At 41.0% G+C, this 121,896-nt stretch overlaps 1 protein-coding gene across 3 annotated transcripts; it reads left to right on the forward strand.

The window, feature by feature from the left end:
- Window positions 1–53,039: 53,039 nt before the first annotated feature.
- On the forward strand, window positions 53,040–97,234 carry LOC127628410 (solute carrier organic anion transporter family member 4A1-like). 3 transcript variants are annotated; one of them, XM_052105135.1, is made up of 12 exons: window positions 53,040–53,293; window positions 57,743–58,362; window positions 59,203–59,575; window positions 61,881–61,971; window positions 78,394–78,515; window positions 78,621–78,732; window positions 79,208–79,362; window positions 80,588–80,846; window positions 91,855–92,017; window positions 94,414–94,589; window positions 94,972–95,185; window positions 95,379–97,234. In XM_052105135.1, exons 2-12 carry the CDS (start codon window positions 57,955–57,957, stop codon window positions 95,535–95,537), a joined length of 2,232 nt encoding a protein of 743 aa, XP_051961095.1. In that variant the 5' UTR covers window positions 53,040–53,293; window positions 57,743–57,954; the 3' UTR covers window positions 95,538–97,234. The 3 variants fall into 3 exon arrangements, with proteins under 3 accessions (XP_051961095.1, XP_051961094.1, XP_051961096.1); XM_052105134.1 differs by lacking the exon at window positions 53,040–53,293 and adding an exon at window positions 55,378–55,424; XM_052105136.1 differs by lacking the exon at window positions 53,040–53,293 and adding an exon at window positions 55,395–55,428.
- Window positions 97,235–121,896: the final 24,662 nt, after the last annotated feature.

Below are 121,896 nucleotides of genomic sequence, written 5' to 3' on the forward strand. Positions count from 1 at the left end.
ACTGAGAAAAACGAGCATCTGAAGGTCTGAGTTGGACCCAAAACATATCCAAGAATTTGTTAGTAGAGGTAGACACTGCTTTTTGGAATAAATAATTTCTCTGCCAAGTAATACATTTCATTAATATAGTATATATGTAAGCTGTGTGTGGTTGCCAAGCAACATAGCAATTTGCCCCATTAATATTGAACGTGCGATCGCAGGTGTGACTTTACGGTCATTTTACAATGGCTTCAATCATGGCTCATCCAATAAGAATTTTGTGTCAGTTTTATAACAGAGTTTGAATCAAGTATGATATAAAAAATATATATTTTTAATGCAGCCTATAGTTGGGATAAATTATTGGATTGCATTTATGCCTTTAAAAAGTCTGTGTAAACATGCCTATTACAAGAATTGTATTTCATATTTTTGTTAATTTTGTTATATCTGCTCTGTCAAAATCTTAAAGTTATCTTGTCATTTTATATTAGGATGCTGAAGGCAGTATATGCACATAAAAATAGCATTTCTTATTTCCTAACACTTCTTCCTCAAAAGTACTAATAAAAGCATTACAGAGCCAGAATTGTAAAGAGGAAATGGAATAGAAATCGTACAATTTCTTACGATTCCCATACTTAGTCATTTGTTAATATTTGTTTTCCTCCCTAAGGTTCACTTATAATGTCAGTAAAGCTTTTAACACTAAAAGCAGTCATAATTAAAAGAAAAAATAATAATTCTGTGCTGCCGTTAAGACTTCTTACATGTAAAATGAGATTGAAGTTCACCTGAAGTTTGAGTTCTGAAAGTATGTTACAGTATTACAATATATATTTGATTCCTCATGTAATGACCCCTTCAAGCAAATAGCAAAAAAAGCAAATTCCGTTCAGAGAAGCTTTGTAAGTGAAGTGTTTTGTTTTTTGTAACAGTGGTTTGTTTTGCAACAACATAATCTTGTTTATTTAGTCCTGCTAGAGGTTTCTGAATTCCCTGTACATAGTAAATTTCCTGAAGGTGTAGAAGTGGGTTGCATGGTCAAGCGTGCTCAACTGCAGAAAAAGTAACTACATTACGATGGTTGTGCACTTATAAAATATCTGAATCAGCACAGCTCTCTTTCTCCTACTCTGGAGGAAAGGATTGGACCCTAAGGGAAAGGGAAGCGGAGAGCGTGAACTTGTGAAGGAGTAACAGTAACCAAGTGCTAAATTCTGCTGCTCCAATCCCATAATATTGGCTCTCCTTTGCCTCCATCCTCCTTCACACATCAGCTGCTCACTGACAATGAGGCACACACACACACACACACACACACACACACACTTAAGAACTGTGTGCTTAACAACCATAGCTGTTATAGAAAGTATGTTTAGAGGAAATAGACAGCCATACTGAATGAAAGGAGGGACAGAAAAAGTGCACTGACATGTCAGTTGTTTTTGAGAGGTGCTGGATCACAGTGGCTTGCATGTTAACATGAGAAATTGGTATTTAAACAATTCAAAACAACATGTGCCAATGCAAACAAGCTTCTTTCGTAGCACTAATATCACTGAAAATTTACTTAAATTTCAGGTTGTTTCTTGTCCAATCCCATCATATGCCTTTGGAAACTTAGAATCTGAAGCACAAGTTACATGGACTACTTTTATAAAATTGTGGGTCCTTTTAAAGCTTTAAAGTGAGGGATTATACACTTCCATTGTAGTGAAAACATGGATAGAGATCTCCATTAAGCATCCCTCTGTGTGTTCCGCATGAGGAAGAACTTCATACGGGTTTGGAACAACATGAAAGTGAGTAAATTAAAACAGGATTTTACATTTTTGTATGAATTATTTCTTGAACATAAAAACAGTTTGGGAATGTCACAACCCGGCCCAGAACTCAGGTCACTGGTGTAAGAGCTAGACAGTAATACCACTGAGCCACCAGAAAGCAGGGGTAGGATCCATTCGAAACACAGGATACGAGGTCTCAGGTAAGATAGTTTAATAAACAAAAGATGATTACAAAAAACTTCAACAAAGAATCACCTAAAAATGGAGATATGACAAAAACACAAAAAAAACTCCACGAGGGGAGAAAAGTAGGCAGAAGCAAGATAACTGCTTGAAATAACTTAAACAACAACCCTAACTTTTTACAGGGTCTCAAAAAATCCTAAGAACTCAAGTAGCCAGGCAGACATCTCATACAAAGACCAAGTAACCAGGGAGAACAAAGACAGAGCTTAAATACACAGGGGGAAACAAGGTGCAGGTGGAGATGATTACATGAACAAGAGGCCACAGGTAAGTGGAATGACACTAAGGAAACAGCAGTCCCAAATGCTGACAGGACCCCCTCCCCTAGGGACGACTCCTGACGTTCCTTCCAGAACACCCCGGTCTCCGGGCATGAAATTCCCGAATCAAGCTGCGGTCCAGGATGTCCCTGGTCGGAACCCAGGAGCGTTCCTCTGGCCCGTAACCCTCCCAGTCCACCAGATACTGCAAGGAGTTCTGGACCCTTCGTGAGTCCAATATCCGGTGGACCGTGAAGGCTAGCTGGCCGTCAATGATCCTGGGGGGTGGAGGAGGTCTGCGTGGGGGGGGAAAGGAGAAGACAAAACAGGTTTTAACAAAGACACATGAAAGGTAGGGTTAATTCTAAGGGAACGAGGAAGGTACAAACGGTAATACACAGGGTTTACTTTCCTGGCAATACGGAAAGGGCCGATGAACTTCTGGGCAAGTTTCTTAGAATCAACTCGAAGAGGTAAGTTCTTGGTAGCCAGCCAGACCCGTTGGCCGGCCCGGAAGCTAGGAGCCCTTTGTCGATGACGGTTAGCCTGATGCTGGTAACTCCTGGAGGTCTGGAAAAGCACACGTCTAGCCTTCTTCCAGGTCGACTGGCAGCGTCGGATGAAGTGTTGAGCAGATGGGACACCGACCTGTGCCTCATCCTCAGGAAACAGTGGAGGGAGATAGCCAAACTGACACTCGAAGGGGGACAGTCCCGTGGCAGATGATCGCAGGGTGTTGTGAGCATATTCTGCCCACACGATGAAGGTGGACCATGAGGTGGGGTTGTTGGCCACCATGCAGCGCAGGGTGGTCTCAAGGTCCTGGTTGACCCATTCTGTCTGGCCATTAGACTCAGGATGGAACCCAGATGACAAGCAGGCAGACGACCCGACCAATTTACAAAAGGCCTCCCAGAATCGAGATGAAAACTGGGGACCTCGAGCGGAGACAACATCCTGAGGAATTCCAAAGATTCTAAAGACGTGATTCATCAGGAGCGCAGCAGTCTCCTTGGCTGAAGGCAGTTTGGGTAAGGGGATGAATCGGGTGGCCTTCGAGAAACGGTCCACAATAACCAGAATGACAGAGTTGCCCTGGGATGGAGGAAGGCCTGTGATGAAATCCAGAGATATGTGCGACCACGGTCTAGGGGAACAGGCAAAGGGTGCAAGAGTCCTAAAGGCCACTGGCGCCTCGACTTCCCTTGGCAGCACACTGGACAGGCCTCCACAAAGCTCCTTACGTCCTCCTTGATGGAAGGCCACCAGAACCGCCACTGGAGGAAGTCCAGGGTACGTGCAATACCAGGGTGGCAGGTCAGGGGAGAGTTATGACCCCACTGTAGAACCCAGGCTCGGACGGATCGAGGAACGTAAAGGCGACTTGGGGGACCACCTCCTGGGTTAGGTTCTTGGGCTTGGGCCTCACGTATCTCCCTTTCCAGTTCCCAGCACAGCGGCGCGACGATCCTAGCCTTAGGGACGACAAGTTCTAGAGGCCTCTCATGTGACTCAGGAGAATAAGCTCGGGACAAGGCATCTGGCTTGACGTTCTTGGTGCCGGGCCTGAAAGACAGAAGGAACTGAAAATGATTAAAAAATAAAGACCATCGAGCTTGGCGAGGATTGAGTCGCTTGGCCTGCTGCAGGTACTCAAGGTTTTTGTGGTCTGTGAGAACCTGAAAAGGGTGTTGAGCCCCCTCAAGCCAGTGGCGCCACTCCTCCAAGGTGAGCTTCACTGCAAGAAGCTCCCGATCCCCGACGTGGTAATTGCGTTCCACTTCTGACAGGCAACGGGACATGAAGGCGCAAGGGTGCATCCTACCATCCTCCCCTCTCTGAGAAAGGATGGCTCCAACTCCGCGTCCGATGCATCCACCTCTACCACAAAAGGTCTTTCAGGATCGGGAACTGAGAGTATAGGTGCCGATGTGAAGCGACGCTTGAGGTCACGGAAGGCTCCCTCTGCCCCTGTGGACCAGCAGATCTTGGTGACACCTCCCTTAGTCAGTGCAGTTAAGGGTGCAGCCACTGAGCTGAAGTTCTTGATAAACCTCCTATAGAAGTTAGCAAAGCCGATGAAGCGCTGAACCTCCTTGACTGTCGTAGGGGTAGGCCATTTCAGGACTGCCTCGACCTTCTTGGGATCCATCTCATCATGACCTGGGGTGATGATAAAACCGAGAAACTGAGCATGGGTGACGTGGAACTCACATTTCTCAGGTTTCACATAGAGATGGTTATTCAGGAGGCGTTGGAGAACAGCACTGACATGCCCTTCATGCTCCTCGAGAGATCTCGAAAAGACTAAAATGTCGTCTAAGTAGACAAAAACAAACTTGTTTAGCATGTCCCGGAGTACGTCATTTATTAGGGCCTGGAAGACCGCTGGAGCATTGGTGAGCCCGAACGGCACCACCAGGTACTCATAGTGACCCGTGGGAGTGTTGAAGGCCGTCTTCCATTCATCCCCTTGCTGAATCCGCACAAGATGGTAGGCGTTACGTAGATCCAGTTTGGAGAAAATGGAAGACCCTTGAAGCAGCTCAAAGGCAGAGGCCATCAGAGGAAAGGGATAGCGATTACAAACCGTGATTTTATTAAGTGCCCGGTAATCGATACACAGCCTGAGTCCTCCATCCTTCTTTCCCACAAAGAAGAAGCCCGCTCCTGCTGGGGAAGTGGAAGCACGGATGATGCCAGCTGCTAGGGACTCCTTGATGTATGTGTCCATAGCGATGCGCTCAGGAGGAGACAGGGAAAAGATCCGGCCTCTAGTGGGACAGGTGCCAGGGAGAAGGTCGATGGTGCAATCATAGGAGCGGTGTGGTGGTAAGGAAGTGGCTCTGGACTTACTAAAAACAGCCTGTAAGCAGTGGTAGACACTAGGGACTCGAGACAGTGAGACGAAGAGGGTAAGTGATCTCCGTAATGCAGCCTGGCTCCAAGGGTCTGCCATCAAGGGCAGTAACGGTTTGGGGTCGAGGAAGTAATTGGGTAGGTACTCCAAGCCTCCTGACCAGAGACCGGTCCAGGAAGTTGCCAGCAGCCCCGGAGTCGATCATGGCTCGGACCTGATGTTGATGGCCTTCCCAAGAAAGGGTAACAGGAACGGAAAGCACTGCATTGGGAGGAGGAGCACTAATCTTCCCCATCACAGCCCTCCTGTAACTGGGCGGGGACGATCATTTCCCGGAAGCTCGGGACAGAGGAGACGGAAATGCCCAGATGCACCGCAGTATAGGCAGCGCTTCTCCCTCATGCGGCGCTCCCTCTCGGCAGGTGAGAGTCTGGAACGCCCAAACTGCATGTCCTCCGGGGGCTCGAGTTTCTCAGAATTGGGTGAGAAGTGTGCAGGATAGGGTTGTCTGTTTCCAGACAATCGGGACGGAGACGTCTCGTGACGGGTTGACTCTCTCTCTCTTAGCCGATTGTCCAGACGGATAGCCATGGTGATCAAGGACTCGAGATTGGTCACGGGTTCGCGAGTAACTAGCTCGTCCAGAATAAGTCCGGACAATCCTCCCTGGAAGCAGGCCATTAGAGCTTCATTGTTCCATCCACTACCGGAAGCAATGGTCCGGAACTCTATAGCGAAGTCTGCCATGCTCCGTGATCCCTGCTTAACTCTTTCCCCGCCAAACACGGAATTTTCCGGGTTTTATGAAAAAACGTTTCCCCGCCAAACACGGAATTTTCCGGGTATCCGTGTTTTACGTGGTATACGGTAAGGAAGACCCGCACACATGTTTTGAAAGAGTACGCAACTCTTTGATCAAAGAAACAGACTGCGATCGTCTCAAACGTGAAGTGGAACACCATACTAATACTAAAGCACTTGTTTGATAAAAATGCCTTTTTCTCAGCTTTTTGTCCGAAATGTTGTTTTTGACAAAACCTACCTCTGTTCAAGTGGCAATAAAAAAAGAACAAATGAAGATAAAATAAAATAGTTTTTTTTGCCTAAAAGCAGAGGCTCAGATCTTTATTTTGATATATAGCATCTTCGTATATTCATGGAAGAAAATATTCTGCGGGCCATTAAAATTTAGCAAAAATCGTCAAAAACCCTGGCGGTGGCTGGCAACTTTTTTTAAAAACGCTGGCGGGGAAAGAGTTAAGGGTGACTAGTTGCCTTGAAGACTCCAGGCCACTCACTGGATGGTCGAACACCCGCTTCAACTCCTCCACAAAGAGAGCATATGTGCCACAACAGACATCCTGAGATTCCCACACCACAGAGGCCCAGGAGAGTGCCTTATCTGCCAGGAGAGTGATGATGTAGGCAATCTTAGAGCGGTCAGTAGGGAAGCTTGAAGGCTGGAGATCGAACGTCAGGGAACACTGAGTCAGGAATCCTCCACATGAAGAGGCATTCCCTGAAAAGGGCCTTAGGGGGTGGAAGCCGAGGCTCAGCGACTACTTGGGATCTGCCAATGGGAGGCGGAGTTGCTGGAGGAGGTGAACTCTCTGGGATCCGGTGAAAAAGCTGACCAATGGATTTCATCACATCAGCGAGAAGGTCAGAGTGTCTGGCCATCAGCTCCTCCTGATGGGTGAGAACCGCTTCATGGCGTTGGTATGCTACCTCATGCTGAGCCATCATGGCCACCAGGTCCTTATAGGTGAGTGTTTCTGGATCCATGAGTGACTTGGTCTTTCTGTCACAACCCAGCCCAGAACTCGGGTCTCTGGTGTAAGAGCTAGACAGTAATACCACTGAGCCACCAGAAAGCAGGGGTAGGATCCAATCGAAACGCAGGATACGAGGTCTCAGGTAAGATAGTTTAATAAACAAAAGATGATCACAAAAAACTTCAACAAAGAATCTCCTAAAAATGGAGATATGACAAAAACACAAAAAAAACTCCACGAGGGGAGAAAAGTAGGCAGAAGCAAGATAACTGCTTGAAATAACTTAAACAACAACCCTAACTTTTTACAGGGTCTCAAAAAAATCCTAAGAACTCAAGTAGCCAGGCAGACATCTCATACAAAGACCAAGTAACCAGGGAGAACAAAGACAGAGCTTAAATACACAGGGTGAAACGAGGTGCAAGGTGGAGATGATTACATGAACAAGAGGCCACAGGTAAGTGGAATGACATCTAGTGGCAGAACTAAGGAAACAGCAGTCCCAAATGCTGACAGGGAAGGTTTATAGACACAGTTATCCTTATCATGTTTTCAGACATGGAAGGACAGGCACATTCCACAAAACATACAAAGGGATACACCCACTGTTCCCACTGTTTCCCCAGTTTGAGACTTAAAAAAAAATCTAATTAAAGTATACTGTACACTGTAAAACTTTTCCCTGCAAAATTACAGTATTATACTGGCAACAGAGTTGCGAGCTAAATACTGTATTTTGTCTTTAGAGCAGACATGCTGTAATATGTTTTACAGTATTTTTTCCCTTACTGTAAAATACATTACAGCATCCGTGCCATAAATGTACAGCATGACTGCTGTAATATATTTTACAATAAGTAATATAATACTGTAAAACATATTACAGCAGTCATGGTACCAATACTGTGTTTCAGTCTCCAACACAGGCATCTGGTGCTTAATTGCATCTAGAAGACCCTCCATTCCAAAACTGCATTAAGGAAAGCACACTGAATGATGCAGGGAAACAACTGAAAGGCCTGAAACTTTGTTGTGATTTTTTTTCCTGATGCCTTTAGTATGTATCTTTAGGTTCGGTGTTAAAAATGCTATTGTGAATGGTTAGCAAACCAGGACTTAATGTATTTTATTTTTTGGTCCAGACCAAGAGGACCGAACTACAAGTGTGTGAACATACCCTCAATCTCACATTCACACAGGCTACAGACAATTTGGCACCTGTGTCTACAGTAGGGTAAAACACTGCTGTATGACATTACAGTATGCTAAAGTATTTTTTACAGGAGGCTTCCAAATACAGTATATTACAGTATTTCTTATACTTTTACCTACAATACAGTGCATTATACGGTATCCATGCTGTAAAACAGACATATGGTACTTTACTGTACACTACACAGTATTTTACTGTTGAAATTACAGAAAAGTCTTAAAGTGTACATTAGCCAAGTTAGCAATACTGCCAAATTTAAGCTTGCTAGTGGCATATGCAAAATAATGCTGAAAATAACATGAATATTAATTGTCTGTATAAACTTTATGTATACTTCTATGTGTAGATAGACTCGCAGTATAAGGGGATTCTAAAATAATGGAAAGTCCTCTACACTTTGGTTATACTACAGTCTGCATTAATGACCCAGTCCTTAGCGTGAGCTGTCAATCAGTGTTCATTTATTGTCCTCTCTCACATTACGTAATTAGTCACAGCCTGCTGTGGTTTAAAACACACTCAATTATGCTAAACTGGAATATAGTGTGACAGTCATATAAACAACCTTTATGGTAATCTTTGGAGACAAAAGAGTCTTGACTGTCAAACAATTGTGTACAAAGCTGTGTGCCAGGGCATCTGTGCCGAGGGGGGCCTCGGTCAGAGAGTACCAAAGTGGGCAATGGGAGGATTCCGGGAAAGCGAACAGGTCTACCTGTGCTTGGCCGAATCGACTCCAGATCAGCTGAACCACCTGGGGGTGGAAACACACACAACCAGGAAACACACACAAACGGAAAGACATCTTCAAAAAGACGCTTCACCGTTTGCGCCACTCTTTTAGAGAAATATACTCTTTTATTGGTGTTTTTTTATATATGTATATGGGAATATATATATTTATAATATATCGTTTATATATATATATATATATATATATATATATATATATATATATATATATATATATATATATATATATATAAACTAAGTTATTCACTCCGTGAGCTCTTTTTCAGCTGCTGAAGCTCCCAGGGGTGTAACATAGTATGCGAGGGGGAGGACCGCTGGAAAGTGCCGTAAAACCAACAGCTTGTAGAGATGAATGAAACAGCAGAGGAATTCAGCTCTGTGACTGCTCTCTCGGCTCCGAAGAAGATATCTGATGTGTGTTTGCAATGTCACTCATTTTATACCCGTATGTCCGGGGGAGTGGCATGCAAATTCCACACGCCAATTTCCATTGGCCTTTTCTCAAGATCAGAGATGTCTGGGCTCCGCAGGAGCAACCCCTAGTGTCAACTCCTAGTGTCAACTCATTGACACTACGTCGAGTGAGTGACAGACGGGGAACTCATGACGGTTGGCTCTAGCTGCTTGCTGTCATTCAGAAAGCTGATGCTGCCCGTTTCTCCTCCCGCTTGTTCCTCTCCGGCTCCCAATGGACAGTATGAGTAAGACTGAATGAGAGCACATGGAGATTTTAGGAGGGTATGTTGTATGCTTAAGCTTTGCAAGCCTCCTTTTTCTCCATATTAAGTGGTCTTTCATTAGTGAAACATATATGCCCTGAAGGGAAATGGGACAGTTCTCTGCAGTAATACAGGATAGTTAGCCCTGTTTGTATTGTTGTTGACTCCATGCCAGAAGATGAATGTGTCTGAAATCAAAGAAAGATTAGGTGTCTTCTAAGCAGCCCTCTTGATTTCACAAGCCGGGAACAAGTTTGTGAACGACACAGGCCATTTCAGTGTCATGCCACTAAACTGCCATGTCACACATTAAGATTTTTGGCATCTTCATGTCACCTATGCCAGTGATTTCCTGGGTGCCGCTACGACTGAATAGGGGTGCAGCAGAATCTCTCCTCTGGTTAATATTTTAATAACCACCAATGATAAAATTAGTGGTAGTACATAGTACTGGCTCAATTCGGTTCCCATGAGATAACAGCGGGCTGTTTTTCAAATGCTCACATATATGTCTGTGTAGCAGTACATTCTACCTCTGACGCAAGCTGTAAGTAAGAGAGGGAAGTGCGTTTCAATTACATTCTCATTTGGCACATATAAAAGTGGCCATAGTGACATTATACGTGTCAGTGAGGGAGTCACCGTATTTCCGACATGGTGTGTGAATGCCTGAGAGGTAGGAGCTGTTAGCAGTGACTGTATGGTGGTCTGTTTGTTTGTGTCATACAGAGCTACATGGGTTCATTTTGTTAAAGGGTAGACTGAGGAGCTTTGCGGAATACTTTCTTCAACCGCTGTCTCCATGGAAATATAGGAGTGGTGGTGGCGTAGTGGCTAAAGCACAGGGCTGTTAATCAGAAGGACGCTGGTTTGAACGCCATGGCCACCACCATTGTGCCCTTGAGCAAGGCACTTAACTCCAGGTTGTTCCGGGGGGATTGTCCCTTGTAACAAGGTTTCCCAAAGGATGACATGGGCAACACCTTCTTGCTCACGGTAAGACTGTTTAATGAACACACTTTAAATTGTACAGCAGACTTTCTAATATGGCTGGTCCGGGTGTAGGCACTCTCTCCTGAGGCTCTGTGGCTGCTGCTATTTATGCTGCTCTTCTCATGCTTACTGCAAATAGACACAGGTGTTAGACATAATTAAGCTCATGTGTAAGCGCCCTTACCGCTTTTCTCTCCCAGATGGGTGCTTGACCACGCCCCCGCTGCCACATCCCTGTAATAATTGCACTGTAAGTCGCTTTGGATAAAAGCGTCTGCCAAATGCATAAATGTAAATGAAATATGTTTATTACACCACTGAGTTCCTGTCCTGTGTGAGTCTCCAGTAACAGATATATTGTTGTTTTGATTATGGGCTCATAAACGTTGATGGTTAGCAGCCTGGTGAATTAAATGTATTTCTTGTGTGCTGTATTTCACATTTAAGGTGCGGGCCAACGTGCATGGGACGTTACAGTGGGCTTTGCTTTTCATCCAAACGGCTGTTTGGATGCCTGTTCTGCATGTCTACTTTGCTTTATATCATTGGTGGGGTATCAGATCGTGTTACTGTGACTGTTATCCTGTTCAAGGGATCTGAGGGATACAAGATTGTACGAGTTCGCTACTGCATTGGACCGGCAGATCAGTACTATTAACTCGCCTGTGGCAGCTCATGTGTCGTCATACGGGGCTTGTTTGTTCTCTTTAACTGTTTATATTCATTCCACCATATATCGGGTAGTTAAAGCCCCTCGGACTGGTGGCTCTGTGTATACAGTGGCCCCGGTAAGAGTCAGGTTCAGCATGTCCACCATTCAGCATTGAAGCCTCAAGCTCACAGGGCGGCAGCATCGGTTGATCTCCCCGAGTATCTGGTTGAGTCGCCGGTGCCCTTTGAGACCGAGGTAGAACTGGAATATGGGGATCTGGCCTATGTGGTGTCTGAGGCCCCATCGATTGCTTGTGAATAGAGCACCATAAGTATGTCTCCGTTGGAAGCAGTGATCAACACTGCTTCTTTTGCGAAGGATCCTGGGGTAGTATCTACATTAAAGGCCAGCATAGGTCTATTACCTGTGTTAAGGCCCCCTTCCCTAGGACCATTAAATCCTTCTGTGGTGGTCCCATGATGGACAGGACGAGAAGGAGCAGGTCAACATCCCAATGTGCATCACTTACCGCGAGCTGAAGGAGCCGGAGATGTAAGAGCTCCGGACTATCCTGTGCGTGGGGTTAATGAGGCTGTGGAATTAGGGTCTTTTGGGGTAATACCCTTTAGAAATGTCATCATCGGGATGATGATGACAAACAAGGGGGTAGACTGTAGCAGTACTTTCTACCTCTGACGCAAGCCACAAGTAAGAGAGGGGAGTGTGTTTCAGTTAAGCTCTCATTTTGCGCATATAAAAGTTGGCGTTGTGACACTATATGCATCAGTGAGCGAGTCACCGTATTTCTGGCATGGCATGTGAATGCCTGAGAGGTAGGAGCTGTTAGCAGCTGTTTCCCCTCACACTTGCCGCAGCCCTTGGGAAGGGAGGCTGACAGAGAAGATGCTGCTTCTTGCTCCATGGACCATGGAGGGGAGCACGGGCAGCTGTCAGACTCTGACCACTTCCTGGACCATTCTTATGGACATTTCTGTGTCTGTCTCTTACTCACCCCAACACAACGTGATATAAATGTAAACATACCCGTTAATGTATTGCGAGAGTGTAAGAAAATGGGTAAAAATTCTGCGCTGTCTTGAAATGATATTTCTCTCAGAGAACTCGATAGGGAATAACACGAGTTAGTGATAGATTTGTTTCCCTTGTCGTAAGCCTCGTCCTATTGTTCAGCATCAGGATTCTCACTTGAACCATCAGATCCTGCCAGAAGGCAATGACAGCAGTGGAGAGCAGCATGCCTCTTACAGCAGGACGGGACCTGGGGTGGTGGTGGGTGAAAGCAACGCAGCGTAGCATCAATGAGAGACAGCTGTAGTACCTTATAAGGCATAGGCAAGATCATGATTGGATGAGATGCCAGAATCGAATGAATGGATGTTGTAATGCTACTACGAGTCCTTGATGAGAATTAATGCATAGGCTTCCATTACTACTACACAAAAATTGTATATCTCAAAATATTGTACATCATGTATTCGATGTGTGAATGCAGCCTAATAGACTTTAAATGTAATAAAACAACAAAATTGACAAGAAAAAGACCTTGAGTCCTTGATTGATAACGTAGTAGCTGGAAGCCAAAATAAGCTTCAGTGACAGATCTGCATTTAATCAGTATTGATTTATATCTAATAATCACACAGTTAAGATTATGTCAATCATTTATGAAGTTTTATTTTGCATTGGATTACTTTTCAAATTTTTTTTATATTATTGTTTTTTTTATGTTTAATTGCTGCTAATACCGAAAAACCTTTTTACTTAAGAAACACTTGAAGGCTACATTGTATTTCATTTTTTTTATATTAATATTAAAATGTATTTATGTTTAGAGTGTTTAAAGAGCATATATGTTTATTAATTTTATTTTAAAAAGTTGGGGTGCCTTGGGGGAAATGACACTATGAAGAGGTGCCATAGTTTAAAAAAGTTTAGGAACCACTGGTCTAAGCAACCCTCACGATTTCTCTCCTGTTACATGCCAGGAACAAGTTTATAACAGGACTCAGGTCTCTTTGATTTCTGTTTTAACTGATGTTGATGCCATGCTATAAGACTGCCATGTCGCAACATGAACTTAAGACATTTTTGTGTATGCAAGAGGCATACATGCTTGATAGACCTCATGGAGTGGTTTCATCCTAAAATTCCCTTATGCTTTCCCCATGGTTGTATGACGGGGACGAGAACTATTCAGTCTTTGCTGTTGACAGTGTGCCAGAAGTCTGCAATGCCCCAGCGGCGACTTACAGACCACGTAGCGACTGCACAATGCACAACCCCAATCCAGCTAAGCCAAATTGGTTGCGCTGAACAAATCCCTCCTCCCAGCAAGCAAGCAATGGATTTAATGGTCGGAACAGCCACCATCACCCCGCTGGGTTTGCTAAGGATGAGACCTCTCCAGTGCTGGCTCAATTTGAGACACACTCATGATGCTTAGCGTCATGGTCACTTTAGCATAGTGGCATGCCGCTGTATAGCCACACTAACTATATGAAGGAAAGCTGAGTTTTACTGGGGTGTTTTACAAGGTGTGATACTCAGGTCAGGTGGATGCATAGTTGTCACTACGGACCCCATCCAATGCAGGATGGGGAGCCCTATGTGAAAGATGTCCAGGGTTTGGCACCTAGGTGTTGCCCAGCCCGTGGCTCAACATATGTCTGCTAGAGAGCAGCCATGGGACAACGCCCAAGAAGCCGCAACACCCCTGGTAGAATGGGCTCGCAGGCCAGCAGGGGGCATGGTATGCCATAGTGATGGCATCGACGACCCAGTGGGAAATCCTCTGTTTGGAGACAGCGCATCCCTTCCGCTGTCAAATGAAGCAGAAAAAGAGCTGCTCGGAGCTCCTAAAGCTCTGCGTGCGATCAAAGTAGATGCGAAGAGCGCGCACCGGACACAGCAACACCAGGGCAGGGTCTGCCTCCTCCTGGGGCAGCGCTTGCAGGTTCACCACCTGATCCCTGACGTGAGAGTAAGCCGGACCGAACTCTTGGCACAGTTCGCAGACAGAGAACGCCTGCAGGTCCACTACCCTCTTGATGGAGGTGAGCGCCGTCAGGAGAGCAGTCTTCAGAGGGAGCGCCTTTAGCTCTGCTGACTCAAGGGGCTCGAAGGGAGCTCCCTGAAGGACCACGGAGAGGTCCCATGAGGGAACGAGGGTGGTTTAACTTCCTCTCAGGAACCTGATGATCAAATCATGCTTCCCTAAATACCTTCCACTGCATCGTGATGTTATGGCGGCCACATACACTTTCAAGGTGGAGGGGGACAGCCGTCCCTCCAACTTTTCCTGCAGAAAGGAAAGCACTGACCCAACTGCACATCTCTGGGGGTCCTCACCTTGGGAAGAACACCACTGAGCAAACAGACGCCACTTCAGGCGTTGATCGTGTCTACCACCATGGGTGGTAGGCCACCTAAGTCTTCCCCGTCCCGTCCAAGGTCCAGACATGGAGATTCCAGAGGTCTGGTCGTGGGTGCCAGATGGTGCCCTGTCCCTTAGAAAGAAGGTCCTTCCTCAGGGGAATTCACCAAGTGGGGGGCTGTCGTGAGGAGCATGAGGTCCAAGAACCAAATCCGGGAGGGCCAATAAGGGGCCACTAAGAGGACCTGCTCCCCATCCTCCCTGACTTTGCACAACGTCTGTGCAAGTAGGCTCACTGGAGGAAACGCATACTTGCGCAGTCCCAGGGGCAAGCTGTGTGCCAAGGCATCTGTGCCGAGGGGAGCCTCGGTCAGAGAGTACCATAGTGGGAAATGGGAGGATTCTGGGGAAGCGAACAGGTCTACCTGTGCTTGGCCGAATCGACTCCAGATCAGCTGGACCGCCTGAGGGTGGAGCCTCCACTCTACCCTGGGCGTAACCTGCCACGACAGCATGTCCGCTGTGCTGTTGAGGTGGCCCGGAATATGAGAGGCTCGCAGCGACTTGAGCCGGTGCTGACACCAAAGGAGGAGAGCGTAGGTCACCTTGGCGGTTGATATACACTACTTTCCGTCCGGAGCAACATGTGCTTTCCCCGGATCAATGGCAATAGCCTCCTCTGGGCAAGTAGTACCACCAGCAACTCGAGGCAGTTGATGTGCCAGAGCAGTCGCTGGCCGGTCCAAGGGCCGGTGACTGAGTGCCCGTTGCACACGGCACCCCAGCCCCGTTGGGAGGCATCTGTTGTAACCATGAAGTGCCTGGGGACCTGGCCTAGGGGAACTCCTGCCCGTTGGAACGTTAGGTCTGACCAGGGGCTAAAGATGCGGCAACAAGCCTGCGTGACAAGGACGTGGTGTGTGCCATTCGTCGACTCGGGTCTGTAGCCAGTGCTGAAGTGGTCTCATATGCATCAACCCAAGTGGTGTGACAGTCGCTGAGGATGCCATATGCCCCAGGAGCCTCTGAAAGGATTTCAGTGGTACCAACGTGTTCTGTCTGAACACATGCAGACTCAGGCTGAGGTGACTGAGCACCAGGTCCCTGTGAGCACACAACATGTCCCGCGAGTGAGCTAAGATTAGCCAGTCATTCAGATAGTTGAGGATGCGGATGCCCACTTCCCTTAGTGGTGCAAGGGCTGCCTCTGCGACTTTCGTGAAGGTGCGAGGCAGACTTTTTACTGATATGTCTGACCCTCGAAGGCAAACCGGAGAAAGGGTCTGTGTCGAGGAAGGATCGAGAAACGTAAGTACGCGTCCTTCAGGTCTACAGCCACAAACCAATTCAGATGCCGGACGCTTGCTAGAATGTGTTTCTGCGTGAGCATCTTGAATGGGAGTCTGTGAAGAGCTCGGTTCAGAACCTCGCAGGTCGAGGATTGGCCGCAACCCGCCACCTTTTTGGGTACGATGAAATAGGGGCTGTAAAACCCCTTCTTCACCTCGGCTGGAGGGACAGGCTCTCTCGTGTGCTTTCGTAGAAAGGAGGCAATCTCTGCACGCAAGGCAGCGGTGTTCTTGCCTCTCACTGCAGTGGAGCGGACGCTGTTGAACCTAAGCGAAGGCCTGGCGAAATTAATCGCGTAGCCGAATCGGACGGTCCTGATCAACCAACGCAATGGGTTGGGGAGTGCGAGCCACTCCCCCAAGCTCCGCACAAGAGGGACCAAGGAAACTACAGCGTCGGACGTACCAGCGGGCAGGGCCTCGCGACGGGGCGGAGCCCGAGGTGCTGAGTCTAGAGACATCAAAACACTTACCTGGCTCCTTGTGACCGCTCCCGGAACAGCCTGTGACAGTACACACATCACATCAGGGGCGGATTTTAGCCACAGCTGTGCGTGCAGGGGGTGGGAGGCCCGCTTCCGAGGTGCCATACCAGCCAGAGAGATAAAACGGTGCCCTGTAGTCATGATAACGACTGCCAGGGACACTGACTGTGAGGTCCAGGAAATGAGAAGACTGTTTTTTTTTTTTTGAATGTGGGTACCCTTGGGGCATGCGGTGAGGTAAGAAAAGGAAATAAAGAACCTCCACCCGGCCCTCCACCGGGGGAAGGAGTGGTGCTCTTACACGCTCCTGTGCAGTGGGTCTCCTACTGCCTGGACTGCCCATCTCGGGGAATGCTTTGAAGCCTTTCCTGGGGCTCTTGGCGACCGGCCATGAGATGGGTGGCGTCTGCTTTCTGTGGGTGGCTCGATGCCGGGGCCAGCCTACTGGGGTGGGCTGTGGCGGAGCCAGTGTTGCTGCCGCAGGGGGACGCCCTTGGCGACAAACAGATGGGGGTGTGAGACATTGCGTCGCGCCAGGGCAGGATGTGTTGAATGGTCCCCGTCTGTCTTTTGACCACAGAGGATTGCTGGGAGAAATCCTCTACGGTACCGCCAAATAGGCCAAACTAGTTCGACCAAGTTGGGCCAAAGGTGGTGCTCCTGGACCACTAAGGTGGACATCGCCTGCCCGGGAGGACCGCTGGAATGCGCCGTAGATCCAACAGTGTACAGAAATGAGTGGAGCCAGCAGAGGAATTCAGCTCTGTGAACTTGCTCGCTCGGCTCTGAAAATGATATCTCATCAACACAACATCGAGTGAGTGACAGATAGGGAATTACTTTTAAAGGATTAAAGGTCCCCCAGGGTTTCACTCTAAGGCTTGTTTGGTGATGTTTTGTAGGTGTTTGTAGATATTGTTCTTAATGTTGTAGTATCTGCAAACAAGCAGTCTGAGATAAGTATCATGTCAAAAATGAAGTTCAAGAAAGTAAAACAGACCGATTTAGTGCCCTCTTATATCCTAGCCTGAGGCTATAACAGGAATTTAAATGGACAGTTCATAATTTTTTCCAAGTTTTCTTGAGCAACTGCTAATTATAAAGACACGTATGGGCACCTCTTACTGATCATAGACCTACAAATGTATTCAAAACAAAACTGATGAAGACAGCTATATACAGTTTTTTCTCATATTGTTTGTTAACTTAAAGGAAATATGCACATACAGAAGCTTGCATTATTTCTTTCAAATTTCTCTAAGTAGTGGCTTTCAGAACCTGCTGATTTTATTAGTCAAGATTTGCAGTGCTCAGACATTCTTTAAATTACCAATTGAGCTTCTTGAAACCTGGGCAAGGATTCAAATCTGCAGTTTGTCACAGTGTATTTTAACTGTTACCTTTACACACTACATTTGCTGATCTAATGATAAATTACTCAAGTTTTTCAACTGACCAGCTATTTAAGGTGTTGTAAAGCAGGACTGAAAGACTGCTGACAATGGAGTGCACTTCCACTGTCAGAGAGCAGGCCTGAAATACTGCACGGTTGTTTTCATAGACAATATGACTGAACCTTTTCTTTGTGAAACAATTAATGCAATAAGACTGCTGACAATGGAGTGCACTTCCACTGTCAGAGAGCAGGCCTGAAATACTGCACGGTTGTTTTCATAGACAATATGACTGAACCTTTTCTTTGTGAAACAATTAATGCAATAAATTAACTTAATGGTCAAGTCAGGCTGTTTTACAACTTCCCCATGGCTTCATTGTCTTTTCCTTTCGCTCTTGTCAGTGGTTTGTGGTGGACTTCTAAAATGGGGAGGCAAAAGTCCTCTCTCTTGGTTTATTATTATTATTTTTATTATTTATGTCCACAATAAATTAATGTTGCATTTTGCTGCTTCATAAATTTATGTTCAAAACATGTTCGTTGTTAACATAAAACAATTTTTTTTAATTGAATGATTAAACCTGACTACATAAATTACATTTTTAAGGGTTAGTTGAAATAGATCCTTGAATTAATTATAGTAATCCCACTTTTAACAATGCAGGTGTCACGATCCCTTGTTGTCTGTCCAGTGTTTTCTGTTTAACCGCTAGATCCATTTGTGGTCGTTCGTTCTGTTATACTGAGCAGGAAGGCAGACAAGGTCAGACGAGGGGTTTGGATATAAGTGCAGTTAGGTTTTATTGTTTTAAAAATAACTGGACAAACACTGGAACAAATCAAACGTCCACAATGGGAAAATAAAACAAAAACACAAAAGACATAAAAGAAGAACACAGGCTGGGAAACATCCACGGGTGGCAAAGATAACAAGAACATCTACATACACATTCCATCTACAAACCTAAACGAACGACAAGGGATAGAGGAACAAACAGGGTTTAAATACACAGACACACTAATGACTAAACGACATACAGGTGAGAACAATGAAGTGCATGGGCAGTGATGAAGGCAGGGAACTATGGGAAATGTAGTGCATGACAATAGACAAGTGAAACACAGGGCGGACAACAATGAAAACGTGACATGGAACATGATCAGTGAAATGGAAAACATGGGACAAACAACAAGGGATCGTGACAGCAGGTTCCAGGATAGAGGGATCATTATTTTACTAGAAAACATTTTAATATTTCTATCATAATTAATTTTATTAAACTATTTATAAACATTCACATAAAGTTTATGAAACCACAAGCTCAAGGGAGGCAAAAGACACACTGACTCTAAAATGTTATCCTCTAGGGTTGCTGCTTGACAGAATTACTTCATAAAGATATTTGGTTTTGCTTTTGTTTTATTTTATTTTTGTACTGTTGATTATTTTCTAACCTGAATATATATATTTTTGAGAAGGAACTACCTCTCTTTCCTCTGTGGAAAGAATGCCTGTGGCTCTTGTCAACACACACACACACACACAACCACAAGATGTCTTGTATGTTAGTGGTTTTCCTGCCATGTGGCTGTGAGAGGACAGGGAAATGAGAAAAAGGATAAAAAAAAGGAGAAATCAATATGGAGCCAAATTGGAGAAATTCTTCCCATTTCTTTCACCATTTCCTATTCCACATACTGTCACCAATACAGCCACTTTAGACACATCCACATAAACATACACACCATTGCTGACAGGAGATACACACTCAAATCATGCTCTTTAACACTTCACAGTGATATGTTCTCTTTATCTTGTGATTTGTATTTAGGTTTGTCTGTCAGAAACCAGTTTAATATTGATGTACACGGTATGGATTAAAGTGCCACGTACCTCCATCATTATAATGTAGGAAACAGTATGTCTATTTATAATAGAATTAGCCACATTTGACAACCATTATAAGAAACATAAAGAGCAAATAATTAGATTAAAATCGTAATACATCGTCTTGTAGTATCTGCTTGCAATTTCTATAGTAAGGACTTAGCTTTAATAAGGGAATTATGATTCATTCACTTATTGGAGTGATATTATTCTCATGGCTTATTAAAAATAATATCACAAATATTGTAGGTATAGCTTTAGGGCTGGATCTTTGAAAAAAATCTAATGACAAGATTATTTATCAAAATATACTACAGTCAAATTATCTTTGAACACAAACAAGACTTTATTGCTGTTCGAAACATAAAAACGAATCTAACACAAACATAAAACAGGTTGGTTAGTGTAACAGGTGAATTAAATGATCTGTACAGAGGAAATTAACTTTATGGAGTACAAACAATGCCTTGGAAACCATTCAATACTTCTTTGAGTCTAATTCGATTTACAATCAAGTTACCCAAAGTATTTAAATAATACACCAGTACTTTCAGCAAAGTTTGGAGAGGTACTTGGGTGTCGTTGCATTTCCTTGTGTTGCTTTGGTTCTTTGGCTGTGTCATTAGAAAGTTCTGTTTGTTCCATCGATGTTTTGGAGCTCTGCTAATGATCATAGATTGTTCTTTGTCTGTTGCCTAGATGGATGATGGGGTGTGTGTCATAGCACTAAGAAGAAAAAGGCTTCTCGGCTATGGCTCAGGTGGTAGAGCAGGTCGGCTGCCAATTGCAGGGTTGGTGGTTCGATTCCCGGCCCACATGACTCCACATGCCAAAGTGTCCTTGGGCAAGACACTGAACCCCAAGTTGCTCCCAATGGCTGGCTAGCACCTTGCATGTGCCATTGGTGTATGAGTGTGAATGTGTGTGTGAATGTGTGATTGGGACACAATGTAAAGCGCTTTGGTAACCTCTAAGGTTAAAAAAAAAAGTACAATATAAGTGCAGACCGCAAAGCCAAAGCGGATCCATGCACAGGGATCCATGCACAGTACATAGACAAAACATGCAAAGACTGACACACAACCAGGGAAAACAAGGAACACTTGGAAATACAATCAGGGAAAACAAGGAACACCTGGGAAAACATGAAATAAAACTACAAAAGGATTACAAAACAAACAGGATAGTGGGAACTAAACAAGAAATTCAACATAAAAGTCTAGACAAAAGACAAATAATATATGACAAATAACACATCTGAATGCATCTTCTGAACATATTTAATTCAGTGCAGCATGCTTTCTCAGCCAGTTATACATTCAAATGTTTGAAAATATCCTTATTATTTTTATGAAACATTATTTTATATGCATTGAGAGATCGAGAATGAAGTATATTGAGGATAAGCATCTGATCACTGGCTGTACATTGAAAGTGAAAGGCACATTCAAGATGTCCTGAAATGCTATTCAATAATGAGAAGAAAGTTTTCAGAAAATCATTCTGAGTACTCTGAGAATTTCTGAGAGGCTTTTAAAAAAATATAAATTTAGTTTGAGAATGTTTGGTAATTATTGCTGAAAAACACACTTGAATAGAGCACAAACATATAACGTTGTCACAAACTCATTGCAGGAAATGCTTTCGGATGCAAGGATTCAATCTGACTTGTGTTTTGTGAGATACTGTTTTTAGAAGAGAAAGAAAGAGTAGCTAGGGCTATTTGGGACAGCAATTAACACAGTTTATGTGAGAGAGAAAATGAAAAGAACTAAAAAGGAAACAAACAAACGTAAAATGGATTATGTTGAATATGTGGCCAACAAAACAGCTACATAAGTGCTCTATCCCTCTCTTTCATTCTTTGGCTTTAATGTATCATTGTTTTTCCTCACACATTTTTAAAGGAATATACTGTATAAAGCAATAAAATAAAAATGTAAGCGCTACCTCAACAGCATGCCATAATCCATTCCTTGTCTCCTTGTGTGGATAATTTAATGCGAATGTCAACGGGTTGATATGGTCATAACATGAGTTGAAAGATTGGACATGCATAGACAATTAAAAGATTCTGCAACACTAGTCTCTTTCTAACACATGTTAAAGTATTTTTAACATGTCTTAATGAAGTAATTGTGGTGCTGAACATTTACCTCATAGACTTGAACTTTGTATAATCAAGTAGTGCTATCTAGTGGCATTTATTAGAACTACCATTTTAGTCAATCTATCACAATCCACCTGTCTGATTACTGCCTGTCATTTAACTTAACTAATGTGCTACACTCCAAGAGCTGATGGAAGGACACTCTGTAGCATGTGTGTACAGTGTTGCAGAACCCTGCCAACACTCTGCAACCCAAATATGATTGAACATTACACATTTTACTATACATATACTGTAGAAGATATATTCTAACATGCAAACATTAAATATAAAATATGTAAAAAAAAATATATATATCCTGGAGTAATAAGTTTTATTTGTTCCGTCGGCAGGCAGATAAATATGCGAGAACAGACTAGAATTATCTGCGCACATGCACAGACACATACATAAACACACATGCATGCTGCTCTTCTGATTTACACACAAATACAAAGACAGACCCAGAATTACTAGACAAAATACACACATGCTACAGAGTGTCCTTCCAGCAGATCTTGGAGTGTAGCACATTAGTTAAGTTAATTGATGGGCAGTAATCAGACAGGTGGATTGTGATAGATTGACCAAAATGGTAGTTCTAATAAATACCACTAGATGGCACTACTTGATTATACAAAGTTGAAATAACTTGCCTTTTGAGTTCCTTTTTAGTGAGTCAGATCTGTTCTGTTTGTAGTGTACACTGTAAAAGAAACAAATGATTATTAAAAGAGCATAAAACTGCTTTCCCCTCCGGTTGGCTCTTTGATGAGTACCACATATTTTTTGATGTCTAGGAAACAAATTGATGCTGATCTAGCAAATGGAGTCAGTGGCTGTCATGAAGAAATACGTTTGTGGTGTGAGTAAAAAATAAGGCTGAAAAATTGCTGCCTGCTATCTGAGTAAGTGTCAAAATGGCTACTTTTGGAACTGTGGCAGTGGAAATTTTGGAGCAGTTTTTGAGGCAAATGACATTGACAGTGCCGAGAAACAGAGGGCAATACTGCTGAGTGTGATTGGAACCAAGACTTATTGTTTGATATGGAATTTGCAGTCTTGATAAGCCAAAATCTATATTATATTCACAGCTTGTGGATTTGTAAAAAAAAATATTTAAATTAAAAAGCCGAGTGAGATCAGAGTTCAGCGCTTCAAATTGGACTCACACTCCCGGAAGCCCTCTGAGACTGTAACTGAATTTGTTGCGGAGTTATGAAAACTCACACAGGATTATAATTACGGAGTAACATTACAACAGATGCTGAGGGAAAGACTTCTGTGTGGGATTAATGATGAGCGGATCCAACGACGTTTGTTATCAGAGCATAACTTGACCTTCGATAATGCCTTGCAAATTGCACTCACCATGGAAGCAACTAATAAAAATGCACTTGATCTGCAGAATAAAACTGATGCAGCATCTTGCCACAAGTTGCGCTGCAAAGCCGACATCAGAATGGACAAGGACGAGAGCGTGCGGGTCAGAGCAGAGAAAAAGAACTGTTACTGATGCCAGGGGATGGATCACGCTGCACACGACTGTAAGTTTAAAGCGGAAAAGTGTCACACTTGTGGTAAAATTGGACATATAGCAAGGGCTGGTTGGAATAAAAGTAAAACGGCCGAAGAGGGAGAGAACGTAACAGTAAGTATGATAAGGGCTTTGGGCGATGCTATTGCTCCCACAAAGTGGAGGAAAGGAGAAGAGATTATTCAGATGATGTATTTGTACTCTGTTGCATTCAGGAATGCATAGAAAGTTGCACAGTCATACTCTGAGGAAAATACAGCCATATACAGTGGATTTGCAAATTGAAGGCCACAAAGTGATGCTTGAAATATGCAGATTCCTGGCGCAGTCTGACTGTTTTGAGTGAAAAGACATACAAAGAAATAGAAGAACAACGAGAAAGCCCAGCACTTAAATCGACTGCAATTAAATTGGAAACATATACTGGACAACCAATTAGTCCTCGGTGCTGTCAAGGTTGAAGTGGAATGCAAAACACAAAAGAAAAAGCTGCCTGTTGTGGTAGTGAGAGGAGATGGTCCAAATCTACTTGGAAGAGAATGTCTAGCAGAGCTGAAATTATCATGGGATCAGATTAAGCATGACCGACAAGTGCGTCAAGTACAAAGAGAAGAAGAATTGTTACAGAGAGTACTGACAAAAAACAGTGAAGACTTTAAAGAGAAATTAGGTACACTGAGAGGAGTGCAAGCTAAAATTCATGTTTCCTCTGATGCGGTACCAAGATCTTCCCCAGATCTGTGCCATGAGCTCTGTGCACAAAAGTAGATGAGGAAATAAACCATCTACAAAGAGAGAACATAATCAAGCCGGCAAAGTACTCTGACTGTGCTGCCCCAGTGGTTCCAATTCTGAAAGCTTATGGGTCCTTTAGGCTTTGTTGGAGTATAAATTGACGGTAAATATAGCCGCATCCTTAGAGCGAAACCTGATACTCGCCTTGAAGATCTGTTCACCAAGCTCTCTGGTGGGAAAAAGTTCTCCAAGTTAGACATGAGCCATGCTTACCAGCAGGTGGTTGTAGATGATGAGTCGCAGAAGTACCTTACTGAGAAAACACAACAAGTTATGTTAACTTTTGGGGTAGCAATGGCACCTGCCATATTTCAAAGAATTATGGAGGGGTTAATGCAGGGAATCCCCAGGGTAGTCCTGTATTTAGATGACATCATGATCACTGGTGCTGATACAGCAGAACATCTGGAGAAATTGAATACTGTACTGCTAAGACTTGCTGATGCAGAACTGATCATGAAGAGAGAGAAATGTGTGTTCTTGCAGGATTAGGTTGAGTATCTCAGACATAATGTGGATGCACCAGCTCCCACAAATATGTCAGAGTTCAAAGCCTACCTTGGATTATTGAACTACTATGGAAAATTATTGCCTCACCTGCCAACACTCCTTGCACCACTTCCCTTTTGGGGGCTGTCTTATCTCATAAAATGGAAGATGGTAGCGAACGACCCCTAGGGTTTGTGTCTCGCACTCTCACACCTGCAGAGAGAAAGTACGCTAAGCTGGATAAAGAAAGACTTGCTGTATTGTTTGGAGTGCAGAAGTTCCAAAAATACTTGTGTGGAAGGCCCTTTACTATCTGCACAGATCACAAACCTATGATTTCGCTCTTTATCGAGAAGAAACCATACCTCAGATGGGCTCGCAAAGAGTGAAATTCACCATAGTCTACAAACCTGGAGCAACCCATGCCAATGCAGATGCATTGAGTAGACAGCCCATTAAGGAGGATATGAAGGAAGTCAAGGAAGCCAAACAGTTTCTGATGTTGGATGTTGTGTTTGTACCCTGTAAAAGAAACAAGTGATTAGTAAAAGAGCATATAGACTACATTCCCCTCTACATTTGGTGAGTTACCACATGGATGCTTTTGCTGACAGTGCTGTCCTAAATGTCACTGTGTACTCACACACTCAGACTGATCAGCATTCTGTTAGAGCTCAATAACATTTCTATGACTTTAGTCTACAGAAATAAAAATGGTTATGGTTGTTTTCAGACCTGTATGAAAGTATTTAGGCCTAAACAATTTCAGTTAACCACCTCGTCAGAGGTTTCAGTTAATGTAAAACATAGTTCAGACTGTAAAAACTGATTGGATGAGCTGTTCAAAAAGTTTGGGTTTTGAGTTAATCTTTTGTAAAATCTTTGGTTAGGGGTTTAATGTAGGAAAAATCATAATAACATATGATACAAACCATTTAAATCATAATGGCTACCATATAAACAGTCAAAAGTTACATATTTTCTTTGTGTGTGTGTGTGTGTGTGTGTGTGTTTCATTTAATAAATTGAATTATTTATGGAGCATTGATAACTGTCTGTGTACAATTATAAATTAGGCATTTTAGAACTGCTTTTTGTCTGTATATTTGAAAGTGTTGAGTGTTTGCATGTGTAAGTGAAGATTTAAAGAGCCCAGTGTAATCTTTTGATTTGCTGGATTGACCCCACTTAATTCAATGGAACAGAACTGCTGTGACAGCACTGCTGAATGGATTTTCAATGAACTGCACCTGCACTAATAAGTTTAAGGATAACCTCCTTCGTTCAATGCAGTCAGAGTGAGGAAGACAGGGAGAGAAAGAGAGGAGGGTACAAATAAATTAGCTCACAAGACACTAACACACTTTACATAAACAGCAGTAACACATGCTCTAAAGTGAAGCAATCTAATTTATCCATGCAAAGTCCATGATACACACACATACACACACTGACTAATGTACACGTTTAGAGCAGAGTTGTTATTGTTTTTAATATAATAAAAAAAATATTTTTCAGCAAATTTGTATTACTTTTTGTTTTCATTATTTTCACTCTGACTATTAGTTTTGTTTTAGTTTTTCAGCTTTTTCTAATTTAGGTTTCAGTTTTCATTAACTAATATCACTGAAATCTATTGTTTCAGGGCCATCTAGTGTTGGCGCTATCTAGTGAACATTTTATGTGTAATGAAAGCGGGTTGTATAAGTTTACATTTTTATCATTATGGCAGTAAATTCAGACAGATCTCATAGTGAAATCGTAAACAGTAGGTTGACTTGTCTTTAGCTAAAATCCTCCTGTGCTTACCGAAATTCAAAAACATTTTAATTGAATCAATTACATGACATCCCAATTAATTGATCAAATTTATCGCACATCAATATTTGATGAGAAAGGCCCAGAAATAAAGAATGAAATATAAATAATGCATAATTAGTATATATAAAGTATACACCGATCAGCCACAACATTAAAACCACCTGCTTAATATTGTGTATGTCCCCCTCATGCCACCAAAAATGATATGACAAATTATAATTTCGTTATTTTACTAACCCAACTAATGACTCGTCGGCGCTTTATCAGTAGGTTGCGCGACACGTGAAGCATTTTTTTTTAGCTTTCACTTAAGAAGAGTTGTGCACTTTTTATTTTAATATATCTCTTTACATAAATACTATTTTCCACTTAAAAACTCTAATTTCGTTATTTTACTATCCCAACTGACTCATCCGCGTTTTCCAATAGATTGCACGTAAGGGGGAAAAATATTTCTTCCACTTAAGAAGAGTTGTGCACTTTTAAGCACTTTTTATTTTAATATATCTCTTTACATAGATATTTTTTTTCTACTGAAAAACTATAATTTCGTTATTTTACTAGCCCAACTAATTAGTAGCCTACTCATCCGGGCTTTTTAATATATTGCGCCTAAGAAAAAAAAGCCGTCTTTGGGCAGCCTTCTTGCGAAGAGAGCAGCCACAGCCACGCTCACTGATTGCTCATCAAAGGTCGAGGCAGAAATGACCATGTACCTGCAGGAAATGGTCATACTGTGAAATAAATGTAATTTAAGGGGGAAAAAAACAAGGTTGTCCATGTTTCTAAATTTTATTTGGGTGCATAGGATGGCCTGGATGGGTGTAGGATTTCCCGGCCTGAAATTATGTTCCAGTCCGACCCTGGTGACAACCAAACACAACATATTAAGTAGAAGATGAGCTCTGAATAATCACAAAATGACAATTAACTGCAAGTTACAACAAATACAATAACAGCAGTGTAAATAAAATCAGCAAAGATTAAAGCTATGAGCAGTACATAGTCATTTGCATAATTTATTCATACCGCAAAGCATTAGTGGGAGCTCAAGTGCGACTTACTGAATAATGCTCATGTCCAGGGCTGGACTGGTAATCTGGCATACCGGGCATTTTCCCGGTGGGCAGACAAACATTTGGCCTGATCATGTAATGGCCATCGGATGAACCGAGCAGGCAGGTGGTTCGGCTGCGAAATGTGTCGAATGGGCCGCGAATAGCAGCAATGTGCCGCTGTGTTATGCAGAGCGGACCACAAAACGGCACCGCGATATGCAGAAAAGTCCTTACGTGAGAAGGAACTTTTAGTCCTATAGTCTGCCCCTGAGAGGAGCCATCATATTTGAAAAGCTGGGGGGATAAGTGAAAAAAATTCAGTGCATACTTTTTTTTGAAAGTATGTGAATTCAGGCGCAGCCATAGTCTGTGTAACTATTATTAAGGTGTTCGGTTAGTGATGAGCAGAAGTATATTTGCAAGAGTGGCATCCCCTCAAACTTCACCTTGTTTAACACAATGACCTGGATTCATTTCTGCCTCTGTTTTGTAATGCTGAACAACCACTCTCTTTAACACAGATCAATTCCACAACAATGTTCCCCCTACATAATTTTACAGATGCACTTTAAAGATAGCTTTCTAAATATGCAATTTGTCGTTTTCTGACTCCCTGGAGGGAACAGTTTTAACAGCAAAGTACACATAAGTATTTAGCTGTGTCTCCGTGTGCAACTAATGCGTCTAGTAGCACAATCAGGCAATAGAGTGTGCCCTCTTGTGGTAACTTAAGCAATAAATTACAACAAGATCACATCGAATGTGATACAGTGACATGGCAGAGCATTGCAGACATTGCTGTCAAGCTGCAGCTGAAAGACTACAGTTGCTATTTAGCCAACATATTAGATATTGTTGGTGGTGGAGGAGAATGTGAAGGGGCAAAAACATAAGTGCAAACATATCGTAGGCTTTTGTATACAGACAACAACACAGAACATTCACATTTGATGTGGCCCTTATAGGTGTTGACTGACCCAGAGTGCTTGTTTTTAATCAATCCTTGAATGAATTACAGTACATGACATAAGTTGTCAATCTGGACCGTTACAATTGTAACTTATCAAAATCAAATACAAAAGTAGCAGTAAATAATGTATGATATATCATAGTACAATATATGCTCTGCAAGTCTCCCTATGTTAGATTATACAGCTCTCAACCGATTACTGTACAGTCACAATAGATTTTCAAGTGTTGGGAGTATTTTCTTCACATTCAATGTTTTCAGGGCTGATTCTAGAATTCTTCATCAAAAATAACTTAATTTTAGATACACATTCAACAACACTTGCTTCTGAGCCACTACTAAGATAACAAGACAGGCCTAGAATTTATTTGATCAACTTTCTTCTACTTTCGCTTTTTGGTGATTCGCATTCTTTGTGCATATCACCACCTACTAGTCGGGGCTGATCAAAGGTGGAAATTTATATTAAAAAAGGACTTCAAGCGTTAATATGTAATGTCTGTGACACTAGCGCCATCGAATGGAATTGCAAAAATAAACATTGTTTTTAATACAGCTTTCTGAATACGCCCCTTGCCTGCAGTTGTTCAAACAGACAGATTGTCCTGCCCCCAACTCACGCCATTGAATGCACAGGCGGAGAGCGCAGAGGTAGGAAGGTATGTAGTTAGACAGGCAGGTAGGCCATCCAATTATTGCATTCAGGCCGAATAAAATGATTGGACGGGCCTTTTACAGGCCTATGACTGCCACAGATAATGTTTTTTTTTTGTATTGCACTTGATTTATTGATAGCTGACATAAATGCTGGTATAAATTGCATACTCCAGCTTTAAATATTGATCTGTTTGTCACCCACACCTATTATTTTGCTTCTGAAGACATACATTTATTGACTGGAGTCTTATGATTAGTTTTATGGTGCCTCTACATGCTTTTTGGAGCTTCAAAGTTCTAGTCACCACTCACTTGCATTGTATGGACCTATAGAGCTGAGATATTCTTCTAAAAATCTTCATTGGTGTTCAGCTCAAGAAATAAAGTTATAAACATCTGGGATGGCCTAAGGGTGAGTAAATTATGACAACTTTTATTTTTTAATTAAGTTATTGGGAAGACACTTGGGCAAAATCATGCTTAAAATATCCCCACCTGACAGATGTCAGCTGTAATGGGTGTCTAAAGAAAATACAAAAACTTAAAATAACCAAAAACAGTGAGGAGGTCAACCTGCACATTTTAGCCAATTAGAAATTATTTCTGTGAATCATTTTCCATGTTTGGTGTTCTGACATGTCTATAGAGGACATTTTTTGTTGAAAGTTGTAAATATGTATTTTAAAAGTATTCTTGTATTCTAAATGTTACTTATTAATGTATTCGGAACACTTTACTGAATACATATAAGAGAGTATTCAGTGTTTAGTCCAGAATACTTAAAGTAATGCACCCATCCCTGGTGGTAAATAATAATTAGACAGAACTGACTGACATCAGAAATAAATAATATAATAACATAAAGAAAGACCTATAATATTATTTTGAACTGTAAACCAGCTGTAAAATTTAGTAGAAAAAAACATTTAAAAAAATTAATAATTACCACTTATAATCGGTGGTCGATTTGTAAAAACAATTCAAGGGGACAGTGGTATCAAACTGGTGGTGGGTGTCAGGTGGGTGGGAAGATGGGTCCTAATGTTTATGGGTCATTGACAAATAAGGTTGTCCGGAGTGTTAAAAATAAGAAATCTTTTAAAAATCATGTGTAACACTTGTGTCAAGTTTTTAGAAAAGTAATCTTTGTGTTCAATATGGTTTCATACATTTTTGAAAAAACTTTATAGCATTTTCTACCAAAAATATATATTTTTTAAATGTCATGTGGTTTAACCATCAAGTAAAAAAAGTATTATAATACGTTCCTTGAACTTTGAATACATGATAGTACAAAAACGTAATCATTTCAAAAACGTTTTGAACACATTTTTCAAGGTAAGGAATTAAAATTTTTGTAAAAATACTTTGAATTTTTGAGTTATACATATCAAGAAATTTTCTCAGGGTTACACCACATGACCTGAAAAAAATTTGTCTCTTCATAGAATTTCAAAATAATTCTTTTTTTTTACTACAGGCTCAGTCTTGAGGGTCTCAGAATGTCCATTCTGTTTTATGGTTTTCATGACCAACATGAAAAATGGCTAACTACATGCTGATTACAACACATGACTTTGATTTCTGCAGGAATTACAAGGATTGGACAGCAGAAGACTGGGGCATAGATATTTTCTCTGATGAAGCCCCCTTCCAACTGTTTGGGACATCTGGAAAATGGATAGTCCGGAGAAGAAAAGGTGAACACTACCATGAGTCCTGTGTCATGCCAACAGTGAAGAATCCTGAGACCATCTATGTTTGGGGTTGCTTTTCATCCAAGGGAGTGGGCTCTCTCACAATTCTGCCCAAAAACACTACCATGAATAAAGAATGGTATCAAAATGGCAATCAAACGATCCAGGAGCAATTTGGTTATGATCCGTGAATTTTCCAGCATGATGGAGCAACATGGCAAGGGGTATCACAAGGCAAGAGTGTTAATAAAGTGGCTCTGTGATCATTACAATGAAAATTTGGATCCATGGCCAGGCAACTCCCTGGATCTGCAAGGAATCATGCAGAAGTAAATCATAATTAAAATGATTTATTTCCCTCCTACAGACAACAGATACACTACGGCTCTACAGGGACTCCCTTTGTACCACAGGGAGCGTGATGCAATATCCAAGACTTGTCTAGTAGGTTTTCAACTTTAGTTCATCTCATATTTTCATTGATCACCATTCTTTTAAGAAATCTGTGGTTATATTTAATAAAGCTGCTGACATGGTTTTCATGTGGTTCGTTTTCATCGTGTTTACATCAGGCTAGCACATGATGTGCCGTGTTTTGTTTGCAAGAGTTTATTTGAGCATTGATTTTTCTATTTAAACTTATGCGCAACCATTTTTCTTTAAATGTATATAATTCTTAGGACACCGATTTAGAGGAGACTTACGCAAGAGGAGAGAAAAGTCACGCGGAGGATGACCTCTCACAGGCAACAAAAAGGTCTAAACTTCAGCATCGTCCTGGAGGAAACTGTGGTCATGGAGGACCTTTCTGCTTCCATGGTACTCTTTGGACTTCTCTATATGCTAAATATTGAGTTTCCAAAAGGACTAAAATGCACAGTTGAGGCAGTGTAGAACATCTTTGTGGGATTGGGAGAAAAGTGTACCAACAGAATTCAGTGCCTGAAGAATAAGATTTTTGCTTCTAGGGAGTTTAAGATGTATTTTCAGATGTTTTTAATGTATACCTTTGGCATAATAATGTTTTGTTTAGATGTCACTGTATATTGTGTACTGGTGCATTTTTAAGACTTATTCTTGAATTCTCTTAAAAATGAAATGCTTATTTCTTTACTTGATATCCATTGCTATACTGTTCAGTCATCCTAAATGTTTCATGTTTAGGTGTGTCAGTGTTTTGTAGATGGGTGCACTTCTATTTTATAGACCATCCTTAAAATGTTTTAAGTTTGTTCCTCCTACATGCTACTGTTTAGTCACACATTTCATATTCAGTGGTAGGGTTTTGTAAAACTGTTTTAACTGCAGTGTTTCATTTTAGTATTACAGTATTGAATCACTTTGGCTTAAATATTTGTGAATTAAAAAAATGGTATCACAGTATTTTTTTTTTATGATATGTGGTAGCACTACTATCATTATTGATGCCTCTTTTTGGCGGTTTAGCGCAATAATAAAAAAATTATAATTATTTGCATCCTGTGAGAAATATTTAAAAGCATAGTTTACCCAAAAAGGATAATTCATCATCATTTACTTTGTTCCGTCTCAAACTTATGACTTCTATTCTTCTCTAGAACACATAAGTATATAAATGTTTTATATAAATGACTCCATATGACTCCAGTAATTGTATCCATGTCTTCTGAAGCATTTCAATCAGATGTCACATTTTATAATGAATTAGGAGTAACATTTTGATCTGTTTCTCACTCAAAACTGATTGTATTGCTTCAGAAGACACAGATTAAGCCACATAAGCTGTATGTTTTGTGTGTGTGTTCCACAGTAGAAAGGAAGTCATAGTTTGAGACATAAGGGAGAAAAAAATCCTGAAAATCTTCTCTGAGGGAAAGCGCGTGTAAAATCGGAAGTCGTCATCCGAGAGACAAAGTCTATTTATTTGAATGCGGGAGACAGACAAAGCTCACACTTCAGCCTCCAGCTCTCTAATTCTCTCTGCTGCAGCATCCAAAAGACCTGGACACGGAGGTGTTGAGTAGTCATGGTCTGTGGGTGGGACGGGTCCGTAATAGACTACAGGCTGTTCATTACTGATCTCTGATTCACTGCAATGTTGGCGCTTTAACGTTACCTTATCTAGCACATCGGATCGTTTTGGGCGAACACTCCCCCAGTTGTTCCTGCACTTAACCCCACACAGATAGAACACTACAGACCAGTCTCTCTCATCCCATTCATGGCAAAAACACTTGAAAGGGCAGTTTTCAATCAGATCTCCGCCTATCTCTCACAGAACAAGCTGCTGGATGACAATCAGTCGGGCTTCAAAAGTGGACACTCCACTGAGACTGCCCTGCTGTCTGTCATCGAGTCGCTGAGACAGGCGAGAGCTGAATCGAGATCATCCGTTCTGATTTTGCTGGACCTTTCTGCTGCCTTTGACACAGTCAACCATCAGATCCTACTCTCCACCCTCTCTAAACTGGGTATCACTGGAACTGTGCTTGACTGGTTCAACTCTTATCTCTCAGAAAGGTCCTTTGAGGTAGCATGGAGAGGGGAAGTATCCAAGCCACACAAGTTACTTACTGGGGTACCTCAGGGATCAGTGCTTGGGCCACTTCTCTTCTCCATATACACAACATCACTGGGACCCATCATCCAGTCACATGGTTTCTCTTACCACTGCTACGCTGATGACACGCAACTCTACTTGTCTTTCCAGCCCAACGACACCACAGTGACCGTTCGAATCGCTGCCTGTCTGGCAGACATCTCGGCCTGGATGAAGGAACACCACCTTCAACTCAACCCTGCCAAGACCGAACTCCTTGTCTTTCCAGCCAACCCTGCTGTTGAACACAACATCACCGTGCAGCTGGGTCCAACTACAGTTTCGCCTTCCAAAACGGTCAGAAATCTAGGGGTAACCATTGATGATGAGCTAAATTTCACAGACCACATTTCAAAAACTGCAAGATCTTGTAGATTTACACTCTACAATATCAGGAAGATAAGACCCTTCCTCTCTGTACATGCCACACAACTGCTCGTTCAGTCCCTTGTCATAACTAGACTGGACTACTGTAACGCTCTCATTGCAGGCCTTCCTGCATGTGCTATTAGACCTCTCCAAATGATCCAGAATGCAGCAGCACGTCTGGTCTTTAATGAACCTAAGAGAGCACATGTTACACCACTCTTTGTCTCTCTCCACTGGCTGCCGGTTCATGCCCGTTTTAAATTCAAGGCCCTGATGCTGGCATATAAAACAGTCACTGGGTCTGCTCCAGCATACCTTAAAACATTTATGCAGAGCTACGTTCCCACCAGAAGCCTGCGGTCGGCTAAGGAACGTCGCCTTGTCGTACCAAAACAAAGAGGCACCAAAACACTTTCCCGGACTTTCAGTTTCATCATACCACGGTGGTGGAATGACCTTCCCAACTCAATCCGGGAAGCTAACTCACTCTCTATCTTCAAAAAACGGCTAAAAACACATCTTTTCCAAAAGCACTTAACCGGTCAATAAAAAAAATAAAAAAATAATAATATATATATATATATATATATATATATATATATATATATACATTTACATTTCTTGTTGCACTTAACTCTGTTTTGTATACTATTATGATGATAGTGAAACTTTGTAATATGGCACTTTTTGTACCACTGTCTCCCTAAGATGATTCGCTGATGTTCTTCCTCTTTTGTAAGTCGCTTTGGATAAAAGCGTCTGCCAAATGAATAAATGTAAATGTATGTAAATGTAATGTAAATGTTCCATTCGAACCTGGACGGTATAACTCCACGTTTCAAGCGTTTACGATCGGCTGTTGACGAGTAGTCAGACTCTGTGAAGTGTTTCCAGCACACGTACGTACTCCCTTTTAAAACTGCAAAACTTTTGCCTTCATCCCGCCGAATAGCATGAATCCACATTTTCTATGCTTTTTCATCGGTTGGAAAAGAATGGAAATTGAGATACGGCTGTTTAGTTGAACTATTAGAACATTTAGGAACGCAACAACAATTCCTCGCTGTGCTCGCCGCCATTGCTACAGACTAAACCGGAAGTCGCTTTACGCTACTATCCGCCATTGGAAGTGACGACACGAGCACTGTGATAAAGGCCTATACAACATGTATGCGTTGTGGCGCTCTCATGAACGCACACTGGAGATTCATATTTTGTAAATGTAGTAGATTATGTTCATAAATTGAGGTTAAACCAGTAGAGACACATGGATTACTTTAATCATGTCTTTACCACTTTTCTTGAAAATGTTAGTTGTGTAAGCTGTCAATGGAGGGACAGAAAGCTTTTAGATTTCATTAAAAAATATCTTAATTTGTGTTCTGGAGATGGAGATTTTGGAATGATACGGGAACGAGTATTGACAGAATTGTATTTGTGGGTGAACGGACCCTTAATAAATGGTTGCACAGTAAACATAAATAATAGTTTTGTACTAAAAACTCTGGCCACACTGGGCTGAAACTGTGCACTCTGCTTTTTCACCATGTCAAATAGTCTGTTATCTGATCTGTTTAAGTAGTGTTTTCTGTTTATATTGTCAGCAAAGGAAAAGGCAGAAATTTCAAAACATCTCTAATACTTAATGTTATAGATGCAAGAAATGTATTAATTAAGCACAAGTATAATTACAGTAAATTAATATGGGGAAGCAAAGGAAAACCCCAGCTTCTTTAAGAATAACTTTAAGAATAGTTCCCTGAAACAAATGAAACATTAAATAGCAACAACCTTGCTCCAGCCGAAGACCGCAAAAGGCATTCTGCAGGCACAGGTTCAAGCGTTAACGTCTCCATTTCCTTCATTTGTTGGACAAATCTATGGAATTTTGCCTGCTGCCTAAATGATCCCTCAAACAGGAATGGCATAGACTCCAGTTGCAACAGTCTCTCCATCCACATCATTGTCTATAATATAAAAGAGATTGTCGGTACACGATCCATTCCACCTGCACGATCCATTCTACGCATGCGCGTAATTACGGAGTAGAAAACGTCACGGTTTTCCTACACTATCGGTACCACGCATGCGATGAAACACTTGACGGCCAGGCGGCACAACTTGCAGCATATTTGTGTAAAGTTAGTTGTATTGTGTTCATAGACGTTGGAACGGGGGCGGCCGCCCCCTAAATTCACCCAAGTAGGCTACTAAAAAAACAATACATTTAACGTTAGAGTTTGTAAAATACAGACTGATGTCTATGTAAGAGGTAATAATAATCCTTTCCATTATAATTCGACACGTTTTATTCATATCAGATACACATTGTGTAAGTAACTTTAATGTTTACTCTATTCTTCTCCCAGTTCACCAGCCACTTACTTTTAAGTATTTCGGGAGTGGATGAATTCACGTGTTGTAAATCCAACAGATCCGATTCTCTGAACTGCGTCTGCGGCACAAACTAACATGGCGGCGCCCATCGCGCATACAGCTGAACTAACGCGATCGTTATAAAGGTGTTTAAACAACAATACACTTCCACTTGCATGTATTTGACAATCGGAATATCAGATATTTCATGCCATAGCTAACACATTTGTGAATATTCTGAATAAAAAAGGAAAAATGACATAAAAGCAGATCATCATTCATTCAGCGCTGTTGCTGCTGCGGTGTGTCACGTGACAAGCAATGATGCGTCACCATGGAAACCATAAAGTGACACATTCTAAATAACGGTCGCCTAGAAAAACTCAAGCTGGGGGGTCAGTTATATGTTGTATGCGCAGCCGCAGCGGAGACATAATTTAAGGACGCGAGTCCCGGAAGAATATGATTTTATCCTCTTAGTGAAGAAAGCAACATTCCGGTAATGACACAAAAACGGATTTCAAATTTCTTTTCAAAATCTCCCACAGCAAAGCGAATAAGAGAAGGGGGGGCAACATCACTGGATTTGACATCCGATTCATCGTTATGTGTAGTATCTCAACGCACGCATAAAGCTTGCCACAAAGAACCGGCCAAAGTAAGGATTATGCATTAAACATTTAAATTGTTTATTAATAAACTAGTGTTTTCTGTCAGTTTTCGGTTCATTTATGAGACGCGCTCCAGTTCACGCGCCGGCGCCTCCGTGTCCTAATTATATTGTCTACTATATTTGCTTCTTATTTATTAATCCAGTCAATTTGTTGATGAAAACATTGATTAAAATGAAGATACAATTTATACAAAACGAAATTCACTTAAAACAAAACAATAAGTGGTCAGAATTATGTCTGACCCATTCCAAATGTTTTCCGATATATGGTGACTGATGGAACAAAGAGCGCGCATTTCGACATTTGCAGTAAAAACTTGAAATATAAATTCTCAGAAAATGCATTTAATACCAATATATTGAAACGTCTGTTTATATACTCCATTAATAAAGGAGTCCAGACATTGGAAAAATATCAGTCCACATGCGTTTTATATTTAATATTTAGGTACTTTTAGGTAGCAAAATATTTTTTAGAAAATTCTACTAGACTACGTCACTCATAAATCATGAAATTTCACACATCCACCATCTCTTGAGTTTTATTAAAAATCTTTAACTTTTAGGTAGCAAAATATTTTTTAGTAATTCTGTCAATTACACTAAGGTTAGATTTCATTGAAGGTAAATTGGAGCGGCCACACTGAGCTGTGCGTAACGCCCACAGACGTGAAGTGAACGAGACAGAGGCTGACCGGTACTGTCTGAAATGGTTAACTCTGTGGCGATGCATGTGCAAAACAGATTTTACTAATCATAAAGTCAATCAGGATACATAACACAGCCTACTATAGGCCTACACTAAACCACCCCCACAATACTTAATAATGGGATTAAGCTCATAATCGCATCAACTATAGTCGTATTAAAACAGGTGGCGTACGCCGTTTTTAATCGCAGTATGCGGCCATGTAAACACTTTAATCGCACTAACTGAAGTGCGCGTGTTTGTCACGCACCTTAAGCGCGTATTCATTTTAAACTTGACATTAGGAAGTTTTCCCTGAACTCTGTCAACATGACTCACTGTCAGCAGTCTGCCTTCATCCAGAAACAGCTCAAATAACGTGACAGCAGTGTATGTTATGTGCCTGTTACAGGCACCGACATAATATTTCTCTTCATCACGGCACAGAATAACAAAATACATCCATAAGAACCCGTTTGTTATTTAACGTACGTAAATTAAAACAGTGGACAGTATATGAGTTCATCATTTTTGCTCTGCATTGGGCTATGTGAATAATCAGAAAATAAAAACTGCATGTAGGAGTGAAGAGGTTTGCTCCAGTCATATCAACATCTTACTGCGATTAACTCTGATCATTGGAAATAATCCCATTATTGGTGTACATGTGAATGTATTGTACAATGTATTGGCTGTGAATACTTTCCGGATGCACTGTAATGTATGTGCACAATTTTTTTAGCCTGTGTGCACTAAATGTATCCTGTCCCAAATGTTTTCTTATATACCTTAAAATAGTGGCTCAGTGGTTAGCGCTCTTGCCTCACAGCAAGAAGGTCCTGGGTTCAAGTCCTGGCTCAACTAGGGCTTTAGGGGCAGTGGTGGCTCAGTGGTTGAGGCTCAGGGTTACTGACCAGAAGGACGGGGGTTCAAGCCCCAACACCACCAAGATGCCACTGTTGGGCCCTTGAGCAAGGCCCTTAACCCTATCTGCTCCAGGGGTGCCGTATCATGGCTGACCCTGCACTCTGACCCCAGCTTAACTGGGATATGTGAAAACTAATAAATTTCACTGTATATGCAAAAAACTGTGAGTATAATCTGTGACCAAAATAAAGGATTAAAAAAAAAAAATGTAACACCACTTGACCCATGGTGAAATGCTGTTTTGTCTCACTATACACAGTGTACTGTATATGGTTGAAATGACAATAAACCCACTTGACTTGAAGTGTTTGTTACAATCTTCTATTTTTGAATATATCACGTGATGTAACATGTTGTATAAATCTATATAATGTATCAGTTTCAAGTTTTACATTTAATTCAGTAATTCACACACTTTTCCACAATATTCTAATTTTTTTAGACCTACCTGTATAGAATGCATAGGTGAAAATGGTTGTCTGGTTAGTTTGGCCATACCTTGACTATTTGGGGTCGAGAAATCCTATAAATAGGTGGTAGGGTGCCTGCCATCAGCTGTTCTGCCTCCTCTGTCCAGAAGGCAAAGCGCTGCCCGAAGTTCTGCCCATGCCTATTCAAAAGTATGGTACTTTTAATGTAGCATAATTGTAAAGCAGACCAATGTTTTATTGCTTGCAATGTGTCCTACCTTGCGATCGAGAATTTCTCCAGAATCTGGAGACACCACCACTTCCGAATAGATGGTATGTCAGTCTGTAATACACATGTAATATTGGAGTCTATATTGGCGCATGCGTGGAACAGTTCGTGCAGTGTCGTAAATCAAAATCAGCATCGCAAAACAGAATTATCATTTGCGCATGTGCATTTTCTACTGCGTCTACTACGCATGCGTAGAACGGATCGTGCAGGTGGAACGGATCGTGTACCGACAGAGATTATGGCCCTGTCCCAAATGGCGCACTTCATGCGGACTTTCGGTCTCGTGGACTTAAATTGCGCGTGCTCGCTGAGTCTACGAGTCCGTAGGCCGTCCCATTTAGCATTTTAACGCTCTGAAGTGTGCTCAGCAGCGCCCCCTTTGTACCCTTGAAGCGGTCTTCCGCGAAGCCCGCATAGATCCAGGCTTCACGCACTTCAAGTACCCAGGAGTCCTTGCGAAAGGCCAATCAGACAACTGGTGTGAAGAGTGCTTTCGCTCACGGACACAGACAATTGATAACATGGCTGAGAAGAAAATATTTAAGTGTAAGTATCATTATGGTTTTTATGACTGTGTACATTTTACCAGTTGTTACCTACAGTTTATACAAACATTATGGTCATCGACCAGTGGTTGATGTCTCAAACATAGTAATAGCGCGCTGAATAATAGGCTGATCGCATAACGATTCATTATATAGAACCGAATGGCAGGGCTTTACTGAGTCATATGTAAGTGAAGTATGGATATTTAAACCTGTAAATTAAAAACGACATAAAAAAACAAGGTACACATAAAAAATATAAAATACATATATATATATGTATATAAAGAAAAAGAAAATTAAACAGTAAATCAAATAATAATGACTTAATGCATTAACGACTTTTGACAAGTTATATGTTTATCTACAAAGTCAATAACATTTACTTGCTTACCCTTTCCTCCGTGCATAACGTCAGCATTTGTATGCATGAAAAATAATCTTGTCTTCTACGACGTCGGAGCGTATAAATGTGATTTCTCTGCATGGCAAGCCATCTCGCAAACACAATAGTAAAAACAACAACAATAGGCAGCATATTTCCCCGAACCGAACCTGCAGCTCCTGTCCAACAATAACCACGCTTCACGATCGAGTCTGTCCCAAAAATACTTCTCCATGCGCCCTTGTGGACTTGCGCGAGGGGCCCTATAAGTCTGCACTACATGACGTCACCGAAGTGTGGACTCTGAGGAAGTCCACAAGTCCGGAGTGTGCCATTTGGAACAGGGCCAATGAAATCTCATGCTGCGTTCACACCGGACGCGAATAGCGCGTCAAATTCGCGCCTACCGCGTCTAGTTATATGCTTGACCACTTTGAATCCATTCGCGCGTCAAGAGCGAAATTGACGCGCGTAAAAAACAAAAGTTTGAAGCGAAATTTACGCGCGTGACGCGCGTCAGAGGCGAAATCCGTTGACGGCCATCTTTTTACAAGATGGCTGATGTTGATCGAGCATTCGTGGAGAGAGTCACCGCTCTGTATTTGCTCTGGAGAGCAGAACAGCGGCGTATGGGTCGTCGTCGCCGTACTTGGGTCCACCAGACCCTCCGGAGGCGTTCCCAGTTCGGCGAATTTCATCATTTGCTCCAGGAGCTGCGCCTGGATGACGGCCGCTTTCAGCGGTACTTCCGCTTGTCCCGCGCCCAGTTTGATGACCTGTTGTCCCGCATCGGAGCGAGGATACAGGCGCTCTATCCCAGCTGCGGAGCGCCTGTCCATCTGTCTTCGGTTAGTAAATGTATATAAAATGTTAAATACAGTATATTAAATATATGTTAATTTACGCTATGCTAGCAATGTTTTTCAAACTGTGTGGTACGGATACCACTGTTGGTGCTCTTTCTAGTGATACTCAGTTAACTGCTGTAACGTTAACCAAAAAAATAAAATATTATTTTGGCAGACGTGATAATGTCTCTATCTGTAAGCAATATGTAGTGCTCTTTCTAGTGATAACGTTACTCGGTTAACTGCTATAACCTAAAAATGATACTGTCATGTCTCTATCTGTAAGCAATTGTAGTAACGTTACTCTTTCTTTTGATAATCAGTTGGTTATTGGCACACTAGTGATTTAAACCATATACACATATACCCTTTTGTTTTGAAGATTCAAAACTTTGTTAAATTGCTTGCAAAATTGCTAGCAAACAAACAAATATGGTGCATTAAAGTAAAACAGACTGGTTATTGTATATAGTTGAATATGTAACTACAAGTGTACTTATAAAAATATTTTCTAGGTTTCTTGCCACAGGGGACTCATTCAGGACCATAGCGTCCAGCTTCAGGGTTGGTGTCTCAACAGTGAGCCAGATCGTCCACCAGGTTGTGACTGCAATCTGGGACTGTCTTGTGGAGGAGTACATGGCTGTGCCCACCACTGATGACTGGCGTGTCTTCAATTACCGCCTCTCCAGAGCCAGGCGCGGGACATGCTGGAGAGGAGCCACTGCCAGGTCTGGGTCGGGTTGCGGCCAACAACTCCTCCAGAGAGGCACTCCGGGTGAGGGATGTCTTCATGGCACACTTCTCGGCGGAGGGAGCAGTACCATGGCAGCCGACGGAGTAGCGTTTGAAGTCCTCCTCATGACTTCCCCACAACGGCTCTTTTAAGAGCCACCCACAAACCTATAAAGAGCTAAACTATCTAAAAATAGTCCATTATTATTATATATATATATTTTTTTTTCCCAGGTTGTCAGCCCCAGTTCCAGGATGTCAGGTCCACAACATGCACATTTATTAAGTTGAGACTTTTTAAAAACGTCAGGTTTTCCATGGTAGTATATCAGGTTAAATTATTTATTTATTTTTGTTTTGATGATAAATGGAGCCAGCCTCAAAAAGTAATTAACCTGTCCTGTGTTTTTTTCCTTATTCAACACTGTCCAGACACTAATGTTGGTTGTCTTTACATTACAATAATAATGTTTCATATAATCTAGATTTAGATATGGAATAAATAGCAATCAATACAAAATCAAAATGTCTCATATATTGAAATCAAGTTATGTGATAAAAGATTTGCTTTGTTTGTGCATTAGAACCACACCAGGCATTTAGTCATATTACAAAATAATTTATTGAGGCCAAACATATGAAGTAATTTTAGGTATAACATTAAAAAACATATTTAGGCAAAACGTAAAAAAAATTATTTAGGCAAAACATATAAAATAACAATATGAACTGAAAAAAAATGAACAATATGTGCAAACTATTTACATTAAGAGACAGGAACAAAAAGGACCTCGCTTGGAAGGTGGAAGAGCCACAGGGAATGGCATAGGAGAAGAGGAAGGAGGGCAGCAGGCAGCTAGGCTCCTGATTGGTTAACGCGGCGCGAATTGACGCCAAAGTTCAGATTTTTCAACTCGGGCGGCAGACGCGAATTCGCGTCAAACGCGTGAATGCACAAAATGCACCATTCGCGCGTAACGCACCAGACGCTCAATACGCGCGAATGAGGCGTATTCGCGTCTACCGCGCCGCGCTCTACGCCTCATTCGCGCCGCAGGAATTTTTTACGCGCGTAACGCGTCTTTGCATTGACTTAACATTGAAATCACTCGCGCCTGACGCGCTATTCGCGTCCGGTGTGAACGTAGCATCAGGATTTGATCAGCAGCCAATAGTATTTGTAAACAGAAAGGATTGGACCCCGCCCCAACTCGCGCGTGTGTGTGACTCGCGGTTTTGTTATTTCAGCTCGCGAGTTGTTAATTTTTGGTGCACAATCATATTTTTTGTGCTCGAATTTGGTATTTGCAAGTTCTGCAGGTTTACATTTTACGTACGAACTGTGTCATTGTGCTCACACTGTTGTAATTCACTTGCGCGCTGTTTATGCGCTTGCGCTGTTTGTCCAACATTTAACGTCACATTTTTTGAGGCTGAAACACAGCACCACTGCCTGTAAGGTAAAGTACACACACAAAAATAGTAACCTGTGGGGAACACTTTACAGAGCTAACAAATACATTCTGAAATAAAATAAAGATTAAAATAAGAAAACATGAAACATACATGAACACAGAAGTAACAAACAGCTGAATTTAATAATTGCAGTAGCATAATTCTAAACAGAAGTCCAAATGGCAATCAGTGATTTAACAGGACAGCTTTGGCATCACTGTTATTTTTGTTAGTGGATAATGCGAATAAAAACCTAACTATAATTAAAAAAATAAGTATTTGCATTTATTTTGGATGATGAATTGGACTTTTAAAATCGAATAGTCATTTTTATATCAATTTGTATATTTTTTTTTTATATCAAGTGTTTTTAACAATGCAATAAATATTCGTAACGCTTTTTCTGTGCTGTCCATTTTACTTTAATTAGTAATCACTTGATTTTCCGTTTGATGGCCGTGTATAATCTAATTTCCCCAACTCCATTTTGAACTTCGTAGGGCTCTTCCCAATCGGTCAGTAACGTACTTTTCGCTTCAAGCAGGGGAACATAAAATTAGACAAAATCAACAGAACTTGCCATCATACGTGAACAAAGAAGAATATATAACATCATCCCGCATTTACCTGAAAACTGTGTCCTCCAAAAATGCTCGACGCTGGAAATCGTGTTCTGAAGTTCTGTCAGAAGAACAGATCAGGACCTCACCGAACGACTCACTCAAAATAAGCGGGAGATTTTCTTAAAGCGACAACAACCCCAACGTCTGCATAAGCAATAAATATGTTTTGAATGTTTTGTTGCCGTTTATCGTGGTCTTTATTTTAAATTTAATTCAAATATGTCTGTTTTTGATGCAACGGTCAAAAAATTATTAATTTGATAAAACGTTTTTAAAACTTTAATGAATACTAGCTACTTTACAACAAACATGAATAATTATGTCATGTTTAAAGGGTAACTAAACCCTAAACCAACTTTTTTTAGTTAATGATCTGTAAGCATGGGGCTTTATTAGTACTGGTCATTGATTCAAGTAATTTTTTTGACATTTGTGTATAAAGTGTTTTAATTCTACAATATATGGTGTAAAAACGTCTGAGTGCTGCCCTCTTCAGGTTGAACGGTGGCTACTGCAGTTGAATTTTCCTATTGGCTGTTGCGGTACTTCGTGACGTAAGCAGGTTCCAGCTCACCACGCCAGATTCATGTACATGTCGTCTTGCGACCGTGTGAGGAATAATAATAACATAAAGTCTGACAGCAGCTGTCAATTAATCCGTCACTACGAGTCTCAGGTGACCTCAGCCCCGCACTCGGTTCGTTCCCTCTATCCACGACGGGGTCTGCCCACTTTTCCAGCATTTTCAAATATTTCTAGTGAGTGGAGTCAGACTCTGAGCAGGTGTTTAGTTACCCTTTAATATGGTGTTTTGATGTTATCATGAGCTGACATACATTAATAAAAAAAAACAAAAAAACAGACAAGTTATTCTAGTTGGAGCTCATCTGTAAAAAAAAAAAAATAAAACAATTCCAAAAGGTACAAAAATTGACCTTTCACATCCAAACCTAAAAAGTTGTACCTTTATAAGTTGTTTTGGGAACATAATTGTACCCTAAGGACCTTGTGGACCTTTAAAAGTACAGTTATATATTTTGTACCTATAGGAACAAAATATAGGAAGTGTGTAGAAGGCAATAATTATGTTTATGAGAAGCTGTTGCATTAAATGGAAATGGTACCAGATGCTAAATAAATAATTATAAAATGTATAAATGTTTATAAAAGTTACTTGTTTCATGCCTCATGTTTAAACAATTTTTCTAGTCATGATTTGTGCAAACAAATACTAAAGTCATTTCAAGTGTTTTATATTTTTGGTGAACTTTTAAAAAGTATACTTTTAGAAAATTTCTTTATAAGTATGTAGTAACACTTGAGTCATTACTAGTTAGTTACCATGATCTTCACTTTAGAATACGGATCCAAATAATTAGTAATTCCCATAGAAGTATTAACACTTGAGTCATTACTAGCTAGTTACCATGATTATTACAGTAGTTACTAATCATAAGCTAATTATTGACAGCTTTCCCAAATCATAAGTCTGCTATGCTATTACATATTGATAATGTAAACAACCTTGTGTATTTGTTTACAGTAGCAGTTAAAATGTTAATGTAATCATCCAAGATAGCTATGAATGCAAAATGTACTTTAATGTGAGAATAATACTTAGGTGTATGCACCTCATTCAGCTGTTAAGTGAGTTCACTGTTTGTGCAGATAAGCTCCTAAAGTGACAGCAGAAAATAGCATTTACACAGCAATCATTTCAAACATACCCCTAGTTCCATCAGAGTCAATTATTTCATTGCCCTGACTATCTGTTAAAATAATTGACTCCTGCTGTCCAAGGGCCTCTTTCACCTTACTGGTGATTGTTGCTACACAAGCCTCAAACTCTGAGAAGCGGACTGTAACCATCTTGCTGGTCTCCAGCTTTCCATTCAGGACTTCAGCAATAGATTTATAGTTATACAAATATCTGTATAAAAAGTATTGAATATTTTATCCCAAAAACAAGTCTTGGGCTATATGAACAATAATATTCTGAGTGTTTTACAGTTGGTTTCATGTCTCTAGGTCAAATGGTCATTGAGTTTAAAGGAATAAGAATATTACAAACATTTACACTATATTCATTTGAAAACATATAGAATGTAAATTCCACAAACAGAGCCTTGTGTCATGAAAGGGATATTTTTAAGAACATTTTATATTTGTTGTGATTTTATAATATCAAATGGTTAAATGTTTTAATTAATTTATAGAGCTAATACATTTATATGAGAAAACAAAATATATATTTTTTTAATTCAGCTTTGTACTAGGCAAAGAAAACCCACTCAAGCATGTCCAAGTTGGTTTGGCTTGAAAATGTTATAGGCACGGAGAGTCTAATTAGTATTGTCGCGAGTGTCAAAAGAATGTCAAATATAAAACGAACTTAACCGCACTTCCAGTTATAGATCTAGATATGTCTTATTAATTTAGTAAGCGATATGCTGGTGCTAGCTAACCAACCAAAACTCTCAGTGACAGCCACACTAGGAGATACTAGGGAGAGTTAGCTCTTAACATAAGTTTTAAATGAAAAATACATACCTGAAAAATAACAGATATTTTCTCTGTGGTCTTGTCTTCTGGCTTTAGGGTAACCCTCTTACTTCCATTGAAAATCACAAAAATGTCCATATTTGTTGCTACAACGGATATTTGGCTGTTTCTTGTCCAACGGTCGAGTAAAGGGGATACTTGGCGGTCTTGTGCAACGATCATTGTCCCACAGGTAAAGGGGCAAGGGTCACATCCATGTCATGAAACTCGCGTCAAATGTAAATCTCAAAATTGGATTAGAGCTTGTTATCAGTTTTTTCCAATTCTCATTTAAGCACAAAATCGGAAATTGAAAAAACAGGTCGTTATCCATTATTTCATTTTGGTTTTGGAAACGAATATTGAGAAAACAAGTCGTTGTTTTATTTTTATTTTGAAAAACAAATGAACTAATGATACATTTAACTTCCTGGCTGATGTTTTGAGATGTTGCCTTCCTCATGATGCCATATATTTTGTAAAGTGCACCAGTCCCTCCTGCAGCAAAACACACCCAAAACATGATGCTGCAACCCTCATGCTTCAGGGTTGGGTTGGTGTTCCTCGGCTTGCAAGCCTCATCCTTTTTCCTCCAAACATAACTATGGTCACTATGGCCAGCCAGTTCCATTTTTGTTTCATCAGACCAGAGGACATTACTCCAAAAAGAAAGATCTTTGTCCCCATGTGCACTTGCAAACTGTAGTCTGGCTTTTTTATGGCGGTTTTGGAGCATTGGCTTCCTTATTGCTGAGCAGCATTTTAGGTAATGTTGACATAGGACTCGTTTTACTGTGGATATAGAAACTTGTCTACCCGTTTCATCAAGTATATTCACAAGGTCCTTTGCTGTTGTTCTGGGATTGATTTGCACTGTTCGTGCCAAACTACATTCATCTCTAGGAGACAGAATGTGTCTCCTTCCTGAGCGGTAGGATGGCTGCGTGGTCCCATGGTGTTTATACTTGATGAATGTGGAACCTTCAGGCCTTTGGAAATTTCTCCCAAGGATGAACCGGACTTATGGAGATTCACAATTTCTTTTCTGAGGTCTTAGCTGATTTCTTTAATTTTCCCATTATGTCAAGCAAAGAGGCACTGAATTTGAAAATACATCAACAGGTACACCTCAAATTTACTCGAATTAGCCAATTAGCCTATCAGAAGCTAATTGGCTAATTGCCTAAAGGCTTGACATATTTTCCTGAATTTTCCATGCTGCTTGAAGGCACAGTTAGCAACTTCTGACCCACTGGAATTGTGATGTTATCAATGAAAAGTTAAACAATCTGTCTGTAAACAAAAGCAATGCACAAAAAGTCATGCACAAAGTAGATGTCCTAAATTAATTAGCAAAAATATAGTTTGCTCATATGAAAACTGTGAGGTGGTTAAAAAATGTGTTTATTTGTATGTAAACTTCTGACTTCAACTGTAGTTCACACAAAAATGATGTCATTATTTACACACTTGTTCCAGACCTGTATGGATTTATTTCTTCCATGGAAGACAAAAGCTTTTTTCTCTTTCTTTTTATATATATACTCACCCTCATGCCATCCCAGATGTTTATGACTTACTTTGTTTTGCAGAACATAAATGAAAATATTAGAAAAATATCTCAGCTCTGTAGGTCCATACAATGCAAATGAGTGGTAACCAGACGTTTGAACCGATCAACAGATCAATATTTAAGTCCATTTTTATTACAGATTTCCACTTTCACTTTCAGATGTGAAATTTAAACTAAACAGACTTTTAGTAAACTACCCATGTTTATATTTTATTGCATTATTAGAGTTGCAACTCGCGGGACACACATTAGCATCGGTTAACATGAAAGTTGAGATTTATAGTAATAAAGGAATAAAATATTGAGCAGTTTCTCACCCACACAAATGATATCACTTCAGAGTAATATGGATTACTTTTATGATGTTTTTAACTGCTTTATGGAGCTTCAAAGTTCTGACACCCATTCACTTGCATTGCATCGCCTTACAGAACTGAAATACTCTTATAAATATTTGTTTGTGATCTGCAGATGAAAATCATACACATCTGGGGTGACATGAGGGTAAGTAAACAATGAAAGAATTTTAATTTTTGGGTGAGATATTTCTTTAAGCTTCAAAAATGGTTAAATGATTTTGAAATGTGTGAATAAAGTAATGTACCACACATGTTTTGAAGAATCTTAAGGCCTCTTCTATAGGTTGTTTGATTTAATTATAGACATACTGTCACGAACCCCGCTCCCTCGCTCCGCCCCCTCGAGCTTCCACGCTCGTTCCGCCCCCTCGAGCTCGCACGCTCGTTTTGCTCCCTCGAGCTCGCACGCTCGTTCGTTTTGCTCCCTCGAGCTTCCACGCTCGTTTTGCTCCTACGAGCTCTCATGCTCATTAGCAGGTCTCCCTCCTCGGGCTCACATGCCTGCTCCCAATCGCCAGAACATTATGTACACCTGCACTCGTCTCAATCTCCACATTAGTTTCACCTGTACTCGTCTCATCACCTTTCATTGTTTACACCTGCACTTTCCCCTATATATATCACTGCCCTTTCGTCTCACGCCTGTTGGTTATTGTATTTAGTTTCCCGTGTCTTTGCCCCCCGCTAGTCTCGTCTAGTTTTGAACTCCTCTTGTCCTCCTCTTAGCTTGCCAGCTCCCCTTGTTCCCCTGTCTTTTGCTCCCCACTAGTCCCGTCTAGTTACTCTGATCCTGTTTCCCAGCTTCGACCCCCCCACTCTCGTTGACCACTCTCTCCCGGATTTGCCCCTTTACTCCACTTTGATTCCCCGGCTTTTGACCCTACGCTTCCCTCGACAACTCTTCTCTGGATTTACCCTGTTTGTACTTTTGCCTGCACTGCTATTAATAAAAGCAGTTTCCTCCGACATTGTGACTGTCTCATCTTGTGTGTGTGTGTGCGGGTTACAAAATAACCAACCCTTACCGAAGACAGTCACAATGCCCCGCGCTGAGGATTTACGCAGCTCACTAGAGCGGATGTTTTCAGCGCACTCTGCGACAGGATCTACCGTTGGGAGTCATGATCGCGCGCTCACAGCCCAGGGACAGCAGGTACGTGCGATTTTTGATTTTTGTCACCCTGTTCTACCTGTGTCTGTCCCTGAGCCCGTTTATGCTCCCAACGCATTTCTGAGCGCCGTGAGCCTTCAACCCCCTGAGAGATTTGACGGCTCTTCGGGCGCTTACCAAGAGTTGGTTATGCAGGGCAACAGTTATAGAACGAATAGCCGTGCCCTTAACATTATGGACCCAGCGGCCCAACTCTTGGTTTTGCGTCAGGGGAGTCAACCCTTGGAGGCTTATGTTGTGGATTTTTGTGCCCTGGCTAACCAGGTGAATTTTGATGAGGTGGCTCTGAAAGACATTTTTCAATATGGACTGAATGAGCCGGCCTCATCATTCATGCCTGGTGGTCGCTACTCTCTCAACCTGGCTCAGTTTATTGACCTCACCCTACTGTACACTGGTTCCTCGTTTACTGTGGGGGAGGCAGAAACTGAACCAGCTTTCCACACCACGGCCCCAGTCTCGAAGCCTTCCACGGCCCCCGTCTCGAAGCCTACCACGGCCCCCGTCTCGAAGCCTACCACAGCCCCCGTCTCGAAGCCTTACACGGCCCTAGCCCCGAAGCCTGACACGGCCCTAGCCCCGAAGCCTTACACGGCCCTAGTCCCGAAGCCTGACACGGCCCCAGTCCCGAGGCCTGTCACGGCCCCAGTCCCGAAGCCTGTCACGGCCCCAGTCCCGAAGCCTGTCACGGCCCTAGTCCCGAAGCCTTACACGGCCCTAGTCCCGAAGCCTTACACGGCCCTAGTCCCGAAGCCTGACACGGCCCTAGTCCCGAAGCCTGACACGGCCCCAGTCCCGAAGCCTGTCACGGCCCCAGCGCCCATGCCCGCCACGGCCAACAAGCCAGCGCCAATGCCCGCCACGGCCAACGAGCCAGCGCCCATGCCCGCCACGGCCAACGAGCCAGCGCCCATGCCCGCCACGGTCAGCGAGCCAGCGCCCATGTCTGCCACGGTCAGCGAGCCAGAGCCTGTAGCCTCGACCGTCATGGCCACATCCCCTGTTGGCTGAAGACGTCAGAGAAGGAAGAGGGCCCCTTCTCCCCAGTCTCGTCTTGTACTCAAGACCACAGAGGTTCCCTCAGAGTCTTCCATGGCTCTGCCGGGCTCTGCTCCGCCCTCAGAGTCTTTCACGGCTCTGCCGGGCTCTGCTCCACCCTCAGAGTCTTCCACGGCTCTGCCGGGCTCTGCTCCGCCCTCAGAGTCTTCCACGACTCTGCCAGCCTCTGCTCGGCCCTCAGAGTCTTCCACGGCTCTGCCAGCCTCTGCTCGCCCCTCAGAGCCCTCGCGGCCTCCGCCTCACGAGCCTCCCAAGGCTCCTCCTCCCAAGCCTCCCAGGGCTCCTCCTCTCGAGCCTCTCAGGGCTTCTCCTCCCGAGTCTTTCAAGGCTCCTCCTCCCAGGCCTCCCAGAGCTCTACCTCCCAAGCCCCCCAGTGTTCTGCCTTTCAAGTCTCTCGAGCCTCCCAGAGCTCTACCCCTCGAGCCTCCCAGAGCTCCGCCTCTCAAGCCTCCCAGGGCTTCTCCTCTCGAGTCTTTCAGGGCTTCCCCTCCTTCCAAGCCTCTCAGGGCTTCTCCTCTCGAGTCTTTCAGGGCTCCACCCCTCAAGCCTCTCACGGCTTTGCCTCTCGAGCCTCTCAGGGCTCCTCCCCCTCTCAAGCCTCTCAGGGCTTCCCCTCTCGAGTCTTTCAGGGCTCCTCCCCTCGAGACTCTCAGGGCTCCGTCCCTCGAGTCTTTCATGGCTCCACCTCTCAAGCCTCTCACGGCTTCGCCTCTCGAGTCTCTCAGGGCTCCTCCTCCCCTCGAGCAGACATATGTAGAGCCGCGGGTTGGGCAGAACCTAACACCTTTGCGAGGTTCTGTAACCTCAGGGTTGAGCCAGTTTCATCCCGTGTGTTATCAGGAGACACAAACAGGTAAGTTCGGGTCAGCTGGCCGGGTGTATCGCTTGTGCATAGCGCCTTTCCCCTCCCTTGAGGCGAAGACGTGCGCTCTTTTCCCAGTTGCGTTCGCAGGAAGTGTGAACCATGGACGTTCTTCCTCCCTAGCCTATCAGCCGTCGAGTCTTCGGAGAGGCTCGCTGCTGGCCCGGTATGGGCGTCACTAGGTCCCCGTACTGAGGTAAGTGCTCCACATGTGCTAGTTGTCCCCTTCGGCAACCCCGTGTGATGTATATCCCGCAAAATGGTTTCCCTACCAGTAAACCGCGTCTTCCTCTGCCCTGGGTCACCATGTTTGTAGTAACTCCTCCCCCATTGGGTAGGGTCTACCACGACGCCGCTCTACACAATGTGCTTCCGCTCCTAACCGGTAACACCGTGTGTGTATTCCACCTAACCCCCCCCCCTCCCTCGGGGCCGGGTGTGGTCTCCGCGGTGTCCTCCTCTTTGGAGGGACAACCCCCAGCTTGGACCATGTATGTGGCCCCCAGCCGAACCATTTCTTTCCTTTTACATGGGAGAATAATAGAGGGAAGGCCCCGGATGGGCCAGCCAGTCCTTATACTTCTGAGCAGTTTGCCGTTCCCCTAGGTGCATGGGACCGCTTCATGCCTGCCAGTGTGTTGAGGGGCAGTTATGTAGTTATGCGACGGCTTGCTGCGCTGGCTACGAGGCACACTGAGGTTTGCCCATCTCGCACCGCCAGTCTACGGGAACCCCTAGTGTCAACTCATAGACACAACGTCTCGTTCCCTCCATCAGGGAACGGAGGTTATGTCAGTAACCGAGACATTTTCTGAATTCACATATATTGCATATATATATATATATATGCAAAGACATTTGATTACATTTAATAGTTTCAGTTTATGTATTATATAGTGTTTTTCTTCATATTGTGATGTATGTACATAATCAAAGGGACTTTGTAAGAGACAATATTCTGAGAATATCTTTATTGTTTGTTGCAGTTTCACACAAAAGACAAAAGGTAAAGGAAAATGGATTTCAGTAAAAAAGTTTGAATTCCAATCCTGTGTATGCCTTTTCCTGGGTCTCGTGTTTAGCTCGCTGCTAAAGCTTATATCGTAAACTGAGAGCAGAAGAGTCCTATCACAATCAAAGTAAAAATAAAAATATTCATGTTCAGAAGATGTGAATTTATTAGCATTTTGTACTTTGAATTGTTTACTGTAAATATTAACCAAAGAGCAATAAGAATGCAAGCAGTAATAGGATCAGAGGATAAAACTGGGCAAGGGTCTAAAACACTTATTTGCAGTGATAGCCAGACATTGAAACCATTCAAGTCTCTATTGTTCACCAAAGATTATTTTTTACCTAATTTATTAATAAGGGCATACAATCTGACAGTCTTTTCTGCTTTTCATTATTGTAATAGAGGAAGGCCACTCCACACCTTTAAGGTTGAAAAAGGAGATCATTGTTAGGCGCTATTCATGTCTCTTGAAAATCTATGCAGGTTTTATTACATCCACGTGTCAGGTAACTTCCTCATTCCACAATTACATATTGACTAGTACTACACACACTTACGAATAGCGTTATTCTATAAATGATTCTGTGTGTGAGGTTCAGTTTTTGGAGTGACTGGTTACTAGAAATATCAAATTTTCAGGAAAGAGCCTGGCTACTTCAGGAAACCAGTTTGCGATTATTTTCAACTACTGAAGTTTAGCAGTCATTGAGATTGGATTTGAATCAGACTGGAGTGTAGTCTCTAACTATCCAGCCAGTAAAGGTGCAGCATAACCGCAAAGCTGTGTCCATATAGGTTGACCTGCTTTGCCATAGTCTAGGAGTGGTGAACATCTTGCATTGAGCAAGTCACGGGTGGAAACGTATACATTCATTTTTCAGGTTTGTTCCTATAATATTCTTAATTTATTCTATAGGATACTAAGTTTTGTCCAGGATGATCATTTGTAAAGTTGACTTTTTGTAAAGAGTGACAAGGCTATTTTGTGATGTTTCATATCTGTTATTTTTTTAATTGTATTATTATTATTATTATTATTTTAACATTTCATAGGTCAGTTTGTCCGTTTGTGTAATTTTTTTAGCCACGTTTCATATATTGTTATCTAATGCAGTGGCATTTAATAATGGCATAAGTATCCAAATACTTTCAGGATCACTATATCATTTTGAAAAAAAAAATTGGATGCAATTATTGAGGCAATGTAATGGACTGTGGCTGGAAAAGGGACATTTCTCTCTTACATTTTGTAAGAAACATCCAAAATTAGTCATTCTGTATATGCACCTGCTTCTGAATTAGCCATTACACAAACTTTTAAAAATAGATGTTAGTGTGAAGCTTCCTTCCCTGAAATCCAAGTGAAAGTGGCGGTCTTGCTTTGTTTTGTTGTTTCTTTGGTCTGTAACTCAAACCTCACCCTAAGACAATCCAGCATGATTCAAAGAAAAGGGAAGGAACCTGCACTCCACAGTAAACACATGCTGTGTTTGTTCCCACCCTGAGACTCTATGCTGCTCCTGATCTTATCCATCCCTCCTTTTGATCACACTTTTAAAATTAGAAATGAAAGAGTATATAGAACACATCAACAAATAATGAAAGTCTTTTAATAATCTCATTGTGATGCGGCATGAACCACAGTGTTCTTCTGAAAACAGAATTGAGAATTGATTCATTTACACAGTTTGAACTGCACCACCAATACTTTTGATACTATAGTCACACCACGAATGTAACTTTTTCCACCATATGTGCATTATTCATAGATGCAACTGAGTCAGACATGAAAAGCTCCATATTTAAACCATATTTACAGTAAAACAGGGATTGCAATGCATGGACTCAGTTCCTCTGTTATGCAAAGCAACACTGTGTAGTACATAGTGAAATATTGCCTTTGTGTATGTATCTATGGATCATTCTACCATCAGTTGGAACGGTTCTATGCATTGCAATTAACATTAGCATTTCCATAAAAACACGGATCAGTATGGTATAATTACAAACCATTGCCTGCATGAATTTCTTAGTACAGTTGGCTAACCAACCTCAGTACAGAGAACAATGCTGGTGGAATCGCATTAGTGATGTTGCAAATCATGATTAGTTAAGCCTAATTGCTCAGTCGGTCCATTCTAATCCTGATTTTTCAACCCAATGGAAAAAGAAACCGTAATCTTGTCAATGAGCCTTGATCGGAATAGAATTGCACAATAAAACATAGTTACTGTTCACCCTGATGGTGGAAAAACAGGTATTGTGTTATTTGACACTACAGATTTTGTTGTAGACTCAAGTCGTTCGGTTGGTGTGAACTAAATTTGAATCTGCTTGAACAAATACACTGTGATCAGTTGAATGCCACTTTGGTGAATAAAAGTACCAATTTCTTTTCATAAGAGCAAAATCTGTACATTATTCTAAACATGTGTGACTGTGTGTGTCCAGGATTATCCCTACGTTGTGGGGACTAAATGTCCCCACAAGGATAGAAAACCTGTGATTTTTGACGTTGCTGGGACAATCAGTCAGACCCCATGAGGAAAACAGCTTAAAAATCATACTAAATAATGTTTTTTGAAAGTGTAAAAATGCAGAAATGTTTCTGTGAGGGTTAGGTTTAGGTGTAGGGTTAGGGTTTGGGGACATAATATAAAGTATGTATAGTATAAAAAACATTATGTCTATGGAGAGTCCTCATAAAACATGAAAACCCAACAAGTCTTGCTAATCTTAGCAGTATGAAGTATGGTGAGTTTAGATGAGACAGCAGTGATGCTTGAGTAGCTAATTATCAAATGTAAGGTAGATAAGGTGGTGGTCACTCAATGGAATTTGAGAGATGGAAGACAGGATTGGTCGGTGATGTGAAGGATTGAGAGGCTGAATAACGCCCCATTTTGGGGCTGTCTTGCTTGCTTTTTGTCTCTCTCCCTTTTCCTCTCTTACACAGTCAAACACTCAGAACCTCTTAGACCAATAAAGTGATGAGGGATGTTGAGGAATGAGGTAGGTAAAGAGAATGTTTTTTTCTTATTCTTTCAGTGTAATTATGAATTCTTGGCTGCAATGTGTGATGCATTTCTTTACACAGTGTAATGTAGGGCTGGGCGATATGCAAGAAATATTTTACTTGATATTTTTATTAATAAATATAGCAAAATTTGATTACATCGTCAACCCCCCTGCCCCCACTGCAGAGGTGTAATACTTTTGCTTTATTGATTTTGCTTTCAAAATTATATTCATTTATTGAAACACACACACACACACAAAAACTAAATCCAGAAACATTACAAACTAATACTTAAAACGAATCAAACGAAATAATTTGTATTTAACAACCTCTCATTTGCGTCACACAATCCGTCAACAAAAACGAGTTGGAAATTACTTATATAAATTAAGATCTAAAGAAAATGTTTAAATATAAGCATAATAATAATGATAATTTAAACATACTGTAAATTAATTTAGGATTATGATTTGTGAAATGACTGAAATAGTGAAGAGTGAGAACTCTTAACATGCGCATGTTCCTTGTGCTTCAAGCCTCTGAAGAAACAGTGAATCAGACACCAGCATTGACAGCTTTCTGTTGTCTTTTCTTAAAAATATAATGAAGTGTTTCTTTTAACGTATGCCTTTGTGTCTAACAGTATTTATTGTCGTGTCTCACTCGCACCTGAAATGGACAACACGCATTTGTCGTACCTGGTGCTAATTTTAAACCCTGAGCTACTATTTAATATTTATTCCCAACTTCCCAGCTCCATGGTTTTGTCATTTCCCAATATTGTTGAACATCATCTGTCAGTAAGCGTCGATATCGTCATCGGGACATTTGTCATATATTGCAGACATCCAATTACATAGTCCTATCGCCCAGTATTGTGGAAAGTTTATAGGGACATGCAAGGAATATTACTTTGTTAAATGTTAGTTAATTGTAATGTCAACTGGTAAAGCATGGTGCTAGCAAAGCCAAGGTCACAGATTTGATTGCTAGTGAACACACATGATGATAAAATGTACAGTAAAGCTTGAATGCAATGCAAGTCACATAAGCCACTTTAAAGTTTCTGCCAAATGTGTCAGTTTAATATTATCAAAGTATTTGCAGTTTGGAGCTATAGAGGAGATTAATGGATGTTTTCATAGTTTTGATTTTTGTTTGTTTTACAGATATATTTCAACTAAGAGAAATCTTTGTGCAAGCATTGGTTGTTAGTTGCTTTACGATGCATGATTGTGCATCTGTAAACTGGTAATTGTACATGTGCCAATAAAAATCTGAAAATGTGTTTATTGGCCAGGTATATTTGCACTTAAAAGGACTTTGTTCTGTCCCAAGGACTGTTGGTTAATATACAATTTTATTATACCTACTACAATAGAGCTTGCAATACTACAATGCAACACAATACACAATACTAAACAATACACAGGTATGTGTTTTTTAGGGCATTGCTAGCTAGTTGTTTACTGGCCCAATTCTGCATGAAATTTAGGTCCCTAGATGTGGTTTGGTTCTCTTCTTCAATGTTAATCGATATGATTTGTTTGTTCATTAGGCAAAAATGTAAGACTGACTGGCTAGAATTGTAAAAACACACCTCTCCTTAACAAACAGCATGATTTGAGCCAGAGACAGTTTAGCAGAGACAAACCACTGGTATTAAAATGAATGGGAGAAATTGGAATGCCCAACAGCTTATGGATGTAGAAAAGGAAGTCCTGCCTCACAGGTGTCTGTCAGTCAACTCAAGAACGTGCATGTGCATTAGCTGAACCAGCCTGGAAAATAGCATTTTTTTTTGTGTGATTTCAGTTAAGGAAGCACCATATATGATACCAGTGTTATACGATTTTACTGCTAATTTTAAAAACGTTCTTTGATCGTGATCTTGATTTTGGAGATTTGGAGATAAAAACTGTTTGTTTATGCCGCTTGTTTACTCAGATGTACAGGTAAATATCTAAACCTGCTGGGCATTCTGCCTGCCGCAGACCTCTGCCTGTGATTACATAGAAAACAGCTGCCCGGCCTGCCTGGGTGTGTTCTAAATATGGCCGCCAATTAAACTGACTTAACTAGAAAGGGACTTTGTATGAACACAAACAAGTGGGCTGAAGTTTAATAATTCAGACTGAAGTATACTGTAATAGGGTTAGTTTACCCAAAAATGAAAAATAATTTACTGACCCTCATGTTGTTCTAAACACATTCTTTCTTCTTTGCATTAGCAAGCACCGCTAATGGTTTACTGCTACAGATAAAAATATTGCCAAGCTTTAAAATTGTCCCTTTCTCTCTCTCTTTTCAGAATTACATTTTATGAGATTCATACAACTTTGTTATCATCATTATTAACTGCAAACAACAGAGAACCCCTTTGTATCATCCATAGACTGCCATCATATCACTGTGCACAGTTGTACATAGAAAAAAGAACCAGCTTTTCCTGTTGAAAACATATGTGATTATTTTCCACATCCTACATCCATAAAGTCTATAGCTGCACCTCCTATTCGGGCCATGTCCCATCTGATGAACAATGACAACTTATTTAGCTCCAAGCAAGAGCTTCTGGTCCTACAGGACAGTCCATTGGGACCCAGTCCAGACATTACCAGCCCGGTAGAGTCCCAGGTCTCTGGTTCAGCCAGCCTGTCTGGAGATGCCCACATTGTGTACCACAAGACAGACAAACTAGTGTCTGAGCCCATAGAGCCGCCCCTCAGGGTGAAGTTTGTACCCACGACCCCTGAGAATCTTTGTGGATGGGGAGTACTGACCCCACGGTTTATCCAGACCTTCAATACCCCTCACTGGGTTCTCTTCTTCCTCTGTGTGGCCTCCTTCCTCCAGGGCATGATCATCAATGGCTTCATCAACACTGTCATCACCTCCATCGAGAGACGTTTTGACCTGCGCAGCTACCAGGTAAGTTTATAAAAGTTAGTCAACATGAAATAAATTTGACCCTGTTACTTTCCTAAATCACTATTTCTGGGCTTATTGTGCATGGTCCATAGACACATACCATTTTTTTAAGAAAATGTTTTGCCTTTTTAATCCTTAATCAAAATGTTATACATCTTTCACTGATGACACCGATATATAAAAAAAAATTTTTTTTGTAGAATATCCCATTTCACTTGGATATACATTATTGAAGTGAAATGGATTTGGAGTGGCATTTCAAATTTTCTCAAAGTACCTTTTAGTTTAAAAGTAAAATGTTTTAACTAAAATTGCTTACAAACTATGTAATGTTAATGTTGACTTGGCCAGTCAAATTCTTCAAGATGTTCTGAGGATAATCACACTAAGTCTACTTAATGTGTTAAACTTACAGTAATTCCCCTGCAACCTCTATCTATAAAGGAATTTTAGGCTAATTCACAATTTGCATACTTCTACTAAGAATGAAAAGAACGTATTGCACTGTTGATTATAAAGTATGTACTTTCAAGAATGAAGTACCATTGCAAACCGATCCTCTTCCATAGTGCAAGCATTTGTGGGTAACATAAGTTAAAAAAGAATGCACAAATGTGTACTCCAAAAATCCACTTGAAATAGAATACCATTTGGGTTCCTTCGATATAATACTTGGAATGTACTATAATTTAGTGTCTATTACTGTAATCAAAATCTTACCTACTATGGTACAGATAGTATGCAAATTGGGTTCATATTTATTCTAAAGCTGGTATAACTGTAGCATAAATGTATTCTTTCTCTGCAGCATTAACACTGTATTATTTGTTGCCTCCTTAGGCGGGACTTATCGCAAGCTCCTACGACATTGCTGCTTGTGTTTGTTTGACATTTGTAAGCTACTTTGGTGGTACTGGCCATAAGCCTCGATGGCTGGGCTGGGGTGTGCTGATCATGGCACTGGGGTCACTGGTCTTTGCCCTGCCCCATTTCACAACACCATACTATCAACCGAGAGTACCGGAGCACATGGGACTGTGCTCGGTCAATAACACAGAAACGTGTGTCAGCGAGGAAGGAGGGCTCTCAGCTTATCGCTACGTCTTCATGCTGGGACAGTCTCTACATGGGGTAGGGGCAACCCCTTTGTACACACTCGGAGTCACCTATCTTGATGAAAATGTCAAGTCAAACCATGCACCTGTATATATAGGTGAGTGTGGCTGCACCATGAAATACATGAATAATTGGTGTTTGAGCTTGTCATCTATTAAAGGGATCTTCAACCTGTTGGTGGATGAAAGACAGACCCAGACCCTCTGTTACATGTTTTACAAAACTGAGTGTTAAATTTTAAGCCTGGCATATAATAGCATGCATGTAGTACCATATTAATACAGTATATTTACATACTTTTTGATGCTTACATTACAAAGCATGTAAAATAACCACATATGGTTTACGTAGTCATATAATATAGGTTTATTTTTTGTTATTTAATACATAATAATGTTAAAATATTTTGTGTATTTGCATTATATGTTCATGTATTTATTGAAAATTAGTTTGAGTTCAAACACATTTTTTGGTTTGAAATGTAGTGATTTAGTAAATGCACAAACTTTCTGTTAAACTAGAATCTTTACTGGGAACATACACAACATACAAAATAGAAAAGGATAGTTTAAACAACTGATCGACCGTTTTTTTTAATGGCTGTTGCTGATGCCGATATCTGGAGTGCAGGGCAGCCGATAGACCGATACAATGCTGATATATCGCCAATTTAATATAGTAAATAACATAAACATAAAAATGCTAAAAATGAATAAACTCTTATTTAGCACAATATGTTCACACAAAACTTTAACTTTGTGAAAATGAAATAAAAAATGAAAAATAATTATATTGTATTTGAAATGCTAGATAGCAGTTTCTTCTGATTTCTGTTTATCCATATCATTTTAGTCATTTATTTGCCCATGAAGAAATTGTTAATATATTAGGAAGAAGGAAATAACAATACAGTAGTCCAGCAAACATGCCCACATTAGAAATGACATTTTCTCCAAAAATACAGAATCAAACAAACTACATGCAGTGCATAGTGAATATGACATTTCAGCGCACATGAAGCACTTTTACTTTGAATATGCACTCACGTGCTCGTGCGGATCCAGTGCGAGCAGCAATCTCCTGACAGTTTAAATGGCTTTGGATTGTTATGGACTGACCGTCATGATTTGTGAATCAGAAGAACTTCTGATCCTGATACTGAAGTTTTGATTCTGGATGATAGAATACGCACTTCAGAGGAAGATATTACTGTATATGAGTGCTCGAAGGGAATAAAACGCTGGATTTTTGTGAATTACATCTGTTTAAACAAGATATGTGCATATTTGGAGATGGTATAAAATAGAAGTTTTATTGATATTTGCCCTTTATCATTAGAAAAGAAAGTTAAAAGTTACAGGGACTTTAGAGGATAGACTGTTAGAATATGTGCTTCAGAGGAAGATATATGAGCACTTCACAGGATGCTGGATCAGCTGAAGTTGTGTGAGGTTGGTTTATTACATCTGTTTAAATGAAACGTGCATATTATCAGACGCTGTGAGATATTAGTTTTATCCCAGACCAGATTTATCACAGACCAATCAGATACACATCAAAAGAGAATTCCACACACAATTAAACAACAGCTGTTCTTCAAATGGACAGCTGAATTTGTCCATTACTCATTTACTAATGTTTTTATGTCAAGCTGACATCTGTCCTAATCTATAGTATTTTTGCTTCATTTATTATTTGTTAAAGTTTAAAGTTATGGTGAATATAGAAAGGCTGACTGTTGCAGTATAAGTGTCTGTGGCTGTTGTTTTTACGCCTCAACAAGATGTAATCAGAGGCTATTTTAGCAAGACCTGTGAATAGGAGTGTGTGTCCTTTAAGAAAATTAACTACATGTCATCTCAAGGGGATGACTGTTGCATTTACATACCTTGCTGCTGTGTAAAAACAACTTGTGACATCATGTCAAACTGTTGACATAATTACAGTGTTTAATCGTGCTTGATTTTAACACAAGGTTTGTTGATTGTTTTGGCAATCCATGTTCTAAAATGCTTTCTTGTAATTTAGTTATATATTACATGGAAAACACTCAAGGATTGGTATTTGTCCTAACTGAACCCTGCAATTTTGTCCCATTCAAGTCAAGCTTCGACACACCTAGTATTTTTTTCTTTTGTCTTTATCAGTGTGCACCACTAGTTTCCACCTCAGACATCAATAAAACCTCCTTCAATTGTTTGTATTTCCACCATCCAGCTTTCAAAGGCCAGTGAAGACATTCACTTCCCTGCTTGCCCCCTTTACATTTCACCAATGGGACTTTTGACGAAAACATGAATCAGTGTGAAGTCAGACCAGCTGTTACATAACAAAATAGACCAATAGAGAGAGTTACAGACACCTACAGTGCACTTCAAATGTGCTATGTTCTCTTTTCCCAGGGATCTTCTACACGGCTGCAATTGTAGGACCTGCAGCCGGATACTTGTTGGGTGGATTCTTTCTGAACATTTACACAGAGATTGACCAAACGTAAGTGGCATGGACCGAGCACAGAGTGACAAGGAATCTCTGTCCTCAGAGTAAACATTCAGAAACTTTTATTATTATTATTCTTTCTCATTTCCCAGCATAATTTCAGTCAACTTTAACCCTAATTCTAAAAATGTTGGGACAGTAGGGAAAATGCTAATAAATTCTATTCACACTTTTTCTTTATTGTTTACTCACACGTTGTACCTTGTTTTTGAAAATATACACAGTTCAAATCAGATGATTGCAACATGCTCAAAAAAAAGTTGGGACAGTCCGAGAGTTTTCCACTGTATAACATTTCTTCTAATAACACTTATTAAGCATTTGGGCACTGAAGATACACGTTTGTTCAGTTTAGTAAGCAGAATTTTCCCCCAGTTCATCCATTATGTAATTTAGGTCTTCAGCTGTGCAATTGCGTGGAGCCTTCATTGCCATATTTTGTTCCTCTTAATGAGCCACACATTCTCTTTTGGAGACAGATCAGGACTGCAGGCAGACCAATCTAGCACTCACACTCTCTGCTTACACAGCCATACACTTGTAATCCAGGCAGTATGTGGTTTAGCATTGCCATACTGGAAAATGCAGGGACGTCTCTGGAAAAGACGTTATCTGGATGGCAGCATATGTTACTACAATTTTTTACATGTACTCGACAGACCACAAAACACAATTCTTCTGTTCTACTTTCCATCTCAGATGAGACTGAGCTGAGAGAAGTCAGCGGCACTTTTGGACAGTGCTGATGTATGGCTTCTGCTTTGCATAGTAAAGCCTTAACTTGCACCTGTGGATGCAGCGGCGAATTGTGTTGACTGACGGTTTACCGAAGTATTCACAAGTCCATGTCATGATATCCATTACAGAGGGATGATGGGTTTTAAAATGTCTGAGGCACTGTGTACACTGTGTACTCCAGCAGGACAAAGTCACCATACTGCTCGTATTACAAGTGCATGGCTGCTAGAATGGCCTGCCTGCAGTCCTGATCTTTCTACAATTGAGAATATGTGGTGAATTATGAAACGCAAAATACGGTAACAAAGGCCATGTACAACTGCACAGCTTAAGACCTGCATAATGGATGAATGAGGCAAAATCCTGCTTTCTAAATGTAAACTTGTGCCCAAATGCTTAATAAGTGTTATTAAAAGAAGTTATGAAGTTACTAGGGCTGCCCTCGACCATAGATTTTCCTAGTCAATTAGTAGGTATTAATTTAAGCCATTAGTCGACCAGTCGCACGTTTATGAAATTAATTTAATTAATAAATATATATATATTTTGGGGGGCATCAGAAAATGGTTTGAGTTCCAGAGCTGAGAAAGAATGTTATAAGTAACATTGTTAACACAGAGAATTAGTAAACCATAATAAACAAGGCTTTAAAATATAAATTTTACAAGCACACACACAAAGCGAGCCGCAGCGACACTGACAAAAGCGGAACTGATTCTGAATGTGTCAGAAAAACCAGCAAGGAAACTGTCTGAACTTTGTAAAAGTATAGTACTTTGTAAAAGGTGATCACTCAAAAATTTGTTTGGAGTGGAAATTCTATAGATTGCCCTTTGAAGGTCTCTGTATTTTTCTGTCTTTTCTGAGCACTAAAGCAATTATTGTTAATTTACACTTTACAAATTGAATCAGTTATTAATTTTATCTGACTCCAATTTTATATTAATCTGACTCCAATTTCATTTGAACCTCTAATTTAGATTTAAGCTTTCATTGATTTCTGAACATTCTTTTAGTGTAATCTTTTTACGTTATTAATTACTCTGAATCCTCTTCTATTCATTGTCCTTTCGATCAGTATAGCCAGTTCTGTTCTTAGTCAGCTGTTGTTGCGTTAACTAATATTGTCTGGTTTGGCTTGACTCATAACCAGACGATATTTCATTTAGCCACGTACATACAACTTGATAAGATGGGTGTTAAGCAGTGACTGAGAGTCTTTAAATAACTTTTCTCCTACCCGGCTCTCCTAGGTGGCTGTCCTACCTGGTTCTCCTGAGTGGTTTACTCTATTTAAAGCTCCAGTATTGATAATTATCCTGGACATACGTAAGTTTACAGTAACAAGAATAAATGATTTCAGAGTATTACAGAATAAATAAAAAAATAAAAATGTATTTTCCAGGTAGGATTTAAAACATAAGTTACAAAATCAATAAAAGCCAAATTCACATATGATCAGAATAAAAATACATTCCTAAAAATAAAAGACAAGTCAAAGAAACATACCTGGCAAGGCTACATGCAATGGCAAGCATGGGAGATCTGGCTTACAGATTTCCTATATTAAAACTACACACATCAATTGTGTGGGATAATCTGACTACAGACTCCTCGAGCTCTGGGCCAGCATTCCTTAAATATCCAGACAGAATAAACATTGTTTACCAAATAGTATTATCCTTTGAACAATGAGAATTTGGGGGTGAATGGGTTCTTGGCTTCCTGGGTTTCAACCTTATTAACATACAGACAAGGAGGGGGATAGACCTACAGAATTATACAGTATTTGGCAAAGAGCTTATAACTATGTTACCATTAGTTTTACCAAACTGGGAAAGAGACCATTTAACTAGTCGCACTGAGACCTTTTAAATTATACCAAATATGCCTAGTTACGTTATTTGTGTACATCAGCTATGATATTTTGTTATATGCAGATCTTAGGTGAATTTGAGGTGATTCTGAGCTGAAGGGGAACAATAGAGGAAGAGAGGGGAGAGAATGGTACAGATGTGTAAGGGCAACAATGAGGTGTGAATTTGCAATCTTTGCTCAGTGGGGTGTGGTGCCTCAGGAAGAGATGCTAATTGTGAGAAAGTTAATATGTTGATTTTCTCAAAGATCATACATTTGCTCTTTGCCTCCCTGGGGAGTTTTGTCCTTTGAATGCAACCACATTGGCACCCTGCCTTACAGTCTGAACATTTTGTTAATTTATAGAGAGAAATGCACATTAAGGTTGTGCTGACAGACGATGATCTCAGGAATCAATGATGGTCAGAGTGATCACCAGTAGCTGATGCCTTTGACCATGTCAAGACGATATTTGGCTCGTTTTCCCATAAATGTATACAATTATTATTATTATTATTATTATTATTATTAGTCTATTATTATTATCAAATTAATATTACAAATAATTTGCCTATCTGTCTATATATATATTATCACATCATTATTTTATTTGTTTTTTTGTTTCGTTTGGAGTGCAATTTGAAATTAGAAATGTATTTGATTAGTTTTTTGTTTTTTAAATAAATTCATTTAATTTTCATTGCAAAATCACTAAAGCAATAATTTTCACGGCTCCCTCATGGTGATAGTATTTTTCCTGTGGATCTTTTTTTTTTCTTCTTTCTTTTATCCGACCAACCAACCAATCAAAATTTGGTCGACCAAGACTCTTCTCATTATGTTTGGTCGACTATCAGGGGGCAGCTCTAGATGTTACACAGTAGTAAACCCTTGACTGTCCCTACTTTTTTGGAGCATGTTGCAATCATCTGATTTGAAATGTGTATTTAAAAAAACTAAAAACTATTAAATCTGATTTTTTTTTATTAAAACATCAAATAATGTGGTGTTGTAGGGCTTTCAATATAGCACAGGATACTGTCCCAAATGTTTAACAATTGGGATTGCATTAGTAAGGCATTTATAAGTTTATTTCACTTAAAATTTTTCATTAAATAGTCTAACTTTCAGGCTCTGTGGAACTATCCAAACATTCTAGCCTGACACAGAAACACTGGCTTTACCAATGTAGTGAGTTTGGCGCGGGACTGTTGGTACAATTAATGGAAGAGTTCTGATGGTAGTTTTCTGCAATCTGTTTAAAAACAATGATCATTTTTGCCATTCCGTTTGGTGACACTTATTGGTGACACAGAAATTACACACTTCAATTTTAAAATAAGTAAGCCTTCATTCACACATAAGCTGTGGGTTACTGTCAGGTCCAATAAAGTTTAGCAGTTCTCCATCATTCCATTCAGTTTCAATGTGCTGCACACCCTGTTTAAGACTGAAATGATAAAGATGTGGGTTCCTTCAAAAAGTAAATAGAAGTACAGAATTATACTTTTTTTCAGTTTATTTAACAGGACTAGAATAGGTAAGGGCAGTTTCTGCATTAACAGTAACAACAGACTTTTTAAGCTAAAGATGATCTCTTTCTCTCTCTCTCTAATTTCAATTTAAAGTACTTTATTTGCATGATTGTTTACATAAATATTGCCAAAGCATTAATACACAAAACGTCTCGGGTTACATGTGTAACCCTTGTTCCCTGAAAAAAGCGGAACGAGATGCTGCGCTGCTAAGCGCTATGGGGAACAATCCTAGTTGTGACCGAGCTGAAATAATGTGTGTAACACGTCAATGAACACTGACAGGAATTTATAGCCTCGGCTGATGTAATCATTAGATGCATCTGCGGCCAGGCTATAAATGGATACGTCACCAGGTGTCGTCAGATGCTTCTTTTTGAAGAGCAGTCCTGGGACGTCCCAGTGCGGCAAAGAAGCGCAGCATCTCGTTCCGCTTTTTTCAGGGAACAAGGGTTACACATGTAACCCGAGACGTTCCCTTTACAAAAAGCTTCACTATGATGCTGCGCTGCTAAGCGCTATGGGGAACGCAATACCCACGTCGCGGCACTGGGGGCTGTCCGGATCCCTACTGTTGTGCAGTGTACTCACAAAAACGCGAGAGGTCTCAGACATGAGCTTGAGATGTCGACTCAAGGGCATAAGAGCCCGGAGTAGCATAAACATCTAAACCATTAAATTTGATGAATGTGTGCGGAGAGCACCAGCCTGCCGCATCACAAACTTGTTTAAGCATGAGCGGAGATGTCGACTCAAGGGCAGAGGTGTGCAGAACATCCAAACTATAAAAGTCCAATGAATGTGTGCGGAGAGGACAACCTGCAGCATCAAAAACTTGTTTAGGCATGGGCTGAGATGTTGACTCAAGGACATAAGAGTCCGGAGTAGCAAAGCATCTAACCCATAAAGTTCGATGAATGTGTGCAAAGAGAACCCTATCACAACACAAACTTGTCATAAAAACTGATGAATGTGAGCGGAGAGGACAAGCCTGCCGCATCACAAACTTGTCCAGACATGAGCTTGAGATGTCGACTCAAGGGTATAAGAGCCCGGAGTGGCAGAACATCCAAACTATAAAAATCTAATGAATGTGTGCGGAGAGGACAACCTGCCGCATCACAAACTTGCTGCAGAGGGAGACCTCTAGCCAAGGTTTTAGAGGAGGAGAGCCCTCTGGTAGAGTGCGCTCTAAAACCTACTGGTGAAGCTTGACCACACGCCTCGTAGGCCCGGGCAATAATGAGGATGCCTCTTTGAGGGCACCCCGCCCACCAAGCCGTGGCAAACCGCAGTGGCCACATAGAACCTGGCAGTGGCGAGGCAAGTGCCCGCTGACAGTTCTTTCTACAGAAAATCCAGAACTAAAGCAAACTGGCATTTAGCTGGTTCTGTAATATGAACTTTAGTAGAAGGAAACACATGCAGGTGCATTTGTGCTATGTATACGTTACTACGATCAGGGGGGGACTGGGCGACTCGGGGAGAAGTAGAGGAGACATTGCGCTATCAACAGAGGCGAAGAGGTCCTCTTCTGCCCTGTAAAATCTACCCAGATCAGTTCCAAGTGGAGGGAGCCCTAGCACTTGAAATGGTCTCGATAACCTCAAGTGAAAAACCTGTGAACCTCATTTGGTACCCTTAGGGGCCAGACATGAAAGGTTTCACAATTCGGGCCAAGGATGAGAAGGTCCTCCCTGTTCGGAATCGCCCAAGGCGAGCCGTCGAGGGAAGAAATTAGCTCCGAGAACCAAGCCCTATTCGGCCAGCGTGGTGCTATCAGTAAGAGGCAAAAACCCTTTCTGGCGAACTCTGGGCAACTACTACCTTAGGGTGGAGTTCTTAACTCCCCCGTTAGTATTTTCTGTCTGGACAGTAAATCTGCTCCCACATACGGGCATCCAGGGATATAACTGACCTGAGTGACAGGAGCTTGCCCTGGGCCCTAAGGAGAATCCGACGCATCAGAAATACAGCTGACAAGAACATGGGTCTCCTTGATGATTTATGTAAGAGGCTACTGCTGTATTGTCCACCCGCACCAAGACATGGCAGCCTCAGGAGGAGGTATTTCAGGACCAGAAATACAGCCTTCAACCCGAGACAGTGACTGTGACTGACAACCGAGCTGACGACCCTCCTATCCCCTTAAGCTGGAAGACCACTTAAGGCCGCTACCCCGCCCGTCAGGGAGGCGTCTGTCGTTAGCAGCCTGCGACAACAAGACGCACCTAGAGTGGGACCCAAGGTAGAAAACCGGGGGCTGAACCACATAGAAAGGTAACGAAGCCTGAGGCGCGTAACCCTTATTAGCCTAGGGGTTTTGACCCTTGGAAGAAATCCCCTGGCTTTTGGCCTCAATAAAAACGGTCTCATGAGCAAAAGGTCCAGAGGGATCACCTTGGACGCGGTCGCCCTGAGACCTGGAAATCGTTGATACTGATAACAGCGCAACCTTGACCTAGCCTGACTTTGCTCAGGGTGATCTGAATGGACTCAATCCTAGCGAGAGACAGTTGTGCACGCATTGTGATTGAACTCCATACGATGCCCCGATAGACAGTGTTCTGAATGGGAGAGAGGATGCTTTTCTTGGCATTAAGCCTCAACCCCAGAGAAACAGATGAGCTAAGACGATGTCCCTGTGCTGAACTGACAGTTCCTGGAACTGCGCTAGGATCAGCCAGTCGTCTACATAATTCAGAATGCAGATGCCCCTGAGTCGCAAGGAGCCAGCACTACATCATGCATTGTGAATGTGCGGGTAAAAAGGGCTAGGCCGAGTGAAAGAACCTGACACTGGAAGACTTCACCCCCGGAAGCGAACCTCAGGAACTTTCCATGTTGTGGCAGAACTTCTAAATGAAGTATAGAAGTGCGTTATAAGATCGATGGTGACCAGCCAAACGAGTTGTAGGGCTTGAGACACGACCGTCTTGACAGGCATCATCTTGGTCTTGAACACCCACGGGCAGTTCAAGCTTTAAGATCTAAGCCAAATGGGAAGTATTTAGTGTAATAACCGAACTCTCTCTCTAGAAGGGGAACACATACCATGGCCCCTTTAACCAGGAGATTGAGTTGTTTTTTTTTTTTTACATAAAAAAGAAATCCGGTTTACGGTAGTGAGAACATGCCGTTGAAACACGGAAAAGCGGCGAGTGAATTAAATTCTGACGCCCTTATAAGACCCACAGATAAGAATATATCTGGCAGAAGTTTCCACGCTGCCAGGATCTCTGAGATGGGTATTATATTTTAACACTTCCTGTTGAGGGGTTGTCGAGTGTTTCGCATCCTGAATAAAATGCAGGAACAGCGAAAACACCCAATTTTGACAGAAGCCTCTGCAACCCGAAACACCAAGAGGTGGCGGGAATGGAGGGGCTTCATGGTGGTACCGGGAGGGGTGACGTGAAGCACGCACCCCGTCCCAAGGGGAGCTACCCCCTAATCTAGGTGCAAGACCGTCAGGGTTTTCTCTTACTAGAAATTATAGTTCTTGAGGTCTTGCTTCGGGGCTGGCGAGGGCGGCGAGACTGTCCCCAATCCCTGGGAGGAGGAGCACGACTCGCCACGCTTTGCTTTTGAGCCTCCCTTCAGACAGGACCGAGGCGGGTCTGAGGCTTGCTCGTCAAGCGCAGAACCCACACTCAGGTCATCCAGGAGGTCAGCCTGGTACGCCTGTAAAACAGCATAGTGTGCAGAGCAGCACCAGCCTGACCTGCTGCTTGATAAGCCCTTCCCACTGAAGTGGAGGGTGTCCTACAAGGCTTTGAGGGGAGAAAGGGCTTCTTAAGTGACGATGCCGAGCCCGGCGAGAGATAGCCCGCAAGCGTCTCTCCGACCAGCGGCATCACTGAATACCCCCGTGCCTCAGCACCCACGCTAGTCGAATATAATGACGTCGATGGTATGTGAACACGGGAAGAAAATATATATATTTATTTTTATTAAATTTTTTTTAGGGTTTTAGGGGAAAAAAACTCTCCATGGAGGTTATCAAAGAAGGGAAGGGACTCATGAGGCGTTCCCTTTCTTAGACTGGAAGATCAAATCTATCCCCTAATTTGGAGGGTTTGGGGGTCTCTTTTTCACGTGGCCAGTCCAATCTGGCAACCGCACGAGTAACAACATCGAGCAAATCCTCCGTAGATTTTTTTATCGCGGACGGAAATCTCGGAGGCGGGAAGAGAATCGTGATCCTCCTCATGATCCGAAAAAGCGTCGGAACGTGCTTCGAGATCATGTGAAGGATCAGCTGGGCGCGAATCACTTTGCCTGTTAAAGCAAATCGCAGTGCTCGCACCCGCCCTGCTGCAACGCGAGAACAGTGTGCTCTTACCCCAAAACAAACAGAGCAAAAACTGATGCGTGTCCTGTTCAGCTATAGAGCGAGAACAGGGGAACACGCATCGTTTGCGTCAGTCATTCTCAGTCATTCTCAGTCATTCACAGAAACAGAATCGCTCTGAAAAAAGAGTTTCTGACGACACTTGGTGACGTATCCATTTATAGCCTGGCCGCAGGTGCATCTAATGATTACATCAGCCGAGGCTATAAATTCTGGTCAATGTTCATTGACGTGTTACACACATTATTTCAGCTTGGTCACAACTAGGATTGTTCCCCATAGGGCTTAGCCGCGAAGCTTTTTGTAAAGGGAACAGATAATGACAAGACAAATAATAATAATAAAATAGTAACAAATAACAATAAAGATAGAATTAAAATAAGGTGCCAGGTAATGAATCAAATAAAAACTATAATAACAATATACACTATATAATATAAAATAAAATAAGCATTTAAAAGTGCTGTGACTGAAGTACATTAAGGCAGTAATTGGTTTCCGAGGGTGTGCATCTCAAATTAATTTAGCTGCAACTGATGTATGATGGTCCTCCCCCAGTAACACCAACATCTGATCTGTTTTAGGCTTCAGCTCTTGGGTTTTAAGGGCTTCATGTTGCAGTGTGTAAGGGGAACTTGAATTTAGGTGTGTCCAAAATTTGAGGGATTGTTTTTCAATATGTATAATTAGGGGATATCTGCCTAGTTCAGCCCGGCATGCATTAGTAGGTGTTCTTCTCTGAACTCTTAGAATGTTTCTACAGAATTCTGCATGCAGGGATTCTGTGGGGTGTTTGTCCCATCTAGAGTGATCTCTCTCTCTCTCTCTCTCTCTCTCTCTCTCTCTCTCTCTGAGTGCCAGTAGAGTGTTGTGAGTGATTTAATTTTCTCTCTCTTTGCTGTGCTTAATATATATATAATTTTTGTGTGTGTGTTTGTGTGTTTTCTGTTTTTCTCAGTTTGTTTGGTCTCTTGCTCTTTTCTTGGGCTGCGTGCTATCCGCTTTATTGTCGGCCTCATGCGTGGAGGTTTTGAGTTCACTCACTTGGCGCCACGCTGTAAAGGTGGCGTCTGCGGTTGGGGTGGAAGAATTCTGCCTGGCCATTGGAGAGGTTGTGGGGCATAAAAGCGTGTTATCTGCCTCCAGAATGAACAGTGCCATGGTGTTTTTTCTTGACAGTGTAGATAAAGCTAATGAATTAGTCGAAATCTAATTAATTAACTAACAGAATAGTTATCAGTGGTGAATTTGTCCCTTTTCTTCCCCTTTCTTTGCCAGCTAAGTGAGTCACTTTGTCAAACGTTCTACCGTTTATTAGCGATACAATTCTAACACAGGCTTTATCGCGGTATGGGAAATTGGTACCTCCGATCAAAAAGTTACCAATCAGTAACGGGGCGCCTCTGTTGAAACATATTGTCTCGTTCAGGCGATTCGCTTATAAGATTATTCAGGATGATGCCGAGCTTGATTTTACACTAAATTAACAAAAATTAGTTTTGATGACTTTGATTATGCAATTTTTGTTACTACTGCGAAGACTAAATGCTTTGGTTGTGGCAAATCTGGGCATTTAATTTGCAGTTGTCCTGACAAAATTCCAGAAAAGGAGGCAAATTTAGTGAATGAGAATATAGAAGGCGGCAGTGCTGCTGGTGTTGCCGGTAAAATTGAGGCGGTTTTGCCGGAGCCGAGCTCGGCTGTGGCGGTGACGGCTACAGAAGTTCCTGGTGAGAATGACTGTGTCGACCTCGTCGCACCATGAGCACTTAGGTACGGCACATACCGAAACTGGAATAAATGATTTAGTGAGTGTGACACAGTTTTCTGAAAACAAAAATGATGGGCATAATGAGAATAATCCAGTGCTATTGCAAAAAACATGCGAGACGGATTGTGTTAGAATGGAGGAAGAGCAAACTTTGTTTTAAATGCCAAGGTACAGATAGTGATGGTGAGTCTTCTGACTCCAGTGTGACTTTCTCCCAGAGTGAAATTATTGGTCAGAGTTACAAGCTTGATGATATCAAGTTATTTCTTCGATCAGCACTAAAACAGTTTGGTGAAAAGGCAAGAAGCCTAATGGCAGAGGATTCCTTCACAAATGAAGAAGTGTATCGTTTAAAGAAAATTGTGAGAAATCTCAATAATTTCCTGAACAATGATGCTTGTTAACTTTAAGAGTAGGAAGGCTGATGTTTTTTTATGGGTTGTGTTTATTTCCTTTTATGTTAGTTATGAGTTAAGTCCATTTAGCTACTTTCAATGTTAATGGTGCAAGAGATTCTAGAAAAAGAGCAACGTTATATGAAGTAATTAAACAGAAGAATATCATGTTGCTTTTTTACAAGAAACTCACAGTGATCTGAAAAATGCTGTTGACTGGGCGAGGGAGTTTGATGGTGTCCCTGTTTTAAGTCACAGTACTTCAATAAGTGGGGGAGTTGCCATTTTATTTACAAATAATTTTAGTCCTTATTTGTATGATGTTGATGAAATTATAAAAGGTAGACTTTTAAAAGTTAAAGCTACTTTTGAAAATTCTGTGTTCAATTTTATTTGTGCATATGCTCCAAATGCACCAGTCGAAAGAATATTATTTTTAGACACACTGTGTTCGACATTACAAAACTGCTGCCCTGAAGACTACTTGTACTGAGCTAAATTTAGATAGAAATCACATTGAGCCTTCACGTAAACGTCTGATTCATATTATAAAAAAATATGAATTATGGGATATCTGGAGATCTTTAAATGGCGATGAGAGACAGCACATTCGGTTTCATACACGTGATAATATTATGTCATTAGCTAGACTGGACAGAATTTATAGTTTTAATTATCATCTTAGTGTTTTTAATAAGTGTTATATTACGCCAGTAGGTTATACAGATCATAGTATGGTGCACTGTAAGTTTATTTTAAGTTTGTTAAAACCAAAAAGCGCATACTGGCATTTTAATATTAACCTGTTAAATTTTTATTTTTTTAAGGAATCTTTTAAGTCTTTTTGAGAAGTTTATAGAACAACAAAGTCTTCTTTTTCTTCAATACAACAGTGGTGGGATTTTGGCAAGGTCCAAATAAGTTGTTCAACATTGTTATACAGTCAGGATGTTTTCCTGACATCTGGTGCAAAGGACTCATTTCCCCCATTTATAAGAGCGGGGACAAGTTAGACCCTAAAAACTACCGTGGCATCTGTGTCAGCAGTTGTCTAGGTAAGCTATTCGGCAGTATTCTTAACAAAAGAATACTTCATTTCCTTGACAAACACTCCATCTTGTGTAAAAATCAAATTGGCTTCCTTCCAAACCACCGCACCACCGACCATGTATATACCCTTCACACTTTAATTAACAAACATGTACACCAAACAAAAAATGGTAAAATATTTGCTTGTTTTATTGATTTCAAGAAAGCTTTCGATTCTATTTGGCATGAACGGCTATATTATAGACTTCAGCATTGTGGTATAGGTGGCAAAATATATGATCTGATTAAATCAATATATTCGAAAAACAGGTGTGCTGTTAAAATTGGAGACAAACAAATTGAATTCTCCACCCAGAGAAGAGGTGTCCGTCAGGGTTGCAATTTCAGTCCAACTTTATTTAATGTATATATAAATGAACTTGCTGTTCAGTTGGATCAATGTGCTTCTCATCCTCTCCCCCTCCTAGATGGAGAGGTGAAGTATCTGCTTTATGCTGATGATCTTGTTCTACTGTCTCCTACTGAACAAGGACTACAGCTGCAGCTGGACATAGTAGACAAATACTGTCAAGAATGGGCCCTAGCAGTAAACATGAAGAAAAGTAATGTCATGATTTTTCAGAAACGGCCCAAGTGTCAAGAAAACAAATACCAGTTTACTATAAATAATCATCTAATTGAACACAGCATGAGTTATACCTACCTTGGTATAACAATGACAGCATCAGGGAGTTTCAACATGGCAGTGAATGCACTCAAAGAAAAAGCTAGAAGAGCCCTAAATGCAATTAAGAGAACATTTTATAATCTCCAAATTCCAATTAAAATCTGGCTGAAAATATTTGATAGTGTCATCCAGCCTATTGCGCTGTATGGTAGTGAAGTGTGGGGTCCACTCAGTCATCACAGATATACACGCTGGGACAAACACCCAACAGAATCTTTACATGCAGAATTCTGCAGATACACCTTATATGTACACAGAAATACACCAACAAATGCATTTAGAGCAGAATTAGGCAGATACCCACTGATAATTATCATTCAAAAGAGAGCACTTAAATTCTTCATTCACCTTATATCCAGCCCCCGAGACACCCTTCAATCCAAAGCCCTCCAAATCCAAGAGCTGAGCCCAGAAAAGAGTCCTCTACATCAGTTGGTGCTGAGACTAATCGTCCCCCTCAAACACACTTTGACCAGTCTCACATCAACACTGTTTTCCAAACACCAATCAGAGTAAACCAAATTATATCGCAATGCAAAGAAACCTATTTGGAACATTGGAAAGAAGAAACTAAAAGCCAAAGTAGATTAGAATGTTATCTGGCCCTAAACAGAGAGTATGAGTTGGCAAAATATCTCTTTACTGTCAGAGGAAGAAAACAGAATATGTGGTCACTGTTGGACAGGTGAGGTCTAGACAGAAATGCACTTTATCCTAAAATGTGAAACATTCAGAGAAATAAGGAATGTTTACCTAAACAAGTTTAACTCTGAAACTTAAGAATTTAAAGACCTAAATGACCTTGCAAAACTAAAAATACTCCTAGGAGAAGGACACTGGCCACATCTTGCTGCCCAATATGTATCAGCATGCCACAACCTGAGGGACAATGAAAGATCTAGACAAACACACACACAATGTGATGTGATCAAATAAATAATAATAATAATAATAATAATAATAATAATAATTTATACATTCCTGTTATTTATTTATTACTAATAAGTATATACTGTCCAAGTTATTGGACAAAATGTATTTTGCTTTTATTCTATTTTATTTATTCTATATGATGCTTTGGCAACATTGTTTTTGAAACTTTAATGCCAATAAAGCCCATTGAATTTAATTGAAAAATTGAATAAGACAGTTTACTCAATAGTACACTCACTACGTCACTAAAGAGTTGACTCGTTCTTTAGGTTTTTTGGAAAAAGAGATAATTGAATCTCAACGATTAGCTCAATCTACTTGTGAGCTTCGCTATTGGGAAGCCTACTCAAAGAAGAAGATGAAGTTAGCTGATCTACTGGGGTATAAAGCACAGGGGGCTCTGGTCCGTTCACATTTTCAAAGTATTGATTAGATGGATACACCTTCCAAATACATTCCAAAAAGAATGGGCAGACACGTTTTATTCATGCACTGCATTCTGAAGACGGAGTGCTTTTGTCTGATCCTGCTGATATTCAGGGAAGAGCAGTTCTTTTTTATCAAAATCTTTATAGAAGTGAGCTCAAACTCAGGGTGTTGTGTGGAAAATGTTTTCCTTGACAGTCTACCAAAGGTATCAGAGGAGGCAAATGATGACCTCGCAGGAATTTTGACCCTGGGAGTGTTTCATAAGGCCCTGCAAAGCATGGAGTCTGGGAGGGCTCCAGGAGTGGATGGCCTCCCAGTTGACTTCTATACGGCTTTTAGGTTGGAGTTGGGTGCAGATATGCTGGAGGTACTCAATGATAGCTTGTCAGAGGGTAGGCTGCCGTTGAGTTGCCGAAGAGCGGTAATCACTCTTATCCCAAAAAAAGGAGACCTTACTGATATAAAAAACTGCCGACCTGTCTCACTTCTATGTAGCGTCTATAAACTGCTGTCCAAGGCATTGGCTAACAGATTGGCTGGAGTATTGAATCAGGTTATCCATCCGGACCAGACTTATTGTGTTTGTTGACATGGTCAGAGTACTCTATTGTGATGTTGAGAGTACACTGAAAATTAATGGCGGCTTATGTGCTCCATTTCAGGTTTTTAGAGGTATCAGACAAGGCTGTTCCTTGTCTGGAATGTTGTATTCCATAGCTATTGAGCCTTTGCTTCAACAAATAAGAAGTAATTTAAGTGGCTTGGTTTTACCAAATTGTAATAATAGTTTTTGTTTGTCAGCTCATGCTGATAATAATGTAGTAACAATCAACAGACATAGTGATGTGCTGATTTTACTTAATTTAATTGAAGATTTTTGTGTTGAGTGTTGTCTTCTGCAAAGGTTAACTGGAAAAAAAGTTATGCTTTACTGTTGGGACAATGGACAGATGGGAAACCTTGCCTTCCTGATGGGTTGTGTTGGGGTAGAGGGGGGTACAAAATACTTAGGAGTTTATTTAGGAGATGACAGTGTGTTACAAAAAAATTGGGAGGGGGTTTTGGAAAAAGTTAAAGGTATGAAAAATGGAAATGGTTATTACTAAATATATCCTATAGGGGTCGAACTCTCATTGTCAACAATTTAGTGGCATCCTCACTTTGGCGTAGATTGGCATGCGTAGACCCTTCACCACAGTTTTTAGCTGAAGTTCAAGCTGCCCTTCCACAAAGTTTTTTATACCTCCCCAAAGAAGAAGGTGGGCAAGGTTTGATTCATTTACAAAGCAGGGTTGCTGCTTTTCGTTTAAAGTTTTTACAAAGATTTTTTGATGCATCGACAGATTTTAGCTGGTGTGCTGGTGTTTTGGACTGGATAAACCCCTCTTTTTAATTGATCCAACACAATTGGATTTATCAGGAATGCCTGTTTTTTATTGGAATCTTTTTAAAGTGTGGAGTTTTTTTCATGTTCATAAGACTGAGAACTCATAATCTCTCCACTGGCTATTACAAGAACCTTTGATACTTGGGACCCGTCTTGACATTAACACGCACTGTAATTTACCAGGGTTCACAACCTTATTTCAGGAATCCAGGGTCTTCAATTTGGGACATTTATTGACTTTAACTGGACCTCACTTTGAGAATGTGGAGGCAGCATCCAAACATCTGGGAATCAGATCTGCTTGTGTATTTACTCAGTTCTTGACAAAACTAAAAATCATGTTTTACAATCAAAGAGGACCACTTAACTGAAAGACGTTTTTACAGGGGATAGTGCTCCTGATATTGAAGATCCCTTTCCGTGTTTAGTTGTTCAACCCAATCTTGATGAGTGTTTAGGTTTTTTGCTTAAACCATGTGAATCTTTATTTTTAGATGTTTTTTGGTTTTTAATAAGAAGGTGTTTGATAAAAATTTGATATACCATGGCATTCTGTTCTGAAACTGAGTAATGATGTAAAGCCTAAATGGAGATCCTTGTATAAGCCATCATTATCTAAGAGGGTAAGTGACATTCAATGGAGAATTCTCCATGGTGCCATTGCTATCAATTCTTTTATTTCAGTGTTAAATCCAGAAGTCAGTTCTGCATGCCCTTTTTGTCTTCAAAGGGAGACTGTTTTTCATGCTTTCATGCATTGTTTTAAACTGGAACCTTTATTTATGAAGCTAAAAGAATTGTGTTGAGGGTTTAATTAAACTTTTTGTATTGAGACTTTAATTTTGGGTTTTAAGTATTTTCAGAAAAAACTTTTTATCTGTCAACTGTTTAATTTTATTTTAGGCCAAGCAAAAATGGCTATTTATATCAGCAGAAAAAACAAAATAGAACAAAGGTCTAGTGATGATGTTAACGTCTGTTTTTTAACTTTGATAAAATCAAATTCGGATTTATAAAGTTATGGGAGATCTTTCTACTTTTGATTTGATATGGTGCAGTCATGGGGCTTTGTGTGCAATAGGTGAAGGTGATTTGTTTTTTCTTTGTAATTTCAAAACGTTCTATTCTCTGTGAAATTTGTTGAATGTATTATATTGTTTAAGCTATTGTGAACCGATAATGATTTAATTGTATATAAAAAATCTCTCTCTCACTCTCTCTTTCTCTCTCTCCCTCTCAGGACAGAGCTGACTCCAGAGAACCCACTATGGGTTGGGGCTTGGTGGATTGGTTTTCTGGCCGGAGGGGCAGCAGCTCTACTTATTGCTCTGCCTATTCTGGGTTACCCACGCCAGTTACCAGGTGCTACCCACAAGTGTAATATTAAAAAGTCAAGTGACTAATGTATAGTGCTATTCTTAACTGTGTCAATGTGAATAACAGCCTTCATCTCACACTCTCTTGCAGGCTCTCAGCGATATGTGGCTATGCGTGTCACAGAGGTCCACCAGCTGAAGGATGGCAGTCAGGTGACAGCGTCTGATCCTCAGTTTGGAAAAAAAATTAAGGACATGCCAAGGTATGAACACATAACCAGAGAGAGGAAGTGAAATAGGGCTGATTTCCCCTGCTGATGTTCAATTATTTATTTGGTTATCGAACATATTACACTGTCTGTAAACATACATTTGATTAACGTTAATGTACATCTGTCATGTTCATATTTAAACACTCAGTTGATGAGAATGTGCTGAGGCTGTCGTTATATAATTTGCAGATTTCTGCAAATTCTGTGAAGGGTCCCTAGGTTATTTTACTTTAAGAATTGGGGTAATGGCAATTTTCACTGCCATTTTTGTAAAATTGTCTCAATAAGAATAAAAAAAAAAAAAAGTCCAGTTATTGGATAGTAGAACAGTCAATACTGTTATGCATTTTATGCATAACATTCTCATTATGTTAAGGGAGTTTCCCCCCCCCACTCATATTTATATTCCAGTCTACATCTCCCTCATTATCCTCTTTAATTCCTACTTATCTCTTTCTCTTTGTAGGTCTATGCTGCTTCTCTTGAAGAACCCTCCCTTTATTTTTTTGTGTCTTGCTGGAGCCACAGAGGCCACACTCATAGCTGGGATGTCCACATTTGGCCCCAAATTTTTGGAATCCCAGTTTAGCCTGAGTGCTTCCGAGGCAGCAACTTGGTTCGGTAAGATCAAAGTCCCCGTTGAGAAAAGTCAGTCCACTTGGTTGACATCTTTGAGATGCTTTTGGGCAGGCGGGGCAGCTGTTTTTCTATTTAAACAAGCTGCATACAAGCACAGCTCCTATCTTCTTGAATGGGTAAAGACAGATATCTTCAAAACGGTCTGTCAAGAAAGAAAATATTTCAGATCAGCAGTAAAATCTGACAATGGTGAGATCATAAATTGTGCTTCTTTTAGTCAAATTATGGTAAAAAAGCACTATTTTCTCTGCTTGTCTGGCTAATGTACATGCGTGTTCTTGAGTTGATTGACAGGCGATGTCTATTTCTCACATGATTTTAATAGAAGTGGTCAGAATCTTCTAAATAGACTCTGATAAGAGTCACATAATCTGACACATTGCCAAAACCACTTGCTCATATTATAAGCGTACATATATTGTATTAGGGAGACTGTGTTTACTTTTCACACAGGGAAGTTGTCACTGGGGCTATATATCTTGAATCACAAGTGCAGTTACACAAATGTGTGTTAACTCTAGCAGTGGTTTTGTATGTTGGTCTCAAAAGCCTAGTTCAAAACCCTCTTAAATTATAGTTCTATTCTCCGAATTAAAATCCCATTATATTATATTATGCTATAGATTTTGGATGAACAAGCAGACACAATAAAACCACACCTGCATACATTAAGTCAAGAATCAACTACTGTATATTATGACAACAAATTTTCACCAAATGGTTGAGCAGTATTTTCTGTATTAGGGTATTTTTCACAAATATCTGGTAACTTTTATAATTTTAAACAATTTATAAGCTGCGTTTTTATTACATTTGTTGGCCACAACTAAGGTTTAATATTTGTGTACATTACCTATTACATTTTTGTGGTTTCATAAATTGTTTTGTGTTTCTTAACTGCTTGCATTTTGATACAAAAAAGACAATTTAATGGTAGGTTCCATTGTGACAACTTACACCATGTAGTGTGACAACATGCCCTGCTCAATGTGTGTTCAATGAACTGTATATATTTCCTGACCAATAACAGTGGGTATGTTAAATATAACTTTTTGTAGCCAAGACTGTGCCTGTGCAGAAACTGACTTTGAAAATAAACCTAAGCTGAGTAAAAAAGTAACTAGCTCTGGTCTTTGCTAATAGGTCAAAACAAACAATTACATACATATTGAGAACCCCTAATTTTAACTTAATTTTCTCATTCAAGGGTATATGGTGGTGCCAGCAGGTGGTGGTGGGACCTTCCTGGGAGGCTACATTGTAAAGAAGCTAAACCTCCGCTGTCGTGGGATCATCCGTTTCTGCATGGTGTGTGCGCTGGCCAGTCTGCTGGCCATCTTCATCTTTCTGCTGCACTGTCCTAATGTGCCCATGGCAGGAGTGACTGCTCCCTACTACAGCAACTTACCACACAATAACTACAGTGCTTCCTACCTGCAGACAGACAGCCAGGGCCACAACAGCAGGTACTGAGCACTTTACAGTCAACTGCAAGCCAATCAACTGCAAAAATGCATGAAATGCTAGCTTACCATTTATAGCTTCTATTAATAACCTAAAACAGGTTTTTATCAATACAGATAAAGAGGCTGGATGGATATATTATGGATTTCGTCTCGGGTTACTTAATTGTAACACCTGTTCCCTGATAAAAACGAACGAGATGCTGCGCTGATTTAGTGCTTTAGGAACGTCTTAGGAGTGACCAGCTGTGAATATGTGTGCAACATGTCAATGAAATTTACTAGAATTTATAGCCTCTGCCAGTGACATCATCAGGATGCGCCACAGGGGCTATAAATAGATGTGCCACAGGTCCCCTCATCAGGTAATTTGTCTGAAGAGCAGTCCTGGGTTGTGTAGTTGTGCTCACAAGAGCGCAAGAGGTCTCAGACATGAGCTTGTGATGTTGACTCAAGGGCATTAGAGCCCGGAGTGGCATGAACATAGTGGCAAACTATAAAATCTTATGAATGTGTGAGGAGAGGACCAGCCTGCCTCATTACAAACATGCTGCAAAGGTACACCGCTGGCCAAAGTTTTAGAGGAGGCGACCCCTCTGGTAGAGTGAGCCCTGATACCTACTGGCGAAGCTTGACCGCACACCTCGTAGGCCAGGGCAATAGCAACCCTCACCCAATGTGACTTTGTTTGCTTGGTGGCGGCCGCCCCATTGTTACGGCCCCCATGACAAACGAATAGTTGCCCTGACTTACGCCACTGGCTAGTGCGGTGGACATAAGTCTGAAGGGCACGGACTGGACAAAATCTGTGAAGTCTTTCCTGCTCCACCGTTATAAACGGCGGGGAGCAGAAGGCTTCGAGAGTGACCAGATGTACGGTTGAGAAAGGAACCTTAGGCAGTAGTCAGGATGAGGATGCAATATTGCTTTAGCCATTCCTGGGGCAAAATCTAAGCAGGATGGCAAAACAGACAGAGCCTGCAGATCCCCAATTCTTTTTAGAGAAGTAATTGCCATAAGAAAACCCATCTTGAGAGTCAGAAGTTTATAAGACATTAGCTGCTGGTAGCTAGCCTCAAAAACTGCTAGATTCGCAATTTCGCGCTCATGACAACTAGGCGCAAACCTAGTTGTCATGGCAACTGAATAAACAAACATCTCGTCTGGTCAAAATGTACTCGTCAGACAGAAACTAAAAAATGAAAAAACATTATAATTATTTGTATTAAAATGTAACGAAATACATTTAAATTTTGTGCGATCTACCAGCATTGACTTTGCGATCGACTGGTAGATCGTGATCGACGTATTGGGCACCCCTGTTCTAGAGGTTTGAAGGGGGTCTCAACCAGACCCTCAAGGACTATTGCTAAGTCCCATGAAGGGATCCTGGTCCTAGCAGGAGGTCTCAATCGCATTGCTCCACATTGAGTGAAGCGAGCTCGCAGAGGATGTTTCCCAAACGGCATACCATCAATGAAGGCGTGTCAAGCCGTTAGAGTGGCCACATAAACCCTGAGAGTGAAGGGGCATGTGCCTGCTGATAATCTTTCCTGCAGAAAGTCCAGAACTGAAGCAATCTGCAGTTAACTGGATCTGCATTATGTGCACTGCACCATCTTTCAAAGACACCCCATTTATTGGCATAACTTCTTCTAGTAGAGGGAGCCCTAGCACTTAGAATGGTCTCGATAACTTCAGGTGAAACCCAGTGTTCCTCAGTTAGTACCCTTCAGGGGCCAAGCATAAAGGTTCCTCAGCTCAGGCCGGGGATGAAATATTGTCCCCTGCGCCTGAGACAGAAGGTCCGTCCTGTCTGGAATCGCCCAAGGTGAGCCGTCAAGGAGAGACATTATCTCCGAGAACCATACCCTGTTCGGCCAACGTGGTGCTATCAGTAAGAGACAGGACCCTTGCTGGCTCCTTGTTGACTCCTGAGAGCAGAGAAACCGGAGGAAATGCATACAGGCGCATTCTGGGCCATGTATGTGCCATTGCGTCAGACCCAGGGGGGCTGGGTGACTCAGAGAGAAGAAAAGGGGACATTACACTGTCTGTTGGGAGGCGAAGAGGTCCACTTCTGCTCAGTAAAATCTCAACCAGATTTGTTCCACTACCTCGGAGTGGAGTTTCCGGTATTTTCTGTCTGGACAATAAACCTGCTTCTACATTCAGGCATCCAGGGAAGTAAACTGACCTGATTGACAGGAGCTTGCCCTGGGCCCCAAAGGAGAATCTGCCATGCCAGTCTGTTCAGCTGGCGTGAACGTAGACCTCCTTGATGGTTTATGTAAGAGACTACTGCTGTGTTGTTCACCCGCACCAGGACGTGGCAGCCTCTCAGATACTGGAGGAAGTATTTCAGAGCCAGAAATACAGCCATCAACTCAAGGCAGTTGATGTGCCAATCGAGCTGATGACCCTCACATTCCCCTTGAGCTGGACGACCACTTAAGACCGCTCCCCAGCCCATCAGGGAGGCATCTGTTGTTAGCAGCTTGTGACGGCAAGACACACCTAGAGTGGGACCCAAAGTGAGGAACCGGGGTCTGAACCACATAGAAAGGGTACAAAGCGCGTGACGCGTAACCCTTATCAGCTGGCTTTGAGCCACAACTGAAATGGTCTCATGTGCAGAAAGCCCAAAGGGATCACCGAGGATGCAGAAGCTATGAGACATAGTATTCATTGATACTGACAAACAGAGCAACATTGGCCAAGCCTGACTTTGCTCAGGGTGTTCTGAATGGACTCAATTCGAGTGGGAGACAATTGTCCCTGCATTGTAATCGAATTCCACATGATCCCCAGATAGGTAGTTTTCTGAGTGGGAGAGAGGATGCTTTTCTTGGCATTGAGCCTCAACCCCAGAGAAACCAGATGAGCTAAGACGATATCTCTGTGCTGTAATGCCAGTTCTTGTGACTATGGACGTCATTGGACTTAATGTTGCTGACGGCACAGCACACTGCACGCTGCACGAGAGTTTGTTTGTGGCCTGCTTAGCACTGCTTATTCTCATACGTTCAACGTTATAGTCATCGTTCATAGTTATCCTTTGTCATTGTACCGCGTCGTTCATAGTTATATCCTTTGTCATTTTACCTCGTTTCAGATTCTTCCGCTTTTTCTCCCGTTTCATCTGCGTGTATTTTACCGGTTGCTGCTGACACCTAGCTAGAGTCTGTGTTTGTAGCCTTTAATCCTTAAACATCTGCCATTTTTAAGCACGCATCAGGTCTTCCCGTATTATTCTCTTATCGGGTTTCAACTGCGCGCATATTCCACCTGCATCCGCGTTCTATTTTTATTGCGATTAAACTGCATGTATTTTTTCAGCGCGCACCCGTTTTTTCTCCTCTGCGGTACACAGATTATTGCATCGATCTCAAAGCACCGCTTACAAAGAACAACCACCACCAACAACAAACAATTTTGTGAGGGATTCAAATCAACCTCAAAACCCTCACCGCTCAGGAACAACGAAAAATTTGCGGTAAGTCATGGCATCGGCTCATGTTATTTGTTCATGCATTGCATGTCACATGTTTAAAATAGCCGTGAGGGATTCACTTGTGATAAATGTAAGGAATTAGTCAGGCTGACGGAGAAGGTTAATGAGTTAGAGACTCGCATCCGAACGCTAGTAGAGGTCAGTGAGAAAGAGAAGCCGGTAGATACTGTTTCGGATGCGGGCAGTACAGAGAGCAACACACACTTTGTTTCCGGCTATAGAGCCCCTGCAGCAGGGCATTTGGGTGACGTCTCGGCGGCATACTCGTTCAGCAAAGAGACACCACTCTCCCGTTCCTGTTAGGGTTTCCAATAAATTCTCCCCACTCAGTGATACACCCACTGAGAATCATATTGAAAGAGCCCTTGTTATCGGTGATTCTATTGTAAGGAACGTGGAAATAGAGACTCCAGCCACTATTGTTAATTGCATTTCGGGGGCCAGAGCATCTGACATCAAATCAAATTTACAAGTGCTGGCTAATGCTAAACGTAGATTTTCTAAAATTGTTATCCATGTCGGCACTAACGATGTCCGGCTTCGCCAGTCGGAGATCACTAAAGATAATGTTAAAGAGGTGTGCAAATTTGCAAAAACGATGTCAGACACTGTAATATGCTCTGGTCCCCTCCCTGCTCATCGTGGTGACGAGGTTTATAGTAGATTAGTGTCACTGAATGGCTGGATGTCTGAGTGGTGTCTGCAGAATAAAATAGGATTTATAGACAATTAGAAAAGTTTTTGGGGTAGACCTGACCTGCTAAAGAGAGACGGACTCCATCCCTCCAGGGAAGGTGCCGCTCTCCTCTCTAGTAATTTGGCTCATAGACTTAATAATGATATTAATTGACTAAATGGGGCCCAGGTCAGGAAGCAGACAAACTGGTTAATCCGAACGTCTGCTAGCTGCCATGAGACGTCACACAGGTCACATAAACTACAACACATAGAGACTGTATCACCTAGATATCTCATAGAGACTGTGTCTGTTCCCCGAACTACCAAACACAATACCCTCACTAAATCATTTAGAAAAAATTTGATTAAGGTCAAACTTGAACAAAACAAACAAATTAAAAATAAACATCATATAAAAATAGGGCTACTAAACATTAGATCTCTTGCTACCAAAGCACTAATTGTCAATGAAATGATTACAGATCATAGATTGGATGCGCTCTGTTTGACTGAAACCTGGCTTAAACCGGATGAATATATTAGTTTAAATGAATCTACTCCCCAGGTTATTGTTATAAACATGAACCTCGTCTGAAGGGTCGAGGAGGAGGTGTTGCTACAATTTACAGTGAAGTTTTTGGTGTTACTCAGAGGACAGGATATAAATGTAAGTCTTTTGAACTAATAATGCTTAATGTGACACCGTCAAATACAAATATAAATAAAAAATCTCTGTCGTCCTTTACCCTTGCTACAGTGTATAGATCACCCGGGCCTATTCAGATTTCCTTAGTGAATTTGCAAATTTTTTATCAGATCTTGTAGTTACTGTAGATAGAGCCTTAATTGTTGGTGACTTCAACATTCACATAGATAATGAAAATGATACATTGGGATTAGCATTTATCGATATTCTCAACTCTCTTGGAGTCAGACAAAATGTAACAGGACCAACTCATCGCCATAATCATACGCTAGATTTAATTCTTTCATATGGAATTGATGTTGATAATATAGAAATTCTGCAGCAGAGCGATGACATCTCGGATCATTACCTCGTCTCTTGCATGCTGCAATCAGCTAATGTTACTCAATCTACACCACGCTATCGTTCAGGTAGAACTATTCTTTCGACCACTAAAGATGACTTCACTAATACTCTTCCAGATCTATCTCATATACTCAATAAACCCCAAAGCCCAGAAGAACTTGATGAAATAACAAAAAATTTAAATGCAGTCTTCTCTAGCACCCTTGATGTTGTCGCCCCACTTCGATTAAAGAAAATTAAAGAAATAAGCCCTGCACCATGGTACAATGATCACACTCATGCTCTCAAGAGAGCAGCTCGGAAAATGGAGCGCATGTGGAAAAATACAAAATTAGAAGTATTTCAGGGTGCATGGAAGGATAGTGTCTGTAGCTACAAACACGCACTCAAAGCTGCCAGGTCAGCATATTTTAGTAAACTCATAGAAAATAACCACAACAATCCTAGATGTTTATTCAGTACTGTGGCTAAATTGGTTAGGAATAAAGCCTCAACCGAACCAGATATTACGTCACAGCTCAAGAGTAATGACTTCATGAATTTCTTTACAGATAAAATTGAAATAATCAGAAATAAAATTGGAATTATGCAATCATCTGTCGTAGCACCTCAGAAAACAGTGTCGAATAATTTCCCTCATGTGCAACTTCAATCCTTCGCTATCATAGGTCATGAAGAGCTAACAAAACTTATCGAAACATCAAAAGCCACAACTTGTTTGTTAGATCCTATACCAACTAAGCTCTTAAAAGAGGTATCTCCTGTAATATCAGAACCTCTTCTTAATATCATTAGCTCCTCGCTATGCTTAGGACATGTCTCAAGAAACTTTAAAATGGCAATTATCAAACCGCTAATTAAGAAGCCACAACTTGATCCTTGAGAACTTGCTAATTATAGACCGATTTCAAATCTCCCGTTTATGTCAAAAATACTATAAAAGGTAGTATCCTCCCAAATATGTTCATTTCTACAGAGAAATAGTATATATGAAGAATTTCAATCAGGATTTAGGCCTCATCACAGTACAGAGACTGCACTTATCAGAGTTACAAATGACTTGCTCTTATCATCTGATCGCGGCTGCATTTCTCTTCTAGTGCTTTTAGATCTTAGTGCTGCTTTCGACACGATAGATCACAACATTCTCTTGAATAGGCTGGAGAATTATGTTGGAATTTGTGGAGTGGCATTAGCATGGTTTAGGTCATATTTAGCAGACCGCTACCACTTTGTCTATTTAAATGAGGAATTGTCAAACCAAACAAAAGTAAAGTATGGAGTGCCACAGGGATCAGTTTTAGGGCCTCTGCTTTTCTCCATGTATATGCTTCCCCTGGGAGATATTATCAGGAATCATGGAATAAGTTTCCACTGCTATGCTGACGATACACAACTTTATATTTCTTCAAAACCTGATGAGATTTCACAATTCTCAAAATTAGCAGAGTGTATCAATGAAATAAAAGATTGGATGGCCAGAAATTTCCTTCTACTCAATTCTGACAAAACAGAGGTTCTAATTATTGGACCAAAAAACTCTAAAAATAAGCCACTAAAATATAATTTGACTCTAGATGGATGTACTGTTACATCATCTTCAACAGCAAAGAACTTAGGTGTTATATTTGATACCAATCTGTCCTTTGAAAATCAAATTACAAATGTTTGTAGAACAGCATTCTTCCACCTAAGAAATATTGCTAAATTAAGGCATATGCTCTCGGTTGCTGATGCCGAAAAACTAATTCATGCGTTCATGACCTCAAGACTAGATTATTGTAATGCATTACCGGGAGGATGTCCAGCAAGATCAATAAATAAACTTCAACTGGTTCAAAATGCAGCAGCCAGAGTGCTGACGAGAACCAAGAAATATGATCATATTAGCCCCATTTTATCATCGTTACATTGGCTACCTGTTAAATTCCGTATTGATTTTAAAATTCTGTTAACTACGTACAAAGCTTTGAATGGTCTAGCTCCGCAGTACTTAAGTGATCTTCTAACACGCTATATTCCAACGCGTTCATTAAGATCGCAAAATTCTGGCCTATTAATAGTTCCTAGAATATCAAAATACACTAAAGGAGGAAGATCCTTTTCATATTTGGCTCCTAAACTATGGAATAGTCTCCCAAACACTGTTCGAGATGCAGACACACTCTCTCAGTTTAAGTCTAGACTAAAGACTCATCTATTTAGCCAGGCATACACCTAATTTATCCCACAATTAGGCTGCTTTAGTCGGGTCTGCCGGAACCAGAAACCAGAAACATTGAGCATGATCTCTAACTCTGCAATAAATTCAATGGCATCTACGCTTACATCTTTTTATTTGTTTCCCTGTCTCAACCTCGGGACTCCTATCCTGAGGTCACTGGAACCGGCTGGATCCAGCACCATTCCTGCTTCATGTAGGACTCCAATGCTACATGTCGCTGAATGATGATGACTAAATGCAGCCGGTGCCAGCCAAACATCACTTCAATCTATTATGACGGACTTCAGAGGATGAAATTATGCCAACTCCAACCTGCATCACCTCAGTCTATTTATGGACTACGATCCTGAAATGAAATGCTTAGACTAACAATTGCCAACAAAAGCCTTCATCAGACAATTAACAAGGACAATTGCATCTATATGAACTTCTGCAATTAATCAAGATGGACTTCAAAGACTTTGGTCATTAATCTTACAGTTCAAACACAATCTATGTTTAATCAATGACCCTTATCACTTAGTTTAATAATTTTAAACCATGATTTTACCTATACATAATTAATATTTACATTACATTCATAATGTTAGCCAGAGGGGAACTGGCCCCCACAGTGAGTCTGGTTTCTCCCAAGGTTATTTTTCTCCATTAATCTACATCTTATGGAGTTTTGTGTTCCTTGCCACAGTCGCCTACAGCTTGCTCACTGGGGTTATTAATACAATTATCATTTAATTATTTATAAACACTATTAAAATTTGTATTTTATCTAAATTACACAATGATGATTAATCGACTTTATAGACATTACAGTTCTTATCGTCTGTTAATGCTAATATTCTATAAAGCTGCTTTGAAACGATGTGTGTTGTGAAAGGCGCTATACAAATAAAATAGACTTGACTTGACTTGACTATGCTAGTATCAGCCAGTCGTCTATGTAATTCAGAATGTGGATGCCCCGGAGTTGCAAAGGAGCAAGTGCTGCATCCATAAACTTTGTGAATGTGTGGGGTGATAAGGCTAGGCTGAATGGAAGAATCTGATATTGGAAGGCTTCGCCCCCGAAAGCGAACCTCAGGAACTTCCTGTGTTGTGGCAGAATTTATATATGAAAGTATGCGTCCATGAGATCGATCATGACCAACCAATCATGATGTTGGATTTTTGACACGACCGTCTTGACAGTTAGCATCTTGTACTTGAACGCCCTTATTGAGCGATAATTCAAGCCTCGAAGGTTTCAAATCGGACGCAATCCCCCATCCTTCTTGGGAACCAGGATGTATCTGCTTTAGTAACCTGATTCTCTCTCTGGAAGAGGAACATGTTATTGGCCCCTTTGACCAAGAGATTTTGCAGTTCTTTCCATAGTAGACATGCTTGTTCCAGTTTCACGGTAGTGGGAACCACGCCGTTAAAACGTGGAGGACGGTGAACAAATTGAATTCTGTAGCCTTTTTCTACTGTTCTTGAGACCCACATAGAAACACCTGGCAGTAGCTTCCAAGCTGCCAGGTTCTCTGAGATGGGTATCAATTTTGACACTTCCTGTTGAGGGGATGTCGAGTGTTCCGCATCCTGGACTGCGGTAGGAAGCAAAGGAACACCCAACATTTAGCTGGAAACCGCTAACTCCCAAAACACCAGAGGCAGCGGGAATGGAGAGGTTTCATGGGGGTATCTGGAGGGTACTTGAGGTCTTGCTTTGGGGGCTGCTGAGGGCAACGAGCCGGTCCCCATTCTCCACGAGGAGGAACGCGATTCGCCATGCTCTGTTTTTGAGGCTCCCTTCTAGAAGGACCGGGGTGGGGCTGGTTTGCCGGCAGCCCCTCCCCCTGAGTGCGGCGAGTAAGGAATTTCGGAAGGCTTCCTCGTGACTTTTCACCTCTTGAATCCTGGTGATAACCGTATTCATAGAGTCACCAAATAAGCCAGAAGGTGAAATCGGGGCATCGAGGACGAACACTTTGTCCTTGTCTCTGATGCCCGAAAGGTTTAGCCATAAGCGTCTCTCTGTGCTGACCAAAGCAGCCATAGACCAGCCAATGGCGCAAGCCATCTCTTTGGTCACCCGGAGAGACAGATCTGTGGCATGACGAAGCTCAGTGGAAGCCTCTTCGTTGACCGTACTACCAGCACTCAAGTCCTTTAATAGGTCAGCCAGGTACGCCTGAAACACTGCCAGCACCTGAGGCAGCACCTGCCTGATAAGCTTTCCCCACAAGCGTGGAGGTGGTCCTGCACGGCTTTGTGGAGAGAGTGGGCCTCTTTAGAGATGATGCCGAGCCAGGTGAGAGATAACACGCAAGTGTCTCCTCTACCACCGGCATCATGGAATTCCCCCGTGCCTCAGCACCCACAATAGTCGAATATGTCGACATCGAGGACACGAAGACACAGGAAGTATGAGGTGTCCTCCATGAAAGAGAAAGCTCGTCATAGATGTCATCGAAGAAAGGAAGGGACTGATGTAGCTTTCCCTTCCTTTGGCCACCAGACAGAAATCTGTCTTCCAGTTTGGAGCGTTTGGGCGAGATTCAGCGTCCCCCTCATGAACCGAAAAGGCGCTGGAGCAAGCTTCAGGATCACGAGAAGGACCGGCTGGATCTGGGGAGAGAGCGAGGGATAGGGACGGACCTGTCTCTCGCTCCTCAGCCAGATCCATAAGAGAGCCCCAAGATGGAAGATTGGGCACTGGCTCTCGGAAGTAAGCGAGACGAGTGTGAAGCATTTTGACTGAAAACAGACCACAATGCTCACACCCGCCCCGGCCCAACGCAAGAGCAGTATGCTCTTCCCCCAAACACACAAAACAAAACTGGTGTGTCCATTTCAGCCATAGAGCGTAAACACGGGAACACACACTGCTTGCTTTGTTTATCAGTCATTCTTGAAAGAGAAAAGGTTTTCTGCGCACTGTCTAACAAATTCAAACTCCTAACAGAGGAATGTAGAAATGTTTTGACAGTGTTGAGAAGCACAACACAGACAGAGTGGTCTGAAGACAAAAGACTTGACAATGCACCTGTGGCTCATCTATTTATAGCCCCTGTACCGGCAAATCCTGATGATGTCACCGGCGGAGGCTTTAAATTCTAGTCAATTTCATTGATGTGTTGCACACATATTAACAGCTGGTCACTCCTAAAGACGTTCCCAAAGCACTAAATCAGTGCAGCATCAAAGTGTAGCTTTTTGATAGTGAACTTTTGATCTTTGATTTGTTGGGGCAAGTCTGAAAATGTAAGATTAAAAATACAAGAAAAGTTTAGAAAAAAGAAGAGGAAAACTCCATGGACATTATAAAAAATATTTTACCACAGAATGCTGCAATTGATCAAACAGTATCGAGTAATCCAGAGAGCTGAGTACTGAATAACGCAGGTAATGATATTAATTAATTGCCAGAGCAGAAACAAGAGAATTGATGGACAATGTGTTATTGATTAGTTGGGGCAAAAATAACTTTGATACGAACATTCTCTCTCTCTCTCTCTCTCTCTCTCTCTCTCTCTCTCTCTCTCTTCTCTCTCTCTCTCAGTCTGTCAGAGCTTGGCAACCTGACTGTGAGCTGTAACGTTGGATGTCACTGTGTTAAGGAGCTGTTTAACCCTGTGTGTGGTGCAGATGGAGTGATGTATTTCTCTCCCTGCCATGCCGGCTGCAGGTCCATCAACCACACATACAGCCCCAGTGGTAGACAAGTAAAGAAACACTGTCCAAACAACTGCTCTCCAGTCATTCTAATGTTCACTCATTTAGCAACACGATCACACTTCACTCCTGTATCTGTATTCACTTGGGTTGCATTTACATTGCAAGGCCTAATGCACGGATTTGTTTTTGTCTCATCTGTTTACATTCACCTCATACAAAGCTGCCTTTGTTTACATGAATACTATGTGAGATAATGCAGTGCTGAGCTGCCTAAATTGATATTTGAGCTCTATCAGTTTCAAAGCATGCAAGTAATGGATTCACTTTGTGCTTTACAGTGGTTGTTTTCCTGAATATTAGTGTGCACAGTTGTGTAGTGCAGTTTTATTTGTCTTTCTGAGCATTTTACTTCCCGTAAGCATACAACAGGCAGGGTTACTATGAGGAACAATATGTACAATAGAAATTTCAATAATAGGTAATCTGACATGGATGTCATATTTCAATATTTCTAAAATAAACAACAAAATAAATAAATATAAATGTAGCTTTCGCTCTTATCATTCACTTACACACCTGTACTCCCTGCATTATTTACATGTACAAACTGCCATGTATTCAGTAACTTAACCTTATCCTGTCTGTTGTGCAACAATGAAGTATATGTAACCTGCTCCATCAATACACAAGTTTTATTGATCCTGGAACACATTTTAAGATTTATGTTAAAAAAAGTTTAATGATGTAATTGTTATGTTTCTTTACAAAACCCTTGCTGAGATATAATCATTTAAATGATTCAGCGTTTTGATAAAATGGCCTCTAAATATTCCAAACAATTTTCTGACATTCTGTCAAATAATTGGAAGATTTATTCAAGCTTCCATTAAATATTTTAAACATAAATAACAGTTTAACAACCTAATCATATTAAATTATAATTTGCATAGATTTGTATGCATATTTGTATAGATATGCGTACTAATATAACATATCTATATCTACAGTGATGTGAAAAATTATTTGCCCCAACCTGATTTCTTCTATTTTTGTGTAATTTTCATACTAAAATGTTTTAGACCTTCAAATGAGATATAACATAAAACAAAGGCAACCTGAGTAAACACAAAAATACATTTTCATATATATTGTTTAATTGAAGCAAAAAAGTTATCCAACACCTATGTCACCCATGTGAAAAACGAACTGCCCCCTTAAACTTAATAGCTGGTTGTGCCACCTTTAGCAGCAACTACAAGCAACCAAACGCTTCCAATAACTGGAGAACAGTCTTTCACAACACTGTGGTGGAAATTTGGCCCACTCTTCTATGCAGAACTGCTTTAGTTCAACCACATTGGAGAGTTTTTGGAAGGCTTTTGAGGTTATTGGAATAGAAAAATGTGTGTGTGTGATAGTGAGCAATCGATCTATTTCAGGAGTCGGCAACCTTTTTGACATGGAGTGGCATTGTTTATTTTCCTTGTCAATGGCTGTACCAACAGATCTGTTTAAACGCTTTAATCCTCCAAATCAAAGTCATGTGGTGTAACCAGATTATAGGTAGACATATTGTTGTTTATGTTGACCATAAAAACCATAAAACAGAACAGACACCTTGAGACCATCAAGACTGAGCCTGAAGTTTTTTAAAAACGTATTTAAAACTTAAAAAAAACATTTTGTTCAGGTCATGTGCTGTAACCCTGAGAAAACTTCTTTATATTTTTGACTCACATAATCATAATAGTTGTATTTTAAAAAAACTAAAAAAATCTACCTAGAACAATGTGTTTTAATTTTTATTTATTTATTTTTATTATTATTAACGATTAAGTTGTTTATACTCTCATGTATTCAAGGTGCAAAGAACTTATTATAATACTTTTTACTTTATGGTACAAACATGAAAATGCTAACATTTATGAAACCAAATTGGACACACAAATTAAATTAAGTTCATCTAAAAACTTGACAAAATATTTTAAACTAGATTTTTAAAAGATGTCTTGTGTTTAACACCTCAGACAACCTTATGTGTTAATGACCTAAAAGTATTTGCTTGCGCAGTGTAAATGTTCAAGCCTGAAGTTCAGTCATTTTGTCACCAAACTGTAGGGTTTTTTTGTTTTTGTTTTTCAAAAAACAGCCCATTGCAACTCATTGTCACATTTAATTAGGAGGATAAGAGTGTTTAGATTTGTCAGATGACCAGAGATCACATATGCATCAGATTTAGAATGACATTTGAAAGTTGCCGAAATCAGATGCTAATGATTCTGATTTTAAACATGCCATAAGATCCAATCTGTGCAAGATGTCTGTGGGGGGAAAATAATTAAATAAATAATTGGTTGATCAAATGAAAACATGTAGTCATTAATTGTATTAAATTAATTGATGTGTGTCATTGGTGTGTCCCTACATTTTTATGCATTCACAGGTGTTCTCTGGCTGTAGCTGTATAATCGGGAATGTATCATGGGGAGAGGAGGGATTTGCTGCAGAAGGGAAGTGTGTGTCATCCTGCAATCACATGCCAACCTTCCTCACCTTTCTTTTCATCATCATCTTCTTCACTTTCCTCTGCAGCATTCCTGCACTCACTGCCACGCTCAGGTATAAACACACAACTAATATAGTTCAATAGATTTAAAGATAGAGAGAAAGAGAGATGAGTGCATAGGTTTGCGAAATGTGAAATATTTATAATTTTAAAAATATAAGGGGGTTCATAAAATTGCATTTAGTTTTTTATGAAGTACTGCCACGATTAAACTACTTGACATAACAGATACTATTTACTATTTCCACGAGACAATATCAGAATTTACACAAATGATCCTGATCCACCATATTAAGAAGGGGATGTAAACTCTTGAAAAGGATGATTTGTGTAGATTTTATTTTTTTGTCTTGTGGTATATACATGATGTCAAATTTGTATATGATCCAAAACATTTCGTTAAAGCATAATCAAGTTCTTACTCTTTCTCTACAGGTGTGTTCCTGACAGTCAAAGATCGTTTGGACTTGGAATCCAGTGGATTGTAGTTAGGACACTAGGTGGGATCCCTGGACCCATAGCATTCGGTTCAGTGATTGACATATCCTGTCTGTTGTGGGAGGAGCAGTGTGGGGAATATGGCTCCTGTTACCTGTACCATAACTCCGCTATGAGCCAGTACTCACTCATCGCAGGCATCATCTATAAGGTAGCAAAAAATATGCAAATAATCTCTGGGAAAGCTATTACTCTTTGCTCATTTGCCTTTATGAAACACTTTCACAATGTTCAATATTTCTGTCTTGGTAAGATCTTCAAATGTTTAATTTTGTTCTGAAATGCTTTTGTCATCAATATACTGTACCACCAAATCATGAATCTCATTTATCTCTCACTCTCAGGTTTTAGGCATTTTGTTCTTCTTGCTGGCTAGCGTTCTTTACCAGCCACCACCCGAGTCTCCTCAGAGCAGTTGTGAGAGCACAGATGTGGGAGGGCATGAACTGCCAATCAAAGACCTTTCCCCCGAGATCATCTCCAACCCACATGCCAAGTTATGACACCAGACTGCTAATTCACCGACACCTCATTTCAAAATGTGTGTGTATACGTTTATGTGTGTGAATAAGGTCAGAAAACTGCATAAAAGCTTAATAAACAGAACCTACCAAATGCAGACAGAATATTAATTTGAGAACACATAATGGGTTTATTTATGTTATTATCATTATTAGATAGGAAATTGAATTTATTTTTTAATGTAAGGAAAATCCATAGGTAATATAAAAAAAGAGCACTTAACATAAATATAATTAACAGAGAGAAATACAATAAAACCATATACCTATTAAAAGTATTAAACTATCTTAAAATTTTATTAAGATTGAAACAAATGTTGCTCAGTTACACGTAAAGAAATGCTGATAATTAGTTACAAACTGTGCCTTTAAAGAGTATAGCACCAGCTAGCACAGTTAGATAAAGAGACTACAGATCAAGAAAATATTTATTATAAGAATCCTGGTCACCAAATTTACAAATCCTCAATCTCTCTAAAATGCACTTTAAAATAAATACACAGCATCTTAAATATGTACAGCAGTGAACTGTGTGCCATTAAGAAGTTCTAGTTCACATTCTGCCAGCATGTGTTATTCTTGTATTTAATTTCATACATTTTGAATATTATTCACATTTTATCTTAAAATGTGCCAAAATACTGTAGCTCAGGACTGAGCAGGATATAAAAGCTTTATGATATGAGATCACATTGAGATGCAAATGAGAGAGGAAGAGGGAGTTTTCAAATTAATATTTTGTAATTCTACAGGATGGCATGTTGAGTCCGATATTGCTTGGTGAAAGAAGCATTTAATGTCATGGTGTCTAAAAGATACTCATCTGCATTCTTTTAGAAAAAAAGAGCACAGAAATGTGATGCTTAATAGAAACGACTCTTGATTGTTAAAGGTACAGTTCACCCAAAATAAGTTCTGTCATTATTCACTCACTCCTATGTTCTTCCAATCATCTTTACCTCTTCCTTGGAACACAAGAGAAATATTGAAGAATTTTGACACATCTAATTATTTCATACATAAAATTGCCTGTTGAGTCTGTCAAACCCCAATATTCTGCCTAACATTTATTTGTATGTTCCATTGAAGAAATTTAAATCGTTTTGGAACAAGATGGGGGTAAATTATGACAGAATTTTTATTTTTGGCTGAACTATATGTTTAATGAAATAGCAGAGCATTTACGCCTGTTCTATTGAAGTCTGTAGCAGGGTTTTGTCAGGTTTTACCTGTCTGAAAAAATATTTTTTGCTGCTTTTTACATTTCCCTGAAGTGAAATATTTCTGATTAAATTACTTTGATGACAAACAATGATTGAAAAACATGCACTTGAAAACTGAAGATTTTCACAATGAAATTGGACATGCAACAATGAAAGACTAACGTGATGTTAAATTGTATTTTAATTTGTGTTGGTTCATATGTGAAAGAAATATGTAACATGTCTCCTAAATTAACTGTTTTGACCCAAAAATGACTTTGTGAGTTGGCCTGTTATTGTATTTATTAAGATTTCTGACCACTGTGTTTCTAATCACAATGTAATTAGTTTTGATACTTTCTTTAAATTTTTTTTACAAGTTTCAATAAAAGCTGTGAGTAACATCCCATTTGATGGTACCACTAGATGTCACTGGTGGTTCAGTGCTGTAAATTAAAAGAAAAGAATGTTTCACAAAATGCAATGTGTAAACACAGATAAAGATGCTTTAAAATTGTGCACTGATGTGCAGATATGTTCAAAACCTAAGGATTATGTCAGAAAAATGTCATGCTGAAACATCACTGGATGTGTGTGGAATTAACTGTGATCTCCCCATCACTGCTTGTCATTAGATGATAAAATTTACATCTTGTATCTAAATGTTAAACCCTAAATGTATATGTAAAGCAAAAGTTAGAGCTGAATATTAATAGCACCCCATATCACCTAAAACATGATCCCTCTGAAGTAAGAAATATAAAAGACATTGGCTTTTGCAGGTTATGGAAAATGGGATGGAGAGTCTTTTGAAGTAGAATGAGAAACATCCTCAATGAATTGTATAAGCCATATATGGTAAATGTAAGCTGCATGATTTGAATTTTCAGACATGATTCACAATATTCAAGTAAACTGGGGGGTTGATAGCGTAGAAAGACTGACTAAATTGTGCCCAAGACAAAATTCATTTCCGAATGGGGTGGCCTGACTTAGATCCATGGTGGCCAAGGCCACCCCTGACCCCCCTAGCTTCGCCACTGGTTACACCTGTACCCGTTCACAAGAAACATGGTTGCCAATGCTCCTAGAGTTTTGTTAACTTTTATTCAGTCAAAAAGCTTAATTAATTAATTTGCTTTGATTGGATATGGATAGATAGATAGATAGATAGATAGATAGATAGATAGATAGACAGACAGACAGACAGACAGACAGACAGACAGACAGGATGCCTCGGATCAGGGTGAGGAAAACTAAGAATATTTCCAGCTAATGTGTTTGAAGTTTTGAAATAATACATATTCAAGCATTTGAAATATCTGAAAACAATAAAAGAGTATGAAATGTGTCCATATATTTCACTTAAGTTATGTATAATGCCATATTAAGCACAAAACAAATGAGTGTTCCAACTGCCCTGGGGTAGTGTTTCAACTGTACAGATGCAGTACAGGGTTCAGTTGTAACAAAAGCGCCCCTTTGTCTTTAAACATTTATTGTAGTAATAAGAACAATGTATGCAGGTTTTTAGCATTTATTTTGTCAGTACACGGATAAAGGTATCTCATGTGAAAATTTTTTTTTATGTTTATGCTGTTCTGTATTTGTGCAGAAAAACATAAAACAAAACGTGTTCCTACTGTAGGCTACTCTGAGTTTACATCTGCCTTGGTTGTAACAAACTGGCCATGGAGATGGTGTTAGGAGCTATGTGCAGGAAGTTTATTAAAAGAGACACAAGCAAATAATACAAAACAGCAGGCAGAGAGACGTAGTCGTAAGGCAGGCAGATAAATCCAATAAACCAAATAGATAGTCCAAGCAGGCAAACAAAACAAAGCGTAATCCAAAAAGCAGTAAATCCAGAAAAACAGGCAATGGTCATAACATACCTCAATAAACAAAGGCAATGGAAAAATGCTCATAAGGTAGGGTAAACTGGCAATACTTTGCACAGAACAATGGAACTGCATGGCTATATATACATGTGGTAAACAAGAAAATGAGCAGTGAAGAAATGGCTGAAGATCAGTTTTCGGGAGAGGGCTCCCTCTGGTGGTTGGTAGGATGGGTAACAACCTCAGATGTTACAGCTGGTTCTGCTGGGACAACACCTTGGTTATGGTGCTGGATGTTTAGGATGAGCTTGGCAGAAATCTTGGATCAGGGATGGTTCCAGTATGTCCTTGTCGGCTACCCACAATCTCTCCTCCATCCGTTGCCTTCCCAGTCCATCAAGTATTGCATCCAACTCCCTCGTCGCCTTGAGTCCATGATCTCTCGGATCATATAGGCTAGTGCTCTATCAACCTCCAATGGAGCCGGAGGCTTGAATTTGTGATTCCAGGGCCAGACACTGGGTGGACAGTTTTCAGCAAGGACACATGGAGGGAAGGAGATGCAGTAGTTAGCAGGAAGCTCTAATCGGTAAGTAACTGTGTTTAATTGACGGATAATTCTGAATGGACCCACATACCTTGGAGTGAGCTTCCTGCAGTGTAGCCGCAGCTTGAGATCCTGTGTGGATTACCAGACCCTCTATCAGGCTGATAGTTGGGATGGGGGCACTTCCGCCGCTCAGCCTGAAAGCGTTGAGCTCGGACCGCTCGCTGTAGCCGGACATTTGCTCAGTCTCACACCCTCTCACTCTGCCTAATCCAATCGTACACTGCTGGCATTTTAAATGGTTCTCCTGACCAAGGGAGCATAGGGGGTTGGTAGCCCAGCATGTATTGGAAGGGGGTTAGTCCCGTAGATGTATGAGTGATGGAATTCTGTGTGTATTCGGCCCAGGGCAAGAAGTCTCTACACTTTCTCTGTTTACAGCTACGATAGCTACGAAGATATTGGCCAATCTCCTGGTTTAAACGTTCCATCTGTGATATCCTGAGGTGAGACTCAAATTGATGTCCAGTTGCTTACCGAACACCTTGCCACTTGACAAGACCTCACATAGTTGGTAACATCACGAATTACAGATGGCCACCAGAAGGAATTACGTACCAGAGTGATAGTTCTTTGGATGCCAGGGTGTCCTGTGCTCAATGAAGTGTGGACCCATTGGATAGTTCTCAGACGTAGAGCTTGTGGTACAAAATGCTTGGTTGGGGGACAGTTATGATATCCCAAATAATCAGAGCAATGATGACAGATGGTGGCAGGATGGATCCAGGATGAGGCTGGATGTGGGGTGGATCATGCCTGCATGAAAGTGCATCTGCTTTGCTACTCTTGCTGCCAGGGTGGTAAGTGATGGCATAATTGAACCTGGTGAAGAACAATGACCATCGGGCTTGACGTGGATTCAGTCTCTTGGCTGCCTTGATGTATTCAAGGTTCTTGTGATCAGTGATAACTTCACAGTGATAAACCCTCTAACCAGAGATGCCACTTTTTGAGTGCTGCCTTCATGGAAAGTAATTCCTTGTTCCCCACATCATAGTTTCGTTCAGCTGAATTACATTTTATGGAGAAGAATGCACAAGGGTAAAGCTTGCCTGGGTTGACATTGTGACAGGACCACTCCAATCCCACAATCAGAAGCATTTACTTCAACGATGAAAGGAAGATTGGGGTCGGGGTGTTCGGAGCAGTCGTGAAGCTTGACTTGAGTGAGAAGAAGGCTTGGTATGTGGCGTTGTTCCATGGCAACTTGTTGGGTTTTCCCTTGAGCAATGATGTGAGTGGTGCTGCAATGATACTGTAGTTCCTTTTGAAGCGGTGGTAGAAATTGGCAAAGCCAAGAAATTGCTGTAGTTCTTTGATTGTGGAAGGTCGAGGCCATTCGGTAACTGCTGTGATTTTAGAGGCATTCATTTCTACACCTTGGTGGCTGATATTGTAACCTAGGAACGTGGTATGGGAGATATGAAACTCACAATTCTCTGCCTTGACAAATAGCTTGTGTTCCTGGAGATGTGATAGGACTGTCCTGACATGCTGGATATGTTGTTCCTTGAGAGTAGATTAGGATGTCGTCAATGAAGGCCACCACACACTGATTCAGTAGGTCTCTGAAAATTTCATTGACAAAAGAATGGAAAACAGAGAGGGCATTAGAAATCCATACAGCATGACTAGATATTCATAGTGCCACCTTGTGGTGATGAATGCCGTTTTCCACTCATCTCCTTCTCTGATTCTAATGTGGTTATAAGCACTTTGTAGATCAAGCTTAGTATGAATCTTAGCCTCACAGAGTTGTTCAAAGGCTGAGGGGATAAGTGGCAGTGGGTAACGGTATTTCAAGGTGACAGAGTTCAGGCCTTGATATATGGATGTAGAACTCTCCACAAAGAAAAAACCTGCAGCTGCTGGAGAGGTGGAGGGACAGATGTAACCGGAGGCAAGGGCTTCCTTGATGTAAGTTTCCATAGCAAGGGTCTCGTGGCGTGACAATGGATAAGCCTTGCTTTTCTGTGGAGCTGTATTAGGCAGAAGTTCAATGGTGCAGTCCAATGGACAGTGATGAGGAAGTTGAGTTGTTTTGACTTCACTAAAATCTTCATTGAATTCTGCATACTTCATACTGCATGAAACTTGAACCATTGTGTGAGCACACTCTGGTTCCAGGATATAGAAGGGTTATGGATGGCCAGCCAATGATGACCCAGGATAAGAGCGTGATTGGGTGAGTTTATGACATATAGTGAAATGTTCTCCACATGAAATAGTACAATCTTGATGGTTATGGGAACAGTTTGTTGAGTTATACCAGTACCAATGAGAGAGTTGTCAACTGTGGTGATATTCATCATTGGAATGCATTGAATGGTGGGTGTATTGAGGTCATATACGATCTCTTGCTTTATGAAATTCACAGCTGCCCCAGAATCCACTAAAGCTGTAAAATATTTTATGTAATCACCAATGGAGATCTCTACAGGCAACAAAAACTGTGAAGGATTGGTGATACAAATTTCATTGTACTCATTTTCAGCCTTGATTCAGGGGAACTTTTTCTTGTGCAAGCATGCAGCATTAGGATGACCTGGTTCACCACAGTAATAGCAAAGTTTTTAATTACATCGACGTTGGTGTTCCTCAATAGAAACACAGGCGTAAACAACATGGATTGGTTTGGGTGAGTCAGTGGATGCCTGTGCCTGTTCTGAGACTATAGACTTAGAAGCGGAGTGAAACTGGGGCTGTGGAGCATTACGAAGCAGGTTTACATCTTGATAGCCATAATAATGAATTCTGACAGAGTAAAACCCTCACCCTTGCATGTCAGTTCCACTTTGAGTTCTTGGTGAAGCCCCACATGGAAAACAGTTTCCAGAGCAACATTGTTCCACCCACTTTGAGCCACTAGCATCCTGAACAGAATTACATAGTCTGCTTCAGATCGATGGGCCTGGCATAAATGAAGCAGCTGAACAGAGATATCTTGACCACCCACTGGATACTCGAAGATTTCGTATATCTATTTAGCATAGTAGTCAATGAGGTCTGGATTTTAGGAGCTTTGTCTCAAACAGTGGTGGCCCAATCGAGTGCTTTACTGGTAAGCAGAGACATCATAAAGGTACATTTCTTGGCGTCTTGATTATATGATTCAGGTCGATTAGAGAAATAGACTTTGCACTGTCATAAAAAAAACCCTGCATTTCTCTGCAGAACCATCAAACTCGTCAGGAAGAGCAAAGCATACTGGTTTAGCATAGGGAGCTGGCAGTGAGTGAATGTATTGAGTCAAACATTTGTTGGTGGCTAATAGGTTGTTCAGCTGGTCTTGATAACCCTTTAAAACATCGCACTTGTGTAGAATTGCAACCTGGAGCAATGAAGAAATGGGTTAAGATCAGTTTTCGGGAGAGGGATCCCTCTGGTGGTTGGTAGGATGGGTAATAACCTCAGACGTTACATTGATGAATGCCAGGCATATTTCTATGACAGTGACATGCTCCTTTTATATGCATATACAATCTGATTCTCTTCTGAATTTGGATGTACACTTTGTTGAATTATAGGGAATTTAATATTATTAATCATTTTCATCTAATGACACAAATTATGGCTAGTATTAACAGTCATATTATCGACACGCACTTCACTTCTACAGGTAGATTTAGATGCATTCAAACATGAAAGAAATAAACCAAAACATTTCTAATTGCACTTTAAACTAAATTAAGTGGTACAAAAATCATACCAAATGCATACATTTTAGTCTCTCCTGCTTCCACAAGCCCCTTTTCCTGTGGACTTTTGATTCTCACCTCAACAACAGGTGGACAATTACTAGTTGGCTACAAATTAAGTCATAAATACAATTGTAAATATACAATAATAATACATATAAACATAACAATAAAAAAAATTAAATACAAAAATAAAGCATGACCTCAAGAAAGTTTAATACAAATCTCAAGGGTTTACCCCTGAAAAACTGCAATTGCGGTTATGTGCTTTCAGAATTTGGGCATGAAATTTATTACAACCTGCTGGTTGAATCGGCAAACTGCAAATACAGAAACTGAATTAGAACTTTGCGCTGAGTTAAGTGGTGATATTGAAATGTCTTAGCGCAATGACCTATTTCTCAGGTAAATAGAAAATTGCGCCACTTCATTTACATGCAATACACCCATAGTTTGTGGGCCTACATCCACAATAGTGCAAACACTCCCACCCATGCCCACTTGCACTTTGCACTGGCAAAATTCATGAAAATTGCACTTAGAATTAGCGTTCTCACCAAAATTGGATAAGACGTTGCGCATGGTCATAGCACCTAGCACTGTGCTTTGCACACTCACGAAAATAGAGCCCCATGTGGAGTGCAATGAACACTAACACGTGGAATAATAAAAACATTATTAGTTGATTGAAGGACAGTTCAACACCACTGACCCTAGAAGTATGCACTAGCGGTCGACACTACAGAGGATGGTTCACTCTCTGTCTCTGTTGCGGATATAACCCGATCTTTCCGACGGGTAAACATCCGTAAAGCAGCGGGTCCAGACGGCATTCCGGGCTACGTCATCAGAGCGTGCGCGAACCAAATGGCTGATGTTTTTACGGACATTTTTAACCTGTCCCTCTCCCTGTCTGTACTCCCCACATGCTTCAAAACGTCAACCATTGTGCCTGTACCGAAGCAAGCCAAAATCACTTGCTTAAATGACTAGCACCCTGTTGCTCTGACCCCCATCACCAGCAAATGCTTTGAGAGGCTAATCAGAGATCACATCTGCTCTGTGCTGCCCACGTCTTTGGACCCATTGCAGTTTGCCTACGGCAACAACCACTCGACTGATGATGCCATCGCATCTACAATACACACTGCTCTCTCCCACCTGGAAAAAAGGAACACATATGTGAGAATGCTGTTTGTAGACTACAGCTCAGCATTCAACACCATAGTGCCCTACAAGCTGAGAAACTCCGGGCTCTGGGCTTAAACAGTTCGCTGTGCAGCTGGATTCTGGATTTCCTGTCAGGCAGACGTCAGGTGGTTAGAATTGGCAGCAACATCTCCTCATCACTGACCCTCAACACTGGAGTCCCGCAGGGCTGTGTTCTCAGCCCACTCCTGTATTCCCTGTACACACATGACTGTGTGGCAACACATAGCTCCAATGCCAATACGACGGTGGTAGGTCTGATCACTGAAAATGATGCAACAGCCTGCAGAGAGGAAGTGCACACACTAACACGCTGGTGTCAGGAGCACAACCTCTCCCTCAACATCAGTAAAACCAAGGAGCTTGTGATGGACTTCAGGAAGAAAGACAGAGACCACAGCCCATCACCATTAATGGAGCACCAGTGGAGAGAGTCAGCAGTTTCAAGTTCCTCGGTGTCCACATCACTGAGGAACTCACATGGTCCGTCCACACTGAGGCCATTGTGAAGAAGGCTCACCAGCGCCTCTTCTTCCTGAGATGTTCTTCCACATCCTCACACGGTTCTACACCAGCACTGTAGAGAACATCCTGACTGGCTGCATCACCGCCTGGTACGGCAATAGCACCGCCCACGACCGCAAAGGGTGGTGCGAACTGCCAGACACATCATCGGAGGTGAGCTTCCCTCCCTCTAGACAGTGTGTGGAAAAAGCTTGGAGGATCATCAGAGACTCCACCCACCTGAGTCATGGGCTGCTCTTACTGCTACCATCAGGCAGGTGGTCTCGCAGCACGAGGACCCACACCAGCTGACTACATGACAGCTTCTTCCCCCAAGCAATCAGACTTTTGAACACTTGATATCTCACGATCAACAATCAGCACTGCACTTTATTAATCTTCTTAATCTTCATCTTATTATCTCACACTGGACTGTCAAATATATTCCCCTCAATACAACTACTGCATATATATATATTATATACTCTTATTTGTATTGTATGTGTATTCTATATTGTGTGTATTGTTTACTGTACATTGTATATTATATTGTGTTGTGTAAGTATGTGAACATTTGATATGTAAATTGTGTTTCGTAAATATGTTGTTTATTGTAATTGGTATATGTCTCATCACTGTCATGACTGCTATGTTGCTCGGAACTGCACACAAGACTTTCACCTACTGTTGCACTTGTGTACATGGTAGTGTGACAATATTTGATTTTGATTGATTTGAAACAAGGACGTGTCCTAGTGCTCTTTCACTATATAACATCACTCATGGCACTTGTTCAGTCAAATTTTAGGACTAAGTGTTGTATAAAGGATACTCTGTATACTCAAATAGTATAATATGTGATCAAGATTCACTTGAAAGGTACACTGTATACTCAAATAGTATAATATGTGATCAAGATTCACTTGAAAGGTACTAGGAGGAAGGGAATAAATATAAGCCCAAAAAATGGTTCTGGATCATTATACTGTAAAATAAGTGTAGGATTATCCATGCAGAACAATTGCAGCCATATGATTTGAATCTAGAAAAACCCAACCTTTTTAATCCTAGAATTCCTCAACGTCATACATTATAGGACCAGGTATTCTCAATTTGAGTGAATGCCTGCCTATTGACAATAAAATGGTCAAAGACACTGAAATGATATAATTCAAAGCAAAAAAAGGTCATTTGTTAGAGAGGCCCCTAGGCATGAACTTCTGAACTTCCACAACAAGCTAAAGCAGGCTTTCTTTGAAAGGTTTTCTTGCAAAGATCATCAGATTTGCACAAATATAATACTAGAAAATGTCCTCTTAACCCAGGAACATTTCACACAAATTCACAGTACTTTATGGAGTTAACCTTCAAAAATATACAGAATGCATTTAAATTCATAGTTTACACAATATCTAGACTTTCTAGGTAATTCTGAAAATTGCTTTGAACTGCGGTAACCTTTATAACTGACAAATGAATGATTATAGCCTGATGTATCTTTTTAAAATATGTGTATTGATTTGTAATCATGTATAATAGAATAGAATCAATTATTAGAATCTTTAATCTTAAATAATTTATCTCATTCTATTTTTTTTGTCAAGGTAGATTAACTTGATAATCTGCCTTGACAATCAGGTTTCTCATAATGTGTAATGTACAATCCATGTTGTAAAACTAATTAATTAACCATTATGATTTCTAACCAGGGATTTTCATGGTTTGTTACCTACATGTATAATATTCATGAAAGAATGTCATATTTAGTATGCAAACGCTTGCTGGATTAAGGAGAGAATATTGATGAAAACGAATGTCATATCTCTTGTCAAGATATAAAAATTCATGATTAAACGTGCACTTTTTTTGAGCGGGAAGTCCCAAGAATCACCCGAATAAAGGGTTGTATATCAATTCTGAAAAGGGACAGACCAGTCGACCATGTGACTCTGAAAAGTCACTTCTGATTGGCACAGGGCACCTTTGGGGATGCGGCCAATTTTAGTTCAAATGTCTCCAAACAGGAATAACTCTTTCTTCTCTATTCTCGACTCTCTTCTCCGGCTCCTCTCTTCTGAACTCTTCTGCTGAAGCATCGCTTGCTTCTTCCAGATCCTCTGTGCCATGTAGAGTCCAAGGAAAACTCTGGACCCACAAAGTCCTGAGGAAGGCTCTCACTCTCTGCTCTAGTCGTGAGTCCTCCTTGCAGAAGGCCTTTCTTCATCCTGTCAATAACTTTCCACGGTCATCGGAGTCCAAAACACAGATGGAAAGAACTTTCTTCAAACGCCAAAGAACGCAACGCATGGACACACAAGTACATCTCCAGACTTTTGCTTAGTGCTCTTGTATTAATTAAATACTTTGGGTAATCCAATTGCAAATCGATTTAGACACAAAGGATAAATGATTCTTAAGGCATAGTCAACAGACTCTTTAAAGTTCATTTTCCCTGTATTGATAATTTACTGCACATTCTGTCAATACTCACCAACCTGTTTCATGACGTATGTGTTAGATTAGTACATTTTTAGAATAGCAATAAAGTTTGTCTGTATTCAAAGATAATTTGACTCTGGTATTATTTTGATAAATAATCTCATCCCTGTTTTTAAAAGATTTTATTTCAAAGCTATCCCTAAAATATGTGTAATATTATTTTCAATAAGCCATGAGAAAAATATTACTCCAATAATTTAATTAATCATAATTCCCTTATTAAAGCTAATTTCTTACAGTAGAAATTGTGAGTGGATACAACGAGACGTTGTATTACGATGTTAATGGTGGAGAATTTTATTCAGACATATAATCTTGTTATTTGTCATTTATCTAACTTATAATGGTTGTCGAACGCAACTAATTCCATTTTAAATTTCCTTATGTAATAATGTAGAATAAGGACAGTTTAATTTAGTTCCAAGCTCACACATACTGTTTCCTTACATTTAATGGTGTAGAATTGCGGCACATTAATCAATACAGTGTACATCTACATCAACTAAATTCTCTACATATATTGGTGTGAGAATGCGGGCATTTTAACTGATCCCGTCTACATTCACACATACCAAAAATCCAACATAAGATTTGTGTACCATTAAAATATATCTGTATGAAAAAAACCACATAAATCTTAATCTTGGTGGAGCTAAAAAACAAATGCTGGTTGTCATTACAGCTCAACAAAATATTAAATCAAGGTTCCAGGTGGATTAAAATTTTGGGTAATCACAATATCCTCACATGTGTACACATACTATTTTAAGTGAGTCTTAGTTTGCGAGTAAATGTGTTTGTTTGTTTGTTTGTTTGTTTGTTTGTTTGTGTGTGCATGCATGTTATATTTGAATCTCTGTTTGCATATATTACTAGTTAATTTGCACTGAAAGATTCCTTTGTGCTCAAATTTATCAAGGATCACATTCACATATTTTTGGACAGGCTGGACCAAATTCAGCCTGTCAGAACAATAAGTGAACTCAAGTGATTTTGCCTTTGAGCAACATCAAGGCAAATTATAAAAAGACATCAAAATGCCAGACACAAACAACTTTTAGTTTTTTATTAGAATTTAGAAGGTCAATAGATTTGGGATGTTACACCCTATGAATATTTTGAATATGGCAAACAACATTGCATTTTAAATATAGGGTTAGGGAACTATGGTTATCATCATGCATTAAAGGACTGATTCACCACAAAATTTAAATCCTGTTATAATTTACTCACCCCATGTCATTCCAAGCCCCTCATGACTTTCCGTCTTTTCCTTCTGTTCAATTCAATGGAAGTTGATAATGACTCACCCAAAGTATTGTATATTCCAAGTCTTCTGAAGATATAAGATCTGTTTTGGTGAGAAACAACATACAATCTCAGCCTAGTCTCAGAGAATGAGCACCACTATAACTATAACATATTTGCAAAGTTGCTGAGTTTTATGTGCCGTGTTCTACATTTCGCCGCAGTTTTCTGGAGAAATTAATACTATAGGCACTACAACTGCATTTACTTTTACACATATCACAAGTATAACGACTGATTATAACTTTATAGACACTCATTGTTTGGTCTATTACTCATACACTGCTACTTTAATGCATTATTTGAAAACAATACAGTTTGACGTTTGTATTACAGACCTATCTACATGTACAAACTTATTCCAATGTTATTAGCTTTCATGGTAGCCTAGCTGATTAAGTGTTGGACTTTGGACTCAAAAGATAGAGGCTTGAGCCCAGCCAAGCACACAAGCTAACACAAAAGATTGATGTTGAATGAAATTATGTGCTTGCTTTAGAAATTGTGTTTTTCATGTCACATATGCTTTAGGACACTATCATATGGATGTCTGTTTTGTCTACCTCTCATTTGATTTTAGATCACTATTGGTTAGTGTAGAGCAGAGGAAGGCAAGACCAATCAGCCTCATGGGGCGTGCAGGGGATAAAGGGAATGACAGTTTTACGGGCAGCTGCCCTGTATGTGTTTGTGTGTGTGTGTCTTTTTATCTTAAATATTATTTACATTGTTAAGTTGGTTATCGCCTCCGCCTTTTCCTTTAACCCCCTTTAATTTAGGTTTATGTTAAAGTTTTAGGTTAGCGAGGTATGTTTTACTTATTGAAACCTCCATTTAACATTTAGTTAAAAACCTTTAGCCATTTCACTCCCTTTTGGAGCCCCTAACTGAACATTTAACTGCAAACTGCAGCAAAACGTGTGATGAAGCACATCATTTCATTTTAGTAAAAATGTTGCCACGGTCACTTAATTTTCTTGAGATCAGGCTGCAAAATTAGAGAGTTCATGAGAGAAGCTTGTTCACAGTGGCACGTGTTCATAGGAGAGCCTGAATTGTTTTTAGCACTTAACTATGCCCACACAATATTCGTGTAAGTGTGTGTTGTTGGAAGAATTAAACAGACAATGCATGAACTGAGACACTGTAGAGAATCAGACATAAAGTTTCCTAACCTCTCGACCACAGTTTAAAAATTCACACCAGCTATCTGTTTTTGCCATGGTGTAAACAGTTATATTGCCTGCATGGAAACTGACCCTCACTCTCAGTTTGATGAGGCTTTTTAACCAGTACTCATAGAGTGGAACTTACAGAACAATAAACACCAGAGAGACAGTGGACATCTTCAGATGTAGCAGTCATTTACTGAAAAATGTCTACTGCAGTTAAGATGTCACAGGTGAAATCATATAATCACTACGGTGAGTGATATTATCCAAGCTCGCATTATGTCATAGTGTATATGTCTGAAGAGGGTCATGTCATATCGTATTACCCCCCAATGGCAGCATTCATAATTTTGTTTTATGTGACCATTTTTACCCTCTCTCTAGACCGTAGAATTACTTCTTTTTTTCCCCACCTCTCCTGTAGATCGATGGATGCATAGATGAATGGATGGATGGACGGATGTAGTATTTTCAATATTGTTTCGGAAAAATTTTACTTGGTCACTCATTGCTCCTCTCCTTTCCACCAGGATACAAAAAAAAACTTTTTAGAGATAATAAGGACTGAGTGGCCACATACGAAATATAATACAGCTGACAACACACACACAAACACCCGGATCATATGGTCTATGGTGCTTGTGAAGCTGGCTGTAAAGGTCAGGCCTTTCATATCAATCTAGCTCACAACAGCTTCTCCATATGCTGGTGTGTGATCAAGATTAAAGAGCAAAAAGAAAACAGCCAATTTCCCTCTGATACCCTTTTTCAAAAAGACACACAAATACACACACATAGAGGCTGCACATTTTTCACACTTTCACTACCATGAACAAATAAAGTGACCCAATAGATATTCAAAGTGCCCCTTCTGTCTCTCACTCGACATTGTGTCAATGAAGTGACACTAGGGGTCGCTCTTGAGAGCGGCATTCATCTCTGATCTTTTGAGAAAAGGCCAATGAATACTGGCGAGTGGAATTTGCATGCCATTCCCCCGGACATACGGGTATAAAAGGATGGAAAATGCTGCCACTCATTGAGATTTCTTCTTCAGAGACGAGCTGTTGTATTTCACTGAGCTGAAACTACTCTGCCAAACCATTTTCAACTCTCGCTCTTACGAGCTGTTAGATTCCACGGTGCATTACAGCAGTGCTACCCCTCTCGCACTGGTGTTGTGTAGAGAATCACCCCTGGGCACTTCAACAGTAAAAGAGCTGATTTTCCTGTTTATTCTCCTAAAAAGAGAATATTTCCCTACTAAAAGAGTGGCACTCACGAAAGCATACTATCATACTATCCAAGAGGCTGTCCAACACATCCTGCCCCGGCACGGCTCTAGATCCCACACCCCGTCTGCTCTTAGCCAAAAGTTTCCTACTGAGGAGACAACACCAGCTCCGCCACAGTCCAACCCAGCAGGCCGGAACCAGCGTGGATCCTCCGAAGGATGCAGATGCCACCTGTCTCACCAAGAACCCACGAAAGGCTTCAAAGCGTCCCTGAGACGGGCAGCCCGGTATGTTCGGTAGCTGCATTTCAGGAGCTGGTAAGGAGACCACTCCATCCCCCGGTGGAGGGCAAGGGTGGAGAATCTTTATTTCCCTTTTCTTTTGGTTTTGCCGCATGCACTCAAGAAAAGAGCAGTTTCCGCACTTTCTGGGCCCTACACTCGGATGCGCACCGTTTATTTTTGGAAGGTTTGGCACCCCCGCATAGGTCCCCTGCCCCCGCGCACCCAGCTGTGGCACAAATCCATCCCCAATGTAGTTGCATCCATGAGGTTCAAGGACGAGAATCTTCCTCTCCTGACCCAGGCTGTTCCGGGAGTGGTCACAAGGAGCCAGGTAAGTGCTTTGATGTCCCTTGATCAGCACAGCCAAAAGTGGCACCTCAGGGTCCGCCCCGTCATGAGGCCCCGTCCTTCGGTAAGTCCGACACAATTGTTACCTTGGTCCACCTCGCACGGAGCTAGGGGCTCACACTCCCCAACCTGTTGTGGTGGCTGATCAGGTCTGTCCAACTCAGCAATGCGAGGTTCAACAGTGTTCACTTAACAGCGGTGAAAGGTGAGAATGCCGCTGCCTTGCGTGCGGAGATCGCAGCTTTTCTACAGAAGGATGCAATAAATCCTGCCCCTCCAGCCGAGATGAAGAAGGGATTTTAAAGTCCTCCCCTTTGTCTTGTCCCTGTCCCTTCGCGTCTTTACGAAGGTTGCAGTTTTCAAAACTCAATAACTGGCTGATTATAGCACACTCTCAAGAATAGCTGTGTGCACACAGGGACCTGTTGCTCACGCTCCTCAGCCATTTGGTGCGTCGGGTCAACTGGAAAAAGAGCAACCGCTTTCTGGTTCAGAGTATCTCTTTTCTTGGGATGGAGTTAGACTCGGTCTCAATGAAGGCACGCCTCAGGAATGAGTGCACGCATTCGGTGCTGAATTGTCTGCGTACATTCAGGCAAAAAACATCGGTCCCACAGAAATCTTTTCAGAGGCTCCTGGGGCATATGGCATCCTCAGCGGTGGTCACGCCGCTCGGGTTGATGCATATGAGACACATCAACTGCCTCGAGATGCTGGTGGTAATACTTGCCCTGCGGAGGCTTTTGCCATTGATTTGGGGAAAGCATGTATTGGTCCGGACGGACAACACAGCGACAATCACGCACATCAACCGCCAAGGCGGTTTACACTCTCGTTGAATGTCACAACTCTCCCGCCATCTCCTCTTCTGGAGTCTGCAGAGACTCAAGTCGTTGTGAGCCACTCACATCCCGGGCCACCTCAACAGCACAGCGGAAGCGCTGTCATGGCAGGTGGTACTCAGGGGAGATTGGAGACTCCATCCTCAGGTGGTCCAGCTGATCTGGAGTCGATTCGGTCAAGCACATGTTCGCTTCCCAGTAATCCTCCCACTGCCCGCTCTGATATGCCCTGACTGAGGCTCCCTCGGCACAGATGCGTTGCATACAGCTGGCCCCTGGGGCTACGCAAATATGCGTTCCCCCAAGTGAGCCTACTTGCACAGATGTTGTGCAAGGTCAGGGAGGACAAGGAGCAGGTCATCCTAATGACCCCTTATTGGCCCACCAGAACATGGTCCTCAGACATCATGCTCCTCATGACAGCCCCTCCCTGGCAAATTGCCCTGAGGAAGGACCTTCTTTCTCAGGGATGGGGCATGATCTGGCACATCTGGAACCTCCGCATCTGGCCCTTGGACGGGACATGGAATGAGGTGCCTGTATGACCTGAAGTGGCGTTTGTTCGCTAAGTGGTGTTCTTCCCGACATGAATACCCCAAGAGATGCATAGTCGGATCAGTGCTTTCCTTCATGCAGAAGAGGTTGGAGGGGCGGCTGTCCCTCGCCACCTTGAAGGTGTATGTGGCCACTATATCGGCACATCACGATGCAGTGGATGGTAAGTATTTGGTTCCTGAGAGGTGCGAGGAGGCCTACGGGGAGCCCCAAGTGTCAGCTGAATTAAAGATGCTCTCTTTGAAGACTGCCCTCCTGACGATGCTCACCTCCATCAAGAGGGTAGGGGACCTGCAGGCGTTCTCTGGGTCTGGGGCTATGTGCTCAAGGTTCCCATGACTCTGTTCAGGGATCAGGTGGTGAACCTACAAGTGCTGCCCCAGGAGGAGGCAGACCCAGCCTTAGCGTTGCTGTGTCTGGTGCATGCTTTGCGCATCTATTTGGATCACACACAGCGATTTATAAGCTCTGAATATCTCTGTCTGCTTTGGTGGACAGCGGAAGGGAAGCACTGTCTCCAAACAGAGGATCGCTCACTGGATCGTTGGTGCCATCACTATGGCATATCACGCCCAGCACGTGCTGCACCCTGCTGGGCTTTGTGCCCATTCTACCAGGGGCGTAGCGGCCTCTTTGAATTTGATCAATGGTGCATCTTTAGCAGACATCTGTAGAGCACCGGGCTGGGCAACACCTAACAACATTGCAAGGTTTTACAACCTCAGGGTTGAGCCAGTTTCATCCCGTGTGTTATCAGGTGACACAAACAGGTAAGTTACGGACAGCTGGCCAGGTGTACCGCTTTCACATGCTACCTTTCTCCTCCCTTGAGGTGAAGATGTGCAATCCTTTACAAGTCATGTTCACAAAAAAGTGTGAACCCTGGACGTTCTTCCTCCTTAGAGTCTTCGGAGAAGCTCACCGCCAGCCCAGTATGTGCTTCAACATAGCCCTGTACTGAGGTAGGTGCTCCACATGGGCTGGTAATCCCGTTGACACAGAGTTCTGCCCATCTCGCACCACCAGTCCACGTAACACAGTTCAGTAGTTGTTGGCGAATGTTGTTTCAAAAGGTGTTAACATATCTGACTTGACAAAACAGCCGTTATGCATGTATTGGAAACAACAAAGAGCTCAAATCAGTAAAGAGTTAACTCCACTAAGAAAAGATGTCTGAAGGCCAAATGCACTTACATTTAACTACAAATACCCACACAGTTCAAACCTTATCAGACATAATTATTCACCTTGCAAGAGTGAGTGTAACATTTACATGTAATAAGTAGACAATCTGTGGAGAATTGTGATCCATTTCAGCACATAAGTACAAACAAAACTTATGTACTAACCTTCATCTCGTTCCAAACTCATATGAATATTTCTGTTCATGTAAACTTACATTTTACTCCACTGACAGCAAGATTAGGGTTAGGGTTTGGGTAAAGGGCTAGAGTAAATAAAATAGGCCTTACTGTTGATTACATTACATAATTTAAAAGTAAAAATACTCACTTCATGAAATGTGGACATTTCACCAAGAAACTGGTCAGCAACACTTCTAGCTTCGGCCACTGGGGGCCGTGGTTTGAATTTCAGGAAGCACAGACCTATTTCAGAAGCATAACATTTATAGTGTGATCTATCTAGTACAGACATGGGCAACATACTTATTTTGTGCAATCTGGCAACTATGCACTCTCGCGTTCCCCTTTGAACAAATTTAGTGATCTGTAGTGCAATATTTTGCTCAAGGAAAAGTGTTATACGGCTACGTTGTGTCCATTCTTGAGGCTGCTTGTGATGTTTGGTACTACTTTGCAGGTAAACCTTCTCAGTGATTAAATTAAATATAAAAGTAGATCTCGGCATCATTGACATGTGAGCAAAAGCAAGCCAGTGACGAATATGTATAATTTATTTGTGCAATTTAGAAATGTTGAAATCCCTTCGCACCTGTATGTTAATCTAACTCTTGCAGTAATCATTTATCATAGTCATGCAGCCTGTATTATTCAGTTTTGTGCTGAAAGTAAAACCATCAAGGAGACCCGCATCATGACCCTTTTAGCATGTAAACTGGTAATGTTTTAGAAAAAATAAGTAAACTTGCCCGCTTTGCCCAAACCTTAAAAGTTCTATAAATGTCATAATTTTTTTATTAAAACAGACCCCTGATGTAGAGATTCTTAAATTTAATAAGAAATCAGGAAAGTAGAGATGGTAAAATAAATGTATAAGCTCAGGCTTTTTTCAGTTTTTTAATGCCTGATAGAAAAGTATTTACCTTTGTAGAGCAATACAATACTTTAGGAAATTGCAGAATAGTCTCACTAGTCACAGATAAAATTTAGTACACAACTATTTCTGGGCTTAAAAGTCACAAAAACCAAATCAATGCAGAACATTAATACAATGTGGCCCCCCATGCACTACTCAAAGCCTGATGTGGCCCCTTTACCAAAATAGTTGCCCACCCCAGGTCTAGTAGCTCTCAAATGAAATTTGTACTTGCATAAGTTCAAATATTGCATAATTAGACATTTCACAGCAAGTTTAACAGCTCAATTGGTTTAACAGTTTGAATATGCAGAAGTGCAAATGAAATTACAAATGAAACGTCTATAAAACAAAAGGGAGAGAGAAATCAAGGGAATGCAGAAGTGACCCGCCACAAAGTGCAGCTTTTACCTGCGTGAAAGCTTGTTGGCATGACTCCGTCAACTGGACCGGGTCTGGAGCTCCCTTTTTAGTAAGATCAGTCAACGGGCTGGTGACGTCGCAAAAATTATGCACAAACCTTCGATAGTAGCCTGCCAGCCCCAGAAACTGTCTCACCTCTTTTTTAGTCTTGTGACTCAGGCAGGTCGTGATCGCTGTGGCTTTATCAATTTGAGGTTGCACCTGCCCATGACCCAAGTGGAACCACAGATATCCTACCTCCACCCATCCATGTGCACTTCTTTGGGTTTGCTGTGAGCCCTGCTCGTCGCAGTGACCTCAGAACCACCAATCATTACTGCAAATAATGATATCATCCAAATAAGCAGCGGCATACGCAGCGAACAGTCTGAGGACTCGGTCCATAAGATGCTGAAACTTAGCCAGGGCCCCAAACAAACCGAACAGAAGGGTCACAAATTGGTGCAATCCAAATGGTGTGGAGAAGGCCGTTTTCTCATGGGACATCGGCGATAAGGGGATCTGCCAATATCCCTTTGTCAAATCCAGTTTCAAATAAAAGTGATCAAGCAGTTTGTCAATACGAGGCATTGGATAAGCATAAAATTTAGACATCGCATTGACCTTTCTATAATCGACACAAAACCAGACAGAGCCATCGCTCTTAGGTACCAGAACCACCGGGTTGGCCCAATCCCAATTGGGATTCTTCTAATATGCCCATATCAAGCATGGCCTTTAATTCTTCCATTACTACTTATTTCTTGTGTTCGGGTAAGCAGTAGGGATGACTACGTACCTCTACCCCTGTGGTTGTCTCGATGTGGTGTTTTATGAGGTTAGTGCAGCCGGGGAGATGGGAGAACATGTCAGAGAATTTATTTTGCAACCTGGCAATCTCCGTACATTGTGACAGTGAGAGGTGGGCTCCACAAGGGACCAGGGTGAACTGATTGGATTTTAGATTCACCTCTGGGCCGAGCTCCTCCCTCTCTGGAACTACCATTGTCAAGGACTGCCTCTCTGCATGGTTTTAGTAGGTTGAGGTGGACCCACCTCTATCCGTACGCACTACCTCATACTCAGCTTTCCCAACTCGCCATGTGATCTCAAAGGGCCCTTGCCACTTTGCGAGTAATTTAGAGTTCGATGTGGGCAGTAATACAATTAATTTATCTTGTATTAATTCCCATGGCCGAGCTCCCCTGCTATACAGCCAAGATTGATGTTCTTGTGCCTGTAGCAAGTTCTCATGTAATAGATACCCCAGTGTGTGGAGTTTTGCTCTCAGGTCAAGAATTTATTGAATTTAATTTTTGCTTTGTAAAGGTTCCTCCACCCAATTTTCCTTCATGGTGTCTAACATGCCACGGAGTTTACGCCCATGTATCCATTAAAATGAGGAAAACCACTTGGAGGCTTGCGAGACCTCTTGTACTGCAAATAACAGGAGTTCGAGCCAATTCCCAATTTCCCAATATCCCAATTCTGAGCATATTCATTCACGAATATATACTTATTAAATCGTTTGACCAAGCTGTCCGTTTGTGGGTGGTACATGCTTGTCCGAATCGATTTAATACCTATTAATTTGAACAGCTCACGTAGTGTATGTGACATGAAAGTAGTGCTCATCTTGCGTCTTCTCCAGAGGAAAATCCCCAACGGGAATTCCCATCAGGGCTGAGGCTTCCCTCTCCCTTATGTCATCCTGACACAGAGCTAACATAGACGTCCCCAGCTCCACCTCCCCCATCAGCGCATTGCACACCCCACACCATCCCACTGTATTACAGGACCCATCCACACACAACCCCTTTAACAATTTGGGAAAAGCCAGCCAATTAGCACCCAAAATAAGTGGATGGGTGAGGCGGGAACTATCCACGGCCTCAATGTTATGGTTTTGACCCCAAAATAGAATAGTGACAGTCACTGCAGGATAATTGTAAATATCCCCATGCACATGTATAATATGTAAATATCCATATTTCCCAAATCCGATGCCCATTTTGAACCAAATGATGCAGCGTACACTCTTGGTGCAACACATTTATTTCTGTAAGAAATATAAAAAATAAATTTGAGATCAGGAGTGCTTTCCGTAGCATGTACACTTGAACTATCTAATCACTTACTGAATACTAGTTCCACTATATCAGCGTCACTTTTTCCTATAAACAGTTATACGTCTTATAGTACAAACGTCTTCCCATATACATGACACAGGGCACATTACTCTTGACACAGGTTACCTACCGTCTCTAAACCCATAAACGCTATAACAAAAACTTAAACATGTTCAGTACTCACTCTGTCATGTCATAAAGGTGTGGCATTAAAGTATCACATTATATTCCTTTGACATGAATACAGATAATGCATAAACTCTATATGCATATCCATAAAATGAACAATTCAGTACATCCACATTACTCCAGCATTGATTTTTATATGAACTTTTTATATGAACTTCTTATTACTCTTTTTATCACTGCTTTGTGCCTTGTTTTAATCAGTTTTAACCTCTCTGAATTATGCTTATGAACTGACTTTATTTGTCTAACTTGTTTAAACCAACATCCGTTACTGTGTTTCTTCCATATTATCCTCACAGAAAAAAATAACTAATCTCTAACTAACAATACACCATGAAATGCTCTTTTTAAAATGAATGGTTGAGGGAATGACACTAGCTGAGGTATTAACATGTTAGCAAGGTGAACATAGGCCTGTTAACACATGTGCTTCTAAGCACTTATTTCTCTCACTTTAGCTCACACTGAAAGTGACTAGCTTTTACCGGAGCTATTCACATTGCCGTCCGCCATTTCATATGCGAGCGCATGGCGGTCTTCCCACACTCTTAACCACAGGCAAATTCAACATTTCTTAATGTCTCCTGTACCAACTAAAGCTCTACAGAAACATAATATTGTTGTGCATTACTAGAGAATTAATTACCATCATCTTACCTGTAAGAAATATGAAAAATACATGTGAGATCAGGAGCGCTCTCCATAGCATGTACACTTGAACTCTCTATCACTTACTGAATAATATTTCCACTACATCAGCGTCAGCTACTGATGCCCAGTCTAGTGTTAAGCTTAGGGTGCCCCCTACTGATGAAACTGAGTTTAGCAAGGAAAAACTCTGCCGTTATCCAGATAAAAATGTAAAGGTGGGAGCAATCTTTATCTGTCTCTTTTAAACACTAAGGGCTACACTTTCATTGATGAGTAGAGGTTTGGTTGTAACCTGAATCCACTAAGGCTTGGTTTGTACTCCCCCTATTACTCACAGGTATTTGGTACATCCCGGCTCAATTGGGGACGGCCTGTGGAGTGTCGGGGACCTGGATCACCATCCCACCTCAGTCACAGGGCACAAAGTTTGGAAAGAAGGGATGGCGGTTGAGGTACAACAGGGAGAGAGAGAGGCATGCGTGTAGCTTCACGCTATCCACGCGCAACTCACCACGTGCCCCACCAAGAGCGAATCACATTATAGTGATCACGAGGAGGTTGCCCCATGTGAATCTACCCTCCCTAGCAACCAGGCCAATTTGGTTGCTTAGGAGACCTGGCTGGAGTCACTCAGCATGCCCTGAGATTTGAACTAGCGAACTCCGTGGGTGGTAGTCAGCGTCTTTACATCTGAGCTACCTTTTGCTGCAATCAATAGAGACATTATTTTTGCATTAAGTGTTTTATTTTTATTATCGCCTTTTCCATTTTTATAATCATCAATAAAATGTGCTTTTCATTTCAAATTGGGCTCATCAGTTTGTAAACCATATATGACTGATGTGTTAAAAATATGTATCACTAACACCTAAATTTGCCCTTTCATGGCCACTGTCATAGTAATGTCTTAAGCAATCATGTATTATAATGGGTTTTTGTGATGCTTAAAGGGTTTGAACATTCCCTCATAATTTATTCACCCTTATGTCAAGATGTGTATGACTTTCTTCAGCTGAACACAAGCAAAGGTTTTTAGAAGAATATCTCAGCTCTGTAGGTCCATTCACTGCAAGCTCCAAAAAAGAGATATAGTCAGCATAAAGGTAATCCATAAGACTCCAGTGGTTTAATCAATGACTTCTGAAGTGATTCCGTTGGTTTTGGGTAAAAAGATATTAAAATGTAACACCGTTTCCACGGTATATCTTGACACCAGTCTTCTTGGCGATTGTGATTTCAAGCTTGATTACACAGCCTATTGCGCCATCTAGTGTTCTGCGCAAGTACTCGGAAGTGTAACTGAGCTTGAAACCACAATAGTGCCTAGAGATTGCAATGGCAAGATGCCCAGTGAAAAAGGAGTTATATTTTGGTCTGTTCTCACCCAAAACCAACTGGATCACTTCAGAAGATATAACCACTGGAGTCATATAGATTTACTTTATGCTAACTTTATCTCCTTTTTGGACATTCTGCGTTCTGTCCACCATTCATTGTATGCCCATACTGAAATATTCTTTTAAATATCTATGTTTGTGTTCTGCAGAAGAAAGAAAGTCATACACATCTGGCATGGCATGAAGGTGAGTAAATTATGAGAGAATTTTCATTTGAACTATCCCTTAAACATGAAATGGTGTAGGCTATTTATCCTTAGATAACAGTGTCATAGTTTTGGCAGGATAGTGTTTATCACAAGGGAAATGTAAGAAAATCACATGAAGCATACTATACTTTTAGAGTCTTTCTCTCTTCCAGAACGAACAATCCAATGTAATGTCATGTCATGAATAGGTGCATGGTATTTTGGAATCACAATAGTGGGAAACAATTATCATGCACTCGTATGCTATGTTTAAACAGATTCTCCTGCTTTTAATGGGGGAAGAAAAGAAAAGACAGAAGATGAGCAATGATTGTCATTGATCTCACTTGATCTTTCCCCCAGCTACTTCTGTCAAGTGTAGCATCCACTTCCCGTAAAGCAAGCTGATATCTCACACAACTCACGCAAAAGTAGTCTGTGTTTAAGGTTTATTTCTCTCAATGTGTGAAATGTTCCCAGCAGTTTGGGTGTGAGACGGCAAAATAAGGGACAAAATGGTTCCCATATGGATTCAATATGGAAAACAAATGTTTTCGCTTAAATAGGTGACGTATATTATGATACATATTATGCAGGATGGTTGGCAACCCAAAGAGGAACAGATCTCTTCATGTAGCCAATTTATTCATGTTACTCATGAATTGTTTACTCCTTGTTTCTGAGAGACTGAGCATCAAAAACAGCATAAGCAGTTTCTAATGTCAGCAAAACAGTGATAGGAGGGAACCCAATGTGAAGTGCTGTGTAAGTCATACAGACAAGATGTGATCTCAGCATGAAGGAGAGACATAAATTGTGAAAAGTATGAAGGTTTGTCTTCTCAGTGTGACTAAAATGAATTGCTCATTTCTACAAAAACAATTGGCTGCTCCACTCTGAGAACTGTGTGTGCGTGCATGTGTGTCAAAAGACTAATTAAAAGCTCAGATGAAAAACAAAAATTAAGAGAAAACATTAAATGCTGAATCATTTTCAGTACTGAGATAGCAGAAATCTGTCTGCAGCTCCTCTGTGGACTCAAAGACATTGTAATTGATTTCTCGCATTACTTAATGTTCTTCAACAAAATAAAAAGCTATAGTATGGCCAGAAAAAAAATTAAAAAGTAAAATTTATTCCCATGTCAAAAACAGCTTCTAAACAGCTATAGGATGACCAGGAAGAAAACAAAACAAAGTAGAATGTATTCCCACGTCAAAAACCAGCTTCTTCAACATTTGGAATAGTCTGTCTTTTATAATATCATAATGATTTTCAAAGATTTACTAAATAATCTAGAGGATTCAGCCTGTGTCACCTAGCATACTGAATAACACAAATAGCTGTAATAGTAAGGGGTTTGTAAACTCATTCCTGAATGCCTGAGGGTCTTCAAATACTCACAAACATGTAAACAAGGTTTGTCTAGTGGTTCCAGTGTGCCCTTTGCTCCCTTTTTGTAGTTCACTTCGACACTGCATCTAGTTGACACCAGGGGAACACATATGTGGTCATGTCCCTGTCGCTCCAGCCTCCAATATGGAGCCATGTGAGTTTGAAACCTCAAGGATCCAGCTCTTGACTTGAGAAGATGAAGAGAATCTCTCTATTTCTCTCCTGTTTAACACTGATAAGAAGAACCCAGCGAAAATGTGTGCTTGTGCACTTGGGTTCGTTTTTGTTGGTAGTTTACTTTTCTAAAATTTGTTTTAATAATAAGATATGTATAATAGCATACAGTAGCGTTTTCATTCTTTTTATCTTTAATGACATATTGAGTAACCAATTGTATTATCTTTTTATA

The sequence above is a fragment of the Xyrauchen texanus genome, chromosome 35 (assembly GCF_025860055.1).
Source record: "Xyrauchen texanus isolate HMW12.3.18 chromosome 35, RBS_HiC_50CHRs, whole genome shotgun sequence".
Classification (NCBI taxonomy): domain Eukaryota; kingdom Metazoa; phylum Chordata; class Actinopteri; order Cypriniformes; family Catostomidae; genus Xyrauchen; species Xyrauchen texanus.

Bases quoted from the DNA above. Each gene is read 5' to 3' on its own strand.
- LOC127628410 (XM_052105135.1), top strand. From the start codon at position 57,955: ATGTCCCATCTGATGAACAATGACAACTTATTTAGCTCCAAGCAAGAG. The intron at 78,733-79,207 runs GTATGAACACAT...TTCTCTTTGTAG, and splicing joins AAAATTAAGGACATGCCAAG to GTCTATGCTGCTTCTCTTGA. The intron at 94,590-94,971 runs GTATAAACACAC...CTTTCTCTACAG, and splicing joins GCACTCACTGCCACGCTCAG to GTGTGTTCCTGACAGTCAAA.